At 39.5% G+C, this 120,222-nt stretch overlaps 12 protein-coding genes, 1 long non-coding RNA gene, 2 other non-coding genes and 1 pseudogene across 19 annotated transcripts; 10 read left to right on the forward strand and 6 right to left on the reverse strand.

Annotated features, from left to right (window-relative positions):
* Positions 1-2,391: 2,391 nt before the first annotated feature.
* On the forward strand, positions 2,392-4,351 carry LOC103716512 (dof zinc finger protein DOF5.1-like). Of its 2 annotated transcripts, none has more exons than XM_008804538.6 (2): positions 2,392-2,840; positions 3,045-4,351. In XM_008804538.6, exons 1-2 carry the CDS (start codon positions 2,790-2,792, stop codon positions 4,005-4,007), a joined length of 1,014 nt encoding a protein of 337 aa, XP_008802760.3. In that variant the 5' UTR covers positions 2,392-2,789; the 3' UTR covers positions 4,008-4,351. The 2 variants fall into 2 exon arrangements, with proteins under 2 accessions (XP_008802760.3, XP_017700540.3); XM_017845051.5 differs by having other exon boundaries at positions 2,425-2,840; positions 3,048-4,351.
* Positions 4,352-10,468: 6,117 nt separating this feature from the next.
* LOC103716511 (protein spotted leaf 11-like) lies at positions 10,469-14,813 on the reverse strand. The gene is made up of 4 exons (XM_008804537.5): positions 14,355-14,813; positions 12,738-12,854; positions 12,103-12,534; positions 10,469-12,019 (listed from the first exon to the last, which is right to left on the reverse strand). Exons 1-4 carry the CDS (start codon positions 14,643-14,645, stop codon positions 10,847-10,849), a joined length of 2,013 nt encoding a protein of 670 aa, XP_008802759.4. The 5' UTR covers positions 14,646-14,813; the 3' UTR covers positions 10,469-10,846.
* Positions 14,814-22,859: 8,046 nt separating this feature from the next.
* Positions 22,860-24,923, forward strand: LOC103716510 (uncharacterized). Its single transcript, XM_008804535.6, has 2 exons — positions 22,860-22,946; positions 24,102-24,923. The coding sequence occupies exon 2, from the start codon at positions 24,152-24,154 to the stop codon at positions 24,905-24,907; it is 756 nt and encodes a 251-aa protein (XP_008802757.4). The 5' UTR covers positions 22,860-22,946; positions 24,102-24,151; the 3' UTR covers positions 24,908-24,923.
* A 495-nt stretch (positions 24,924-25,418) lies between these two features.
* Positions 25,419-28,183, forward strand: LOC103716509 (uncharacterized). The gene is made up of 3 exons (XM_089924977.1): positions 25,419-25,756; positions 26,853-27,405; positions 27,613-28,183. Exons 2-3 carry the CDS (start codon positions 26,944-26,946, stop codon positions 28,174-28,176), a joined length of 1,026 nt encoding a protein of 341 aa, XP_089781103.1. The 5' UTR covers positions 25,419-25,756; positions 26,853-26,943; the 3' UTR covers positions 28,177-28,183.
* Positions 28,184-28,422: 239 nt separating this feature from the next.
* On the reverse strand, positions 28,423-28,816 carry LOC103716508 (uncharacterized). Of its 2 annotated transcripts, XM_089925127.1 has the most exons (3): positions 28,685-28,816; positions 28,492-28,574; positions 28,423-28,453 (listed from the first exon to the last, which is right to left on the reverse strand). In XM_089925127.1, the coding sequence occupies exons 1-2, from the start codon at positions 28,808-28,810 to the stop codon at positions 28,524-28,526; spliced, it is 177 nt and encodes a 58-aa protein (XP_089781253.1). In that variant the 5' UTR covers positions 28,811-28,816; the 3' UTR covers positions 28,423-28,453; positions 28,492-28,523. The 2 variants fall into 2 exon arrangements, with proteins under 2 accessions (XP_089781253.1, XP_008802755.2); XM_008804533.6 differs by having other exon boundaries at positions 28,423-28,574.
* Positions 28,817-29,042: 226 nt separating this feature from the next.
* LOC103716506 (DNA/RNA-binding protein Kin17, conserved region) lies at positions 29,043-38,432 on the forward strand. Of its 2 annotated transcripts, none has more exons than XM_026808233.4 (2): positions 29,043-30,513; positions 37,605-37,777. In XM_026808233.4, the coding sequence occupies exon 1, from the start codon at positions 29,223-29,225 to the stop codon at positions 30,477-30,479; it is 1,257 nt and encodes a 418-aa protein (XP_026664034.2). In that variant the 5' UTR covers positions 29,043-29,222; the 3' UTR covers positions 30,480-30,513; positions 37,605-37,777. The 2 variants fall into 2 exon arrangements, with proteins under 2 accessions (XP_026664034.2, XP_008802754.2); XM_008804532.6 differs by lacking the exon at positions 37,605-37,777 and adding an exon at positions 38,165-38,432 and having other exon boundaries at positions 29,223-30,513.
* Positions 38,433-39,900: 1,468 nt separating this feature from the next.
* On the reverse strand, positions 39,901-44,776 carry LOC103716505 (large ribosomal subunit protein eL36y). The gene is made up of 4 exons (XM_008804531.6): positions 44,649-44,776; positions 44,150-44,289; positions 41,492-41,691; positions 39,901-40,253 (listed from the first exon to the last, which is right to left on the reverse strand). The coding sequence occupies exons 2-4, from the start codon at positions 44,249-44,251 to the stop codon at positions 40,223-40,225; spliced, it is 333 nt and encodes a 110-aa protein (XP_008802753.2). The 5' UTR covers positions 44,252-44,289; positions 44,649-44,776; the 3' UTR covers positions 39,901-40,222.
* A 6,059-nt stretch (positions 44,777-50,835) lies between these two features.
* LOC103716502 (E3 ubiquitin-protein ligase XB3-like) lies at positions 50,836-54,573 on the forward strand. Its single transcript, XM_008804529.6, has 8 exons — positions 50,836-51,191; positions 51,326-51,385; positions 51,495-51,566; positions 51,655-51,776; positions 51,896-52,036; positions 52,120-52,227; positions 52,795-53,056; positions 53,841-54,573. The coding sequence occupies exons 1-8, from the start codon at positions 51,009-51,011 to the stop codon at positions 54,213-54,215; spliced, it is 1,323 nt and encodes a 440-aa protein (XP_008802751.3). The 5' UTR covers positions 50,836-51,008; the 3' UTR covers positions 54,216-54,573.
* A 2,808-nt stretch (positions 54,574-57,381) lies between these two features.
* On the forward strand, positions 57,382-63,383 carry LOC103716503 (uncharacterized). Its single transcript, XM_008804530.6, has 4 exons — positions 57,382-57,817; positions 59,426-59,522; positions 61,185-61,244; positions 62,987-63,383. The coding sequence occupies exons 1-4, from the start codon at positions 57,501-57,503 to the stop codon at positions 63,065-63,067; spliced, it is 555 nt and encodes a 184-aa protein (XP_008802752.2). The 5' UTR covers positions 57,382-57,500; the 3' UTR covers positions 63,068-63,383.
* A 146-nt stretch (positions 63,384-63,529) lies between these two features.
* Positions 63,530-69,493, forward strand: LOC103716504 (very-long-chain enoyl-CoA reductase-like; annotated as a pseudogene). The gene is made up of 4 exons (XR_016396313.1): positions 63,530-65,090; positions 65,367-65,406; positions 68,078-68,820; positions 69,196-69,493. The product of XR_016396313.1 is annotated as a very-long-chain enoyl-CoA reductase-like (transcript).
* Positions 69,494-76,599: 7,106 nt separating this feature from the next.
* On the reverse strand, positions 76,600-76,811 carry LOC113463354 (small nucleolar RNA U3). Its single transcript, XR_003387457.4, has one exon. It is a non-coding gene; the product is annotated as a small nucleolar RNA U3 (small nucleolar RNA).
* Positions 76,812-82,529: 5,718 nt separating this feature from the next.
* Positions 82,530-84,593, forward strand: LOC103716500 (epsin-3-like). Its single transcript, XM_008804527.5, has 4 exons — positions 82,530-82,775; positions 83,239-83,361; positions 83,459-83,620; positions 83,714-84,593. Exons 1-4 carry the CDS (start codon positions 82,657-82,659, stop codon positions 84,219-84,221), a joined length of 912 nt encoding a protein of 303 aa, XP_008802749.3. The 5' UTR covers positions 82,530-82,656; the 3' UTR covers positions 84,222-84,593.
* Positions 84,594-87,344: 2,751 nt separating this feature from the next.
* On the reverse strand, positions 87,345-87,556 carry LOC113463355 (small nucleolar RNA U3). Its single transcript, XR_003387458.4, has one exon. It is a non-coding gene; the product is annotated as a small nucleolar RNA U3 (small nucleolar RNA).
* Positions 87,557-92,428: 4,872 nt separating this feature from the next.
* LOC103716526 (epsin-3) lies at positions 92,429-94,315 on the forward strand. Its single transcript, XM_008804557.6, has 4 exons — positions 92,429-92,584; positions 93,022-93,144; positions 93,242-93,403; positions 93,497-94,315. Exons 1-4 carry the CDS (start codon positions 92,478-92,480, stop codon positions 94,011-94,013), a joined length of 909 nt encoding a protein of 302 aa, XP_008802779.3. The 5' UTR covers positions 92,429-92,477; the 3' UTR covers positions 94,014-94,315.
* Positions 94,316-100,212: 5,897 nt separating this feature from the next.
* Positions 100,213-102,862, forward strand: LOC149753081 (uncharacterized). The gene is made up of 2 exons (XR_016396314.1): positions 100,213-101,286; positions 101,753-102,862. It is a non-coding gene; the product is annotated as an uncharacterized LOC149753081 (long non-coding RNA).
* A 3,288-nt stretch (positions 102,863-106,150) lies between these two features.
* Positions 106,151-110,224, reverse strand: LOC103716499 (putative protein phosphatase 2C 4). Its single transcript, XM_008804525.6, has 4 exons — positions 108,432-110,224; positions 108,216-108,329; positions 106,632-106,896; positions 106,151-106,531 (listed from the first exon to the last, which is right to left on the reverse strand). Exons 1-4 carry the CDS (start codon positions 109,995-109,997, stop codon positions 106,416-106,418), a joined length of 2,061 nt encoding a protein of 686 aa, XP_008802747.2. The 5' UTR covers positions 109,998-110,224; the 3' UTR covers positions 106,151-106,415.
* Positions 110,225-120,222: the final 9,998 nt, after the last annotated feature.

A 120,222-nucleotide genomic window follows, 5' to 3' on the forward strand; every position in this document is an offset into this window, starting at 1 on the left:
TAAAAAAAAAAACAAAAAAAAAATCTTGCACGACATCCTCTTTTTTTCTTATTTTCATAACGTACTTTTCATCAATACATACTGCATGGTCAGATAATACATATCAAGCAAAGTAGTAATCTAGCAAGAAAATATGCACCTCTATATAAATCAATACATAATTTTTAGAACATGGTGTTCATCAAAATATAGTACACGGTCAGCTGATATACACTTAGTAAATTAATCATCCAGTAATCTTGTACACACTTCCAAATAAATTGATATACAGTCTCTAGAACATTATGTTCACCAATACATACTATATGATCAGAAAATACACACCCGCCGACTTTCTGATGCATGTTACAAGCTTCTTTGATAGACATCCGGTATCCAAATAATTGATACATATTTTCCAAAACATGTTTTTTTATCAGGACACTACATGACTTGGTCATCTAGTAAGCTAATATACACTACCAAATAAATCAATATACAATTTTCAGAATATGGTGTTCATCGGTTGCAGTACAAGGTTTTCTAGCTTTATTTAACATAAGAAATTATATACATATCATTCCATCGGTTCTATAAACTCTTTGGTGCAAAAATCTTAGAAAAGCAAGAGCAATTTGGAGGAGGAGAAAGGACTTGAAAAGGAGAAGAAAGACCTCACGAACAAGAGAGACAACTTCTCAAAGAAGAGGATGGATGCATGGAGAGGTTTGAAAAGGAAGAAAGAGGATGTCATGTGCGAATTCGTTTCCTTCTATCATTTCTTTTTATAAAAAATCAGAGGATTGATGACTCCTCATGAACGCAGGATACGAACTGCTCCCAACGCGGTTAGCCTTGTCATGCCTCCAACTGTGGGGTAGATTTGAAAATGTAAGGGCAGACCGGAAGTTTTCAAGTGTAACGGGGGATGGATGGCCCCTCAAAAAAATAAGAGACGGATTATATGGACTCTTCAAAATGAGTGTTTAGTCAATTAGTGTTTTCCTTTACACTTCGTTCTTAGCTAGTAGAGACTTTGTCTGTTACTTGGTAAAACTAATCCAGTGCTCTCGTCAAACTAGGCTAGCATGGAATTAAAACGCAAGTTCTTTTGCCTACTTCACTTGTGGTCCTATCGAGCATGCCAGAATAGTAGGGGATTATATGTTGATTTAAAGTCCACATACAGTAATCCAAGAAAACAATTTGAACCTGGAAAAGGAAGAGAAGCCCAGCCAACTTAGATCACATGAATCCCTTAAATTGGATAAAGCTAGAACTCCAAACTGGTCTGCTATACATTTGACAACAACATATCCGGCCTCTGTATTGTATTGTAATTTGCAAGAGAATCAAATTTTTGTATCAAAATTCGTTCAAATTTCTAGGTACGGACATCAGCCTTATGCGACATTGGGTTAATGATCAAGTTTTCTGTGAAAAATGCACGTTTAGTTGCTACGCATATAACCTGCTTTAGAAATTTGGTTTCATATTTTAGAAATTAAAAGTAGATCCTAATATCGGAAAAATAAGTTTTATAGAAAATACTTTATATATATATATATAAGAGTACAACGGCCACTCATCCTACTCTACTGTAGGAGCAGCCAACAGAATCAAGGCCTACAATCTGGCTCGGAGGGAAAGGGGCGGGGTGGCGCCCTCGTGTTGCACCCCTTTATATTTTTCATAAAATCTGTTTTACACGGAATTATGTGCTGCCTGAAAAATAAGTTTTATTGAAAATATTTCATTTATATTTTTCATAAAATCTGTTTTACCCAGGATTATGTGCTATGTGAATATTTCTTGTACTCAGGTTCATAAACGATCAAGCTATCCCTTATGAGTGGTGGAAAATTTTACGGATAAATAATCCATATTATATTTTGAGTACTTCATTCTAAACTTCATGCACGACGTGCTTCCTGATTTGTTGAATCACTTTACGGGCTGCAGTGTAGCAATTTTATCACGCTACCAAGTTCATACCCTCCAAAGAAGGCTTGTGGTTGCATAACATTCTTTTGTACCACATTGATCAAAAAGCATTAGTTGGTTGTGTAGTTGTGTACCGCTAGACTGCACTACCAAATACAATATTCACAATGGCCAGCCAATACATCCACTTCATGCAGCCTCCAAGAACTCTCAACATTCTCCTTGTGAATAGAAAACAACATTGAAAGCCACCAAACCAATTTAAAAAGAAATGAAAAACACGACATGAGGTTCCACATCACGCATTCCATGCAAGTTGAACATTTGGGGGAGAGAGAGAGAGAGAGAGAGAGAGAGAGAGAGAGAGAGAGAGAGAGAGAGCCAGGCAAACAGTACCACACCACCAAGACCACCTTTTTCCTTTCTCCACTGATATATGGAGGATGTTTTCTAACTAAGCTTTGAGTTTTTTATTATTTCTCTTCAGATAATCATAGTATTAGGGTTCCATGGCTGTCCTAGCAGCCTCCTTTTTCTATCTCTAGCTTTTCTCCATGCATGAGAGCAGCCAGCCACTAAATCCCTAAACACTGTTTCAGCATCAGCCTTAGAAGCTTAAAGGTTAAGGAACTCTCTCCAAACCCCATCTACTCAGCCAACGCTACCATAAAAAATACAGACACCAGAAAAGAAAAGAAATAAACCCCCCCTCCCCCTCCCTCCTTTTCTTTTCCTTCTCTTCTCTCTATGTCTCCCCTCCTTTCCTCTCCCTTCGACTTCTTGTGGATGTGATTCTCCACCATCTCCAAACCCCATCATCCTTAAAAAACAAAAAGAGAAGAAGAAGAAAGAAGAAGAAAAAGACCATGGTTTTTTCCTCAGTTCCAGTCTATCTTGATCTCCCCAACTGGAACCAGGTGAGTTTCTTCCCCTTCTCTCCTCCCCTTATTTCCAAACTTCTCGCCCCAAGCTTCTTCATCAAAAAAGCAGATTAAAAAGAGTGAAATATTCCCACCCTTTTCCCCATCTCTTCTTGAATATACCATGTTTTTTTTTTCTTCTCTTTCTTAATCTTTTTTTTATGTATATTTTTCCTCTTTTCTATTTGCACATATATATAGCAGCAAGCTCATCAGCCACCAAGCGCTAGCGGTGGCAGCGGTGGCGAGGCCCACCAGCTCCCTCCAGGGTTGGCCGCGCCACGCCCTGAGGCCGGGATGGCAGCCGGGTCAGCGAGGCCCGTTTCGATGACCGACAGGGCTCGCCTTGCTAAGATCCCTCAGCCTGAGCCGGCCCTCAAGTGCCCGCGCTGCGACTCCACCAACACCAAGTTCTGCTACTTCAACAACTACTCCCTGTCGCAGCCTCGCCACTTTTGCAAGACCTGCCGCCGCTACTGGACTCGCGGCGGCGCCCTTCGCAATGTTCCCGTTGGCGGTGGCTGCCGCCGCAACAAGCGGACCAAGTCTTCCGGTAGCTCCTCAAAATCCTCCACCACTGCTGATCGCCAGGCCGCCAACGCCTCCTCCTCGTCGTCCTCCACTGCCACAAGTGCCGGCTGCGCAATTCTTCCGAACATCGCCCCGCCAACCCAGTTGCCCTTCATGGCCTCCTTGCACCCTTTGGCCGACTATGGTGGTTCCTCCAATCTCGGGCTGACCGGGATCCATCCCATCGAGCAGCTGGATTATCAGGTGGGGAGCAGCTCGAGCATCGGCCTCGAGCAGTGGAGGCTGCAGCAGATCCAGCAGTTCCCTTTCCTAGGAGGACTGGAGGCCCCACCGCCGCCACCAGCACAACCGGTGCCGGGACTGTACCCTCTCGATGAAGAAAGTGGGGGCGAGGGCTTCGCCGGTCAGTTCCTTCCAAAGTTGTCAAGCTCCGGGCTAATCTCGCAACTGGCGTCGGTGAAGATGGAGGACAACTCTCAGCGGCTCAATTTGCCGAGGCAATATCTGGGTGTCCCCGGGAATAATCAGTACTGGGGTGGCGGCGCCGGCGCCGGCACGGCCAGTGGTGGCAGCGCCGGGTGGACAGGGGATCTCTCGGGCTTCAACTCTTCAACTTCAGGCAATATCTTGTAATTCCCAGTTCTTATTTAGTGGTTCTCGCGTTAACCCTCGCCCTGGAAGCTTAATTTTTGCAATGGCTTCGGAGAAGAAAGAAGCACTTGTTTGCTACAACCTTTAATGTACTCGCGTTAAAGGGTACTGAAGAAGCTAGGAATGGTAGGTCAGTTTCTTGTTTCCGGGCGAATATATTGGGCTGGTTTTTAGATTTCTGTATCCTTCCTTTGTATCTTACAGAATGCCTACAGACGTGGTGCATGAGTTTGATATCTCTGACATCGAGAGTTGCTTCTTAAAAAAATGGACATGAGCAATGTATGTTACTTCATTGTCTTGAATAGCTTCTTGTTAACACTAGACCTATTACTACTGCCATGTGACGAGAAACTATTAGATTTGCTCCTGTGTTTGTGGATGTAGTTTACTTGATGATTAAGTCTTCTTCATCTTACGAAACCACATATAGAGACTGATTTATTCTTCATTGTTTTAAGCTAGCCTCTTTGGATCGTCATAGATAAAGCAGGGTCAGATATAATTTCTCTCACCCAAATAGTTAACCAATACATTGGAAAGTTTAGCTATTCTGCGTTTTTTTTTTTTTTATGAACCAGGAGCTATTCTGCCATGTTGAAATGTATGTGATCTACAGTGGCAATATTATTGGCATCATGATATTTAAAGTTTCGGTCTTCCAGAAGACAGCAAATGTGAGTAGCTAGAACAGTCATAGATTATCTTACCATAGCTACGACCTGAAGCCTACTGGTCTCTCTCTCTCTCTCTCTCCCCCCCTCCGTCCCTCCCTCTCTCCTCTCTCTCCATGCAAAATCCTGAATATATACGAAGTTTAAACTGGAGAACTGGCTCAGGATGGGCACATATTCTCCTTTCGAGGCTTTTCTTTACTGGAAATACGAGTGCATTCCGGAAGTGAAAGTTCTGAAAACAAGTATCATTTCTCCTCTTTCGAGAGATTGTCTGATTGAACAATCGCATTGGAAGAAGTTTCTAAACAGGTCTCGACTGCCACTTCCTGGTTCCCCGTGCATAATTTTTACCGACTGCTTTGCTCGTATTTGCCATCAATACCATGTCCCCACATTGGAGGCTGAGAAGTATGTACATTTTGGAATTCAAAATAATAACTACCTCCTCAGTCAGTTGTAGTCAAAGAATTTTGCCATCACCCATATCGATGCTGCCTGCCTTCAGATTTCTAGAGTTTTGAAGCCTATTCTTGACTGGCAAGTGATATTCTCTTCTTCCACTTTGTCTTTTCTTGGTTCTGATTTATATAATGCCTTCCCATGGTCTCTAGATTCTATACTATATGTGTATATATATATATATGTTTGCGTTTTGAGGTCTTATATTTCCACATTACAAGCACCGTTTTGTGAAATGGAACTTATATTTATTCTATATCGATCCTTGCAAATCCACCAAGAGATCCTGGTTGCTGTCCTTCATTTTAATTAGGAAGGTTCTTTTCTCTACATTTTGCTACAAAATTTATGTAAGCGCAAAACTACGAAGTCCCAAACATCCATAAATCGCACAGGCACACAACACCTTATGTGAGAGACAGAGAGACAAGCACTTTATATCGGCATATACGCTGTTAGATTTGGTATGGGTTCTGCCTCGAATCAGAAGAACCCTCTAGGCTCTAGCTAGTTATCCTTTTGACTACAGTTTTAGATTTTAATATTGCACATATATTCATGTAACCTCCTGGTTGGGTTGGGGGGGGTGAACAAAAGCCGAGATCTCACAAAAATTCATGCAGCCCAAAAAATTCTTTCATTAGAATAACCTAAGACCAAAGCCAGCCATGGAAGGAGCACACACATGCACTGAAACAAGAGAAAGGGAAGGGAAGGATCGCGGAAATGATAGCTAAAGGTGAAATCCCCAGAAAATCCCTGTTGGTTTACCTGTCGCTGTCGAAGGGAATCTGGTTTTACGTCTGCTTTCGCGACGTCCAATGCAGGCTCTGTTGGAGGGAATAAAGCGACCAAACCAAGCCCATGTATACACTGAAAAAGAGAGAGAGAAATCCTCCCTTGTGTTATCCTGAGCAGACGACAGCATTATGATATAAATGGAAACCAAAATCGATGGGGGGCTAGAGAGAGAGGGTTGTACGTACAACTGAACAAGTGGTAGGGTGCAACACAAAACAGGCTTCCTTGAAGGAAGGGAGGTAAGCATCAGTATACTCATAGTTATTGGGCGATATCTGAGGATATTTTTGTTTAGAGAGGAGGAGAAGGGTGTTGTGGTGTGGGAGAAGTGATGGCAGCTTTAACTTTTTTGAATGGGCTCCTGTAAGGGTCTTTTATGTTGGTTTCTCCTTTAGTACATAGCTTACAGGGCGAGAGAGGGAGGGAGAGAGAAGGTGGAGGGGGCCCCGAGAATCCATGCCGGCTCACGTTGCCTCGCATGAGCTCAATCATGTTCCTAATCGTGAGTGATCCATCAACAGACACCTCAGGTATTGCATTCGAAGATGACATGACACATTGTTTATGATATCAAAATACTAGTTATAAGGCTAAACAAGGACGATCTCTCTTCCAGTGTTTTCATGGGTTGTAATGAATTTGTTGGCTCAAAGAAGTTTATTTTAATCATTCTGTAAAGAAATTCATGCTTGAAGTGCTATATATATACGGTTCGATGGTAAATATTTAATAAAGTATCGCAGGGTCCAAGAACCAATTAAATCTTGATGATTAATGCGGTTTGTTGCATTGTACGTCTACACCTACGTGCAAACGAAGACTGCAAGTCAAGTACTTAATTCCTTCTTTCAAAAACAAAAGAATGGTGCATGGGGAATGACTTAAGGTGCATAACATATGCTTATTATAATTTAATTGTGGCTTTGCAGAACGTTAATGATGGCTCGATCGGCACTTGAAATCGTTACCTTAAAGTTGCAAAGAACGTTGTCAAGTGGCAGAACTATAAGCTTGAACCTTGTGACACATGATTGCGTTAATTATTAAATTTTCTACTACTTGCTTCTGTCTAGCAATGGCGAAATTTCGCTAGCGTCTGTGTTGAAAACAACCCTATGAAAGACATTTTTATAATGTTGTATATGGCCTTATCAAGGACTTTCATATGTCACACATACTTAAAAAATCTAATATTCATTCAGATTTTCTAAGATATCTTTTACGTACAGTAGTCATTTGGCTTTCCTCTTTCATGACCTACGTGAGAACATCACCCATATCTAAGATATATACTGTTCACGAGGTCATGTTTCGAATCCTTCTTGAATTCTCCCAACCTTGAAGAGCGATCAAAAATTAAACAGGATAAAGTCTGGTGTCTCCTCCACTTTGATGTGATTACTGGAATCTTCAGTGTTGGAGCGACTGAGAAGACCCTTCGCATCGTTTTATATATATATATATATATATTGAAGGGAAGACCTTCACATTGAAGGTCTTCCCTTCAATATGATCCGGTTAGCATAGATGGCTTGTATGGTTCTCTTAATGTTTTCAGAGATGGTTTGTTTTCATTTGCCCCATCGACTAATAAAATGCAGCAAAGCAAGCTTTGACTGTGCTTTAGTGGGTGTGCTTTAGTATCTTGTCACTAACTTTTGCTTGGCTCTTGGCGTGACTCATGCTATGCTACACGACATTGAATATACCACCAAAGGAGTTGGTAACAATTGCATGCGTTATATCGGAAGTACAAGTTTATGGACATTTCTAGGGGGATGAGAACTTGGGATCGTCTTGTTTCCTTGAAAAGGATTAAACAACTCTCGAAGAGGGTGAGAATGTACAGTTTTACCTGAATGGTGACATTTTTATTGTATTTTCTTAGAGATGGAGGGAGGACCAAAAAAAAAAAAGGAACTTAACACCAGGTTCTTAAATTGTTTAACTGTCATTTACACAATTAATATTGTAGTTTAGTTCATTGGATACAATTAGATTAGCATTTTCCAGAGCTGTCTTTATATACAATTATACCCATTTTGAAGATAGTTACACATAAAATGGCCATCAAAATCAAAAGGTGGGAATACGATTTTCAATCAACATAAATTAAATATAAAATGGTAATCCAAGGGATGGACCTCAATTACAATAAAAAAAGAAGGGACCAATTATATTTTGCATTTCAGTTACCAATGATTCACCTACCATAATCTTTCTCCGACAATACTCCTCCCCGCCCTATAATAGGAATCGGATCGGCGTCATTTTTTGAATAAAGGAACTAGACCAATGCCTTGAGCTAAGCCTCGGGCAATTGATCTGTCAAGATAGAGGAGAAGAGAAGATGAATGTCTTTTCTTACTAAGTAGAAACCATCCATAGCCCACCTTTTATAAGAAGATGGCTACCGTATACAGCTCATGTACAGTTACAACGGCTATATTACAACGGCTATATTATCAGGTCATGTCACTAGCTAAGCTAATATACAGCTAAGCTAAAGCTAAGCTAACATCTTCCCTCAAACTCAAGATGGGAGTGAAGCTAACATGATCTACAATTCTTATTGCCCTCTAAATACATAAAACTGACTCTAGCTTAGTGACATGCATGCATACCTGCATCAGTTAAAAGAATACAACCCTGGTTTACCGTTTACTAATTTGCCTCCATCAACTGGGTTCAGTCCAAATTAACTCCCAAGGCGCAATAGAGCTCTTGCAAAGTATAGCACTACTTGCTCTTTCCAGAACAAGTCTTCTGCCATCTCTCTGAATGGCTTTTATCACCCACCCAGGCCAACTTAGGCAAAGTTGTGCAGAGCTCTAAAGAAACCCAACAATCTAATGGCCTAAGATACGTGTTTTCCAACTCTAAAGGAAGCCTGGCCCACCTCGGTCAAAAGTTTAGAAAAAAGTAGGAAGAATGAGCCATGAGTGTTCTACTCATTTGTCACCTCTCATTACCAAATCCTTCGCCAGCAAAAAGTTGAAAGAGAGGATGCTTGTGCTTGTTTTCTTTCTCTTCTCTCTCCTCGTCAACTCTATTTAGTAGGCCAAGGCTTACAAACCATTGAAGGGCCCTTGCGATGGGCCAGTTGGGGTTTTGCATCCACTTTATTCCGTGGAAGAAAAGTCATCGTTGCGACCGCCTGACGCAACAGTGATGTCTCGGGCCTCCAACGAGAGGCTCCTACTTACGTTCAGATAGTAGGCCCATTGGAATATTAAAACAAGCACTAAAACAGAGGCTTGCTCATAGCTTCTACTTACCAGCCAATCCTCATTGGAATGCCTTTCACATTCAAGCACACCAAACAACTTAGCTCGTCTTATGGCCATCAATCATCATAGAAAGTGAAGAAACTGACAGAGCGACCAAGGAAGCTCAGAAGATTGGATCTACACTAGTATTTATTGTCGTCCTGACTGTATTGCCTTCAAAGAGGAGTTACATGGTTGTTTGGGATTTTTTCTTTTTTTCTTTTTTTTTTGGCTTTAAAACTCCACTAGGTATCGTCGATTTTGGCCTTATATTTAAATACATTAAGTTAGAGTCATAGGCGGCATACGATTCAGCATTATATGGTCAAAGATTGAGGGATGATACTTTGGATTGGCTCAGCAGCATGTTGTTCGGATCAGTCCATGAACACAAGCAGCTATTCATGAATTTGGAGTTGCACAACAGGGCACAATTTAGTTAAGAAAAAGCTTCTTTATTTAAGATTTTTGACCTTTTTGTCTATCAAAACTAAGCAAATCCACAACCACATAGTATGCCCTACTGGTACTTTCTCTTGAGGGTGCTGCTCCATAGATTGAATGCCTTGCCACTTTCTTGTATTTTTGAGGTATAATAGTTTGGGTTGTTTTTGGAACTCAATGGAATCAGTAAATTCAAGACAATGTCTAATTTCGATATACACAACCACGTTAGTTCGCTTCACATAGCCAAATCATGAAAAATCAAGTTAAAGCTGAATTTTTTAATAGCCCAAACCCGACTAGTTGTCACTGCTCATTGACTTGCAGATTAGGTTTTCAAGCACTAGGTGTGAATGATTGACAATTGGACTCCAACATAAGCATCCATCAATATCAAACAGAAATACTCATTTGTCCTTCTATTAAGAAAAACAGCACAAGATCGCACCAATCCTTTCATCAAGGATATTGAAAAATAGCTTTCGGAAAATAGCCCTTTACTTGCTTGTCAAAGAAAATGACATAGCTTCACATGGAAGATGCTGTAGTCCTGCAGCTTGCGAAGGCAACAGCCTAGATATACAACTTTATCCAAAATGATCTCCCCAGAGCAAAATACAGTAGAATGTTCCAGCTGATAGATGCATTCTCAAAGATCCTTTCTTCTTATCCAACCTGCAGTTCCACCTAGTTTATAAAGCCAAGCCTCACAGGATGGTAGACATTCAAACCTGAAGAAGCTGGTCTTCTAGAACTCAGTCCTGAAACAAAGAGGACCAGAGGAATCTTCACATCACTGCAACGTTTTATCATATTTCTCTCTACTAAAATTGAATAAGGCCACACTACATCGTGCTATATGATACATTACAAGGATTCCCTCCATATTCTCAGTCATAGGCTCTCCAACATAGGCATAACCCCAAACTCAAATCTAACAACACAACCCATATTTAATCGGAAAGGCAGGTGATATTACACCTCCCACGCTTTCTGATTAAAAAACAACCCTCCATCACTACTAAATCTATATTCCAAACTCAGTACATAACAACACGATCCATAAATTAAAATCGGCAGGCAGGCGACCTTCCACCAGCCAATCTTCATATCAATCTTCCTCACCTCAACAAATTGGCACAAAAGTAACAATCCAACAAGGAGGAAAAGGTTATAAATCAACAAGGGCCGTGGAAGTTGGAATTTCTGACTGTTCAGCCTCGGCAAGGACCTCGAACTGAGTGCGAACCAAAGATGCAGCCTGAGCCTGAGTCTCCTGTTGCTGCTCCATAAATCGGCTCATGCGCTCGAGCAACTGCACCGCCTTTCTCTTGCCCCTGTCTGTGCCATTCATTGCAAGCTCATGCAAGGGTCCTAACACTCCGCAGTCCTGCGCCATGGCTAGATAATGGTACTGCTGCTCCCCACTACATAGATGCAGCAGAACAGCTGCTGCATTCTCTCTATTCCTGGGGGTTCCACTTCTGATCACCTCCACCAGCACTGGCACAGCCTCAGCAGCTCCGAGTGCAGCCTTCCCCTCAGGGTGACTTGACAGTATTGCTAGTATAGCCAGTGCTTCGTCCACCATCCCCCCTGCAGGCTCTGTTAGAAGTCCCATTAGTAATGGAACCACGCCAGCTCTCACCGCCTTTCCCTTATTCCCCTGGTATATGCACAGGTTAAAAAGTGCTGTTGCCGCATCCTTCTTGCCTCTCTGGGTGCCTTCACTCAGCAGAGATACAAGTGCTGGAATTGCCCCTGATGCCCCGATCATTACTTTATTTTCATCTACAATAGATAGGCTGAAAAGGGTGGCTGCAGCATTCTCCCTTGCTTCCATGCTACCATTCCTCAGCACATGCACAATTCCAGGCACAGCCCTTGAAGCAATAATGTTTGCCTTGTTCTCCTCGCAGATGGAGAGATTCAGAAGGGCAGTAACTGCATGCTCCTGAATGCGTGGGTCAGCCGTGGCAAGTAGATTTACGAGGCGAGGGATAGCACCAGCCTCAGCTATACAGATGCGGTTGTCAGCATTGCGCTTGGCTAGAAGACGAAGTTCTCCAGCAGCTGATCTTTGGTCTTCGAGATCGGGGGAGGATAACTTGCAGAGAAGTGCATCTATATTAGCACGTTCACTTGAGGAGCAGGCTGAGGAGGGCTTACTAGGCCGGGTAGGTCGCTTTGGTAGCTCCACACCATTGGCTTCACACCAATGAGCTATAAGGCTGCGGAGGACAAAATTCGGTGTTATTGACACGTTGGACAACCTCTGCTGCGTCTTTGGGCAAGTGTCATGCCCAGACGCTAACCACTTCTCAATGCATGTACGTTCATATGTCTGTAGATAGAAGATACATTACAAGGAATGAGATGAATCTTAATAATGATGGGGTGGGAAAAAAATTGAGATTGAGCAGGTACCTGTCCAGTGGCCACAATGACTGGATCGCTCATCAGATCCAGCGATATTGGACAGCGGAAGTCATCTGGAATGACCAGAGTTTTAGGCTTGCCATCGGAAAGAAATTTAGAATTTGCTGGAGTGCCCATTTCAGGGTTCTGGGTCTGCATAAAATCCTTAATCTTCTTTAGCAACATCGACATCTTTTCGATGTTCGCTCCAGGATCTCCACCGCCACTGGCAACCACCATCTCATGTAAAGCTAACGATTCTTGTTTGAGATCATAGATAGTCATCAATTGTAATTTTTCTGCTAACTTTCCCAGGATAGTTGGATCTGCACTTGCATCAGTGCCCTTATTGTGTAGGGATAAAAGATCACCATATAGCTCAGGATCTGGCATATCAATCCGTTCTTTGGCTCTTTTAAACTGAGCATGCACAAGCTCAACCTGTACAAAATGTTTATCTTACTGCATATTTCATCAAGAACATGAACTGGGCGCAGGCTTAGTTCTTTAAGATAACAAAGAAAATTGAAAACGGTCGAACTATTGTTTAATAGCAAGATTATGTGTGCTTGCTGATGTAAACAGGATGGGTAAAAATTATGTTTAAGAATCAAGAATCTAACTGCTGTAGAGGATAACCATACCTGCTCTCTAACTTCATCTGATATGTCAAGTTCATCAAAGGAAATTCCACCCAAAGCTTGCTCCAATTGAGCAGTTACTTCCTGGAACCTTTTCATTATCTTATCCCTCTCAAGAACCTGAGATTATAAAGGCAAATATAGGCATATGGATTCAAACGTGGATGTAACAGAGCATCTGCAGGCAGACAGCATGTATTTATCGACCAACCTAAGCAATCTGTTCTCCTCTAAGTAATCAAAAACAGATACAAAGGAAGCAGCATAAGAATGAAAAGCAAGCTACACAGGCTGTGGAGCAGAAAAGGTGGATCATGGCAGTCTTAACAGAGTGAGATTAATCAATTTGATCTAGCATTATTTTTTTTCAAAATAAAAACAAAAGTACCATGCTACACTGGTATCCAGGATGCAGTTCTTTGGAATTCTGATATGTAGAAAATTCATTTTGAAACAGAACAGATTATCAAAACATAATTTTTGGACCTATGAGCTATAAATCAAGAAGCATCCACATTAGCATTTGGTAGGAATAATTTCTAACGGTAGGAATTTTCTTATCTCATTCCTCTTCTCGTCGATCTTAATCATCAATCTTCTCATGAAAGCAAGGAAACAGAGATACATGTAAGTTTCCATGTTTTTTCCCTTTGAATTATATGAAGCAGATATGGGGTAGAAAACCAGGCTCTCCATCTAACCAAGGAATTCCATGGGTACATCTGAAGCAATGCATCTATATGATCACAGCATCTCTACTTCCGTTCTGCTATTGCCGTAGTGGATGCGCCAAAAAGAATGAAGACTAGATACAATTGCATTATTACTCAGAGTGGTGTAGCCTCACCGCCTGAAACAATAGATAGACTATAACCTACTCCTTGCAGATCTACCACCATCTTGACCAGTTGCCACTAATTTTTTTGAGTGAGCCCATATATTGCCGAATCATCTGGACTTAAATGCAGCAGCCAACAACTTCATCATTATAATGTTCATAACCAGGGATGAAGATAAAGCTTGTGACCAATGACTGAAAAGATCCACAACCACAAAAGTAATTACCTAGAATTTATGTACGTATTAAAACCACAGAATCTAAAAAGCATATATTCTTTTCTTTTTCGTCGTAAAACCTCCAATTAGCTGTTTTTCTTACAAAGCACATCCATCCTTAACTTCCATATCCATTCCGAATATTCAGATTTCGATACCTAAGTGCAATAAAAAAAATTCCACGTTTTGATTCAAAAATATTGGCAGCCCAAACCCCCCAAGAAAGGGCAATTTAAGCAAACCCTCCATACTTCAAAAACCTCGAGTCCGGCGATCATCCAGCAAAAGGAAAAGGCCAGAAAAAGGAAAAATGATAGCTTTTTTTGGTTTTGCATGATTTGCTGTTGAATAGTCTAAGATTGTGGCAAGAGAAACGACTCTAGCTGATGAATATCAAATCAAGATCAGAACTTTGACGATTATATGCGAAGAAAAATCCAAGAACTCAAGAAATCTCCAATTTCTACCGAGATCAGAGCAGTGATCGACAAGAAGCCACATTTCCCAAGGAGCAAGGCGGAAGATTAGAAGTGAGAGAGAGCTTGGTATTGGGTTTCCACATACCAGGAAGATCTTGCTCCCTTCGCTGCCGAAGCGGAGGAGCTCCTTGGCGGAGGCCAGGGCGTCCTCGAGAGGAGCTAGGGTTCTAGCCGTCGACTCCGGGATTGGGTCTCTACTGTCCTTAAGCTCGTCGAACATGGGGGCAAGCAGCTTGATCCGCCGGGAGAGGTTCCCGAGCTGCTTCCTGTAGGCGTTCCGGAAGTCACAGATGGCGGCGATCTCCTCCACCATCACCAACAGCCTCTCCACCGCCGGCACCTCCGCCGCCGCCAAGCCTTTCTCTTCTTCCTCCATCGACGCCGATGTATTCTGAGTCTATTCTAATTCTGCTTCTTATTCTTGCTCTTGGATGGAATTACTTGAAGAACAAATAACGGAGGATAAAAGCGGAGAATTCGGGCTCTGCCGGTCTTCCTCTCGTTCTTCTCTGGTTTCTTTTTTATTTTCTTATTTTAATTACCCTTCTTTTTTTCCGGGTGGGGTCCGGATTAGCGATGACGTTGGTTGGTTGTCCTAAAGTTAAAATTTTTTTAAAAAACTTTTATTTGGTCATCCATGATGGTGACCAAAATAAGTTGGCCGCGCACCAATTTGAAAGATGATAGCAAGCAAGGGTTTGTTGAGATTTATTGCGCGGCCTGCCCTCATTAGAATTTATTTAGTTGATCATTTATTTTAATAACTTTAGAATTTAGATCCATATTAAGATAAGTCGAGTCTTAAACTTCATATTGTAGAGTTTTTTTTTTTTTTTGGAGTGGGATAGTGATATTTTTTAACTTTTAATGTGAGTTGGGGGTGTTCTTCTCTTCAAGTGGGAGAGAGAAAGTATGTAGTTTTATGAAAATAAAAAGAGAGAATGTAACACGAAGAGGAAGTTGGGGGTGTTCTTCTCTTCAAGAGGCGAATGGAATTTGTTTTAGTGAGATGAGGTGCTTTAAAAAGTGGGAGTTAGATTTTTTTTTCTACTATTAATACTTGATTTAGTTGGTGTCGATTTTAGATTTGGAGTAGGTACTTTCGACCTACATTGAGTAGTGTGTCGTTATATAACCTCTGTCTAAAAGTAAAGGCATAGAGTCTCCATAGTAACATTTATCCATTATCACATAGATTTTATATTCGAGTCCCCATGCATTCAAATTTGAATAATTATGATGCTGATAGTGTATTCATTTCCTCTCTCTCTCTCTCTCTCTCTCTCTCTCTCTCACAAAAATAAAAATAGAATACAGACATGAGAGGAGCACTAGTTTAAATTTAAGCCAAGCCTGAGCTGATTTGGAATTTGGCTTGGGTGAGCTAATATGTGTTTAATTCATATTCATATTAAACTTGGTTGGTTTTGACCCTTGCTTAACTAGGTAGTGGGATGATAGCGTAAAAATTAGTTGATAAAAATTAGTTCTTTCTTTTAGATAAGCTAAACCCATGACATCATCTCAATTAGAGACAAATAAATTAATCAAGTGCGATTAAGCATATGATCAACAAGTGATTACCTATGTCATAGTGGGTATGATGCTTGAATTAATATGGTGCAAGACGTGGCCCCTTGAATGTCCCTAGAGAGGGAGGAATTGACCTAAACAAGAGTAAAAATGAAGGATGGAAAAGAATTTTCTCAGGAGGATAAAGTTGATCAGCTAAAAGCGTCAACGACCTGATGAAATGTCACACAGGTCGGGACTCGATAGACAGGTGACCATCATTAGAAGCCGGGAGTGGCGGTGCCCTCTGTCCTCAGAAAAGTCTGAGTTGCTGATTTGGTGGTTTGGGCTCTGGAATGGCTGACTTGGGCGTGTCTTCAGACTCATCCCTTCCAGCCGCATTGCTTTCTAGGTCATACACTGCATGAAAAACATGGCTGATAAGGAGAGCATAACACATGAAAACCAAAGACAAATGCACCTGTTTTAACACTTTCATATATAGAGTGTTTTTTTTTCCTCCATTAACTAGTTTTGAAAGCTGCATAATTATGCTGAGAACTGATCTAACTTGAATACATGATAGTCAATGACATTTTAAATGAAATAATATCAATTTTCAATTCTTGGTAAAATCATGTTTGCATGGGAGAGAAGTTATATCGGCATTTCCACCAAAATTACGAAGAAAAGAAAAATATTGATAAAATCAGTTTACTTGTTCATTATTCATGCAATAATTTCAGTTTTCAATTCTTGGCGAAATCATGTTTGCACTGGAGAGAAGTTATATCGCATTTCCACCAATATTACGAGGAAAAGAAAAATATTGATAAAATCAGTTTACCTGTCCGCTATTCATGAACAAGATCTCCTATTTATATCGTGGATTCAGATAACGGGAACTGTAATTATTATAACAGTTGTTATAATAGTTTTGGCCACCTTCTATTATATTGTTGAGATAAATAATATGAAAACATAACGAACAGCCCATCATAACTTGTAGCGGCCATCATTTTCTCTTATATTTTCGTTTTCAGTAAAAGAAATATCATTTCAGGTTTCAAAAATTTTATCTCAAAATTCTCTTCAAAATTGATTATACGATCAAGAATACAATTATTTTTTATTATTGCTGGATATTTCCCTTTATAATACTGCTATAGAGGCCATTATTTCAGTAATTATTTTAGTACTAAAATTTTTAAAAGTTTCTTTTGAGAAAATGATAGCCATTATAAATGCAATAACATTCCATAGTGGTTTCGGTAGGGGGCATTATAACGTGATGGCACATTATATATTTCAAACTATGATTTATAGAGATTTGCAGTAGAAATGGAACGATGAGAAGGGTCCTGAAAGAATATTCAGAAAAATGGTTAAACTCATCAGAAAAGCCTTGTGATTGTTCATTGGTTAGTGTAACTAAATAAATTAGGTAAAATTATAAAATTTTGATATAAACTTTGTCATCAGGGTAAGTGCATTACATTTCAGGTGCATGCGGCTAACAATTTTGACTTACTTGATTCTACGTTTTAGTGATGCTAGTTGGATGCGACCGTTTAAGTAGTTTAGGTTTGTAAAATAGTCTACGTTTTGTATCCATAGAGAAAGTAGTTTCACTTACTGCTGCATCCTGGTGAACGAAGAGGCCAAGACCTAATCCACGTTGCCAAAATGCAGCACTTGTTGCGGTTTGGTGGTGTTAGGAAAATAATTAGCCACCTGCAACATGACAAAGAAGCATACCTCATTCTTGGTTCCATACAAGCACTAATTTTAGGTCTTCTTTTTGACTACCATATGTCAAGAAGAAAGGGACTGCAAACCCACCATCTTCTTTGCTAATTAATGTGGTAGAGGAAAACAACAATTTGTGTCCATCCATGGACCACCGTTGAGCAAGTCTATGACTCCATAATTACCCGAACACCAATTACCTTAACCACTCATTGTGCTTAATATTTCTTCACTTCGATTACCGAAGTAGAACCTCTAGATAGAAAAGCAGCAAGCCAAGTTTGTTTAGATGCAAAACGTTTCTAGTTTTGTAGATTTAGTCCTAATCTTTGCATGTGATGTGTTATGTGGTTTAAGGAGGATACAAAAGTCTATTGTCTATATCATATGGACGTTACATGTTATTGTTTCTTCGACATGTTTTGAAAGGACATGCATCTCATGTTATTAGGAAACATGCCATGAGATACAATGGCCTAAGATGAACTGGCAAGAATTAACTAAGCCATTAGCGCATCTCCAACATGAAGATGTCTAGGGGAAAATTCTATTGAGGTTTCTGGTATGCTCTTCTAGAGGCAATTGATATGCAATAAGTGCTAGGTCTATATAGTATTTTTTCTAGGAAAAGATGCTGTATCTCATTTCAAATGATGCTAAAGTCTATGACCAATTAATTTTGGTAAGCGTAGTAGTTATTTACCAACAATAAGGTTTGAGATTGAAACCTCTCCTATGGAGAGATCGGGTACCAATCGGCTGATGTTGACCTAAAGTCCATATAACTAAACCATCCAAACTTTTTTCCCAACTATTCAAAAATAATAATATTTTTAGTAACGGAAATAATAGCAATAATAATAATAATAATCATCTTGCTAGAAAAATATAACAATAATGGTTTTGGCGGTAGCAGTATCAGTAATAACAATAATCACCAAGGCAAAAAAAAAAAAAAATCAATCTCCTTCGTTTATCATATAAATGGCAGGTAATTTAAGTTTTTCTAGCGTGCTATATATGCGGAATAACAAAACGAAACTTCTTTGATCTTCCCATCTCACATCTTTTGGTCCAAGAAATCAATGCTGCATGTAGGAATTAGTCTACCACTAGCAAATGAAAGAGCCCCATCTATACCATCTAAGAACCGTCGAAGAAGTTACATTACATACAGGTATGTTATTTCTTAATATGCACCTAGACCATTCTGTTATGTCAGCTCAAGCACAATTTGGATCAAGCAAGGGTTATGCTTACTAACCTTGATGCAAGTTTACTTGTATCATCTTTTTTGTCGTAACTTACACAAACATGTTTAGAACTTTTTTTTAATTAATTTCTCTTTATACTTGTAACGAAAATAGTATATTAAAATTAACATTCGTATTATCAAATAAAAATCCATGATTTTTCTTCCGGTTTTCCTAGTTTTTGCCACCTTTTTTCATTTTAGACATCAAGACAATTATAATGGTTGGGAACCTAGAGGACTGAAATGATGAACTCCTTTCAAGCCCATCATGTCAAATTAGGCCCCAAACCAGTCCTGGGAAAAGACTGTTGGCCCGTCCAAGCTAGCTGAGTGCCTCCTTAAGTAGGGCTGGGCTTTTCTTAGTCAACTAGAATAATTACAATATTTGGAGAATTATTAAAAGATTCTCGAATTATTCTCACATTTTCTCTTGACCAAATCATTATTCCCCAGTTAATTTATTCGTGGATTATTTGTAGTAATTTAAGATTTTTTTTATGTGTTATGATACTATGTATTATTTTTATATGTGAACAATGTTTCTCTTCCTATAATTTATTATTTTTGTCATTTCTACACTATTTTTTATGTAAATGAATTTAAAAATATTTTTAAAATCTATATTTTTTTACTTTTAGTATATTTTTCTAATTTTTGCTGTCCGAACACCCGGTCTACGAATTGATCCAGTTGTTAATAGGAGAGTAGAGGATGCCAATGTTGATGTTTGTCCTTGATGAAGACTCCCTTATTCAGTTATTGTTTTTATTTTAGATTTATTTTCCAATTGAAAAGGTAAATTGTTCTTGCTTGCTTCTTTCTTTCTTCTTCTTTTTTTTCTATTTTTTTTTGCTACTAGGACGGACGATTCATATCTGACAAGTATAAGTACACCCAATAAAGTCAGAAAATAGAATATCTCGAAATGTCCGAGGTAGCTCTCCATCTCCATCCCATATGGTACTACCGTATGGCTGGCTATATAGGCGGCCATCCAATCCGCATTTGATTGATAGTTACATTTGCTCTGAAAATGACCACTCTCTTTCCTGAACAAACTACTACCTGCGTTTAATGAGGCACCGGTTTGTTCCAGGCAGTTTACACATTGGACCGACCAACCATACAAAATGGACGAAACCTGTCCATCCCTACCAAGCATGAATCTAGAATAGAAGGTCCCCAGGGCCATGAGTTTTTTCTAGTTGAAAAGCTCAAAGATTTGACTATTAGGTGTCGAGAATCATTGCTCGATTCTACTTCAAGTTTTGTTCTATTTGGTTATCTCACTTAGAATAAATATTCTTTATTTTATTTAATTATTTCTTCTAAAATAATTATTTTTGTCCTTTAGTGATTATCAAAATTTATTTTTTAATGGGCATTAGTTTTTAAATTTAAATAGAAATCAAATATCCATGGACCATGAGATACTCTATTTAAAGGAAACTTTGGTGTCTCGTTTGGTGTAGCATGGGAAGAGGGAGAGATGGAGAGAATAAGAGGTGTCTTTTTTTATGAGGTGAGATAGAAATTTTTTTTTAGCTTAATTTATTAATAAAATATTTTTTCTTTTTTTTTTTTAACATCGGCGGCTCACGTACGGCGGATGTGAATGCAACCAATAAAATCAGAAAGCAAAATACTATATAAGAGCTCTGGCACTGGCCCTAGTCTGCCCAGGTAAAGCCTCCAGAGTGGTGAGCCACAAAGGAAGCCACTCAGTCTGCCGCACAGTTCGTCTTCCGGTATACATGCGTAGCTTGATGGGAGGCGCACTGTCCTAATAATCTACGAATATCGTGGAGCAACAGCCATACCATGGCCAAGTCTCCCTTGAGAAGGAGGTGGTCCGCATCTAGTATCCGCTTCGCAAAGAAGATACCCTTCCAAGCAGCTTGAAGCTCGGCGCACACCACTGACGAGTCGAAGATCCGTCAACCCCTGCAACTACCAGTCTGGCGTCATGGTTCCTGATGACGAATTCCATACCTCCACCTCGTCCGTTTTCAACAACACTACCATAGAAGTTCATCTTAAGACAATTAGAGGGTGGAGGCACCCAGGAGACGAGCACAGTCCTAAACACTGCAAGAGCAGAATGGAGGCCCCAAATGTTCCTAGCTAACTCGGTATGTGATGCCTCGATGATGCTTGATATCTCCGCCACATGCAGTAGCGCTTGGGCCGCCACCGCCCTCAAGTGAAGGCCGCCACCCTCGAAGACTCGGGCATTCCTATCCAGCCAGCAATAATAGGCTAAGTAGGCAGCACGAGTTCTTCTGTCCTCACGTCCAGACGCCCCAAGCCAAGGCCTCTAGAAACCGCAGGAATACCTCGGTGGATACCCACATCTGCCACTGGTTGAGGTGATCTGAAGCACTTATCCATATCTGACTGGCCGCAAACACCCGAAGAGAGCATGGTAGATGGACTCCTCCTCTGCTGTGCACGTCACGCAGATAGCAGGAATCCTCACTCCCTGCCGTGCCAGCACACCTCTGGTAGGTAAATACTCCCAAGCCATCTTCCAGAGGAACAGAGTAATACGGGGGTGGATGTGCATCCTCTATACTCAGCCACCATCAATCTGCTGAGCCGAGGGCCCCCCAACCATCCTCGAGAGGTCTCGGGCGCTCACCGTCGTCCTTTCTGTTCTGCTCCACACTCTCCTATACGTCGTCTCTCCCTCAGGAATCAGCAGGGCTAGAACCCGCTCATACGACTTAGTTCATTAGTTGAGATCTTAACATGCCTGGTTAAAAGCATATAACTTAAATGAAGACCAGTCCTAATGCAATGCATGCCTTTAGATTATGCATCATATGAATAAAACCAAATCAGATTAGGTTTACGTGACCCTTTTGCATCCCTTTAGTGTACTCTAGTTTCCTATCCAATGCTGGTTTCAGTTGAGGTTTATTTAGAGATAAAATAATAATGTCGTGATAGCTACTATAAATAATGGGTAATAATAAAAAAAATAAATTACAAAATTTTTTTTGAGAATAAAGATAAATTACGCTTACATCCAATAATATAAAAAATCTATGCTTATCCCTCTAAAATTTATTTTTATCCAACACTATAAGCTATAACTTAATATAACATTAGTAAAACTATTAACTTTAAATGGGACCTAAATGCCACATTAGAAAAAAATTTATAATGACTAAAATAATCTTACCAAACATAACGGCCACCAAGAATATAAGAAAACACATGTATCCTCCTCCTCATTCTAGGACAATTTTGATTTTTCATATGAGATCATCGGATTTACTAATGTCGTTAATTTAACTAGGTGTAATCGAAGATTTTACTAGCTATAGGATGTAGGTATAATAAACGAAAACCTCTGAGGAATTTTTTTAATTTACTCTTAGAAGAGAAACTCGATATACGAAACTCAAGAAGGTTCAATCCATCTGATTCCCCATTTCCTCGCTTAGCCGGACATAGGCACTTTAGGAAGACAACAATGGATGTAATGGACTACTTTTCAGACAGGGCAGTTACATTCTCTAGTGATGGAGCAACCGAACTGGATGCCTCCTTCCCCATAACAAAAATAAAACAAAGATTCCACTGCCATTCATCAAATAGAAATAATTATTTCCAACCAAGAAGATAACTTGTTTTTATAAATTTTGTTGAATTAAGATGAGCAATGATAAAGTTAAGCTACAGTTGCCACGCTTGTTACATAGCAATCGGTAGTAAAAGAGTAACCAATAAATCAAAAATGTTATTTTAAAAACCTAGTATAATATATTTCAACTATAGTTAAGGTGCCCTAGGGTTCAAGAATCAAACTTTAGAGACCAGCTCCCCATCACACAAGTCTTTGGTGGGTCACCACGGCGGTTAAATAACTAAATCTCGGCGCTGACCACGCAAAGGCAAGGAAAGTTCAATCTAATTTTGCTAGTAGAATGAACTGAATGGCGTCGGCACTACTTTGGCGCCAAGTAAGCGTGTTGTGACTTCTGGAAATTTCTATGCCTGCACCCGAAGAAACCGGTCTGCAAATTACGAAAGAGGCAACCGGTCTTCTAGTGTCTATAAATAGAGAGCAAATGATTGAAGCTAAGATATAAGCTGTGGGTATGTCTTTAATATCTTCTACGTCCTCAGAGCTTTCAGGAGCTGGAATTCAAGGTATGCGATTTTGTAATCAGTATTTAGTTGTGTTATCTTAAACATATATCTAGCAAATTAAATTGGTTGATTGCAGAGCAAATATACCATATACTTGAGATTGAAATATGGATATGATGCTTTTCTTTTCATTTGATTCATTCATGTGATTATGTCAGCCATGGTAAAAGCAAAGAAACTTTTTTATGCAAGTGTAACTTGCAAAAATTGTTGTCAAACTTGGAATTGGTGGGCTAGAGGGACATTCGATGTTCACTGAGCAGCCATCCCAAAGTTTCTTTCCTTTTTATATCCTCATCAAAAGAATTCATTTTCTTTTATGGTTTCAATTTTTTTCTTTTTTCTTTTTTTTTCTTTTTTTTTGGGCTAAAAATAGATGTATCATACATAACGTATACGAATACAACTAAAAAAATCAAAAAACAATACATTTCAGAGAGTCCTGGCTAACAACAAAAGAAGCCACCCAATCTGCAGCCCCATTAGCCTCTCTAAACACATGCTTCGCTTGAAGTACCATCCTACCACAAATCATGGCGTGGATATGCTCACTTGTGATCATCATAATAGCAATCAAAAAGTGTTCCCACAATTCAGCAAGCCAACTTCTTATGTCCCTCCTAGATTATAGCAACCATGCGTTTCTGATCAAAGCTGTCACAAGAATATTCAGCAACTTATGATCATCACATGTTACTGTTTTCCATTAGCCCACCAAGACAGATGCAATACTATATACATATGTATGTATGTATATGTATTTGGACCTATACACCTCATGTATAGCCCATCTATTTTCCTCTTTTTACAACCGAGAGTAGGTGCATCAAGCATTATTCAAGAAACTTATCTTCTTCTCTGTACTTTCATCCAACTACTTTGACACATACGGATGCATCATAACAAATGAATACCATACTTCAACTCTTATCAGTCACGCATCATTATAAATAACACTCAGAACTTGGTAGTTGATCAAGGGTCAACCAAGTCTAGGTCTTAAATCATAGCTTTGCAACCAAGAAATCATGGGACCACTCCTTGAAGTCAGATTGGGAAGCTTGTGCGATTGTGTGGCATCCCTTTGACCGACACCATAAAAGGTTGCGTGGACGCTAATTTGTTTGCTCTTGTTTGTTTTTTTTTTTTTAACAGATAGCAAAGTCACTTGTGATTAGCTTCAACCACCAGGAGACGTCGATCAGATGACGATCTACGGTAACATAATTCACCCCATGCACCCGGACCATGTCCTCAAGCTAGAGCAGGAGGAGACACCTTACACTTGCAATGGCTGTGGGGAACTGGGATTCAACTCTCGATATACATGCGAAGAAAAGTCATGCAACTTTCATCTCCACAAGGACTGTGCCACCCCTGAGGACATCATCACCCATCCTTTCTTCCCGGGATGCTCCTTCCATTTCCTCCAATCAGGCGAGCCAGATCGATTCTGTGATGCATGTGGAAGGGACATCAAAGGCTTTGTCTACCATTGCTTTGATAAAAAATGGGACCTGCATCCAAGCTGTGCATCCCTTCCACATGTCATGGAGGAGGCTGAAGTAAAGCTGGTCCTCCACCGGAAGGTATCGTCAAAATGCTGCCGATGTCGGAAGAAAGAGCTTAGGAAGGGAGCCCGAAGCTGGTCTTATGTATCGACATGCAAGGAGTGCCATCTCCATGTGGCCTGTGTGAAGGAGATCCTACTTGAGAACTGGGAGAATGAGCACCTTGGTGATGGCAGGAGAGAGGTCAAAGCAGAGACGAAGGACAGTCTAGTACTGAAGAGCACAGCGCCTAAGCTCCAAATTGTTCTTGAGAAGAAAAGGAGCAAGTCCCGGAAGTTTGCAAAGTTCAAAAAAATAGCGAAGATTGCAATTACTTTTATCATGGCTGCAGTAGTTGGAGACCCCACAGCTCTGGTTGCAGGTCTCATTGCATCCCTCATTGCACATTGATTTTTTTTTTTTTTTTTTTTTTGGTGGTGGGGGGGGCAGTATTCAGTCACAAAGACAAAGTCTCTTCTGAACTTCAAATTTTGATGTTTCTTTCTCCCTTTTTTTTTGATGTTTGTAATAAGACTTGGCTTCCGCGCATGCTGTCTAATTTGTTGCATGCTACTGTGAGCGTAGTGCAAAATAATATGGAATCTACAATTCCACCATATGCCGTGTGATCGTTTCAATTATTACATTACAATTACTCCATAACTAAGAAATAAAATCGAATGTCTGGAAGAGACTCATGCGCCAAAATTACTGACAAATAAACCAATTTTCAAATCGCAGCTCTTCATCCTCCAGCCGGCCCTTGCTGGCTCCCTCACCCTTGTCCACCGGCGGCACCGCCGGAAGAAATATTAGTTCTGGCATTTCATCAAACAGGAAACGGGCGTCGCACTGCTTGGCTAAATTTGTTTCTGTTTCATCATTAATATAATAATATAAAAAAAGAACTATCTTACCTCATTGCTAACGTCACCGTAATGACAATAGCACCTTTCGTCATCATTTCGAATAAAAAATAAAAACATAAAAAATAAAAGATAAAAAAAATTAAGTCATTACTTATCTTATCTCTGGTTCGGGAACGCGTTATGCTTGACCTCGACCAAATTGTTAATTGTCCCACCTGACGCTACCGGATGCTAACGCGGAGCAACCTCGCTATAACCTCCGAGAGATTTCCAAGCCTTCACCTTGAAGGCATTAATCTCTTTAAGCACGCATGAAGAGGATATGTTCCAGCCCACGAATCTTCTCGGAGATTTCCAGCCTCAGAGACTACGGGCTGCCCAGGCCTCTAAGGTATGTGATTTCTTCGCCGGCAATTGATCGGTTGTATTATACTTTGCTGAAGAATATAAGAAGATATGTTGCTTCTGCTTGGAATTGAAATATAGAGATAAATGCTTTCCATGTTCAATCACAAATGGAGATGTTAGTTATGATAAAGAGAGTACTGTTGTATCCCTTTTCCGTCTTCTGTTTTATCATCCTCAAAGGTATTACTTTTCCTTCAATTCTTGGATTTATTTTCCTTCAATGGACAAAATATGTTTATTTCTAATCATGATGCTAGTGCTACTGTAATACACAGCTCTCACAATTTATGTAGCTTCTTCATTGAATCCTTAGACCATAATCAGAACCATTACAAAAGCACCACCTTGGACCATGCGACATGCCATCAGCGCATGGAAAGTTTTCAGCAAGGCTGCTTTTTTCTTCTTTTTTTTTTTAGTGCTAAGACCGGTTATTCATACCGTCCTAGTATATATACATCGAAAAAAATCAAAAAGTAAAATATCTCAAAAGGCTCTTGGAAAGAGCATATCATCCAAGTACAAAAAGAGATCTTTCTATCTGCAATTCCATTCACCTCATGCAAAATATGTCTTGCAATAAAGAAGATGTTTTCTCTCGCCAGTCTCTAAATATTCTGCAATAGAGGACGTATACTTATCCTCCTAACCTGCCTCTAGACCCAGCCAATTGCCGTAGGGCCTACTTATTTCCTTTTTTTTCCTTGTCAAGTTTCCACTACAAGATTTAGAGAGGTTCCCCCTGCATACAAGAACACTGTTTTCGTATTTAGAATCTGGTTAAGAAGAAGCAAACATACCATCGTTCCAAGGTCATCCTCTTCCTCAATACTATTCTCCCATGGTGAAAATTTCTGTGTGTGTCCATTTTTTCCTCTCGCATGCTGCTTTTGGTTGTTGAGGATCACGATAAACTTGGTACCCGAGGAAGCAATGTCACAGGGCAACCTAAATTTAAGATTGTTTATGCTCGTCTATAATCCTCCACTCATATCGTAAGATTGCATGTGTGGATGTGCATGTACGATTTGCATGTTTAGCAAAAGCTAGTTCTTATATGTGAATCTGCTCCCCTTCAGTTGATAGACAGGTGGTTGTTTTTGGATAACGTCCATCACCTGGGTTCATCGACCAAAAAGGAGACAAAAGCACACATCGACGGAACAGGACATGATCTACGGGGAGATAAGCCACACCAGCCACCCTGATCACAAGCTCAAGCTAGAGCACAGGGAGAGACCCTACAACTGTGATGGGTGCAAGGAACTGGGATTTGGATCCCGGTATACATGCGAGGAGTCCTGCAACTTCCATCTCCACAAGGATTGCGCCTCCCCTGAGAACACCTTCACCCATCCTTTCTTCCCAGGATGGGCTCGTTTGGTTCGCAGGAAAATGAGGGGGGAAAGTGTGGTCAACGGGAAAGTAATGAAATGCCTCTTGTTTGGTTGGAGTTTTCAAAGGAGAGAGATGGAAAAGTTGTATTCCCATGGGAATATGATTCCCACATTTCATGAGAAAGTCTTTCCCATGAGAAACATGGAAAAGTTACTTTCCCTGAGGTGGGAATCACTCCTTTTTTATTTTTTCCCAAAAAGATCCTTCAACATTAAAGAAGCATTAAAGAGGCATTAAAGACCTAATTTTTATTAAGGGCATAATAGAAATTATACATAACTTTCCTAGGAAAGTGGATGGTCAACCAAACATAAGCACTTTGGAAATTTGTCACTTTTCCATGGTTAACCAAACATGCCAAAAGTACTTTCCTAGGTATCCTCTTCCTAGGAATCTGATTCCCAGGAATCATATTCCTAGGATGGAAAATACTTCCCGCGAACCAAACGAGCCCGATGTCTGTTCCATTTCCTCGAAATCGGCAAGCCAGATCGATTTTGCGATGCATGCGGTCGGGACATCAAAGGCTACGTCTACCATTGCTTCACCAAAGGATGGGACCTGCACCCCGGCTGCGCGCTCCTCCCGCATACTATAAACGATGGTGAGACGAAGCTGGTTCTCCATCGAGAGGTGACCTCCAGGTGCCACCGGTGTGGGAAGAAGGAGCTGAGGAAGAGTGCCAAAAGCTGGTCCTATGTGTCGACGTGCAAGGAATGTCACCTCCATGTGGCTTGTGTGAAGGAGATTCTGCTCGAGAATTGGGAGAAGCAACACCTCTGCGATGGCAAGTTCGAGCGCAGAGCCAAGACGGAGAACAGTCTTGCAATAGAAAGCAGAGACTCGAAGCTCCACATTGTTCTCCAAAAGAAAGAAAGCAAGCCCGGGAAGCTTGCAAAGTTTACGAAGATGGTGAAGGTTGCAATCACTTTAATCATGGCTGCGGTAGTCGGAGATCCCACTGCTCTGGTTGCAACTCTTATCGCATCCCTTATCAACCATTAACAGGCTCAGACCATGCGTGGTTGCCAAGAAAGCCTCTCTTGATTCGTTAATGGCTTTTTCCTTTTGATGCTTCCTCTATTTATTTATTTATTTAGTTCATGGTTTCACAAGAAGACCCGGCTCTCACGCATGTATTGTTATTTTTGTTTCAAGTTGCGGTGTACATGCTCTTTGTTATGTAAATTAAGATGGACTGTAATTCTATGAAGACCTTCCATTGTTCGTTACAACAAAAAGTAATACCAGAGCCCAAAAGAAGAGACTGATGTCTTACAAATTACAACTCAGTCGGCAAATTTTTTCTTTAAGCAGTTGTTCACGCTCCCGCTTTGTTGGACGAATCATTCTCAACGGTCCTTGTTGGTTTCTCCGCCCTTGTTCTCCACTGGCGGCAACGTCTGCATATCATCGATTCCAGAAAAATGTTAGTCGTGGCATTTCATCGAACAGGATTTGGGCATCGACATATACACGAAGATGAAAGGCGGCTCGCTAGAGGAGGACAAACCAGGTCGGGCTTATAGATGTTGTGGACCACGGAAGCGCCGGCGAGTAGGGAGACGACCACGACGACGCATGACCGGGCGAGGGACGGCGTGCCCGTCGGCTGCCTCCCGCCTCCGAACTTCTTCATCCCTGCTGTGCTCCGTCAATTGGATTAGGTGCGGGTCGAACCGTCTCCGGGTATAAGAAGGCAAGCCGACTGCGCCCGCCCTTTGCTCGTACCGATGTTCGGGACCGGTCGAACCGAACCTTAACCCGGATTCGGTGTATCGGATCACGAAGAACCGGATCCGAAGTCGTGCCCGCTACGGTCACTTCGGGAATCTGGAACCATCGCTCCTCCCCCTCCCCATTCCGTCCCCTTTTTGTCCCGTCCATCGCCAGCCACCTCCACCGCCATCTCGTCCACTCCGTCGCCATCCATCGTTCCAAATCCATCCGAAACCCTCGAAAGCGGTAGTCCCTTCCTCCTCCGCCGCCTCAGGTGGTCTCGATCGATTCTTGGGCTGTCCGATCGGAGGGAAAGGGATTGATCTTTTGGGATGGGGAAGAACGATTTCTTGACGCCGAAGGCGATCGCTAACCGGATCAAGGCGAAGGGTTTGCAGAAGCTGCGGTGGTACTGCCAGATGTGCCAGAAGCAGTGCCGGGACGAGAACGGGTTCAAGTGCCACTGCATGAGCGAGTCCCACCAGCGCCAGATGCAGGTATTTGGCCAGAACCCCCACCGCGTCGTCGACGGGTACTCGGAAGAATTCGAGAACGCCTTCCTCGACCTCATGCGCCGCTCCCACCGCTTCTCCCGCGTTGCCGCCACCGTCGTCTACAACGAGTATATCTCCGATCGCCACCACGTCCACATGAACTCCACCCAGTGGGCCACCCTCACCGAGTTCGTGAAGTACCTCGGCCGCACCGGCAAGTGCAAGGTCGAGGACACCCCCAAGGGCTGGTTCATCACCTACATCGACCGGGACTCCGAGACTCTCTTCAAAGACCGCCTCAAGAACAAGCGCCTCCGTGCTGACCTCGCCGACGAGGAGCGCCAGGAGCGCATCATCGCCCTCCAGATCGAGCGCGCCACCTCCCTCTTTCGCTCCTCCTCCCCCTCCTCTGAAGAGCCCCCGTCATCATCATCGGAACCTCCTGAGAACCGCGATTCCAGCTCCAATCCCGATTCCAGTGTCAAAATCGACAATGGTTCCGGTGGCAAGATAGCATTTTCCCTGCAATCAACATCTGCTACTTCAAAATCCAATATTGTAAATGAGACGACCTCCAAGGCCCCGAAATTGGGCTTTGACGAGGGACCTGAGTCGGAGAAGGATGTTGCTGCTTTCAAGAAAAGTAGAGCTGCTGGTGATCGAGGTGGCGCTGGGTTGTCGGCATTGGATGAGTTGATGAGAGAGGAGGAGAAGGCAAAGGAGCGGAGCAATAGGAAGGACTACTGGCTCTGTGAGGGGATTGTGGTCAAGGTGATGAGCAAGACATTGGCAGACAAGGGGTATTATAAGCAGAAAGGGGTGGTGAAGAGGGTGATTGATAAGTATGTTGGGGAGATTGAGATGTTGGAGAGCAAGCATTTGCTGAGGGTTGATCAGGAGGAGCTGGAGACGGTGATCCCGCAGATTGGTGGACTAGTGAGGATCGTTAATGGGGCATATCGAGGATCGGATGCGAGGCTACTTTCTGTGGATACCAAAGACTATTGTGCAAAGGTTCAGATTGAAAAGGGAATTTATGATGGGAGGGTGCTGAAGGCCATTGAATATGAGGACATTTGCAAAATATTGCACTGAGGGGCTTGAGTTCAAGGAATATTCGGAGTAAAAGGCAAGTCTGACCCTCTAGCAACTTTTTTTTATGCATTTACTAGTTATGTCATGATCATTGTATATATCATTCTTATATGTCCAGATTGTTATTCTCCTGATCAGCTTTAAATATTGGTAGTCGTGGTACTTCAAGTAGAATTATGTAGTACTAGATGTGCATTTTTATTTTTTATCTCAAGCAATGTGTTTTGTTCCTTTTTTTTTCTTCTTATTGGTATGTGCATTTAGTAAATAACACCATGCTTAGAGTTTATCAGCTTTAACCAAAACTTATACTCTCCATACATATATCATAGTTATGTTTATCAACATAAATGTGATAATACATTGTAGTATTATATTAATTTGTTGCCTTCGATGACAATCAATTTATTTGCGTGATTTCATTTCTTCATCATCATGCTCATGTAGGGTGATGCCTATATGTTAGCATCATATTTGTTAAGTTCTTTGATACAAACCTTTCAACTTCGAGTTATGCTTCATAGCCCTCCTGGTGTTAATAGAGTGATGGACGATGACGATGAGGTATCTTAGATTCACATCTATAACTGGAAGGTGCCACTATCATTCTTCTTCTCCCACTATTGAAGAAGTCCAATCTTTACAATTGGAAGAAGCAAATGATTTTGGACACACTAAACTTAGGCTGCACATCTATAACTAGAGGGTGCCAATATCATTCTTCTTCTTCCACCATTGAAGAAAACCCAATCTTTATAATTGGAAGAAGCAAATGATTTTGGACAATAAGCTTCCCTTTGCAACTGCTACATGCACTAAATTTTAGTGTCAAATTAAAATTCATGACATAATCTAAGACATACTTTTGCTCTCTATAGAGTAAGATGAAGGTTAAAAAAACTCTCACGGAACATTACCCTTTATAATGCCAAGCATAAATTTTATATTTGTAGCTCGTAGAACATCTTCGCCAAACTCTCACCCACCTGCCCTTGATGTCATCTTACGTAAGATGGAAAATTCTGGAGTTACAAGGGAAATTTCTGTATGCTCTCATTTTCATTAACTGAGAAACCTCTGTAGTGCTCTCCTTCATCACAGAAACTAATTTTTTTCTTCAGTTGTGAGGTGCACTTCTCTAGTAATGTAGATCCATCCACATCAATTGATTCCTCTTGAAACAAGAAAGAAAGAAAAAGAAAGGTAAATCTTGCAGGGGAAAAAAGAAAGAAAAAAGATCAATTCCTGTATGTTTTAATGCACCAAACTATGGTCTCTCTTTGTTTCAACGAGAGAAGCCATTTTTCTTGGGTCTCCTCTCGTGATCTCCTCCTTCTCCTTCACCTCCAAGATGGAACTTCTCCCTCATCAAAGTTCCTAGGTAATGTTGAAAAGTATATCTTAATTAGCAATCTCTGGGCATCTACATTAATTCTTGATTCAATCCTCTGTCCTCTTTCCTAATTTCAGTGGGTTGTAAAGCATAACATATCAAATTGGATGCCGTTATAATTCATATTCTAATGAAACATTCTAAAGTGCAAATTTTCTTATTGGAAGTGAAACAAGATGTAATACTGTAATATAGAATATTGAGACTTTCACTTCTCTTGCTCTCTCTCTCTCTCTCTCTCTCTCTCTCTCTCTCTCTCTCTCTCTTTCTCTCTCTCTCTCTCTCTCTCTCTCTCTCTCGTCAATTTGTCTTCAAATGCAATTGATCATAGCTTCTCTTTTGCATGCTCAATTTAATAATTAAGAGTTATTGTTCAAAATGAACTGGTGCATTGTTGTTAAATGAAACTAAGTAAATGGGCTGACAAGTGATAGAGTAAATTACACTGACCTCCCTTGAGGTTTGGATTTAGTATCAAAGCTAGAATAATTGAGGGTGAGGTGGTATGGAAACAATTGAGATAGGTAAGTTTGATGAAATTGTGAGAAGGGGTATTCAAACAAAAATGTATTAATGGTTAGGTAATTCTATATATACTCCCTTTGTGTTTTGCATTTTACTGCCCTCGTTTCTGCTGACAGTGTCTCATACTGAAGATGGATGACCTGTAGTCTTTACATAATTTCCATGTTTATGAATCCCATTGTAAAGTTAAAGTGAGTAGAAAATATATCAAAGATTGATTTATGTTTAGCCAGTGAAGTAACTTTCTTTAATTTAAGTCCCTCTGAGTTATACTTTACCTGTATCTTAATGAACATTCCGCAATATCAAGTGTGCGAGCATACATGCACTTGTAATGAAGTCCCCCCCCCCCCCTCTTCTTCCCTCAAACACACCACACCTAGTTAAAGAAATCATGTTCCTGTGTGCCCTTTATGTTGTTAACAGTCTTTTCAGCTCTCATGGTACGGTTCATCAATAAGATCTTTAAATTATGGACTGAATGATGATTAAACTTACTGTTTAGAGAAACTATGAAATTATAATACTATTTTTTTTTTATAGTTGGCAGCTATGTAACATGAGGCATGCAGTATTAGGTGGAGGTATCTATAAGAATGGAATCACCTTATCCCCATTCTTGGGGACTCGGTTAAAAAGCATGCAATAGTTCGGACAGCTAATGGATGTCTTGTACTACCTACTCCTGTTTTTGCATGAAAGCCGTTCACTCTAATACTCCATCCATCAATGCCCCTTCTTGTAGGAAAAATGCTTAAAAGTCGTAAACTATCACGAAAACTAGCAACTAATCTAAAAGATTTGGTTAACAACTATTTAAGTGGTGATGGACAGCATGCGTTGTTGGTCGAATCCTATTTACAGTCATTAGTTATGACTAGACCTATCAACTGGCGCGTCGGGCTCAACCAAAAATATAACTAAAACTAGTCAAGCCCGAGCCCGACACTTACTTGGGCTTTAGGCTTCGGGCCGGCTTTTGGGCTTCTTGGACCCTTTTTTCAATATAAAAATTCTTTCAAGGATTAAATATTTGAAAGGGATTAGTAAGGCTCATGAACTTGTGTTTATGGTTGTTCATAAGGAGTATTGGTGCATGGAAGAGAGCTATTAATATTTTTTTGGTCACCAAAACCATATTCTTAAAGCATAAGTATACATTATATATTATATAAGATTTGGATAGGGTCGGGCCAAACTAAATTCAAGCTCGGCTCATTTTAACAAATGGGTTCATATTTCAAGCCCGGTCTGGCCTGGCCCAGCCCGTCAAGCTTAAAATCTAGGCCCAGGCCGTCCAAAATATGTCGGGCTCGAGCAGGCCTGGTAGATCGCCCAACCCATGATAGGTCTAGTTATGATACCTCAATCTTGCCTGTGCTAAAAACCATTTTAGGCTCATTTGGCAAAGCTTTCGGGGAAAATAGGCTAGGCATCAAGCTAATTGAAGCCAACAAAGAATCATGAATTTCACAAATCTCTTTCCTCATTCTCCCTCCATCTTTGCGCACCCCTAGTCTCAGTTGCCCTATCCACATGGCCACCTACCTCATTTGGCTAACCTAACCCACCATTCAGCTTGTATGGCCAGCCTAGCCCATCACTGGCCTCTTTGCCCAAGTAGATGCGCCACCCCCACCTTTCGTAGGTCCTCTCATTGACTTGGATTTCTTTTGTATCTCTACCCCCCTCTGTGTTGTCCGATTCTTTGGCTATCGTGTATTCTTTAGAACTCATTTGGTTTGTAGGAAAAGGCGAGGGAAAAGTGTGGTCAATGAAAAAATAGAGAATGTTTCATGTTTGGTTGCAGTTTTCAAAGAAAAGAGATGGAAAAGTAGCTTTTTCATAGGAATAAGATTCCCACATTTCATGGGAAGAAAACTCTATGTGGGATATAGGAAAGTCCTATACCCGCCAACTGAAAATTGAAGAATTTTTTTTTAAAAGTGCTCTTAAGCTTTTAGATAGAATGGGGTAAGGTCTTTTCCTTTATTAAGGGCATAACAGGTATTTTACATAATTTTTTCAGAAAAGTAGATGTTTTACCAAACATAAGCCACTCTAAAATGTGCCACTTTTTCATGGTCAATCAAATATGTAAAAACCATTTTTTAGGTATCATATACCCAGGCATCAGTTTTCCAGAAAAAATTCTTTCCACAAACCAAATCAGTACTTAGTCTTCACTACTCTCATGCCCTAGGGTTTCATTGGTGGTCTCCAGAAGTCTTTTATCCTTTTTTTTTTGCTGGTGTGTCGAATCAAATCTCATATTGGTATCCATTGTGTATCATATCAACAAAGGTTTTTCTGGGTATAGGGTCCTATTTTTATTATAGATTGAAAGTTGGATGTGGGTTGAGGTTGGAGCCACTAGGCTAATATAATCCATTAGAAAATATAAAACATTTGATTTACCCGTGTGGTTACTTCTTGCTTTGGCCATTTTGTCTTCTTCAGCTATAGCTACTAATGAGCTACATTAGGCTACCCACCTTAAACTCTGGCCCCGACCGTAACTTGAGCCAAAATTAGGCTAGTCTCATGCCTAGCTTGAGACCAGCCTAATGTTGGCTTATCTTGAATAAAGGATATTGTGATTGGGGAACTTAACATCTTATCCTTGTTATATTATATGTTTCCTTCTCCCTTAATGAAATTTAATTCTTCTTACTAGAAAAAAAATATATATTACCTTTCTTCCTTCAACTATGAGGACAATGCCTCAAATCCCTTTCTCCATCTAGCAAACGTTTTTACTAATTATGATACTAAGAAACCGAAGGGACCTGCTTTGAAGTGGTTCACAAAGAGATGAAGATCCAATCTAGCTTGGATCTTGTTGGACCCAACCAGCATCTTAGGAGGAGGAAAATTGGAGAATCACCAAATACTCCTAGGTTAGGCAATCCGATTTCAACCGACTACTAATATCCCAACATCTTGAATCATTCTTTATACATATGGGACGTTTTTACCTATTGAATAGCAACCATCCATCAATCACACCAATGCTCCTCGAATCAATCACATACACCCAATGTGTCCAACCCAGAAGTAATCCATTTTCAAAATTGGTGACCTTCTTGTGTTCTCCCTTCACGTGTAAATCCTTGCTTTATAGTCCAGCAAGTTTCCTGGCCCAAACCAATTCCTTCATCCTCCACCCCTTCCCTTTCATTCCCCCTAACCCTCAAGATTGGAGCTCCATCCGAACCCTCCCATCCTTTCAATTGTGCTTTCAATTTCCAACGTAATATAGGGATTAGTGAGGAAGAATGATTTCTTGGTGCTGAAGGTGATTATAAATATGATAGAGTCAAAGGCAATGTCTGCAATCTTGGTACCGAGTATCGTATCAATATTTTGTCGGTTTGGTATAGTGCACATCGGTACGCCTCAGTATGGGGCTTGTACCAACTTGAATGTGTGTTTTGTACCGATTTTTTTCTGGTACGGTATGGTACGTTTTGTACCGGACGGTACGGGAGACCTTGGTCAAAGGGCTTGCAAAAGCTACAATGGTACTATTAGATGTGCTAGAAGTAGTACCAAGGCAAGAATGGGTTCAGGCAACACTGCATAAGTGAGTCCAAATGCATGTCTTCAGCCAAAACCCTACTTGTGACATGAATGACTACCTCGAGAAAGTCAAGCATGCCTTCCATGATCTAATGTGTTGCTTCCACTTCTCTCTGTTTCTACCCACCTCTATCTACAATGAGTGCACTTTGATTGCCACCGCATCCACACGAAGACCATTTTGCGAACCACCTGTACCAAGTTGTCAAGTACCTACACTGCACGAGCAAGAAATGGAATTGATGGGCTATCATCCAACAAGATTGCAGTCAATAAGATGAAACTTTTGGTCGCATAGGATCATATGTTACCACCTTTAAGTATCATAGGAATCCATTTTAGGCAATGATAAATTTTTTATGTTAACATAAATCTTGACAAATATATTTAACCTTTGATGGCCAAAATTTAATTTCTAGAGAGCAACATGTGGCCAACAACCTATAAAATCGATCACTAATTTTACACAATAATTGCTATGGTATTACCTATAAATTGTAATAATAGATGCCAATACGGTTAACGTAATAAGATAATGTGTCAAGCTTCTGAAGAATGATAGGCTTGTACATGTATTCTTTGATGAATCATGTGCCAATGTATCCTGCCTATGATTCATCCTACAGATTTGTACCACCATGTACTGAATATACTATACTGTACCAATAAGGCACTGGTACTGTATCAAGGTTCAATACAGTGCAATGGTCGAACCGGCTTGTACCTGGTGGAACCGATTGGTACTACTCAATTTGATGTTGCATCGACGTGTACCGCGCTGTTTCAGGCAGTGCTATGGCTATGCATGAAAAAAAGACTCCCAACCCGGTAAGGTACCTTTTGAAACACAGTACAAATATAGCAAACCTTGATCTTGCTCTTTTTTTCCATATGTGTGTGTCTGCGGAGGGAGGGTTAATTGAGCCCTTAAGCTGAATGTAGGCCACTACAAGTATACGAGATTCAAAAGATTTGGGATAATTTGATTGTCACTCTTCAGTCCACCCATTCTCTGCTCCATCTAGCAGCTAATTGGTAAATACATTCCTCTCCCTATGTACAAAGAAATCATCACTTGCTTGACTCTACTTATTAGCCAACATACCTTTTTGATGATTAGTAATCTCTGCTGGCCAAACTGCATTGAGCAATATATAATTCACTGCATTAAGGGTATCAAATTCCCTGCAAGACCTCATAAAAGCTGTCTTTAATAATCGTAATCCCATAGATTTTATGCCTTCTGTGTAACCTCATTCCGCGCTGCCCAAACCAACTTGGCTTTGCTTCGCAGGACATTCCTGACTCCTTCCATCATTGTGCAGTTTAAGTCATATATTATCTGACAGTTTCCATTGGATGGCTTTATGATTTTTCTCTATATTCTTTCCCAAGATAACAGTAGAGAAGAACTCTTTGATTTGCATAATAATTTCACATACCATATATCTCTGACCTTTCCCATGTCCTCTTGAGGTAAATTCATTTCTCCTTCTATATTATCTGTAAACAGCATCTGTCATTGCTAACCTCCTGTGCTTGGTAATATGAAAGCTAGAATCACTCAGGAACTTGGCTGCCATGCAGACAAGTGTGTCCAATTCTTATTCCATGTTTTGCAGCAGGGACTAGAGGTACCTGATATGCATCTGAATTTTAGTAAGCAGCAGTTGGGATTTAAAAAAGAAGAAGAAGAAGAAGAAGGACATGGTCTTCATATATTAATTCATCTAGTTTCATTCTTGTCTATGTTATTCTCTATCTATTCTTGAGAGAATTTATAGGCCGATCTAGTACTAAGTTGCCCCCCCACCCCCCCACCCCCCCGTGATGATGGACTGTCATTGCTTTGTCCAATACCTATTTTACAGAGATAGACGAGGTAAGAATTTTCTTTTGTACTGTGGTATCAAAAAACATCTTTGCCAATCTATTGACCAAACATGAGCTTGTTCACCTATCATTCTGTAAACATATGCAGACATCTTAGGACTGCTAAGCAATACTCCACTCTTTTGGTGGCTGGCTCTGAAAGAATGACTTCAAGTACTTTTTTGAGACTTGCATGAATCTGCCTATAGTTGGTTTTTGGTCAATAAATACCAGCAACTTGTAATACTGAGTCAGGGCTGAAATTGTATGTTGGAATACTCTAATAAAGGTTCCAATTTACATTCTTCTGCAGGTTAGGACAAGTGCTTAATTCGAGGACCTTTATGTCAGCAATTTGGATTGTCCGGGCTCTGGAAGAGAACTTCAGTTTGAGATCCCCTGATATGTAAGCAGACAAGATTGGATAGGAACCCATGTTATTGCTGACTTTATCACCTTGCACCCACAAACAAAATGAGGCACAAATAAGAAGTATTTTATCCTTGGAATACAGTTTGAGCTAGAAAGTGGACTTTTCTTCAATCATTTGCACGTGAGTGATATTATTAATGTTCTATCGATTGGACAATCTTTGAAGCATGACATGTTATAGCCATAATGCAAAGTCGCTTCCTTGTCTTCCTGTGTCCTTCAGAGGTAGTTTTGATAGGACACTTTACGGGAAGCTTCTTGTGAGTCTTGCTAGGTCTTTACCCTTCCTCAAGAGATTTTGACAGCATGGGGCATTCTAATGCCAATTTGCTGAAAGTTTTGGCAGACTGGGTCACAGAAAGCATCATTACAATCCTCTTGCCCGTGTGGCCTCGTATGCAAACAATCACCTACCTTCTATGCTCTGGATTTCAGATACCTTCCCCAGTGCTTTGTAACCGATGAGCATGCCCAAAGGGCTTTCATTAAATTAAACGGTGGAATGCATCTTACTAATTCACTTGAAATGCTTCCTTCTCCTAAGTCCCTTGAATCCATAATTCTTTCTGGAAGGATGGATGAGTGGAATCGGCATTTGTTTAAATATGGATTTTGCTCGCCCGCAAACATTTTATGTTAATTAGGTGGTTCAAGAAATGCATGTTAGAATCGGGAACCGTGTATGGTTCGAATGAATGAAGCACCTGAGCAGATTACGGCAGTCGTTACAACTATAACAAATTGACAGGAGCAATTTTTAAAAGGAGCTTGCACCAAGCATCTTCTTCTGTGTTATTATTATTCATTTGCTATTCTAAAGAGGATCAAACAGCTGCATCACAGGATCCCAGAAATATTTGAAAGGGCCTAGTAAGGCTCCCAGAAATATTCTGGAGCGCAGCAGGACCAACGAATAGGATAGCAAATTTAAATTAGACATAAATGAACCGTCTAAACCTATTTATTAAATTGATTAAATTTATATTTAAACTCTTAACCAGTTTAATAATTATACCAAATTATAACCTAATTCATTCGATCGGTTTATAATCTAATTAATCTATTCCTAACCTGATCCACTTAACCTATTTAAATCTATTAAGTTTATTGAAAATCAATTTAACCTAATTAACCTAAGGTGATCTATCTAATAAATAAATCATCTAGATGAATTATGTGGATCTAGCTAGATTATCTATTTAATAAATAGATCAAATTTGGATGTAAAATGTTGATTTATTTAATAAATTAATTAATTTTAGTTGAATTTTTGATCTGATTAGTATCCAATCTGTATCTAACTTGATCAAGCTCATATCCAACCTGTATCTAACTCAATCAAGCCCAATTGCCAACCTTGACCATAAGACTTCTTTGGCGCGCTTACCGTGCACGAGTACAACAAGAATGGCCAATTAGAAAGAAGAAAATAAGCCTGAAAGAGGGCTATCCTTGCAAGGGGTGACGCCCATCTGTAAAATAAAGCCGACTGCAGGTTATGCCATACGGATAAATGCATGAGCTTTGCATGAAACATGATAAAGATTAACAGTATCATCCAAGCGAAAAATTTAAAACCTACAGAAATCCACATCTAAATAAAAATGTGCACAGGAATTCAGAGAAGGTTGCATTTTCATCAAGTGTTTTTTTCTGAGCTGGAGATTCAAATAGCAACACATCATTGGCATATTGCCGAACCAATTTGTCACTAAGAAAACGCAGTCAGAGGAGGATTGCACAGATGAAGTGCCACTACCCAGAATTGAAATATTCTCAAGCCAATATCAACAAGAAAGTTTATCGCAAAACCAAAGATTAGACAAACTTGCATCTTAACAGTCCCAGCTTTCCTACCAGCACAAAGGATCAAAATTCTTCACTAGTTAAGGAATAAAATCCGGAGGACCGGAGTGTATTATGAATAGGCTGCTCCACTTCATTTCTTCTTCTCAGCCACTCCCGCAGATCTGCACAGAGTAAAGCCACATGAAATAGACAAGCGTCGACAAATATTCATCCAATTTGCCACAAAGAGAAGCAGCCATTAACCGCTGTTATTACCTCTTAACATCATTGCGCTAAATGAAACAAAGTAACAAGAGTAACAAATAGCCCCGCAGGTGATCGCTGGGAGTGGGGGCTAAATGGAATTGAAAATTGGACATTGCGAATAAGAAGACAAACTGTACCGTCACAGATATGATGCAACGTGAAAAAAGGAGGCTTTCGTGAATTTAACGGATGGAAGATACCTGATACATTTGAACAGTGCTTAAAATGAACTGATTAAACCATTTCACCAAGGATAGAAGAGTTTGGGTCCTCTCCAGTTCCATATCCATCAGATTCAGCCACCATCATATTCAGGTGGGTCAGACCCATCTAAAGTCAGCGGTGGGTAACTAATGGACAGAACTGGTGATAAGAAATCAATAAATACGCCATAGCCCATGAAAAGAAACAAGCCATACAAAGTTCTAAAACCAATGATTCCTCTTTAGGAAGGTCATGGCACCACCCCTCCCCTCTCATCTCCTCATAAGATTGTTGGACATACTATTGTTCAAAAAGGCAGACATGAGGCTCTCCTTGGCTCACACCTTAAAGTGAGACTCTTAAAAAATGCTGCTGCTTAGGAATGATACTTCTCGAGTCAAGGGTGAGGTGCACACCTTGTAACTCCAGTTACCCAATATATGGGGAGTATCCATATTTACCTTTAATTATTTTCACAATAAATACAAGCCAACAAATAGACCCTATTTATATCCGCACATTGCTTTGCACGCATAATCAACTTCCAAACCAAAGTAGGTAAGATGGTAGCATATACAGACTACAAAAATTGACCAAACTCAGAAATGTGAAAATCCATTATCCTTAACAAATATTGGGATCAGATTAAAACAAAATCTACATCCTTTACCTTCACTTATCTTTAAATATTTTTTTAGATTCTAAACATCTTAGGAAAATTCATTTAGCTCATGCCTTAATAATTGTGACTAATGCTCAAACCATTAATAATTTGAAGGCCTCTACGACAATTGGCCACATATTCTCTGTTAAGAGATCCTTGTGTTGTGTCTAAACACCTATCACAATCACAATTAAAGTAGCTTCCAAAGAAAATAAACAGCTAAATATGTTTCCCCACATGTTTTTCGAAAACAAATTTTAAAAAGTAATTAACCAGGTTGCTTACCTCATCTTCCTGAGAACATTAGCCATTTCCTCACGCTTCTTCTTTGCTCTCTTGTGAGTTCCAAGCTTTCTCTTCGCCACTTTGAGTGCACGCTTGTCCTTTCCAACTTTCAGGAGCTCGGTAATCCTCTTCTCATAGGGAGCAAACCCAGCAACTTCCCTGATTAAGTTTCTGACAAAATGCACCCTCTTGCTGGTTTTCTGAAACAAAAAAGTTCACAAACTCAAACACTCCATTCAGACTTTGCAACTGTCAGCTGATGGAGAAAATACCTTACATAATTCTTCATAGGACAGCCACCAGTATGGATTTTCATCATTTGAATAGAATCATGACAACAGAACTTCAGGGGACTTATATAAAGCTAATAAAGCATGCTAAAAAATACTATATGTGGGTGGCAACAAGTAAAGGGAAAAAAAACAGAGAAAATGAAGAATCTAAAAATTCAAAATACAAAGAAATAACTACATTCCATCAAAATATGAAACATAGCCAAGAGATCCACAAAAAATGAATACTGATATACAGACTTTGCTAAATGAGGCAGGTGTATATATATTGCTTTTGAATTTCAAATATACAAAGTCAGTTATAGTAAATAAAAAGGCAAAAAGCTGGTCTTAAAAATTGCCTAGTTAGTGCTATCCACATTCTTTTGAAAAACTTCAGGATTCCATTTCTTCCTACTCAGAGATTGACATAAGTGCAGGCAGTCCAGGAAAATTTTCCACAGATGGAGATATCACTGGCTGAGTATGAAAACACGATATTCCTTTAAGATCATTCATGGTGTACATGTTGTGCTACAAGATGCACAATGCATTTTGTACGACAAAAAAGTTCTTAATTCCAATCCAAATATTACAAGTGCTAGTAATACAGTAAGTACCTCAGGCAACTCTAGCACAGATAAAGTGCATGACAATAACTTATTGCAAAAGAAGCCAACAATCTGTATGGGTGGAAGACATGATGGATCTTTGAGAAAGAGATTTATCAGAACCATGTTCCTTACTTGCTCCAGGGCGAATTGTAAGGTGCCATGAAGCAAACCAATGTTTAATACAATTAAATTTAATAAAATAAATCATTCTGTTACAGCTTCTCCTAGTATAATATCTAAAATATCATCTGGCCTGCACCTTTCTGAATTTCACGCAACCATATGTCTTCATATGTTTAAACGTGCTGTGCATCAACGCACATCACACTATAAAATTGCAAAACATCTATACAAAAGCAGAATTTGGAATCAAAATACAAATATAAAAAGGCAACATGAAGCACATAACTCTACTTCCATTGGACCAAATTTATTTGGCGAGCACAAATCATGAACCTAAAAACCCAAACCAACCAGGTGTCCAGACAATCAGGAAAAATGGTCTCGATCATGCTTACCTAGTTCATTAAATTGCTATTCCATTGTCAACTGGTACACAACAGACTCTCAATATTATGATTTGTCTAATACAACAAGATAAGCAAATTAAAATCCATACACACTGCTGTTTACTAAGTTAATTCCTAAATATTCTATACCTTTTCGTCTTTCTCTTTTTCCAAAATAAGTTTGTCTCTAGTATTTAAATGAAATGAACCACTGCATTAGCAAACCTTATACAAAGAAATTATGGTACCAAGATGTTGATAATCAAGAAAGAAACTATCTCATCAGCTCTCAAGTGAACTAGTTCACTGGAATAAGCAAATAGATAAATTGCAAGCCAGAACAAATTAAATCAAACAAACCAACCATGATCCAAACCAGTTTATCTAAAGTGTTGTGGATGTTGCATTAAAATTTCATTCTCCCCATCCTCTAGACAACACTTCAATACTAGGGATGATCCTAATTCGCATGCTGACACTATTTATTCAGAAACTTTCTAGATGAAAAAATTTCCAATGAAAAACTAAAAGCAGCCTTCCATACACAGACCATCAGAACACTAATGGTTATATCAAATAACACGTGCATCCAGGCAAAGACAGCTTGCATGCTGCATGGACCGCAACCCAGCTCCCACTAAATCCTAGGCCCCATGAAAGCTGGTTGTAAGTTGCACATGAGGACGGGCTGCGAGTGGTTCATGCTGCATGCAGGTGGTCTTGACCTACGCATGCCTACTCGTGCAGCAGCTCTCTCATTGCATTAGCATTTAGTAGTACTTGCTCCTTAGCCCATGATTTTCTGATTTCCTACCAAACTCCCTAATACTTGAGTGCAATTAAGGTAAATTTGCTTCTTAGCCCAGAATCTTCTGCCTCCCACAAAAACCCCAAATACTTGAAAGCAAGTCAAGTAGAACATAGTTGTTTTACATAATCAAATATGCGTGTGCTGTAAAGCCATGCACACGGTATAATTAACCCATTCCAGAATTATTTTTCCTTGTATACCTTCATTTCAAAATCCACTCCAGACAGACATGTTTGGAAGGGAGGTAGGAAAAAGAACTCCATAACTTAGAAACACTCTTGGAACATAGAGAGATATTACTAAGATGTGCAGCTATAAAATATATAATTTAGGAAAAAGAGAGAACATCAAGGACCAAAAAATACAAATCATGAAATCAACTGAAGCACTCGCAGGGGTTAAAAAAGGGGGGGGTGGGGAACTTTTTCCACCATTCACTACTGAGACTTTACCCCTTTTCTGCCAGAAGGGCGAGGAGCCAACTCCCGCTTGGTGACAATGTGCCCTTTGTTGAGCCCAACAAAGAGACCGGTATTCGGCTGCGGCGGGGCCATCGCTATCGGCCCTCTTGGAGGTTTTCGGACTGATTCCCCTGTACACAAACAGCAAAGCAGGTCAAATCAGCTCTAAGTCGACACACCATCATCAAGAAACAAGAAACTGGCGTTCAAATGGCCGCCAGATCCACCGCCGGAAGTTTATAGATCAGCAAGAACATATCAAGATCCTTTCCTGGAAAGCACGCAGCACTGATTCGACCAAACACTCACAGATACAGGAAAGGAGATTCCAAGAGGTATGGGATCTTTCTTCTTCAAAAGATTTAGAGATACAAATAAAACTGCGATTTCTGCCTACCGAAGGGACACCAGAGGGAAAGCCGAACGAATTGGGCTTGAGAACAAGGAAATTTGAATTGAAACGAGAAGGATTTCTTCTCTTATCGCTTACCTCTGGATCAGATGCGAACAAACCCTAGCAGCCGGGGACGACGTGAAGAACCCTAGTGGCCGATGGAAGAAACCCTAACACAGGAGCGCGCCGAAGAGAGTACCTTATCCATGTAAAATGACAGAAAATGTCTCGGTCCATTTTACAATGACGGATATGTCCTCCGACGATCATAACCATCCGATTTGTTCAGGCAGTTCATCAACGGAGGAGGTTGAGAGTGCTGACCGATGGACGTTTGCATTGGCTGGACGGCTCAAATTAGTGATGCCATGAGTGGGACCACTGCGACATGTTAGCTTTGAGATTCGTTTGCATTGTCTGACTCTCGAATACGAAGATTTCTAGCGGCCCAGCCCACGGGCCAACTTTATACTCGTTCTGGAATAGACTGGACTGGGCTTCTAAATAGTTTGTGTGCTTCCCGGACCTAGTGGCTAGGGTTCGATTAGGGCTGTTAATGAGCCGAGCTGCTCGAGCTCGGCTCGGGCTCAGCTCGGTAAAAGTCCGGCTCGGGCTCGGCTCGTTAGTCAAACGAGCCCGAGCCCGAGCCCAATATGAGGCTCGTTTACATCCGAGCCCGAGCAGCTCACGAGCCCAAACGAGCTCTAGTTTCCCACTGAAAAATCTTATTTCAGCACTATAATTCATAAAAATCTAACCACATAGAGAAAAATAGCATGTTATCGAGTCCGAGCCCGAACTCGAGCCCGAGCTCGGGCTCGTTCTAAAGCTCGTAATTGAAACGAGCTTTACGAGCTCAAGCCCGAGCTCGAGCCCAATATAGAGCTCATTACCGAGCCCGAGCTTCTGTGAAACGAGCCGAGCCGAGCTCTCCCAAGCTCGGGCTCGGCTCGGCTCGGCTCGTTAACAGCCCTGGGTTCGATCCTAGTTGAGGCCATATCTCTCTCTCTCTCTCTAGAAGTTAAACAGGGAAGACGAGTCTCTACTTGATTTAGCACCGGGCTAAGAATAGCTCGGATCCCCTTAAATTTGGGAGTCAAGTTTTACAATCACGGCCATCAATGTTTGGCATAATAGCCATGATATAGTAACTAGTGAGGCCTGTTTTATATGTGGGACATTGGACCTGCGATTCATGGGTGAAGTTGTGTTACAATCATCATGTAACACATGAAAGAGCAGAACTAGGCACTCAAGTTCACTCTGACTCGCCGAACTTCAAAAGATCAAACTCAGCAATCGAGTCCGACCATGAAAATCAACAAATGTTGCAACCACGAGCTAGGGCCACAAGGAGAAAATCACCATAAACCTAGCGCATTGGCATCTTCAATAGTCGGCAGCGAACGGAATATATGAAGCATTGCCATACATGCAATAGCCAATTGAATAGTTAAAGCTCTTCAGTTACTGTGGCATCAATGATGATCATCAGATTTTCGATCTATGCAATGTCCTTCAAAAGAGTGGCCTATCGAATGTTGCTTAGCCCTATGTATATGTTTCAAAGTTAAGCCCAATAATCTAGAAAGCTACTCTCCAATAAAGTTAGCTCTATTGCATAGCAGATACCAGTTAAACACACCACATCGCTTTTTTTTAGCTCATCATGCGATGTTTGGCCTGTGGCCCGAGTCACGAGGACTTTGGGGATTTTGTCTCCTTAATACCGGACATAGACCCACCCTCGCTCATGATGCATCACATCATATTGTTTAACTCACAAACCGGACAAGTATTACAAACAAAAGAGACCCAAGCCTTTGTAGTTAGATTATTAGATCTAAATCATTATCACCAATTTACCAATTATCAAGTGAGTTCCGATGATATCTATCTTTTCCTCCCTCCAAGATCCTTAGGGCTCGTTTGGTTCGCGGAAAGTATTTTTCCTCCTATGAATATGATTCTTGGAAAGCAGATTACTAGGAAGATGATGCCTAGGAAAATACTTTTAGCATGTTTGGTTGACCATGGGAAAGTGACAAATTTCCAAAGTGCTTATATTTAGTTGACCATCCACTTTCCTGAGAAAATTATGTATAATTCCTATTATACCCTTAATAAAAATTAGGTCTTTAATGCCTTTTTAATGCTTCTTTAATGCTAAAGGGTCTTTTTAGAAAAAAATAAAAATATGGGAATCATATTTCCATGGAAATATAACTTTTCCGTCTCTATCCTTTGAAAATTCCAACCAAACAAAAGATATCTCATTACTTTCCCGTTGACCACACTTTTCCCTCTTCTACCTGCGAAGCTAAACTGAATTATGTGGTGCTTCTTACGTTCGGAAGATTCTGAGAAATGCTAGTTATGACTTGGATTCGAATGAAATCAGCCAAACATTTACAAAGTATTGTACTTTGAATGTTGGTCGCAATATTGATTACTTAGTTGATTAGCCATCTCATCTATTTGACTCACCAACCACAGCATCATCAAGCATAGAAAATGCCTATGAATCTTAAAATAAGTTAAGAGATTTGCTTTTTTTTCTTTTCTTTTCTTTTCTTTCTCTTTGGTGGAAGGCATATCTAAATCTAAAACAAGTTGGTATCAGCAGCATTTATTTGATACTGCTTGACAAAATATTTTGGTGCTTTTTTATGTAAGAACTCAAGTCGTCTAATATTGGTGTAACATTATCCCTCACCGTACAAATTCAAGAATTTAAAGGTTAGGAAAAAAGAGAACTCTTGCCTCGCATATTGTCACCAGGTCCTTCGATCTCGAATCTTGACATTCATGAATAAAGTTTAGAATTTAAATCCATGTTAATATACAGCACAAACACGCTTGCAAATATTAATCTATGCTGCAACTGTCATTATTGCTCACAAATTAAAAAGTAAATTATAAAAACCCCTCTAGATTGGGGTAAATAATGTTTACGCCCAACTGTTTGAAAAATTTATAATTATTTTTTTATATTTATTTTTATCCAATACTTTGACTCATAATTTAACAAAAATTAGTCAAATCATTAACCTTAAATCGAATCCAAATATGATATCATAAAAAAATTTCAAAAATAATAAAAACAATTTTAAGTGACATAATAGCTATCCAAAGATATAAAAAAATGCATGCATTTATCTTACTATCCAAAAATAATTTTGACTTTTTACATAAATAAGTGATTTCAATTAATTTAACGGGATATACGTGTATATTTTACAAACTATTAGATGCAAGTGTAATGAATATAAATCTAAAAAAAAAATTATAGTTTACTCAAAAAAATAAAACTTATTTATAAATAATGATGGGAAACAACATTAACACAGTGCTTGAGGCCAAAGTATTGGCCAAAAAAATTCTGAATCTCTGAATAACATGAAGCCCATTGCTAATTTCACATAATTACTGATTCTCTAGAAAATTGATTGATAAGAGCAATGATGATAGAGGCAAAAGCTTATGTTATCCTACTAATGCAGAAATCTACGAACAATTTAGATAAAGCTCCTGGATCAAAGTCATACTAATATGCAAGGGATGCTTAACATCCATTAGGTGATTGGTCATTGTCAACCGGGGCATAAAGAATGAAATGCTTCTAGTTGGAGTCAGGAATATTAAACGGACTGCTCCATGAAACCATAAAAGAAAAGATTTTTCTTCATTGAGCGGTCTTCTTTCCTTTGCATTTTCTTAAGTTCACGAAAAAAAAATCACACTAAAATATTTTTCTAAAAAATATTTTTTATGAATATGATGCCTGAGAAAATAATTTTAGTATATTTGGTTGATCACAAAAAAGTGGTATATCCTAAAATGGCTTATGTTTGGTTGAGTATCTACTTTTATAGAAAGTTATATGAAATACTTATTATACTCTTAATAAAGGAACATAACTTACCTCATTAATTTTGATGGCTTAATAGTATTTTTAGAAAAAAAAGAGGGAGACTCCAATTTCCAATAGATAAAAAAGTAGTTTTTTCATATCCCCATGCTACTTTCTTATCTTCCTCCTTTCAAAATTTCAACCAAACAAAAGATATTTTTTTATTTTTTATTGATCATACTTTTTTTTTTTTTTTTTTTTGAACCAAATGAGTCCAGGAGGTTAAAATGCATGCTTTAGCCAATAATAAATTTGCATGGAGCCCTTTGAGTCGTGGTCCTGGACCCTAAACATGCAGGACCCACCTCTGTGCGTGGGGAAAGAAAACAGCATGGCCCACAAACTTCAGCTTTCTCACCATTGGATTATATAAAATGATTGAAGAAAATAATGTACAGATCATTCCAATAATGTTTGGATGGTTTTAACTGAATTGAAAGTATGTTTGGTTGATAAAAGTTGGACTTTGAAATGAAAATGAAAATGAGCGACTCCCATTCAACCCATTTGGTTGGCAGAAGTTTTATTTCAAGAGAAAATGAAAATATCCTAATTTCTTAAAATTCAATTCCTACGCTTTCCTACGGATCAGACTTGTGGTTGCCTCTACCAATCTAATCTTAATTAACTTTTTGGTGGTAAATTTAGCCACACTGAGGGTTTTTTTTTTTTTTTTTTTTTTTTTTTTTTTTTTTTTTTTTGAAGCATCTTCTGCAGGGGGAGGAGGCAAAGTGCAGCAACCCACAATACCCATTACCAAGGTTTATGGGGTGGAGGGCGGTACGCCGGCAACACTTTTTTTTTGTCTCCGATGCGCTAACACTTTGAATGGAATCCCGGAAAAAGAGAAGTCCGCTGCAAAAGCTGTAGCTCTACTGCAGAAAATTTGAAAAAAAATGAAGCTACGATCTAAAAGAAGTTTTTACTAAGTATTGTTTGCATTTTCTGATACCGAGATAATTAACAACAAGCACTCGTTTTTGTTTATAATTTGCAGCTGCGGACAAAATTCATGTGGATTGGTTTGAGTTTGAGCATGGTCTATAAGTTTACCACAGCCGGCAACTCCATATGAGTTAATAAATATATTTTTTTTTAAGTGGCTCTGTTTCAGATTATTATATTGATTTTGAAAGCAGTTTTATGACAGAATCGATTTACAGCCATGCTTTTAGTGATTTAATCGAATATAATTATTGGTTAGTTGAGATTATGGTTGCTCATCCACATTAGTTGCTTAATTTTAAGAACCAGCCAACAAGCAATTATTCTGATGGATGCACTGTATATATTGCCCTGTATTCGTTAAGCCTATGACGAAGAAAATTGGACAAAAAATTTACTTTATTTCATATTTATAAATCTACTATTTAAATAATTTATTCAACATTAAGATGAGTTATGAAAACAAAGTATAGGAAGTTTAAGGTACACTAGGTCTGTTCTTATAATTATAAAAATAAAATACTTTTTTTCTTTTTGCAAAATAGGCAAAGACCAATCACCAAAAATTGAGCCAAACTGCTAGTGTAGGCTTGTCACGAAACTCTGCTTGTAAATATTCATTAATGTCGCTTTGCTAATTAGCTTTTCTGGAGCCATTATATGAATTCATTACTTTATTTATATAACTTTTTTGTTATTATAAAATTTTGTGACTTGAGATGTAAGTTTTATTTAAAATAAGTGTGCTGTTATACTTGGAACTGACATCTGCCTAGCTTTGAAAAAAAAATCAATGGCAAAGAGCTCATGACTCGAGACCCATGTAAATTTTTAAACTATCAATTTCTACTTTCTGTTCTTATATCCTTTCTTTCACCTTTTTGCTTTGCGATATGCTTTAACTTTTTGCTTTGCAACCACATCATAGAAGCAAATATCTAAACTCGCAATTGTATGACTTTATACATTGCGTTCTTCCCGCATATTGTCTCAAGATGGTTGGATACCGGTGGATTTGATAGTCAGGTTGGATTAGTCCCTCTTAATCTCACAAAAAATAAAAAAAATGCTACTATATTTAATATACAAAATAAAACTTTGTTGGAAATTATTATTATTATATATATAGATATATGTAAGGATATATATATGTGTCAAATATGATGGGATTTTTAAAGCAAATCTAAGATAAATAACACAAAGTTTTTTGCCTCATGAGATCTTTGGCATTGCCGTACACTGCAGTTTCTTTTGGATGTGTGTGTATATATATATATATAAAATTTAATAGTAAGATAAATAAAGTAAAGTTTTTTTGCCACTGGAGATCTTTGGTGTTGCTTAATTTTTTTTTTTTTTGGCGTGTTGGGGGAGGTAACCTCACCATCAACTCGGCATCAGATCTCCTAATCATGAACAAAAACAAAAACCTTTCAATCCAAACCCACCCCCCCACCCCCCCCCCCACACACTTGCCTTTTAAACCGTCCTCACTCTCGCCACGGTCCGACCCCGCTCCTCCTCTGCCGGTAGCGCACAATAAGAAGGCTACGGCGCGCCATTCCGGCGGCGGAGGAGGCGAAGCTGGGGCGGCGGAGATGGGCCAGGCCCCGAGCTGCGGCCGCTCGAGCTACGACCACGACTTCCTCAAGGCCGTGGAGGCCGGGGACTTGGCAATTGTGGAGTCTTCGCTGAGGATGGATCCCGACATCCTCCACAAGACCACCCTCTACGATCGCCTCTCCCCCATCCATATAGCTGCGGCCAATGGGCGACTCGAGGTCGGCTCCTTGCCTCCTCCCTCGAGGGAATCCTCGTTTTTTGCTCTTTTTTTTGGGTTTTTCCGTCGATTTTCTGGTTTTTTGATGATAAAGTTCTGTTCTTTTTTTTTTTCTATGATTGTATTCGTTTGCAGGTCCTTTCTAGGATTCTGGATCTATCTGTTCATCCTGACCTCCTTAACCGGCATAAACAAGTAAGGAAATTGCAAAAGGATGTCTTTTTGCGGTTTTTTCTTTTTATTGGTTCCACTGGCATTGTTAGTGTGAAAGTTCTGAACTTTGTTTGGATTCTTTTGGTGAAAGACTCCTTTGATGCTGGCTGCTATGCATGGGAAGATCGCCTGCTTGCAAAAACTCCTCCAAGCTGGCGCAAATGTATGCCAAGTTCATTCCTTTTTCACCTTTTCCCTATTTCTCTCGATCTCTATCATGTTCTTGGGCTAATTTGGAAATGCTCGGTTAGATTCTGATGTTTGATTCGTTGCACGGAAGAACTTGCTTGCATTATGCTGCATATTATGGCCATTTGGATTGTTTGCAAGCGATTCTGGCAGCTGCTCGGTCCACTCCGGTAGCTGACTCATGGTGGGTTCTATGAAATCCGATTACCATTTGGTGGTTTCCGATCCATCAAGATATTGGGACATGAGGATTTGTTTCTGGAATATTTTTTCTCTCAATTTGATATTGCCGCTGTGCTGCAGGGGATTTGCCCGTTTTGTGAATGTTAGAGATGGCAAGGGGGCAACATCATTACATCTTGCAGCAGGGCAAGGGTGGCCTGACTGTCTCCACATTTTATTGGGCAATGGGGCTTTAGTCAGTGCATCAACTGGTGGATACAGGTGAGATCGGATCCGTATCTCTTGTTTGCTTAACCATGGATAAAGTTTCTTTTGCTGTGAGACTAATAGAATCCTGATTGCAGCTACCAAGGGAGCACCCCTCTTCACTTGGCAGCTCGTGGGGGATATCTGGATTGTGTTCGGGAATTGCTTGCATGGGGAGCTGATAGAAAACAAAGAGACTCACCTGGGTAAGCATTTATGGTTGGCATTATAACATTTAGCCCATCAAAATGGAATCATTTTCTGTAACTTGGTATGGCAGTTTTAGGCATTGAAATCCACATCATGCGATCCTGAGTTCTAACCTTGGCATTTCTAATTGTCTCTTATTTCCAAGATCTCAGTTTTGTAGATGAGTTTCGATAACAGCTTGCGATCTTGCTTTCAATTTTCTATCTGGCTAAGTTTCATCTCTGATCGATCCATGTCAGCAATTTCTTTCACTGCCTTGTGCTTCTGAACCATGTTTAGTTGTGTGATGCTACTTTACATCTGTTTTGTCTGTGAAGGATGAATTCCATGGAAGAAGTCAGTCATATTGCTCATATATGATTATATATAGGAAAAGCCCAGCACATTTTTCTCCAGTATTCTTATTTGTTTGTCATGTCATTTTAGTCTATTAACTCTGCTACCCAATTCCTATGGTAAATTTCTTGTCAACCAGTCAACTCATTTGCAGTTGAAGTGCTTATTCTAGATACAGATTAAGAATCTCTTCAGTATAAATATGATCTAATCGTTGATATCTGCAGGAGGATACCATATATCGTTGCTTTGAACAGAAAGCATGGGGCTTGTGCGGCTCTACTAAACCCATCGTCAGCAGAGCCCCTGGTTTGGCCTTCACCACTGAAGTTTATAAGTGAACTCAAACCAGATGTAAAGGCACTATTAGAGGCAGCTCTCATGGATGCTAACGGGGAAAGGGAGGAGAACATATTGAAAGGGACCTCATATTCATTGCCATCCCCTGTCCATTCAGAAGGCGAGATTGATAACGATAATGCCTCTGAGGTAGTCCGTTCCTCTTGCTTTTATTTTTGTTTTTGAATAAAACAATAACCAGAACAAGTATAATTTTATAGTGGTGCTACAGCAATGCGAGGATCGGAAGTTGGCAGGATGTGGGTGGTCATTTGTGATATCTGAAATTGTGTGGAATTGTCTTAAAAAAATTTCCTTTGTTAAGCTGAATAGGCAACGCAGTTTCTTACGACTATCGAACTTTCATCTTGAGCTTTCAGGGAAACAGTTATAGTGACAAAAATTAGTATCCTCATGCTTAGATTCTGTTGTTAGACTTAGATCCCTATCTATCCAATTGCTTTTCAAGTTGGACAAGATATGCTCATTATTATGCTTTTAACCAAAATTTGTTAGAATGCTTTAATAACCTCGTTAGTGCTTTGCTCAATGCAAACCTTTCCATATTAGCTTGTTCGGTACATGACTCATTTGGCTATCCTAAGTATGCCGGTAAAACATTTAGTCCTTAGTATGAAGCATGATACTGATGGACGGATGGCTAATTCATGGTATGATAGTAAAATTATTTAATTTTGTTAAGCAGCGGCATACCACATCCTGGTTGCTTCCTATTAATGTTCTTCGGTTTTGTCCAATGCCATTGCCTGGATAGTGATTAGAAGTTGAGAATGCAAACTGATATGACTCCTAGAAGAAATTTTGTTTTTCGCAAGTTTGTTCATTGCTCTCCTGGTCATGATAAGGAGACAAATTAAAAGGGATTCGTGAGGAGTGCGTCTGAGTTGATTAATTGGGACAATGTATCTTGCAGGCTAGTGACATGGAGCTTTGCTGCATCTGCTTCGACCAAATCTGCACCATCGAGGTCCAAGACTGCAGGCACCGGATGTGTGCCCATTGTACATTAGCTCTTTGCTGCCACAGCAAACCCAATCCTGCAACCTTGTGTTCACCTGCTCCCCTCTGCCCCTTCTGCCGCAGCAGCATAGCCCAATTGGAGGTTGCGACAACCAGGGCAAGGGAGGAGGGGGACAAGGACAGTGTCTCAAAGCCATGCAAGTCAAGGAAGTCTCAGAACTCGAGCAGCGAAGGAAGCAGCAGCTTCAAAGGCTTGTCTTCAGCTATGGGCTCGCTTGGAAAGATGGGCAACCATGGGTTAGGAAGGATAGCTGATGTTGTGATATGATGGAGAAGCCTTAGAGGCTTTTGGCACTCATCAAGTAGATTATCAACGCCAAGGGATCGCCCTATCAAATTATAGAGGATTTCATTCCTTGTTTATACTTTGGCATTATTATATGCGCAAGAGGGGAAATCAAATAAGCAGTCTTCTTGCAGCTTTCGAGGTCGGTATTGTATGTTGCTGTGAAGCTCAAGGCCTAGTTCTTTTTGTGTAGAAATATATACGTCCCCGGAATAAAATTGTGATGTATAATATGCAAGGAAGGCTGCCCCTTCATGCGGGGACTCATAGTCTTCTGTGTAAGCTTTAGCTATTTTGTTTGAACCATCTAAAGAGAGTGAAAGGGTGTGCCATTTCATGATTCGAAGTGCACAAAGGACTTGTTGGATTTTGTTTCTCATGTGGCTTCCTAAATAATTGAGCACGGCGATGGGCTCCATCTCTGAGAAGTCCTTTTAATGCTTGCATGGCCCTTGTCTCATCTGGGTGACCTGGTCCAGGAATTTCAGATATCCCTTGGATAGATTGTTTGTCGGAACGTAGGCAAACAAGTGAAGAGGAGAATAATATCTCAGCTTTTTTTTACTACTACTTACCAAATTTTTTCTCTCTTTTGTTGCTGCCAGCTGCTCTATTAGTTCCTCATCAGAAATTTTCTGACTTTGTCCTTCCGAGCTAATCTCTTTTATTAAAAAAAATCAAAGAAGTTTGAAAAATAAAAAAAAAGTAAATTTTTTTTAAAAAGGCGTCTTAATGTAATTGGCTCTGTCCAATGTACCATTCACCTACCAAGTAACCCATCCTTGTCCCACCTAAGTATTATCTTCTTGTGTGATCTAATTGTGTATCAAGAATGAGAGACAGAGACACAGAGAATTAGTGCCAAGTGCCAACAGTCAACAAACGAGCCAGAGAGCTCCAGGTCTTTGTGTTACTGTCTCTCAATTTATCTGAACATGAATTTGCCAAATCTAGAAGGTGTGAAGAGTTTTTTTTAAAAAAAAATATTCTGATCGATGATTCCTTCCTAATATAGATTCTTGTATTTCTTTCATGCCAATTTATCGAGTGAGAGTCATAAGAAGGTCTGATCTTCTTGCATCTCCAGGATTAAAATTGGCATTAGGCCCCTCCTGCACCCCTTACACATGGTGCATGAAAACTAAAACCTATTTTGCGTGCATTGTGGATATATAGTGGGATCCATGTAGTGTATAATCCTAAGTATAAATTACTCTACTATATATGTATGGCAAAATAATTTCTTTCGTAGTAAAGGGAAATAAGAGAAAATTAATATAATTTACTTTTGAGTTAACATATTCCAGCTCTAAATATAGTCATAAGGATTAATGATGATCTGTCGAGTTTGTGTGATAGAGCTGTAATGAAGGTGTTCCGTAAAACAAAAAACAAAAACAATACCGCTTCTACGGAAGAAAGTTTCATCCAGTGGGTCATTTATGAGCTACGTGACAGGTAAAGAATGGTGGCTGGACGAGCGTGGCATAATATCATTAATGAGTAGGTACGAAACTCAAACTTAATCTAAAGAAATATCTAGGCTCAAAATTCAAAGCCGAGCATTGGGCTAGAAATAGAGGAAGATAGAGTAAGATTGTGCTTGGGATCGCTGTTGTAAGCAGACAGATGAATAAGCTGACAAGCTAATGCTGCTCTGCCCCAAAGAAGTGCGGCACCGCACTGTGTCTAAAGTGAAACTTGAGAAAAATGATCGAGAGGTGGTTTTAGTTAAAAAAATTTCGATGTTTAATTCGGATAAAATTTTAAAAAATTAAAAAAAATAAAGAGAGTGACGCCTATTTTTTTTGGTACCCTAAAAGTTTTATGTCCATGTAAAAAAAAAAAAAAATGCTGACACGCACTGTTAGAATTGTGCATGAATGGGCAACTGAATATTTTTTTTATCCGTTGCTTAAAGCCCTTTCTTTTTGGGCACATCAAGATCGGAAGCTTTCCTTATGTGCCAATTTGATTGATTGCGATATTTATTTTTGGGCATGCTGAGATCGCGCCAAACTATAACCGATTACGTAGATTATCTAAAAAATTAATTGGCTGTTGATTTTGTAAGATATACATTGTGGTCTGGTCAGTGGGCTGAACCATCAGATAAGATTTTAGAGACAGTGAATTTGAATCATATCAAAATTGTTTATTATTTAGTAACCATATTTCTAAAATTCTGTATAACTTCAATGTTTATTTGACGGCCAAATTAAAAATATTTTAAAATAAAAAATTGTCAATAAAAAATATTGTACATCACACAAAATATTTTATATCGAATAAAATAGTATAACATTATGATAAAATAGTATAATTGTTATAATAAATTAATGACAGTAGTATTGCTGTAATAATAGGATAATATAATATAATATAATGCAACATAATATAAAATTGTACTGTATAGTTTAATAAACTAAAATCATATAATACAAAAAAATATATATTATTAATCAATATTATACTATAATTATAATTAATATATTATTATTATTATTATTATATAATTAATCAAAATTTATAAAAATTGGAGGTATTTTAGTCATAAAAAATAGTTTTTTAATGGACTTTATATAGCGTTTTTTGGAAAAAAAAAATTAAATTAAAGCTTTTACCAACTAGAAATTTTTAAATTTATGGGAGGATTAGAAAATTTTTCTAAAACTTTTATCAAACAATTATAAGCACTTTTTAAGGCTCCATAAGAAGTGCTTTTGGCCTCTTCACCAGCAATCTCAAATGCGATCTAGGTAAATATGCCCGATCGTACAGTCGGTCAAAATGACAAGAATATTTCCACAAAATGAAACATAACTATGCGACTGATGCTAAAATAAGTATATACCATGAGAATTCAGTTTGGATAAGGTGTTGATGTTGATGTTTTTGACACAAATTCAGAAAATGCAAAATAAATATCGAAAAATCATGATTTCTGGGATTGGATGGACGAGCGTGGATCCATGGATCCTGTCGTGCCGGGAACGGCCGATGGCCGTCCGTCCGGCTTTCTTATTTCACGTCAACCCGGACGGGACCTCTCCAGGTCGGGCCCCCGTCACCCCATTAACCTCCCGGCGGGATGGAGAGGGGGTCACCGTTGCTTATCCTCACCGACCCTCACCATATCAAGATACGAGGGAGGGCGGGAATACTCTTCTCTCTCTCTCTCTCTCTCTCTCGCTCTGTCTCTGTCTCTGTAGCTTATTTTACACGCTTCGTGTCATCGTGTGGGAGGGAACGGAAGAGGGATAGTGGATGGTGATGGCGCCGAAGAGGAAGGAGAGGAGGAGCGCGGCGCCGGCACCGACCTTGTCGCCGAGGAAGACTAGGAGCGCCACCGCCGGAAAGCGGGTCGCTCCGCCGTCGGCCCCGGCGAGGTCGCCGGCCAAGAAGAAGGCTAAGCTTGCGGCGGGGAAGCGAAAGAACGAGGTCTCCGACGGAGAGAAGGGAAAGGGCAGTCGTTTGAAGGGAAAGGGAAGGGTCTCTAGCGATGAAGCACCGGTTGTTCCTCCGCTATCAGCCACCGCCGAAGCCGATGGTGGGTCCTCCAAGACCATCATCGTCGAGGCCTGGTCAGTATTTCCCTTTACCGAGAAAAAAAGGGTTCTTTTTGTTTTTTTCAAATTGTTGATTTTGTTATGAGTTAGGGCTTTTTACTTCTTTTGTTTCTTTAATGAACTCAAGAAATTTCTGGTCCTCTTTTGTGCTCCTAAACCCTAAAAGGTAGTCTTTTGATTTTTGAATCTCTTAGGAGCTCTGGTATTTCTTCTTGAAATCTAGCACGCATTCTTCTTGGTGATTTCTATGTCATATTTTTGGGGCAATTGTAGGCCTCGTAGAGTCTTGGAATAGGTATTCCTCTTGTTATGATTCCGGGTTCCTGTGACCTTGTGCAAAGTCTTCAGAAAAACCAGAATAAAAATCATATCTTTGTTTTCTTAAAAAGAAAACAGAAAAGGAAGAGCTGTACCTTTCTGCTTCAAAATAGCTAATGCGTGCATTTGAAAAAAAATATATTTGATGCATGCTTTAATATTGGAAATTGTTTTTTAAAAAATGATATGTAAATAAAAATCCTATATACCAGAAATAGGCTGCAACGAGCTTCGCAGGTCTGCTTAAATTCCTTTTTTTTTCTTGCAAGTTTTCTTAACTCTTTTGACCCTCAAAGAAAGACCAAATTTCTCACCTTATTTCTTAAACATGAGGGTGCCATTTCGATTAATTTTTAGGTACTTCTCATCAGCTTTCTCCAGTGTCCCAACTGTAACCCAGTACTTGCATGATTTGCTCCATGTCTGTATTTCCACCTAAACATCTATTGCGGTTGCATCCTAACCATTGTTAAAATTTTAACTCCAGCACCATTTTTGGTTCCAATTGCTTTCTTCTTTGTATTTCTGTTCTTATGTAAATGAAGTGCGATGAGATTACAATTTATGAATATGCTTGCAGCCTATTAGATGAGATTGACCTGTTGGTTTGATAAATCTTAATGAAGACAATAAACGAAATGAAACGGCTGCACAACATAATTCATGTGGTACCTTTTTGTGGATGTTGAGGAAGAGATGATGGATTATCCATTATTGACTAGAAGAGATTGCATTTAATAAGTGGGCAGCAATACCAATATCTAGCTTCAGTAGTTAGTAATTCCCCAAAGTATAATGCACAGTAATGAAAGAAGTTGTTTTTGGATTGCTTTGGATGAAAGAAAAAGGGTGCCAAATAAATGTTTAGGATACTGATAGTAGCTTCCAAACTTCTCTGATTGGAGTGCTGGAGTTGTGAGAAATTTAAAAGCAGCTAATGATGCTTTTTCCTATGCATAGTTGTTGTGACATAATTTTTCCAGAAAAATACTTTTCTTTGGTTTATACATTATTGAGCATTTCCTGCTACTGTTCTTGTACCTGGACCCTACCACACCCTTCCATCATAGCCAACACCCCCCCCCCCCGCACCACCACCACCACCACAACACACACACACACACACACACACACACACACACACACACACACACAACGCTCCTCTCTTTCTCTTCTCTCTCCCAATCCACTATGTTTCACAGTTGGGAACGGTGAAACAATCAAAACTTTTTTTTTAAAAAAAAATCTTGGTTAAAACTTGTGAAACTTACCTATTTGCACTTACTTTGATTTGGTGTGCTTCAGCAAGCAATGCACTTCATTCAAGACCAGGGCCAACATGGTGAAGGAAGGTTTGGAAAAAGCTGTTCCTGGTATTTCTGTTTCAGTTAATCCTGAGAAGGTATGGTTTGCTTCGAGATGGAACCTTTTTTCTGAAATACTTCATAAGATGAATTTGGTTCTTGTTATGATATCTTATTGTGGAAGTTTGACCACTAGCTTAGTATTGCTGGTCGGTGTCCGATACTGCATTTCTTGAACTCGATTTTGGCCCTTATTATCAAGAAAGGGAATCAAATTAATGCTTTTCTGATTTCATCTGTCTTCTCTCTTAAATCCATATTATGGCCTATCATTTGATTTTGAAAGTATTATCTACATGAATTGAATCTTCTTTATCTGGTTGACTCTGGCTTGAGCAGTCAGCTGCAAACTGATCTTTAAAATATTGGAATTAAACTACAAATAGTATAGATGTACCCAAGGGAGCATTCAAGTGTGTGAGGGAGATGGTCCTTAATCTAATATCCAGGTGAGTTCATAGAAAAATAATCGAGGATTAGTCCTAAAATGTTGGTAAATTTATTACTCAAATCTATGGAATTCTGGCAAAGTGAATTTATATGCTACACTTGAGATGTTACAGGTTAAAAAATTGGTTGGACCAAAATTTTGTAAATTTTGCATCCGAACAAAGCATGTGCAAGGAAAGTTTAATGATGTTGACTTTGAATGGTAGCCGACAAGTGTATATCTATCAACATATATCATTTTGACTGGTGGTGCTTTTATACAGTCCTCTTGCCTTGGTTGGTTTATCTTATCTGCCAAGTGTTGAAGCATTTATGCATGAGGCCATTATAGACAATCTTCATCTGTTTTCCTAGCATAGGAAAGAAGCAGAAATGATCAGTTATTTCTTGAAAATACAACTATTTTATTGTTTGGGCATCAAAAGAGCCATTTTTATGTGAGAAGCAGCCTGAATGTCCAATTCTCCACTATATTCCCTATTGGGTTATAAACACAGGATCCTAGTAGATACACCTTAACAGACATTTTCCAGGTAATATGGAAGATAAAAACATTACAAATAATATAAGTTGCAACATTGACATTGGATTGTAGGCTTGAGCCCACAATCACATGAAAATGTTAAGGAGATGTTTGGCTTCTGTTATGTGCTCATAATACAGTTAGACATGTTGAGCTGAACACTGCTTTAATGGTATACTGCTTTATACTTTGCCCTGTGCAACTGTTTTTGGATTGCTATTTAAGTCTCTCATTTTTGAAGCATCTTTTTTTCGTTTCCTTTTGTGTATTGAGTTAATATACATTTCAAACTAAAGTGGTTACTGATAGACAAGCACTTAATATGACCTTTCGTGATTGCATGAATCCTGTACAGACTGCATTTAGCACCTAAGAAATCCACATTAGGGATGAACGACCACATGCCTAGATGATGGGCCCCCTCACTGGGACAGGATGCTGGCCGAAGTATTTAGTCTGTAGAAGTGCTTGTTTAACAGCACTTCATCCTAACTGATGTATTCTAAAAGAAGGAAAGTGCATGTCTACTATGCCTGAGATGACCCAAGAAAAGTGCCAGGGTGGGCATCTCTCGATTATTTTAGAGACTTGTGTTAGATTGTTTTCTTATTATTTTGCATGTTTGGCCTTAACAACACTGATTGTTCATGACTCTGTCTTCTATTTTGCTAATAAATTAGTTTTGCCTCTTTAGTTACCCATATAGAGATGGTTTTCTATTTTGCAGCCACGACGAGGATGCTTTGAGATACGCAAGGAAAGCGGTGAAGTTTTTGTCTCATTACTGGTAAACCTCAAACATAGACTTGTATCAACATTTTAGCTATTGAGTTTCTTCTTATCAGTCAAATTTCCATTGCTAATCCTTTTTATATTGAGCGGCACCTGTGCACATGTCATGCTGTAGGCTACCTTAACTTCTTTTGCATGAATCTGCTGCTTATACAGCTATATTTTAGTTATTGTAATTTCTACCCTAATTTGTTGACTTGATGTTTCCACTTGTATCCGTGTCACAATTTGAGATGTGATTTTGCCTAAACTTGAGTAATAAACAAAGCAAATAAATTCTTGGCCAAAAAAGTGACTTCCTGAATAGCTGTCCCTTTTTTTTTTTGCCCTGGGGAGGTGGGAGGGTGCCACTCAAAAAACTATTAGAGACTGGCTCTTGTTTCCTCCTCATCCTCTCTCTCTCTCTCTTCCAGGTTGTCTCAAAACTCAAGTACTGTCTTTTGTTTTTGGTTTTTTCTATTGTTAGAACAATGCAATCTCATTCCATACCTCATCCACCTCCTGCCATGTCCCATGGTAACTGCTGTCTCCTTGCTAGACTGATATCACATCCGCCCAATTTGACCCCAAGTTTGCATAAGAGCCCCATTTACTTGTCTTCAGGTGAAAACCTTCTTTTCCCCCCCTTGTTTGTTCCAGTTATGGTATCTATTCAGAACACTCTTGCATTATTTTTGATATGTTAAATCTTATTGGAATATTTTGAGTAAGCGCTAAACTGCTTCTCAAGTTTTACTTTGCAGTGACAAGGCTTATTCTTGGCATTCTGTACTAAAATACCATAAAGACCAGATTTTTTTTTGTTTGTTCCTTTTTTTTTTTGGTTGATGCATTTGAATTTGCTTGTATTACACTCTCGTTTTTTATCATTTTTACTTTCTTTCTTTTGTGTGCTGCACTAGTGTTACTTAGCGGTCAATTAATTAAAACAATCGTGTGAGCAATTACCATGGTTGTATACATATATTGATGCCCTCCGCTGCACTGCAAGTTCACTATAATTCAGTGAAGCAATGTCACACATTCAACCTGGTTGTACTTATTGCAAGGTTTTAATGATGCCAATATCTTGAGATAACAAACCTCCTACGAGACTTCTCCTTACCTTTATATCAAAAATAAAGATCATTTTTACCTAGTTTACCTAGGACTAAGTATATCTAGGATTAAATATTGACTAATGTATGACCATTACTTGACCATTATATCGGAAATAACAATTAATAGAAGGAAATAATGTTATATGCTCAAGCTACTATTGATCAGAGAAGAAAATTATTGTTTTCGCAGTTGGCTTGGTAATTCAAATTTCAAAAATACTATTTTATTCAGATGAACAAAGAATTTATCAAATAATGGATGCTATTTGGATATAATGAATCTTACAATAGAATAATGGCTGAGGGGTTTGTGATAACAGCCCTCATTTTAATCCTTCCAATGTTGCTAACAAGTAGTTAAGAAGTGTTTATTACTAAAATGTGAAATTTAAATCTCGTAATATGTTATGCTAATTTGTGACAACTGACAAGATAAGGTCATGACTAAGGTCATCCTCCATTAGGTAACAAAAATGCCCTGCTCAGCTACAATGATGGGGGGGTGGGACTGTAGGGTTGCCCATAACCTTATCTTTTATGTTTTTTAGTACTTAATTACCAAATTCAGGCAATACTAATAATTGGAAGTGTCTTTTTACGTATCAATATTTGCCCTAATTATTTTATTTTCATGCAGAATATGCCCCGTCCATTCACACCAATGAAAAAGCTTGATATGGAGAAAGTTATTGAGGATATCGTTGAGAAGATTACTTGACTGGAGATGTCATCTGTTGCCAGGAAGATGGACACTCCTTTTAGCATGCTGGAAGTTTTACCTTTTGTCTGTTAGATTTGCTACTGTTTTGGTGATCAAGCGTGTAAATTGAAGGAACTTGCTTCTGGGGCACAGCTACTTCAGATTGTTCTTATTGCAGAAAGAGCTTAGATTCAAGATTGGCTTGCGTGAGTATCATGTACGCGCTTAAATTATTTTCAAATATCGAAGTTAGTGTTCTTCATGATGGGATGCTCTGATCAAAATCTGTTTTGTAAAGGCATCATTTTGGTATAAGCATCTGGTCTATTATACAGTTCTTTGTTGCGAGAGAGGACAGGGCTGTTGCATGGAAATGGATATATGCTTCTATCGTGGTCTTGCCAACAGAGTTGGCATTTATCCATCTTCTCATGCCTCAAAGGAAGACTTGATTGTTTTAGATTAGGACAGCGAGTATGTTCGGGCCATATGCTTATAGCTTTGGAAATATTGATATGCTATTATGATTGGTCTCATACCTGGGGTTGTTTGAGGAAACAAAAGGTGCTGCCGGTATGCGACGGAAACTGAGATGTTCATCTTGGTGGTCGATGGACTGAGATGAACTGAGATGGGTTTTCAGGCCTGAGAAGGTAGTGGAATTTTGGTAGATTGAGATCCGAGATCAGGAGTTTGAAATTTCTTGTACGATGGTAAATTTAGATTGACAAATATTTGAAGATATAAATTGAGATTTTACCAGCTAGAGTATCGGTTCAAGGAAGTTGAAAAAAGATTGGAGAGTGTTGGTTGAAAGTTGGAGAATTGAGATAATAGAGACCGAGATTTTCTATGTGGGGGATCTATCAAGTTCGAAAAAGATTTCAGGGTGCAACCATGGCATTTGACACCATAGCGCCACCATGTATTGCATTCATGCACAATGGCATGGAGCCTTATTTGGCTGCCTTGGATAAATTGGTGATCCATTTGTATCCTTCTATCTGAATATCCTAATTGCACCTCAAAATGGCTGTTGTAGAGATCTCTATTTCCTAATTTACCTCACGTATGCATGCTTATGTCTCTTCTGCACACCACTCTGCATTCTACCTAATGTTACTTTGCCTATGTTAGACATTAAAAGGAACAGGTTGTGGCTAAATCTTTATGATTCACGAGAGTGGGCTGAGTTTGGGAGTTCTGAACGATTGAAGAAAACATCTTTAATCTACATAAATATTCATCAAATTAGGTATAGAAAGTGCAAGCAAACAAGCATGACCTATTTTAGAAAAACTTTCTTGAAATCTAGCTTTAATTTATTGACCAGTCAGACCTCAAGGCGCCTCACCTCCATCATGGTGAAGTTTAATCTAGAAGTCTTGGTTGCATCTCTCACCAACTTGGGTAAGCAAACTTCTTAAGTTTGCCTTCTCCTCTGGTCTCTGGACCATGTATTAGCTAGGGAGTTCAGTTATTTGCTCACCAGCAGCCATGCAGATGATTCCCATTAATCATCAGTAGCATGTAACTAAACAAATTGGGACCCTTTTGCAGTACCTGTTCTGCGACGAATCGCGGAGGATTCAAATTAAATGAATCTAATATCATTCATTTCTTCAATTCTTCTCCAAACTAAGAGATGAATGAGATATATATATAGTTTAGCTGTTTTGTAGGTTGGCTTGTTTGGCCACCCAGAAGTAGGTATCAGTTTTAACTTGGTTCCTCATAAAGGCATGAATTAGATCCTCCAGTCCATACAAACAACCTTGTATTTAACTTGCCAAACTGATGCTTTGGGGCTGGGTTAACTCTCCTACTTCCGACCGGAAGCCATGACTCCCATGAGACCACCGAGAGCGATCGGAATAATTACTAGAGAGATGGGTCTCTGCCTCCCTTTCTCTGGTCTTCTTCTTCCTCCCTCTTTGGCCGCAATGGATTTGGATCCGGACCCTTGGGCGCGATGAAGGTGACCGTCGTCTCACGGAGCGGCAGACAAGTTATCAAGGGCATGATCGAGCTCAAGGATTCGGTGTGCCCCTAGCTTTTGCTCTCTTTGTTTTGAAGAAAAGTTTCGACTTTATGAACCTTTGCGGCGTTTCCATCTGCCTTAGATCCGCCAAAGTTCGGGTTTTTATTATTTTATGTTAGTCTGCAAAGTGGGTTGGTCCATTTCGCTTGTTGAAATTACGCCATGGATCTGAAATTTATTGGTAGATGAGTGCGATAAAAATCTTATTTTGGAGCTGTCGCAATGCGTTTCTTGATGAGTTTAGAGGCTAAAAATTGTTCTTTGATGTGTTTGCAGGCCACAGTGAGCGATCTACAGGATGCCATTCATGCTCGAAGTAAGTGATGGGAAGGATTTCTGACTGCTCTCTCTCTGTGAATTGTATTATATAATTATGATTGAGATTGAAGCTGTTATTTTCGTTCGTGATTTGTTTGTAATTAATCTTGTTTTTGTTGATCATGTGAAGCTTTGTTTATTTATTTATTTTTTATTTTTCTGTTTATGTTCTGTGGCTTTTGTTTTCTCTAGAGAGCTGAAGGCTCTTGAAGAACAGGGATCATCCTTATTTTGTTAAAATTTAGTGAATGACATGAAATGTGTGAGAAAGTTGATGGAATTATGTCTTGGCCTGGACAGAAGAGATCATCAAAAGGGCATGGGAATTGGTGTAGAAAAGGTCTGTCCAAAGCAGCTTCCTCACATGGACTGTGTGGCGTTCGTATTTGAAACTTGACCTGATATTTGAAGCACTCTTGAAACAATGCTCAATTTTCTTGTTCAAATTGTTTCTGATGTTGCAAACCCACCATGCTATATGCAGATTTAGATCACAAGATAGGAATGCTTGTTGGTATGAATGTTTTGTGGTTGTTCATGTAGACATAAGTTATATTTCATATTTATTACTAATTAACTTATTGTGAAGATTTATTACTTGTGAACTGGGTCTTCCCCTAGTGGTCACTCCCCTTTGCTTAACAACATCAGGTTCTAGGTTCAATTCTTGGGTGATGCATCCCCAAAAACCTGGGACTGGGTAAAAGAATAGCAATTCTTTTGTCCAAATATTATCGGAATTATTTTGCTTATTTATCCTTTTCTTTGCTCTGATTGAATGAAGTTACAGTTCCTCTTTCTCTCAGTCTGGCCCATAGCAGTTCGAATTGGTTGGAAGTGTATCCTCCTATTTTTTAGGCACTGGTGTGTCTCGTTCAAGATTTGACTTGAAAATGTGATCTATTGCTATTTGATTGCTGAGGGTTTTGAAACAAGTTTCTGAGATCATGCTCCCTAGAAATCTAAAGAACTCATGCCGCTTGCTGCAAGTAGCAGAATTAATTGTATCCGGTGTTCAGCTTTTTGAGTCTCATGCAAGATGGTGGACAAAAGCTCATCCCACTTTTGAAAGGAGCAAAATCCAATTGGCAGACAATGCCAGTACAGCTAGGCAAAACTCATGGTTCAAACTGATAATTTGCACCTAGATGAATCAATTTCATTCCAGCAAGATAGGGTGGTTCTAAGAGAATGTCTTATATAAGATGTATATTTTTCAATATTCTGAATAAAGAACTGCTGATTTTTTAATGACGGGAAACATGTATTGATCAGTAAACTATTAAATTCTAACTCATGTCGGAGATCAAGTCCTGAGAATGATCTGACTTGTCACTCTCATGATTGATTGCCTTAAGATGTTCACTGCACAGCTTCTAGTCTTAGGGATAAAACTGTGTAGATAAACATGCGAAGAGGTAACTAAGCTGCTTTACTGAGTAGACTATGTAATCTTCATGTTTGTGCTTCCATCTGGATCAATATGCGCTCTAAACTTTTAATTATATTTGTTCTGCATTTATGGATTATCATTAGCTTTCCTAATTAATAGTTTATCCATGCTCTAAACTTCTGCAAGGAACAACAATTTTTAGGTAATCCTACCTCATTCCTTTTATGTCTTGTGATTCCATCATGCCACATACCCCTGTGACGAACTCTACCTGATTCATTTTATGTTCCAGGTCCCACCCAAGCTTGTCATTTGGTTTGCTTGTGTTCCATCTGACTGCTCCTCATAAACTGCTGTTGATTGCTGTGTGTTGCTTATGTTCATGTGGTCTTAGGCTAGGATTAAGCCACAACATATCTGTACTATTTCTGGGATATCATCTCTTGCTTTATACTTGTGCCAATTGTCAAAGGATGACGTACTATATTGAGTTCTTCTGAACTATCTTGTATCATTTTTCTGTCTCACAAACTTGTAAAAAGCTCTCATACATATAAAGATGACCCAGGTTGGACATCTTGCTTTTGGATAAGTATAATACGATGGCTTGTTGATCGTGTTTAAAATGCAAACAGATGATGAGATCTTTGTGTTGATGTTTATCCCCAATTTTTCCTCAAGTGTTCATTCAGACAGATGAAATGCATCCAAACTATTGCACTATGATCCTCAATTTCATGTGTATTTCAAGGGAATATACTTTTTTATATTTTTACCTCTATAGCCCACCTGCTTTTGACTAGAGAAATCTCTTAGTACACCAATGATTCAGTGAAACCCGTACACAAGCACCATAGATATTAGTTATACCACACTCTATTTAAATGTTTGCATTTCTATTATTGCAAAAAAGAAACTACAAAAAGAACTAAAGATCTTTCTTCTTCTATTATAAAATAACTTTTGCCTGATCTTCTTCTTCTTCTTCTTCTTCTTTTTTAATTATCCATTTCCACTTCTTTAGTTTAATTTCACTTCTTTAATTTGACAAATTTGACCAATATCTCATATATTTCTTTCGCAACTTTCCTGTTCTTAGTCCAGAGACCATGTGAGACATCTATATTTTATATTTGAGTTGTAATTATTACTCAAGCCAGAGTTGTTCATGTATCAATTGCCTACATTTTCAGCTTGTTTTTGCTTTTAGATGTCAATGTTTTCTCTGACTTGTAGACTTGCTACTCAAACCTGACTTTCTTTGCATGGATTACAGCCAAAAAATGGTGTCCTTCTAGGCAGTGTCTTACCCTATCTTTGCCACCCGAAACACAGGGGAAACCTGTTGTCCTCAAATCCAAAGAAAAGGCTTGCAGCATATTGTGATGGCAATGCAAACTGTTTGATTGTGGTATTCAAGGATTTAGGCATGCAGGTCTCATACAGCACTCTTTTCTTCTGGGAATATTTTGGTCCTTTGATTATCTACCCTATCTTCGACTACTTCCTGGTGTATAAATATTTTGGTTATAAGGGCAACTGCATCGTTCATCCAGTTCAGACCTATGCCATGTACTATTGGTGCTTTCACTACTTCAAGCGTATCATGGAGACGTTCTTTGTCCACAGATTCAGCCATGCAACTTCACCACTGTCCGATGTATTCAGGAACTGCGCCTAGTATAGACTTTTGGCTCATATATTGCGTACTATGTCAGCCACCCCTTCCATACACCTGTTAGTGACTTACAAATGAAGATTGGGTTTAATTTTCCGTTGATCTGCCAAGTTTCAAACTTTTATTGCCATCTCCTCTTGAGAAACCTTGGAAGCACTGATGGCAGTGATGGTTATCAAATTCGTCATGAATTTTTGTTCAACGTAGTGACTTGTGCAAATTACACAACAGAGATCTATCAATGGCTTGGTTTTAACATTGCTACATAGACTGTAGCAGGCTATGTGTTCCTTGTGGTGGCTGCTCTCATTATGACAAACTGGGCCCTTGCGAAAAAGAAGGTAAACAGAGATCTTTCTTTTTCTTTTTGGGGAAGGGGGGTGGGGGTGGGGTGGGGGATGGGGTGGGGTAATTCTCTTTGCTTCCAAGCATAATCGGCGCCATCATAGCATTCTTTTATCCAGGTGCATCTCGTGTCTTTATTTGGTTGTTTGCTGCACTTACCCTTTTCTCTCTAACCTTTTTTTCATATTCCCACGAACTAGATACTAGGCATTGCTTCTATATGGCCCATTATCATTTTCTTTAGTCTCTACATAAAGCAAAAAATATTTGCTTATTTTTAATCAGTTATTCTTCACTATTACTGATCAACCCAATAGCCAAGCGGCTGATGTATACTATTGCATTTGTTTCTTACCCACTTTTTTCTGCAGATATTTGATGGGAAAGAAGGACGGCCCAAATATCCTCAGCAATGGATGACACTTCATTTCTCTAATAAGTAACAGTCCTCTTGGTTGGTTTCTCCGCTCTCAAGATCCTACCAGTCCAAGTGGAACCGTGTCTGCAGAATTTAAAAGATTGTTCTGCTGCAAACAACTGTATCTGTTTCAATCACCAAAAAAGTTAAATGAGCATAATTGCTTGTGGAGTGAATGGTATTCTGTTATGGTGTTTTCTGAAGTTCAGTTCATTGTTTTACTAATTTTATCCAAGGTACCTCTTCTCACTTTTTTTTATTGCAAAGTAATGTAGGTTCAACCAAATCCAGACACTAAGACATGGTCAGTCACAGGTCTCGTCAATTGCTTTAATCCTCTTAGTTTTTGTTTGCATGTTTTTTATGTTTCCTGGGACAACAATGAGCCTCAATCCCTCCCTAGTTGTGATTGCTTTTCCACTCTCTGAATCTTCTGCGGATATTGAAACGAGTATATCATCTACTTTAAAACCTTCATGTCTTCCTGTCTTCCTGCCATGCAAATTTTTGTTTTACTTCCGAAAAACTGAAGGCTTTTCGATTCTCTTTATGGAGTGATCTTTTCCTCTTTTCTGGCTTACCTTGAATTCAGTGGAGCAATACTTCACATAGCATCCATAGTTTGATCAGAGCAACAAGAAGCGCCGGGTTTATCGGTTTTGAGATTTTGGAGGGCAGCTTCTTGTTGCCTTACATGATGGTGCCTTCTTGGCATATAGGTAAAAGTTCTATTTTACTTCAGATTTGATTGGTGTACCTTTAGATCTAAAACCTATCTGCTCATGATACCACAGATTATTTATTCAGTATTGAGGTTTGATGTCCCCATTCACCACATCAGATTCAGCTGGCCAACTCTGTAGGGACAAGCTTTGAGGTTTATTTGGGGTCCACAAATGAATTTATTACATTCAGCAAGCTTGTTTTGCGTAACCAAGTAGACTGCTTCATTTGTTTTTATCTCCCATCTTTTCCCAGTAGTTGAGCAAATCCTAAAATAAAGGATCTGGTTCTAGGAACACTGAGACACCTTAAAACATAAAGCGTTACTGATCAAAATGTGCCCGCTGTTAGTATCATTTTGCGTCCTGTCTGCAGAAGTTTCTCATCTGAAATTATTCATCGACCAAGTTACAGAAACAATTTGCATGATGGACCATTTAAAAGACAGAATGATATGAAGAATAGAAATAATAAGTTTTATCCCGCCAATTGGGATCTTACGGTAACTATGTGAATCCTGGCTAAGCCATTTCTTCCTTTCTAAATTTGTCACAGGAATTGAAATATTTTTTCTCATCGTATCTCACGTCTTCACTTCTCTCCCTCATCACCTCTCCTCTGAAGTTCCCATCCAGTATAAATAAGTGTGATTTTTGTATGAAATTATGTTAAGATTTGACATTAGTAATTGATTTACATTTCAATACTTGATGCGTGGATGGTCGAAGCAGGTGATGCGTCGCTACCTTCCTACGTAAACTTGCTTCATATCTCAACTCGAGATATGGTTTCCAAGACAAATTTCTTATGCTGTGACCTTTCATTTCCAGCTTGGAGAACTCTATACTGACCGAGGCATAATGCATCATTTATTCCCCCTTTGAGGGATTCCGTGATTCTGGAAGCTAAAAAGAAGTACCCTCGATCCCCAAACAACACTATTAAAAGAAGAAAACAAAAGCAAATGCCCATATCAAATCCATAATTTGGTAAAGCAGAGAGCAGTGTTCCCATCCAAGTCTACAAATGATTCCTTTTCTTCTCCTTTCAGTCGTACCACATTCGCATATCATGACATTGTTTTCACCACAACATCTAAAGTAGTAACTAACCTATTCAAAAGGCTAAGATGCCAACTTTTCCTTTCGTGAATATGAAGCTAAAATTTTTGTGAGCTTGCACTCAATTTACTCTATTTGAATCGCTTAGAAATCCATTTACCAATAAGCCTTCTTCTACTCTAACTTGGTACAAGGGAATCCATGAAATAGCAAGAAAAGAAAAGCCAAGCATCCGCTCACTTTAGACCACAGTCCATCCAATTCAATACACAAAAGAAGAGCAAAGACACAGAAAAAAAAAATAAAGAGAGAGAAAAGAAAAGAGAAATATCTCTAATGAGAGACGCATATAAGCTTCATGACAAGGAAAGAACACCTTGTGCACTGGAGTAGATAATTATCACACACACTTTCCTTGGTCGCTGCTCTCCCTCACCTTCAAAAGCTATTATTTCGCCTCCTCTTGGGCTTCTCCACCTCAAGAAAGCCAAATAGAACTTCCAAAAAAAAAGAAAAAGGAAAATTCTTGTATGAACTCAAGTGGATTTGAAGGATCCTGAAAACCATAATCACATATCATCGCAAATGTAACAAAAAAGTTAAAAATCATGTATTTTTATAATATATATTATTATATTATATTTATATATAAATAGGTTATGGATGCACCATAGCATCATTAAGCATTGGTAGCTTCTCCCCTAGCCTTCTTGGTCCTTGGGGCAGCATCATCAAGCTCTGCACTCCAGAAAGAGCCAATCTCGCCTTCTATATCATCAACCCGTCGTCGAGCCTGATCGGCCCTCACCTTCCTCTTCATGTACAGCAAATGCGCGGGCTTCTTCGGGGCCGGCGGGCACACACGAGCCTCCGGAATTCTATGCCTCGGAGAGGTAGGCGTGTGATAACCATCATCATCACCATCATCACCAACATCCTTACCTCGATCCATCTCTTTCTCTTCTTTCACTCCAACCTCCACAGAGTTACCACTTCCATCTTTCTTCTTCTCTTCTTTCTCATCTTCGACTCCAACCTGCTCAGAGGAACAAGAGGAAGAGGAGGAAGGAGGAAGAAGGACGGGGCTCCTCTCTTCTCCTTCGGCTTCCGTTGTTCCTTCTCTCCTGCTAGCATCTTTGTCTGCTTCTAGAGATGGAACCTGAGAGGTTGGTGTGGAGTCTATTTGGAGGGGATTGGAGTCCTTCTCGGATGCACATAACTGTGCAGTAGACATGCTTAGAGAGAAAGACCGACCAAACTCGGAGTACATGGAGAGATAATAGAACTGGAAGAAAGGAGAGAGAGAGAGAGAGAGAGAGAGAGAGAGAGAGAGAGAGAGAGAGGTGAGAGCTGCTCAAATAAGAAAACAAAGAAGATAAGAGTTAAAAAGAGAGGCCACAAGGCACAAGCACAGAGAGGAAGCGACAAGTGAAGAACAGTAAGAAGAAGACAGGCAGAAAAGCTTGCCAGTTGCCACACCCACCTACAAGTTTGTCATCCTCCTCCTCCTCCTCCTCCTCCTCCTCTCTCTCTCTCTTCTGCCTCTCTGTGGGTATATGGTGTTATAATAGTGGGAGCACAGAAGGAGATGAGGTGGCTTTACGGGGCTCTATTCTCTGGCGGTTTGCGTTGGGCTCTTTAATGCTTCGAGGGGCCGAGAGGTCGCAGGGGAAACGGTTATATTAGTTCAAAAGACTCGCTCTTTGGGATAAGCTTACCCGCGGGGGACTGTTTGGCTTTAGACCGAATTTTTTTTTTGGGCCCCCTAATAAAATGGAGGCTTCCTGTTATATATATATATGTAATGGAATTCAAGTAAAAATTGTCATCTATTTTTTTATTCCATTATAATGATCATCATGTCGTATTATTATTGTTCACTTCAATGAAATGATAATTTTAAACTTAAATAAATATTTTTCATAAATATAATTTTATTTGATAATACTGCAATCTTTTTTATTCGGCAAACATAGATCAATACAATGCTGGTAATTTGTTTCTGGATGTTCCTCGTTTAAGTATATGGGATCGAAGTAATTTTGTTATTTTTAATTTCTGTTAAAAAAATGCTTTATTTTCTCTTTATTGTATGGTGTTGGGTCCTTTTCTTGCTATGATCGGTGCTGGTGAAATTGATGGATGTTGGTAGATTTTGGCAGATGGATGTGGGGAAGAGAGATAGATAGAGAGAGAGAGCATTGGATCCTTCGCCGTAGGAGAAGGATTTCCGAAAGCACTGGCTTAAACCTTTGGCTTTTTTTGGTTCGTCTTGTGATCTCCGATGAATTGATGCACGTGCTTTGCCTCTGACGGACCGTATCCTGCTCGAGCTTTTGTGTCAAAGACTCGACCTTTTGTGCCCATAACAGTTGGTGAGGACATTATGTATGTATGTATGTATGTATATGTCTATATGTGTGATTGTGATGGCCCTAGGAGCCAATTGGCATGCTCCAAGACCTCTATTTCTTGGCACTTTATCTACACCTGGTTTGCATGATGGATGTTCCATTATATATTGCGAATCTTAATAGTTAGCATGTGATATACACCAAGTGTTGCATCCAACTATTGCCATCAAAATGACAAAGTTGGAATTTAACAAGTCTCTATCCTGGTGTTAATTTCCACAACCACCTTTAATGAGTTTGGGTGTTGCTTTCAAGCTTGGGTAAAGCCTCTTGGAGCTAGTAAAGTTTCATAGACAGGGAAATTTTACCAGATAACAATTGAACCAAAGCAGATAAATCCTAGCGTCATTGCTCACTGGAAAGGCACTTATTAATTTGTTGAATGTAGTTTGGAAGGAAATTGGAAAAATGAAATAGCCATCAAGACCATGGGAGGACATGGTCAATTAGTATAAAAGCTTTTTCGGCTCACACCATTAGCAATGCAAGGACCACAAATCACTTTGACGTGATAATTATGGTGGTGAATTACATGAACAAGAAACTACACCAGCAAAATCAATAATTTTCCCCCAGTAAATTAACTATTGGATGAGGTGATAAAATTAGATGCCTCAGGAGTCAGGGGTACTGGTGTTTCTAAATTGAGTTGCTAGGGGGACCAATCTTCCATGAGGTTGCATGGTTTTCATCACTACTAAGATAGTGATTGCTTGCAACTTTAAAGCAGAACAGAGAGAACAACTTCCCCACACAAACCCCAACATTTCACACTTTGATGACATCATTACAACTCATGCCTTCCTCGTTCCTTCATCATTTTGCCCCCAGCTTAAGCATCATCATCTCGATGCCTAGCAATCATCCCTTTGCAGTTCCAGTAGCCCCTCCACATCCATCCCCACCAAGACACTTTAACTCTTGAAATTATTTATTTAACTCCCCCACCCACCCGGGCCCCTCTGCAATCCGGCTCTAGAGAATTATAAGACACTTCCATTTTCTTAAGAGTAAATGGTAGGTCTCTCCTAAGGTAAGTTCTTATAGGACACAAGCATAGATCAAGTGGTCCTGGTGGGCTTCAATTCAAAAGTCATCCGACAACTTATATATATATATTGAGTTCTTTCTCGGCATTTCTGGGCACACAGCCTTTATTTTTCTTTCCTACATGCCTTCAAGTAGCATTCTAACATTCTTTGATAGAATGAAGGACGAATACAAATATTAAGGAAGCATTCTTTTCTTTTCTTTTCTTTTTTTTGACAAAACCAGTGGGATATTTTTTAGCAGCGGGAGGCTTGTCAACAAACCTGCAGTCTATACTCCTAGTCCAATTTCACAGCTCGATATATATAGGGTGCTTTAGGGGGGTAAATTAGTGGGCAAACAGGAGGAATTCATAAAGATATCAATTACCCATGTCAAGGATATATTCAGATAACACGATGTTAATATTCACATCATGAGCATTTCGGACTTTGTGGAATTCTGTATCTTTTCGTTCATAATTCTACTTTTAAACTTCAAAACTAATTTGAGGTTTGTAAAGGGGATAATACCATCCCGTGTGTGAAGAAACCATGTCCGTTTTCCTAAGTTGTTATGCAGATTAATTAGAAACTCTATCTTGTCCATCGCTGACAATTTATAAAATCCTTAGCCATTCATCAACATGGAACAGAATATCACTCAAATTTTGCAAGCACCCAACATCTTCTCTTCTTTAAAGACAACCATCATCCCTAGCTTTAATGTAGCAAATAAACCCTTTCAAAATCTTAAAATTCTAAATATATTGCATCAAAATCATTAATCTTGCTACAGTAATTAACCAAATTGCAGATGGCACTAGACCTTAGAACCCTAATTAATGATATAAACCAGAAAAGGATACTTGAGTATAAAGATTCAAAATTTGAGGTCAAGTACCATAGTCCAAAACATATATATTTAACCGGCTCACGTTAGCGCCACTTTGTCCACAACACGAGTGATCAAATAACACTTAAAAAAATCCGTGAAGCATCAAAATTCTAACATTTCAAGAAAACCAAATCCAACTCACCATAAAAATAGAAAAAATCTAAAAAAATGATATTTTCGAAATATATATTTGACTGGTTCCCATTAGTGCCAATTTGTCCACGACATGAGTGACCAAATAACACTTAAAAAAAATCCGCGAAGCATCAAAATCCTAGCATTTCAAGTAAACCAAACCCTACTCACCATAAAATAGAAAAAAAATCTAAGAAAAATGATATTTTCGAAACATATATGTTTGACCGGTTCACATTAGCGCCAATTTGCCCACGCCACGATGACCAAATAACACTTAAAAAAAATCCGTGAAGCATCAAAATCCTAGTATTTCAAGAAAATCAAACCTTACTCACCATAAAATAGACAAAAAAAATCTAAGAAAACTGATATTTTCGAAACATATATGTTTGACCGGTTCACATTAGCGCCAATTTGTCCACGATACGTGACCAAATAATGCTTAAAAAAATCCGTGAAGCATCAAAATCCTAACATTTCAAGAAAACCAAACCCTACTCACCATAAAATAGAAAAAAAATCTAAGAAAAATGATATTTTTGAAACATATATGTTTGACCGGTTCACATTAGCGCCAATTTGTCCACGACACGATGACCAAATAACACTTAAAAAAAATCCGTGAAGCATCAAAATCCTAGCATTTCAAGAAAACCAAACCCAACTCACCATAAAAATAGAAAAAAATCTAAAAAAAATAATTTTCAAAATATATATATTTGACCGATTTGTATTAGCGCCAATTTGTCCACCACACAAGTGACAAAATAATATTAAAAAAAAATCCGTGAAGCATCAAAATCCTAATATTTCAAGAAAACCAAACCCAACTCACTAAAAATAGAAAAAAATCTAAAAATAATAATTTTTGAAACATATATATTTGACCGGTTCATATTAGCGCCAATTTGTCCACCACACAAGTGACCAAATAATATTTTAAAAAAAATTCGTGAAGCATCAAAATTCTAGCATTTCAAGAAAATTAAACCGTATCCATCGTAAAATAGAAAAAAAATCCAAGAAAAATAATATTTTGCGCAAATGGGCGCCTTGATTTGCTTGCCTAAGAGAGGTTAGGCCAAAAAAATTATGGGTCTGTCAGACAACCTCGGGACCACCCCATCCCCTGAGAACAAGAGATAGGAACGATCCTCAACAATACCGATCCCAAGAGATCGTCACCGCTAATCACGCTCTAATCCCGAGGTTATGTGTCATCTACCAGACAGAGTTGCCCGTCTTCTTTGCAATCAAGAATACGGTTGTACGAACCTATAGAACAGATCCCGTTCAAGTAAGGTCGTGTCGCAAAGCGTCGAGAATCGCTAATTAAGTTAAATATTGTTTATTCTTCTAATCGATGTGGGACTAATCTCCTGTGGCACCGATGCGGTCAGTGTACCGGTGCTGCCGATGGAAAGCCTGGCAAAGGTTTGGTAATTGGAACATAGCGGTGAGTTTACCGGACAGGAGCAACTGCACATGAATCAGTCAACTTGTTTGATAAAAGTCAACATTAACCAAAAAAATCATGTTTCTAGAATAATAGCATCCACAGGGCGAATAAATATAAAAAAAGAACATGAATAATATGATTTTGGATCCGACCTCACCTACCGAGTTGAGGGGTTAATGTTTATATTTGGAAATATTACTGCTAGAAGATTGGCTATTTGCACCATAAAAACGTATGTAAATATGTAGCGGCGCTTCGTATGATCGGTCCTTTTATCACTAATTTGAACTATTTTTGTCCACTTGGTAGATCTAACATCTCCCACTTCCCTCTTTCCGTGCAATATTATGTAAGTTCTTTTATGATGCTTTGTGACGTTCAAAAGCCACCTTCCTAAGCCTTTATATTGGAGGTGTGATGTGCTGTAGCTTGCTTGGAAGGCTGTAATGGGTTTTATCTCCTTGTTATAAATTTTCTCTTGAATTCTTTTTCTCGCTTCTATAAAACTCCTGGCAATCATGGAATTATCTTGGAAATGCATATTTCTTTTACAAAACCATTCATCAAGTGATCCCTTCGTCCTCTCTATTATTCATTTGCATCATGTGAATAAGCTTATGGGACTATGGATATCCATACTACATGCATTTCCTTCATCATGTTAAGCACATTCATAGTTGTTGCTGTACTTGTCCAAGTATGAGCGATATTTTCTTTGGTAGTCATATTGTCAGGCTATATATTGATATACATATTTGATGCAGGACAGCAGAGAAAAGAGAGAGAGAGAGAAGAAGGAGAGGAGAGAAAGAAGAGAAGAGGTGGGGAGGAATGAGAACCAGGCTTCTCACCTGGCTCTAGCCATGGCTTCATACCAGAGTTTCAGAAAAATAGAAGCTAATTCATTCAATCATTCATCAGACCCTAAACACGAATATAGACGCATATATATAGGGTCACAAAATAACAAAAAGACCCCTACAAAAAAAAAACAATCCCATAAAAGTCCTAAAATGACAATATGCAAACGAGCCCAATCGACATAAAATAAAATAACATAAAATCAATCCAAAATAAAATCAAACTGGCTGGATTGGCTAAACCCTGTAGCGACTATTGACCCGAGTAATGGCTGACCTGGCATCGGTGTCCGCACCAATATTGTTGTAGTTGTATCATAAGATATAGGGATTCTCTCTTCTTATATTTTTACATATGGTTGAATCACATGCATCACATGTTGTAAGTGCTATGTTGAACAAATCTAAATAAACAATGACAAAATAGAGAACGGTGTAAACATTCCAAATCCATCGTTAACTGGTTGGTTCCAATATTAAATAATGGCTTCCTTCATTAGGGTCAAGAAACAATTTTACTTGTTCTTGAGAAAGAACTCATAAATTTTGAAACATGTTAAAAAATTGTTTTCCCTTAATGATTTTGTTCTAGGATGCCTAGACACATGGCCTATAACAAGGACCAGCATGATATAAAGGAACATTTGGTATTGCTAAAATGATACAAACATTGTTTATTTACTCACTTATTTTCTTGTTCTGACTTGGCATTGACTTGTCGTTGACTCATAAATTTGACCAATTCCCATGAATCACACTCACTCTATAGTGTTATGTGGTATGAAAAACATATGGGTAGCAGGATAGCAACCCCTAGCATCTCTCTTTAGCCATGATTTTATTGACGTAAGTTTGTGAATCTAGCATTTTGGTTATCATGACTCCAGTGTCCGGTCCACCTTTTGACAAGTTTAAACTAGGTGTCCAGAGATGGGCTACCCATAAAATGTAATTGCTCCAAGGTGCTCTATAATGTCTTTGGCCTGGACTATCAAGAGTTACACTTTTTGAGGATTACATCGATCAAGTGGTTCCAACCCATGATTTTTTGCATTTAAGCGAGAGACTGGTACTACTGAGCTATTGGCTATTGCTCAGTTTGCATTAAGAGTCATAATTCTATGTTAGCCTGTGCAAATAAGTGTCGTGCATTAGTTGCAGTTCCATAGCTTGGCTTGGATCATAGATAGACCGGTTCAATTAATAAAACTCTTGATGTTAGTTTCGTACAACAAGAAATTTTAGAGGCATCCACTTACTTGAGAGAACTAGATTGCTTTTCTCTTATTATGTAGCTCTTTTCTGATAAATCATCAAAATCAAACTCAGACCCATGGAGCCTCATGACCCGACCCGTGACCCGATTCGACCAGACTCGCGTAGACCCGACCCGACCTGAATTTTAGGACCCGCGGATTCGGGTCGGGTTCTAAAATTGAACTCGAATTTTTTGGGTCGGGTTTGGGTTTACCGAACGGATCCGATCCGACTCGAATGGATCCGAAGAGAAAGAGAGAGAGAGAGCAAAAAAAAAAAAAAGGAAAAGTGAGGGAACACTCGGCCCGTCAGGATTCTCTCTCGATCTATTACACTGTTGATACCTCTGGTGTCTCGGTAGCTGGCTTTTTTTTTTTTTTCCCTTCTGTTTTTGGGCTTTTGTTTCTTTTAACGTTTGAAGGGCGAAAGTGAGGGAACACTGAACTGAATATGGGTCATGTGACAGTTTTCTGCAATGGAATTGGATTTTGGAAGACGGTCTGGGATTATTTTTTGTCCTCGTGAGGGGGGAGCTGGGAGACACCAAGTTCCGTCCAATCAGTCATATGGATAAAAAATAGCGTGGTATGACATTTGGCTTGTAGACCGACCTAGTTAGTCATGGGTCACCTGTTTTGACTCAAGGTCACCCATGACTTGGCAAGGTCGCCCAATACCTCATAATTACGGTATGACCAAATTAGATTTATCCAAATCTTTTTTCAAAAGCACAAAAAATTGTATCCGATTCGGATCCAAATCCGATCCGACTCAGACCTGGATCCGAATCGGACCCGACTTGACCCGATCCATTTTTCAACCGGATCGAATTTGGGTCCAAAATTAGAATCCGAACAAAAAATCGTATTGGATCGGGGTCACTCAGGATCCGACCCGATCTATTTGCACTCCTTAATATGTCTGACCGATTCACAATAGCGTCAGTTTGTCCATGATACGAGTGACTAAATAATATTTTAAAAAAAAATTATGAAGCATCAAAATTCTAACAGGAAAACCAAACCCTACTCACCATAACATAGAAAAAAAATCCAAGGAAAATGATATTTTTAGCAAGTGGGCGTCTCGATTTGCTTGCCAGAGGGAGATTATACCAAAACATATTTTATAGGTTTGTCAGACAATCTCGGGACCACCTCATCCCCTGTGGACAAGAGATTGGAACAACGATCCTCGACAGTACCGACCCAGGAGATCACCACCATTAATCACGCTCTAATCCACTTACTTATCTTAGATAGGCCGGTTCAAGTAATAAAATTCTTGACGTTAGTTCCGGACAATAGAAAATTTTAGAGGCATCCACTTGCTTGAGAGAATTAGATTGCTTTTCTCTTATTATGTAGCTCTTTTCTGATAAATCATCAAGATCAAACTTAGACCTATGGTGCCTCACGGCCGTTCTCTTCCTTGAATGAATATTATATACTTAAGGCTAATTTGGTCATTTTTTAAATTTTTTCTGACATGACATTTAGTCTCATTTAAGTTTATTGTTTGGCTAACATTCTGTTAAGTCATGGATTAAGTGTTGGGTAAAAACAAATCTCAAAAGGATAGATTTTTCAAACTATCGATTGTAAGTATAATTTATCCCTAATTTTAAGGGCTTCTTGTAATTTACTCATCACGCAAGGGCAATTTTGACTTTTAACGAGGTAAACAGGTTCACTAATGCGATTAATTTAACTGGATATAAGTGTAGGTTTTACAAATTAGTGGGTATAAGTATAATAAACGTAAAATTCAAGAGAGTTTTTTAATTTATTCTTTTTTTATTAGTATGATTTTATTAGAGTGATTTGAGGGATCATATAACAACTGGTATCAGCGAGTAATATTTTTCTTTACTAGCATAATTTTACATCAGCCTATATTATTTTTCTTATATAAAGTTTGTATATTAGTACATATAACCTCTGAGATATACCAAATGTGACGGAGCAGAAAAATAAAATCAATTTTCTCTCTCTTTTTTCTTATTTTTCTTTTTTTCTATAAATATTTTAACATCATAAGAAAATGTAGTCATGAAAACTTACCTAACAGTAATATCTTATGATTAAACCCTCTCTTTCCCTCACACACATGCATGTGCACGTGCACAGCCCCGTGACATTGCAATACCATAGTCTATTCTAGTATTAAATAGTGTAACATTGCTCAGCCATATATGATGGATGGTAATAAAACTATTTCTATGTTAAACAGACATTTACTATATTTAGCTCAATTCTTAATTGAGAGACATGAAAAATCGACCTTCCAAAGTTGAAATCGTGCTTATCAAATTACATGAATAATAAAAAAACTTAATTAGCTCGAAGATCTAAGCCATCCATGGAATCTATCATGTGCACTACCCATGCGAAACACTAGTGAAAAAGGAGATAGATGTAACCATGGGCTTCCAAATGAGTCATAGGTATGCCATGTAACCAAACTATTTGCAATGCAGCTTATATTTGTGTTAAGTTGCTTATGTGCTCCCACCCCCTGACTTTCTCAAGGTGAACTTTGATGGCAGTATAGGTGAGGACGGAAGTTATAGAGGTGTGAGATTTATCATCAGAGACCACGCTGTTAGACTGATGGCGGCGGTCGGTCGGAGGATTTTTGACACATCCGTTGTGTGCGCCGAGCTCAGAGCGGCCTAGGAGGGGTTGTCTTATGCTAGGCAGGCATTGGGGGCGGATCACATACTTCTTGAGGGGGACTCGGCTTCGGTAATCGCGTGGGTCAGGAGACGGGGTCACGCCACTGAGAAGAAGCCGATGCTTAGGGACATTTGTAGACTTTTAGGAGAGTGCAGATCTTACCAGGCTATGCATGCATGCAGGGAGGCGAACCGTGCCACCGACTGGGTTGCCTCTTTTGTGGCTCACCATGTGGGAGGATTTGTCTGGGTGGACGACGCGTCATTGCTAGAGGTCTTAGACAGTTTTTTGTTTTTTAATTTTATTGACTGCATTTATACCCGTCTAGCGTGAGTCGCCGTGATACCAAAAAAAAAAAAAAAAAAACTAATCATTGAGCATGAGTATTGCATATGCAGAGGCATGTTGAATTGTTTGATTTGGTCCAAGTCCAAAATCCTACAATGACGCATGCAGCGTTATCCTGGATACCGTATACAACAAGGCTGCACTAGTCGACAAGAAGAAGATAAAAGTCAGCAGAGCATGGGTTCCATGACGCCCGCAGCAAACGGCTACATTTTCCAATTTAAATTTCGAACTTCACCCGGAGACCTTGACTTCCCCGTCCCTGGTCTTACAAAGATGACAGAGCCATGCGAATTCCTTCCGTTGGAGATTCCAATCCCACCACCTCCTGTCCCCTCTGGATCTCCAGTCCACCGTTCGATCCCTCCTCCATCGCTTTCTCGCTTGCCTCATCCTACGTAATGGCATTTCAGTCCAGAGGAGTAGGTGCTAATTGTTGAATTGGTGGAGCAGTTGCCCTTGCTGTCTCTTCTCTCCTCTTGCTTACGCGTTCTGCCCGCTAGCTGAAAGACCGTCGCTATTTTGCTGTTCTTCTGGGGAGATCGGAGACATGTCGATCGCCATGGGAACCCCTTTCTTCCATGAGCTCAGGAAGCAGGCCTCCTACTTCTTCAAAGAAAAGATCCGGACCGCACGGTTGGCTCTCACCGATGTTACTCCCGCTGAATTGTAAGCTCCATCTGGTCTTTGATATGCTTTAATGTCTCTTTTTTCTTTCTTTCTTTCTTTCTTTCTTTCTTTCTTTCTTTCTTTTAAGAAAATCTTGATATCAGCCATTAGATTGCAAAGTATGTACAAATAAATTATGATCTTTCATTGTAATTCGAAGTCATGATTCTCTATGTTTGGTGGTGCATGGAAATCTCACTAGAGCTTTAGAATCATGAAACTGAAAATTTCTACCTTGAGAAGAGGTCTTTTTTTTTTTTTTTTTTTCAGATTCATGTTTGATCCTTTCAGTATGATCTTTAACCTCGAAGTAAAGACTGCCTTTAAAATCTACTCTTGAAATCCAGAGTTTTTTAGCTCCAGGGTACAATAAAGACATTATTTTGAAATTAAACCTCCAAGTGCGGCATTAGATTCAAGATTTTAGATCATTTATTGGTTGTGACATTGATCTTGGTTGTAGGCTGACAGAAGAAGCAACAAATGGGAATCCATGGGCACCAGACGCGAGGACAATGGGTTTCATATCACGGGCGGCATTCGAGATCGATGACTATTGGAGAATTGTGGAGATCCTGCATAAGAGGTTAGCAGGTTCATCATGGTTTCAATGGTGTTCTGATTTGGTAGTTTCTGTGGATCCGTGTTCTGAGAGGTTTATCGACCTTTTGTCGTCGAATTAGGTTGGCCAAATTTGATAGGAAGCACTGGAGGGAGCCTTACAAGGCCTTGATACTTTTGGAGCATCTTCTAACTCATGGACCTGAGAGCACCGCAGAGGAGTTTCAGAGCGACAAGGAAGTTATCCAAGAAATGGAAAACTTTCAGTTCATTGATGAAAGAGGGTGAGAAATGAGGACTCATCATTTAGATTCGGTATTGTTTTGCGAGGTACCATAATCCCATTTTCAGATATGGATGTTTGAATTGACTTGCAGGTTTAACTGGGGACTGACTGTGAGAAAGAAATCAGAGAGGGTGTTGAAGCTGCTTGAGAAAGGGCCAGTTCTTACAGAAGAGCGGGACCAGGCTCGAAGAATTACTCGTGGAATTCAGGGATTTGGTAGCTTCAATCTAAGTTGGTCATCCAACAATAAGAATGGCATCGAACAGGCTTCGAATTGTTATGGGAGAAGTAATTCGCACTACGAAGATTACAGCCAGCAGGAAGACATAGTCCCTGATAGCCAAAAGGAGAATTTAAGTCCGGATGATCGGCTTGATTTGCAGATGAACAAGAAAACTGAATCAGGAGAGAGACTGATGAAGGAGAATTCAGTGGACAAGAGTTTGCCAAAAAAGGGCCTTCCTCCGAGGGAATCAAGACCACTTTTGACTTGTCAAGAAGGGATGAAAAATGAATTCCAGAGAGAAGACCACCCATTTAACAAACTTGAATATCAAAGCATGGAGTCAAGGCTTCTTTTAAGTCGGAATTCAGTCTGATCTTCCTGAAGAAATTTGGGGCACGAGGCTACAGAGTGAAAACTAGCAGCATCTGAGGTTGTTTGACCAGATCTCTCGCAACAGCCTATTGTTCTTTTGTTTTCTTTAGTGATTCTATCCAACTCCTCAGCTAGAGCTATGATATGAGGCCATGATATGTTACCACCTATCGAGAGTTTGATGCAGGATTGCCATCTTGAGCTTTGCAAGTAGACGTCGTGTCTGCAAAATTACTACTATAGCTTAGCATTATATGTGGTGATCATGTCCCTGAAGTTTGTGTAGCCCTTGGGTTTGTTATCTGTAGAAAGGAGTGAACAATGTATTGATACGAAAATATGTGAATGATGATAACATGCTTTGTGCTTGCCAGTGCATTGGTTAGAAAGCTAGTTGGCTTAGAAAGCTAGTACTTGGGATGATGAACATAGTTTTCTTATGATCATTTGTTAGCCTACTGAAATAGAGCTTTTAAGTATCAGATCATCAAAATATACGAACGGAAAAATAGTAAAGACTAAAAGCAATGCTAGTTGGGAAATTGAAGAGCCAAGCAGCAGAGTAACGATAGAATGTCATTTTATCATATGTTGTGAAGAAAGCTAAGTTGAGGCACTATATCCATAGAATCGAAGTGTTTAAAAAAATAAAGTCACATGGCATACATAAGTGCTGCATGATTCATTAATTTAAGCAAAACCTGGTTCTCAGTACTTAAAGATCAGAATAAAAAGGCATAGATAACTACAGTGATAATGCTCTGCTTAAAAAACTAAGCATAAATAATGCAATTTAAATTCTGCAGGCTTATGCTTAAGGAAATAATCGTGTTCGACAGGCCACGTCTTTTGCTTGCATATTAATCTGACCTTGCAAGCATGTCGGGGAAGATAAGTCAGCTTACAGGTAGCTAATATTAAAGTTAATCATAAATATCTTAACCCCATACTCATGCAGCCATAGGCAGGTCAAAGTAAGAATATTGTCACCATGAAGATATCTGCAACCACAAAAAAACTCACCAAGGTAGGTCATATAGTATAAAGCTGATCAGAGGGTGAAATCCAGAAATGTATGGTATGATATCTGATAAGTAGTGCTGGGATGATAAGAGCACAAGCTATGAAGAGCAAAGATATCCTTTATTTCCCTGCAAATTAAACAAGGGAAGTCACCAGATTAAAATTCAGAAAATCAAGATAGAAGAATGTGGGGACCTTCAGGGAAGGCCTAAGATGCTGATGAAGGAAAACTCACAAGTGAACACAGTGAGGATAGAAGGGTTTATCAATATCCACTGAACTAAGATGACCGTGTGAGGTGATGCCAATTGTCTGCAAGAATATAGGAAGAGGAATGCTGCATGGACCGACTGAATTATTTAGACCATACTATAAACTAATAAACACTACCTTGAAAGAAGACTATCATAAAAAAATGCAACAAATGATTATGTTGATTCATGTTGTATATTATAACATGAATTATTTAGCTCCCCTACCCCCCCGGGCCCCTCTGCAATCCGGCTCTAGAGAATTATAAGACACTTCCATTTTTTCAAGAGCAAATGGTAGGTCTCTCCTAAGGTATGTTCTTATAGGACACAATCATAGATCAAGTGGTCTTAGTGGGCTTCAACTCAAAAGTCATCCGACAACTTATATATATATTGAGCTCTTTCTCGGCATTTCTTGGCAAACAGCCTTTATTTTTCCTTCCTGCATGCCTTCAAGTAGCATTCTAACATTCTTTGATAGAATGAAGGAAGAATAAAAATATTAAAAAAGCATTCTTTTCTTTGTTTTTTTGACAAAACCAGTGGGATATTTTTTAGCAGCAGGAGGCTTGTCAACAAGCCTGTTGTCTATACTCCTAGTCCAATTTCACAACTTGATATATATAGGGTGGTTTAGGGGGGTAAATTAGTGGGCAAACAGGAGGAATTCATAAAGATATCAATTACCCATGTCAAGGATATATTCAGATAACACGATGTTAATATTCACATCATGAGCATTTCGGACTTTGTGGAATTCTGTATCTTTTCGTTCATAATTCTACTTTTAAACTTCAAAATTAATTTGAGGTTTGTAAAGGGGATAATACCATCCCGTGTGTGAAGAAACCATGTCCGTTTTCCTAAGTTGTTATGCAGATTAATTACAAACTCTATCTTGTCCATCGCTGACAATTTATAAAATCCTTAGCCATTCATCAACAAGGAACAGAATATCACTCAAATTTTGCAAGCACCCAACATCTTCTCTTCTTTAAAGACAACCATCATCCCTAGCTTTAACGTAGCAAATAAACCCTTTCAAAATCTTAAAATTCTAAATATATTGCATCAAAATCATTAATCTTGCTACAGTAATTAACCAAATTGCAGATGGCACTAGACCTTAGAATCCTAATTAACGATATAAATCAGAAAAGGATACTTGAGCATAAAGATTCAAAATTTGAGGTTAAGTACCATAGTCCGAAACATATATATTTAACCGGCTCACATTAGCGCCAATTTGTCCACGATACAAAGTGACCTTAGAACCCTAGTTAACGATATAAATCAGAAAAGGATACTCGAGTATAAAGATTCAAAATTTGATTTCAAGTACCATAGTCCGAAACATATATATTTGACTGGTTCATAGTAGCGCCAATTTGTCCACGACACGAATGATCAAATAATAGTTACAAAAATTCGTGAAGCATCAAAATTCTAGTATTTCAAGAAAATCAAACCCTACTTATTATAAAAAAAAACTAAGAAAAATGGTATTTTCGAGTTTGAACGGTTCACGTTAGCGCCAATTTGTCCACGATACGAGTGACGAAATAACACTTCAAAAAAAATCCATGAAGCATCAAATTCCTAACATTTCAAAAAAACCAAATCCAACTCACCATAAAAATAAGAAAAAAATCTAAAAAACTAATTTTTAAAATATATATATATAGCCGATTCATATTAGCACCAATTTGTCTACGACACAAAAAAAGCTGTGGAGCATCGAAATTCCAGCATTTCAAGGAAATCAAACTCTACTCACCATAAGGTAGAGAAAAAAATCCCGCCTCGATTTGCTTGCCTAAGAGAGATTACACCAAAAAAAATTTATGGGTCTGTCAGACAACCTCGGGACCACCCCATCCCCTGCGAACAAGAGACAGGCACGATCCTCGATAGTACCGATCTCCGAAAGATCGCCACCGTTAATCACGCTCGAATCCCGAGGTTACCGTCATCCACCAAACTGAGTTGCCCGTCTCCTTTGCAATCAAGGACACGATCGTACGAACCTATAGAACAGATCCTGTTCAAGTAAGATCGTGGCATAAAGCGTCGAAAATCGCTAATTAAATTAAATGTTATTTATTCTTCTAGACGATGTGGGACTAATCTCCTGTGACACCGTTCCGGTCAGTGTACCGGTGCTGCCGATGGAAAGGCTGGCAAACGTTTGCGTCGTGTGATGCATAGCGGTGAGTTTACCGGACAGGAGCAACTGCACAGGAATCAATCAATTTGTTCGATAAAAGTCAACATTAGCCAAAAAAATCATGTTTGTAGAATAATAGCATCCACAGGGCGAATAAATATAAAAAAAGAACATGAATAATAGGATTTTAGATCCGACCGCACCTACTGAGTTGAGGGGTTAATGTTTATATTCGGAAATATTACTGCTAGAAGATTGGCTATTTGTACCATAAAAACGTATGTAAATATGCAGCGACGCTTCGTATGATCGGTCCTTTTATCACTAATTTGAACCATTTTTCTCCACTTGGTAGATCTAACATCTCCCACTTCCCTCTTACCGTGCAATATTATATAAGTTCTTTTATGATGCTTTGTGACGTTCAAAAGCCACCTTCCTTAGCCTTTACATTGGAGATGTGATGTGCTGTAGCTTGCTTGGAAGGCTGTAATGGGTTTTATCTCCTTGTTATAAATTTTCTCTTGAATTTTTTTTCTTGCTTCTATAAAACTCCTGGCAATCATGGAACTATCTTGGAAATGCATATTTCTTCTACAAAACCATTCATCAAGTGATCCCTTCGTCCTCTCTATTATTCATTTGCATCATGTGAATAAGCTTATGGGACTATGGATATCCATACTGCATGCATTTTCCTTCATCATGTTAAGCACATTTATAATTGTTGCTGTACTTGTCCAAGTATGAGTGATATTTTTTTTGGTAGTCATATTGTTAGGCTATATATAGATATACATATTTGATGCAGGACAGCAGAGAAAAGAGAGAGAGAGAGAGGAAGGAGAGCAGAGAAAAAAGAGAAGAGAAGGGGAGGAAGGAGAACCAGGCTTCTCACCTGGCTCTAGTCATGGCTTCATACCAGAGTTTCAGAAAAAAGAAGCTAATTCATTCAATCATTCATCAAATCCTAAACACGAACATGGACCCATATATATATAGTCACAAAATAACAAAAAGACCCCTACAAAAAAAAACAATCCCATAAAAATCCTAAAATGATAATATGCAAACAAACCCAATCGACATAAAATAAAATAACATAAAATCAATCCAAAATAAAATCAAACTGGCTGGACTGGCTGGACCTTGTAACGACCATCGATCCGAGTGGTGGCTGATCTGGCACTAGTGTCCGCACCAATATTGCTGTAGTTGTATCATAAGATACAATGATTCTCTCTTCTTATATTTTTACATATGGTTGAATCACATGCATCACATGTTGTAAGTGCTATATTGAACAAATCCAAATAAACAATGAGAAAATAGAGAATGTTGTAAACATTCCAAATCCATCATTAACTGGGTGGTTCCAATATTAAGTAATGGCTTCCTTCATTAGGGTCAAGAAACAATTTTACTTGTTCTTGAGACTCATAAATTTTGAAACATGTTATAAAATTTTTGAGTCAGATTGGCTTGCAATAAAGACTCTCTCTCTCTCTCTCTCTCTCTCTCTCTCTTAATGATTTTGTTCTAGGATGCCTAGACCCATGGCCTATAACAAGGACCAGCATGATATAAAGGAACATTTGGTATTGCTAAAATGATACAAACATTGTTTATTTACTCACTTATTTTCTTGTTCTGACTTGGCATTGACTTATCGTTGACTCATAAATTTGACCAATCCCCATGAATCACACGCACTCTCTAGTGTTATGTAGCATGAAAAACATACGGGTAGCAGGATAGCAACCCTTAGCATCTCTCTTTAGCCATGATTTTATTGACGTAAGTTTGTGAATCTAGCATTTTGGTTATCATGACTCCAGCTTTATGTCCGGTCCACCTTTTGACAAGTTTAAGCTAGGTGTCCAGAGATGCGCTACCCATAAAATGTAATTGCTCCAAGGTGCTCTATGATGTCTTTGGCCTGGACTATCAAGAGTTACACTTTTTGAGGATCACATCGATCAAGTGGTTCCAACCCATGATTTTTTGCATTTAAGCAAGAGACTGGTACTACTGAGCAATTTGCTCAATTTGCATTAAGAGTCATAATTCTACGTTAACCTGTCCAAACAATTGTCGTACATTAGTTGCAGTTTCATAGCTTAGCTTGGATCATTGATAGGCGGCTCAAGCAATAAAACTCTTGATGTTAGTTCCGTACAGCAGAAAGTTTTAGAGGCATCTACTTAGTTGAGAGATCTAGATTACTTTTTCCTTATAATATAGCTTTTTTCTAATAATTCATTAAGATCAAGCTCACCCCTACGGTGTCTCACGGTTGTTCTCTTCTTTGAATGAATATTATATCACTTAAGGCTAATTTGGTCATTTTTTAATTTTTTTTCTGACATAGCATTTAGTCTCATTTAAGTTCATGGTTTGGCTAACATTTTGTTAAGTCATAGATTAAGTGTTGGATAGAAACAAATCTCAAAAGGATAAGTATAGATTTTTCAAACTATTGAATGTAGGTATAATTTATCCTAATTTAAGGGCTTTTTGTAATTTACTCATTACACAAGAGAAATTTTGACTTTTTATATGAGGTAAACAGATTCACTAATGCCGTTAATTTAACCGGGGTGTATGTGTAGATTTTACAAACTAGTGGGTATAAGTGTAATAAATGTAAACTTCAAGCGAGTTTTTGTAATTTAAATTTTTTTATTAGCATGATCTTATTAGAGTGATTTGAGGGATCATATAACAACTTGTATCAGCGAGTAATATTTTTTTTTACTAACATGATTTTATATCAGCCTATTATTTTTCTTATATAAAGTCTGTACATGAGTACATATAACCTCTGAGATATACCAAATATGACGGAGCAGAGAAATAAAATCAATTTTCTCTCTCTTTTTTTCTTATTCTTTTCTTTTTCTGCAAATATTTTAACACCTATGATAAGAAGATATAGTCATGAAAACTTACATAGCAGTAATCTCTTATGATGATTAAACCCGCTCTCTCTCTCTCACACACACACACACACGCACGCGCACACACATGCATGTGCACATGTATAGCCCCATGACACTGTAATACCATACCGTCTATTCTAGTATTAAACGGTGTAACATTGCTCAGCTATATATGATGGATGATAATAAAACTATTTCTATGTTAAACAGGCATTTACTATATTTAGCTCAATTCTTAATTGAGAGACATGAAAAATTGACCTTCCAAAGTCGAAATCATGCTTATCAAATTACATGAATAATAAAAAAACTTAATTAGCTCGGAGATCTCAGCCGTCCATGGAATCTATCATGTGCACTACCCATGTGAAACACTAGTGAAATAGGAGATAGATGTAATGCATATGGAGAACTATGCTATGATGCTCCAGTCCCCTCTGGATCTCCAGTCCACCGTTCGATCCCGCCTCCATCACTTTCTCGCATGCCTCATCCTACGTAATGGCATTCAAGTATAGAGGAGCAGGTGCTAATTATTGAATTAAATCAAATATTTTAAAATTTAAAAATTAAACATTTGACTTGATTAACGGCCGAGTGGCAAGCATCCGTGCACAAGCAAGGAAGCAAACATAGAAAGATCTCCAAAAAAAGCAGACCATGACAAGTGTCATGCATCCACGCGTAAGAACAAGCATGGAAAGGCCCTTCGAAGAAGGAAGGAAGCATGGATAGCTAAGTTGCAATAAGCCGAAGGATCAAAGGAGCACAAGAAGACACATCATTAATTCGCGGGAGGAGAGTCTGTTTCTTTTGATGCGCCTGAGCCTATATAAAGGGCTCTAGGGATCATTTTAAAAACAATGAAAATTTCTCTTTTCTCTATTCCAAGAGCTTATATAAAAAGGGCTCTAGGGATTATTGGGGAGAAAAAAATAAAGAAAATTTTTCTTTTCCTCATAATTTTTCTAAATTTCTTTTGAGCTATTTGCAGGCATGAACGTGCTCTTTTTTTTTTTTTCTGGAGACGCACTGACAGGGAAGACGTAGTTCTATGCTGGGTCATCGTATCTCTAGGAGATCTGTACTAGCAGACCTGTGCATAGGGGACATAAACTTTTCTGAGACAACGTGTCAGCGTGTTTCGATCCACAGGCCAGCTTTTCTCTTTTTATTCATTTTATTATTCTATTGTCAAGTTAATTATTTACTAATTTATTCTTCTTATGTACTATTTTTGAATATTATAAATATTTAATTATTGATTTATTAATTATATTTGTGCATCTAGACTAACAATTCAGGAAAGTTTATCTACTGTTAGCACTAGATTTTAAATTTTAATATTTATTACACATTCTTTGAATGCACAATTTTGGTATTATATCATAATTGCCATATATCGCATGCACAATTTTGGTATGATATCACAATTGCCATATATTATATGCACCATCTTGGTATGATATCACAACTGCCACATATTGTACGTATAATTTTGGTATGATATCATAACTGCCATATATTGCAAGTACAATTTTGGTATGATATCACAAATGCCACATATTGCATGCATAATCTTGGTATAATATCATAAATCAATCTTTAAAAATTATTAAATCTAATTATCATATTTAAAATTAATATTTGTACTAATTTAGTATATTTTAGCTGTCACAGATTTTTGTTAGCTTCATTTGAGTGCTTAATTTTTCAAGCAAAATATTAGGTTGGCTAACACTAGTTGTTGAATTGGTGAAGGAGTTGCGCTTGCTGTCTCCTCTCCTCTTGCTTACGCGTTCTGCCCGCTAGCTGAAAGACCGTCGCTATTTTGCTGTTCTTCTGGGAAGATCGGAGACACGTCGATCGCCATGGGAACCCCTTTCTTCCATGAGCTCAAGAAGCAGGCCTCCTACTTCTTCAAAGAAAAGATCCGGACCGCACGGTTGGCTCTCACCGATGTTACTCCTGCTGAACTGTAAGCTCCATCTGGTCTTTGATATGCTTTAATGTCTCTTTTTTTTCTTCTTCTTTTTGTTTTTTTAAAGAAAATCTTGATATCAGCCATTGTTTTCTTTAGGCGGCAACAGGATGTACAAATAAATTATGATTCGGAGTCATGATTCTCTATGTTTGGTGGTGCATGGAAATCTCACTAGAGCTTTAGAATCATGAAACTGAAAATTTCTACCTTGAGTAGAGGTCCTTTTTTTTTTCTTCAGATTCACGTTTGATCCTTTCTGTATGATCTTTAACCTCGAAGTAAGGACTGCCCGAAAAATCCACTCTTGAAATCCAGAGTTTTTTAGCTCCAGTGTACACTAAAGACATTATTTTGAAATTAAACCTCCAAGTGCGGCATTAGATTCAAGATTTTAGATCATTTATTGGTTGTGACATTGATCATGGTTGTAGGCTGACAAAAGAAGCAACAAATGGGAATCCATGGGCACCAGACGCGAGGACAATGGGTTTCATATCACGGGCGGCATTCGAGATCGATGACTACTGGAGAATTGTGGAGATCCTGCATAAGAGGTTAGCAGGTTCATCATGATTTCGATGGTGTTCTGATTTGGTAGTTTCTGTGGATCTGTGTTCTGAGAGGTTTATCGACCTTTTGTCGTCGAGTTAGGTTGGCCAAATTTGATAGGAAGCACTGGAGGAAGCCTTACAAGGCCTTGATACTTTTGGAGCATCTTCTAACTCATGGACCTGAGAGCACCGCAGAGGAGTTTCAGAGCGACAAGGAAGTTATCCAAGAAATGGAAACCTTTCAGTTCATTGATGAAAGAGGGTGAGAAATGAGGACTCATCATTTAGATTCGGTATTGTTTTGCGAGGTACCATAATCCCATTTTCAGATATGGATGTTTGAATTGACTTGCAGGTTTAACTGGGGACTGACTGTGAGAAAGAAATCAGAGAGGGTGTTGAAACTGCTTGAGAAAGGGCCAGTTCTTACAGAAGAGCGGGACCAGGCTCGAAGAATTACTCGTGGAATTCAGGGATTTGGTAGCTTCAATCTAAGTTGGTCATCCACCAATAAGAATGGCATCGAACAGGCTTCGAATTGTTATGGGAGAAGTAATTCGCACTACGAAGATTACAGCCAGCAGGAAGACATAGTCCCTGATAGCCAAAAGGAGAATTTAAGTCCGGATGATCGGCTTGATTTGCAGATGAACAAGAAAACTGAATCAGGAGAGAGACTGATGAAGGAGAATTCAGTGGACAAGAGTTTGCCAAAAAAGGGCCTTCCTCCGAGGGAATCAAGACCACTTTTGACTTGTCAAGAAGGGATGAAAAATGAATTCCAGAGAGAAGACCACCCAATTAACAAACTTGAATATCAAAGCATGGAGTCAATGCTTCTTTTAAGTCGGAATTCGGTTTTATCTTCCTGAAGAAATTTGGGGCACAAGGCTACAGAGTGAAAACTATCAGCATCTGAGGTTGTTTGACCAGATTTTGTTTTCTTTAGTGATATGTCACCGCCGATCGAGAGTTTGATGCAGGATTTCCATCCTGAGCTTTGCAAATAGATGTCGTGTCTGCAAAATTACTACTATAGCTCAGCATTATATGTAGTGATCATGTCCCTGATGTTTGTGTAGCCCTTGGGTTTGTTATCTGTAGAAAGGAGTGAACAATGTATTGATACTAAGATATGTGAATGATGATAACATGCTTTGTGCTTGCCAGTGCATTGGTTAGAAAGCTAGTTGGCTTGGCAGTCCTGCTTCTGATGAAAATTTTGAAGTACTTGGGATGATGAACATAGTTTTCTTATGATCATTTGTTTGCCTACTGAAATAGAGCTTTAAGTATCAGATCATCAAAATGTACGAACGGAAAAATAGTAAATACTAAAAGCAATGCTAGTTGGGAAATTGAAGAGCCAAGCAGCAGAGTAACGATAGAATGTCATTTTATTATATGTTGTGAAGAAAGCTAAGGTGAGGCACTATATCCATAGAATCAAAGTGTTTAAAAAAATAAAGTCACATGGCATACATAAGTGCTGCATGATTCATTAATTTAAGCAAAACCTGGTTCTCAGTACTTAAAGATCAGAATAAAAAGGCATAGATAACTACAGTGATAATGCTCTGCTTAAAAAACTAAGCATAAATAATGCAATTTAAATTCTGCAGGCTTCTGTTTAAGGAAATAATCGTGTTCGACAGGCCACGTCTTTTGCTTGCATATTAATCTGACCTTGCAAGCATGTCGGGGAAGATAAGTCAGCTTACAGGTAGCTAATATTAAAGTTAATCATAAATATCTTAACCCCATACTCATGCAGCCATAGGCAGGTCAAAGTAAGAATATTGTCACCATGAAGATATCTGCAACCACAAAAAAACTCACCAAGGTAGGTCATATAGTATAAAGCTGATCAGAGGGTGAAATCCAGAAATGTATGGTATGATCTCTGATAAGTAGTGCTGGGATGATAAGAGCACAAGCTATGAAGAGCAAAGATATTCTTTATTTCCCTGCAAATTAAACAAGGGAAGTCACCAGATTAAAATTCAGAAAATCAAGATAGAAGAATGGGGAGACCTTCAGGGAAGGCCTAAGATGCTGATGAAGGAAAACTCACAAGTGAACACAGTGAGGATAGAAGGGTTAATCAATATCCACTGAGGTAAGATGACCGTGTGAGGTGATGCCAATTTTCTGCAAGAATATAGGAAGAGGAATGCTGAATGGACCAACTGAATTATTTAGACCATACTATAAACTAATAAACACTACCTTGAAAGAAGACTATCATAAAAAAATGCAACAAATGATTATGTTGATTCATGTTATATAAGCAACATGGACTGCCTCCAAGAGTTGATTTTCATGAATAAATTAGTAGAGGCAACATGGGCTTCAATAAGATTCACAAACTCCATGTTCAATTGCCGAGCACTGAATATGGCTTGTGCAGAACATTTACACTGGGGAAAAAGATTCAAGAGATGAAATACAGATCAGTGATAAATTTATTTCCATTGGTGCTCCTTTTTTTTCTTCAAAAAAAAAACAAAAGAAAAGATGGAGACTTTTCTAGTCTCTGTTTTTACCTGCAACCCTAATGATATGGGAGAAAGTGATCTCGCAACTTATTATGAACTCGTAGTTTACCCAGTGATAAAGAATCAGGATAGATGAAGGCTACGTCTGGATGCCTCTGAAAAAAATGAGAAGAAATCAACATTTTGATGAATCATTGTAAAAACCACAAATATGATGAACCATGGATCTTCTAAATCTACAAATGTATTTCCAAATGAAACAGAAGCATTGTATTAAGAACTTGGTTACCTCAAAGGATTCTTAATTTTTCCTTCTCTTTTAGATGTAAATGTAACTGATTGATTTAAGGATGCTAACATCAAGTAGAAATATGGCGGTCTTCCTGTGTTTTCTGTATACAGTACAAACTGTGTTAATTGCAGCGTCTCTGTCATCTATTATGGCAATGTCAAAACTTTCAGGAGCGGTTAGGTAAAACGACATTCAAAGAACGCTCCAATGACGTGAACATTGTTGGACCTGACTTGGACCACTCGATAAGTCACCATACGTCCAGGTCCAGTTCCATTTCATATACCTGGCATGACTTAACATTATTTCCTTATTTCCTCTTTCCAAGCTCACTTGTGTTCAAAGTACTTGAGAGATGTTGTAGGATCCAACTCACGCCATTGCATTGAAGCATCACTAACAACAGAGAATATAATCTTCCTTCGACCAAGCAAGCAAGCGCACGATACACACACGTATACATGCATATATATACATACATACATACATACATACATACATACATATGTATAGAAAGAGAGAGAGAGAGAGAGGATACCGAAATTGCATCAGACCACCTGCCACATTTTCTTGTCACAGCTCGTTGGAAAGTGCAGAGGGTCAATCTGTAATATCATTGGTCCTGTTGTGGTTCAAATTTGGCCCGATGGTGACCACGCTGGAGGAGTCGAGGAAGCTGCCGGCTGGAGCAGAAGAAGGAGAGCCACCTTCCATGCGACGGTGTACCTGCACAAAGCCCTACCGGTGGTTCTAGTGAGGGTCCTCCGACGCACACGTTAGGATGGATCTTAATTGGTCCAAAAGTTCTCATAGTGTTATTTGATGGGGCTATATATAGTCCTCGTAGAGGTGTAAGAACCCATCTTTTTTTTTTTATTTGGGCTGGGGCCGACCCCTAGGCCACCGCGCGCCTAAGGGCCTCGGCTGTTTAGCCACGGGAGTCTTCCTCTCCTCCTTCACCGAACTCCCCCAAATCCACCGGAAAGAAAAAAAAAAAAACAGAAAAAAAAAGGGGGATCAAATCTTACCAAAATTGAACCAATTCTCTTCTATAAAAGATCCCTTTCCCCTCTTTCTAGGGCATCAATCGAGAGCTCTTTCAAAAAGAGAGAGAGAGAGAGAGAGATCCGTGAGAAGCTTGGGTTGATCGCCGTCGGGCCGGCCGGAGGAGATCGCCGGAGGCGAGGTAAGGTCCTCCTCCTCCTTCTCCTTGTCTTTAGGCCACTATTTTTCTTGGGAATCCGGCCGACAAGCCGCCGGATCGATGTGAACCGTGTTCCCCTGTTTCGGTCTGCTTTTCTCTTCCATTCCGGCCGGCCGTCGCCGGTCGTGGCGCACCGCCCGCACCGCCGGCACCGCCAGTCATGGGGCAGTGTCGACCATGGGCCGCCGCCATCAAGTTTCTCTGTCAATCGGGAGGAAGGAAGAGAGGGGGAGAGAGAGAGAACCATCCACTTCCCTCTTCTTTGTTCTTCTTCCTCTCTAGTTGCTCTCTCTTATTGCTATGATTTCTTCCTAGTTTAATTTAGGGAGATCATGGACTGTTGGTTAGTCCTGGGGTGATAGATACTGGTGGACCCTTAGAGGATCCATTGGGAGTCTTGGGTTTTTATATGTCTTGGATAATTTTTAATGATAACTTGGTTCTGTAGGGGAACAATCTATTGGACGAGAGAACGCTGAGCAGAGTCCTGCGCATTTCGGTTCGTAGATCGCCGTGAGGGCGGGTGATTAGTTGTTTGAGTTTTTTTTATAAAGTGTAAGAATCCTTGTACGCCAATCCTGCATAATATAAATATTTTTATACTTATATGTGTATAATATGCTACGATCTGAATTAATATGCTATGATCCAGACAAATCAACATTGTTATATTAAACTATATTTTGATTGTGTTGGCTTGTGATTGATATTATGATGTATGCATGTGCATAACCTACACCTGTATAATTGGATTTATGGATGTGGTATTATAGACTAACCTTGTTAATATTGGTTGCCCCGTCACGGGCTGGAAACGTGACCGGATTAGTCTATAGTTGTAAATAAAAGGGATTGATGTGTGGATGTGAAATTGATTAAATGAACATGGACTTTGGGCCGTCTCGTTATTATGGGTTTGCCCGTCACAGGCTCTAAGTGTGACAATGTTGGTTTGCCCGTCACAGGCTCTAAGTGTGACAATGTTGGTTTGCCCGTCACAGGCTCTAAGTGTGACAATGTTGGTTTGCCCGTCACAGGCTCTAAGTGTGACACTATTGGTTTGCCCTATCACGGGCTGGAAACGTGACCGGGATTTGGCCCAAAGTCGGAAAGATAATTGATCCGGATCAAGTTAATATAGAATGGAAAGAAAAAGCATTGAAAACATTAATGAAGATTTATGAGCTATCGTATGCTATATCATTCTTGCGTGGTTGGACTTTCATTGATATTTGACGTACATACTTATATTGATTATTTGAGCCTTTTGATAGCCGGTTTATGATTTCATGAAATGTGCATCGATTTGTCGTGGCTTTCAAATTCATATTATTATTGTGTTGGTATGGATGTGTAGGGATTCTTACTGGGCTGTAAAGCTCACCTCCTTTTCTTCTTTTTCTTTACCAGAGTTGCAGGATGCATAGTTTTGGATGGGATGGGCGCAGAGTGCGAGCACCAGAGTCATTAGTTAGTTAGTTGTTTATCCTTCTTCGATGTTGATGAACATTTGAAGAGCTCGTAAATGAACTAATTTGTTTATTTGGACATGTCGGATTTGTCTATTTGAATTTCTAAATTAGTTGTGGATTTATTGGAATTTTTGTTAATCATAGGCCTTGCATGATCTTTAGGGCACTGCTCTAGGGCTCATGCGGCCGGTCGCGTACCGGACCCGGGTGCTGGGTTCGGGGCGTGACAGAGTGGTATCAGAGCTTAAGGTTGAGGTATCCTAGGGTTTAAGTTCAGATGAGTATTAGTGGAGAATTATGATAGAAAAACTATCAGAGTCTTGATTTATGATCACATGAGATTGTAATAGAAATGATATTGTAATCTAAGATTTAAGACCACTAGGGACTGTGACCTTAGTGGCATTAAAGTTTGAGGTTTAAGATTATTGGAAAATGTGACCAGTTGGAATCTGAGCATATGTTTAAGATCACTAGGGATTGTGACAGAAATATATCATAGCTTAAGGTTATGATCACTTGGAACATGACAATTAAATTCAGTGCTTAAGATGTAAGATCACTAGGTATTGTGATAAAATGTATGCATCGGATTTGGTTTTCGATGAGTGTAGAAGGAAAGTATAAATTGTCTTTGATCATGATAAGAGAGGTTTGACCTAAGATAAGTATAGGAAGGTCAACAATGGCATATCGGTTATACCATGTGCAGATGTTATTTAAATGACCTGTAAGTTCAAACTTAATATGGGTTTTGATGCGATCGTACTTTTGGTTTTGCTGCTAATTATTAGAGTGGGATTTGTACGTAGATCTTCCATAGTATTGGAGTGAGTTAAGAAGATTTCATAATATTGAAAGGAATGTTCTTCGAAGTTGAATATGTATGTGGATTATATCTGGTATTGGCATGTTGAATATTGTAATTAGACCTATTTCCTATTGATGTATTTGATTATTTTGAGGCTATAGAGTATGCAAATTGGTGGAGTATTCTAATTATTTGAATTTGTATATCTGGATTGGGCTCCTGAATTTTTCTTATAATTGTTGGAAACTATTGGATGTGTTAACTTGAACTCAAGTCAAGGTTTATGACCTAACTAGAAATCTTTGTCATTGTAAAATACAAAATTGAGTAGAAATTTCGATTTTGAGATGCTTATGTGAGTTATCATGGGTAGCATTGATCATAGACATTAAGGATTTTGGTAAAGAAGGATTTGGTGGTTGATAGAGTTAATTCCTACTCATAGTGATATTGGCTCAACAGTTCTAACCCATTGAGTTTGAGGTAAATTCTGTTGGAAGGAAAATCAATGTAGATTTTCTAATTAAATTGCAAAGAGAATACAAGAATTACCCCCTTTAAATTAAACCTAGATATTTTGGATTCTAAAAAGGTTGTGGAGATCACATAGTGACCTTAAACTTGACTAAAGGATCGGGGGTTAGTTATGGTATGTACACTCTACATAAATTGAGGACAGAGAGATCTGGAAGTTTTGCTCAATTAAAGTTTTGAAATTTGAATTTTCCTACTCCTAGTGCAAAGTGATATTTTGGTCCTAAATCTTTAGAGGCTTTAGAGTATTTAATGAATTAAATCAGAGTGCGCAGCGAAAGTGTGGTGGTTTGAGTTATTTTGAAACTGGTTAAGGACAATATTTGATCTAAAAGGCATTATGATGGAACACTTGAGTTAGTTTCTTATAGAGGAGAATATTGTTGATTCTATGGATGATCGAGAGGTAGCTATGTAATTTTACCAGTGTGCTCTTCTATTGCTGAGAACTTTTGGGAGAATCTTGGGCATCTTAAATTTAGCATTAACGGTTGATGATTCCTTGGTTGGTCTTAGACCTGAAATGTTTTAGCATGAATCTCGTACTCCTAGATCGGTATTGTCAATCTAGCTATTTGAAAGGGGTTTGAGGTTTTCCTAGGATAGAGGTTGATCATTAAATTATGGGCAAAGTTAAGAAAAGAAAGAGGATTAAAGATTATGAAGACCATTTGACGATAAAGCCTTCTCCTATCCTTGTTAAGCCAATTATGATCTTTATGCGAAATTAATCAAGAGTAATTAAATTCTCGGAAAAAGAATTATGACATTGGGAGGTGGGCCTTCTTTTGAAGGAGATCAAAATAACCTGCTATGTGTTATAGATGGAAAAGATCAAGTTTTGTGATGTCATGATTTTGTATGTCAAATCTTGTGAGCTTGCATTTTGAGAGGGAGATTGTTTAGGAGTTCGAGGATTATGTGACGGTTGCAACCTCTCAAAGTCTGAAACTTAAGTATGGTAATTTCGAGGACGAAAATTTTTTTAGGGGAGGAGAATGTAAGAACCCATCTTTTTTTTTTTATTTGGGCTGGGGCCGACCCCTAGGCCACCGCGCGCCTAAGGGCCTCGGCTGTTTAGCCACGGGAGTCTTCCTCTCCTCCTTCACCGAACTCCCCCAAATCCACCGGAAAGAAAAAAAAAAAAACAGAAAAAAAAGGGGGATCAAATCTTACCAAAATTGAACCAATTCTCTTCTATAAAAGATCCCTTTCCCCTCTTTCTAGGGCATCAATCGAGAGCTCTTTCAAAAAGAGAGAGAGAGAGAGAGAGATCCGTGAGAAGCTTGGGTTGATCGCCGTCGGGCCGGCCGGAGGAGATCGCCGGAGGCGAGGTAAGGTCCTCCTCCTCCTTCTTCTTGTCTTTAGGCCACTATTTTTCTTGGGAATCCGGCCGACAAGCCGCCGGATCGATGTGAACCGTGTTCCCCTGTTTCGGTCTGCTTTTCTCTTCCATTCCGGCCGGCCGTCGCCGGTCGTGGCGCACCGCCCGCACCGCCGGCACCGCCAGTCATGGGGCAGTGTCGACCATGGGCCGCCGCCATCAAGTTTCTCTGTCAATCGGGAGGAAGGAAGAGAGGGGGAGAGAGAGAGAACCATCCACTTCCCTCTTCTTTGTTCTTCTTCCTCTCTAGTTGCTCTCTCTTATTGCTATGATTTCTTCCTAGTTTAATTTAGGGAGATCATGGACTGTTGGTTAGTCCTGGGGTGATAGATACTGGTGGACCCTTAGAGGATCCATTGGGAGTCTTGGGTTTTTATATGTCTTGGATAATTTTTAATGATAACTTGGTTCTGTAGGGGAACAATCTATTGGACGAGAGAACGCTGAGCAGAGTCCTGCGCATTCCGGTTCGTAGATCGCCGTGAGGGCGGGTGATTAGTTGTTTGAGTTTTTTTTATAAAGTGTAAGAATCCTTGTACGCCAATCCTGCATAATATAAATATTTTTATACTTATATGTGTATAATATGCTACGATCTGAATTAATATGCTATGATCCAGACAAATCAACATTGTTATATTAAACTATATTTTGATTGTGTTGGCTTGTGATTGATATTATGATGTATGCATGTGCATAACCTACACCTGTATAATTGGATTTATGGATGTGGTACTATAGACTAACCTTGTTAATATTGGTTGCCCCGTCACGGGCTGGAAACGTGACCGGATTAGTCTATAGTTGTAAATAAAAGGGATTGATGTGTGGATGTGAAATTGATTAAATAAACATGGACTTTGGGCCGTCTCGTTATTATGGGTTTGCCCGTCACAGGCTCTAAGTGTGACAATGTTGGTTTGCCCGTCACAGGCTCTAAGTGTGACAATGTTGGTTTGCCCGTCACAGGCTCTAAGTGTGACACTATTGGTTTGCCCTGTCACGGGCTGGAAACGTGACCGGGATTTGGCCCAAAGTCGGAAAGATAATTAATCCGGATCAAGTTAATATAGAATGGAAAGAAAAAGCATTGAAAACATTAATGAAGATTTATGAGCTATCGTATGCTATATCATTCTTGCGTGGTTGGACTTTCATTGATATTTGACGTACATACTTATATTGATTATTTGAGCCTTTTGATAGCCGGTTTATGATTTCATGAAATGTGCATCGATTTGTCGTGGCTTTCAAATTCATATTATTATTGTGTTGGTATGGATGTGTAGGGATTCTTACTGGGCTGTAAAGCTCACCCCCTTTTCTTCTTTTTCTTTACCAGAGTTGCAGGATGCATAGTTTTGGATGGGATGGGCGCAGAGTGCGAGCACCAGAGTCATTAGTTAGTTAGTTGTTTATCCTTCTTTGATGTTGATGAACATTTGAAGAGCTCGTAAATGAACTAATTTGTTTATTTGGACATGTCGGATTTGTCTATTTGAATTTCTAAATTAGTTGTGGATTTATTGGAATTTTTGTTAATCATAGGCCTTGCATGATCTTTAGGGCACTGCTCTAGGGCTCATGCGGCCGGTCGCGTACCGGACCCGGGTGCTGGGTTCGGGGCGTGACAAGAGGTGTCCAGGTGGCAGAGGTATGACCCATCCTTATCATAGAGGAGATAGATTTCAGATAGATGACGTGCAGCTAGAGCTTGCATGAGGCGTACGATATAGGCCGTTCCTGTGAACGGTAAGCGTCGATGGGTGTGAAGGGGTATGGCTGGAGTAGCCTGGCATTATTCTTGACTGTCATTGGCCAGCAAGCAAAGCATGGCGTGGTGACGTTGTAATGTACGGTTACATAGGCGGGCGTGGGCACGTACGTAGATGCGGTCGTGGGCGAAGCCGAGCTCGATGAGAGGTCGTATCGTGCATTCGGCGAGGTCGTTTTGGCGGGTGTTGAGGTCGGCCTAGCTTCCCTGATTCCAAGGTCTGCTTGGTAGGGCACCTCGAGCTCAAGGATCAGGGCACGTTGTTAGATGGGGCGCCTCGAACTTGGCCGGGGCGTATCGTCGAATACTAAGGAAGCCTCAAGCTCGGGTCGGGGTGTGTCGGCGAATATAAAAGGCGCCCCGAGCTCGATCGGGGCACGTCGGCGAATATAAGAGCGCCCCGAGCTTGGTCGGGGTACGTCGGCGAATATAAGAGCGCCCCGAGCTTGGTCGGGGTACGTCAGCGAATATAAAAGGCGCCCCGAAATCGGGGCGCGCCAGCGAATATAAGGGCGCCTCGAGCTCGGTCGAGGCGTGTCGGCGAATATAAGAGCGCCCCATGCTTGGTTGGGGCGCGTCGGCAAATAGTCCCACGGTTGAAGGAGCTCTTTGGCTCGCAACTGACTCAGTAGGGTGTTCTGAGCTCGGGCTCAGGATGTCATTACAGGCATCAGAGGAGGTTGCTGCAGGTCCTGGCATCAGAGAGATTTGGTCGAGGTCAGCTGAGCCTTCAACGGAGTCCGAGGTCGAACTGGCTCTTAGCGGGACTGAGGTCCGGCTCAATCGGTGTTGGGGTTTATTTAGCTGAAATTGGATGATCCTATTATTGTGAGCAGGACGATCCATTTTTTGCCCCCCCCCCCCCCCGCCCCGGTTTATTTTTTGGAGCTCTTCCCTTAATACCGAGAAGTAAATTATATTTTATCGAACCTATGCTTTGGTTTACCTGTACATATTGCTTTAACCCATGTATTGTTTGTGATCATGCTGTTATTTTTCAAAAGCATCAGTGCCATTCGAAGCCACCATAACCATCAATCTTGATCATTGAGTGCGAGTGGATGCCTCCTGATGCTCGTTTTACACTACTTTAGTTGACCGTAAATTATGATATCAAATTTTGTCTTGCAAGCTCCAACTAGTACACTAATTTGAGAAGTAAGAACTTCGATAAATCCTAATCACCTATCATACGGGAATACGTAGGTCCTCCTTATATATTGAACATCTGAATTCAGTGAAGCAGCAGCTTGAAAGTAACAAGATACTGCCAACCATATTCAGGATGAGTGCATGTGGTAATTTAATTCATACTGTTACAGCTTCCAGAAATACCAAAGCTCGGTGCCTAATATAGAATATATGTACCTATCAGCAGTATCTAATGAGCTATCCTATGAAATGTAGAAGGTCCTCACTGGCATACCTCCCTTTGATATGAGTGCTATCACTAGGTAAATAAAAACAAACTAGGTGCATCAAGTTGCATGTCACCTGCAGCTTTGTGGATCATGAGTCAAAGAGAAGCCTCTCGCGGCTGGGGGCTGTCAGTTATCCGATACCTCGGTCCCTGATATGGAGTTGAGGGCTGCATGGGCCGGCCTCCGAATATGCGCGATGTGTTTTGCAGGCCAGCTCCATTCTGATGGAGGAAGACTTGGCCATAGTAATTCGATGGATCCAGGGGGGCCCGACTGGGATGGGGACGGACCACCCCGTGACCCGAGATATTTGGAAGATGGGCAGTGATGGAATGGTCTTCCAGGCCAAATATGTATATAGAGAGGCAAACGAGGCCGCAGACTGGGTTGCGGCTTATGTGGCCAACCACATGAGAGGTATGCTATGGACGACTGAGGGTGAGTTGCCTAGAGCACTCCGGAATATTTTATTTTTCAATTTTATTGGGTGTGTTTGTACCCGAGTGATATGAACAGCCCGCTTAAGCGCAAAAAAAAAAAAGAATAAAAGAATAAAAAGAGAAGCCTGACAATATTGCAGATAAGGATAAGGCATCTGAACTGGTGTCTGGATTGCGCATATATATATATATATATATATATATATATATATATATATATATATATATATATATATATATATTGTGTCATATGCTGTACCAAAGCGACAGTATGCTGAAGTAGAAATATTGATAATGAATCAGTGATGACTTGTATGTCACAAAACCAGGGATCCCAGAGAGATGGTATTAGAGGATATTTTGTCACATATCAGCAAGACCTGAAAGATCAAGCAGACAACTCATAAAATTGAAATGGAAACAGTAGTACTTCACTGTACTGTAAGTGATAGATGGCCCTTTTAATATTGCCTGGAATTCGATGGTACACATTGCTAGTTGATTTCTTCAAAATAATGATCTTTCAGGGGAAAAAAAGAAGAAAAAGGGAAAGAAAGAAGTTACAGCTTAGAGCAACAAGTTTGGAAACATGCTGATAAGCATTTATGGGAAAGCAGTCGGGTATTAAAAGAGTAGAGAAGATGTTCCCACATTTAGTACATCCTCAACCAAGGAAATGGAATTGAGGAAGACCCAATTAATTAGGGGAGAAAGAAATAGAAGGACGCTCCTTCTTACAACAAGCAGTTGATCCTTGTACATTGAAAGCTAATGAATTTCAGTAACACCAATTCATAACCACAACAAACTATCATCAATACCAATCATTTACTTTAAAGCTTGCGTATCTCTAGAATTTACATCTCATCAATTACTTGATCACTTAAGAATCTTTTAGCAATCGACTATATATTTAGACCTCAAATACTCATCCAACCATTTTTTCATTAGAGTATTAGTAATTCAGCCTTTTCTTTGTAGAACTCAAGAGTCAAGGCTAAGTGCAAGCGCTCGATATGTAAACATAGCTGCTTGGCAGTGGAAAATCAGATGGTTGCGAAGCTAAACTGAAGGTCAAAATGCTTCATAATTGATGCTACGATTCTGATAGGAACGAAACAGAAAAATGGAGAACGCTAAGCAGAAAGATGAAAGATGAGGATAACGTGGTTAAAATAATGGAGGGAACCAATGGGTCACAATTTTGAATTGAATAATGAACGTTTCAGAGGGAATCACTGATAGTATATTACATTTTCCTTTTAACGGTTTGAATTGACTTGAAGCAGCTTTGTACCTTTGTTCCCCGCCACCGCTTGATACATGCGCATGGAGCCTTCCACAAGACTGATCTTGTATGGTACAAAGGGAACTGTGCAAAAAAAGAAAAGCCTCCGACTTTTCTGGGGATCACCATCCCTTCATTTCTAATCTATATCTATATTTACATGCAGGATCTCCATATTCTTCCTTCCAAAGAGATGACAATGATAGAAACGTCATCATGATACCGTCGACGGTCACCTTGGGGAATTTCAAGCAACTCATGGAAGTCGATGCCTGCAATCATAAGTACGTAAACTTAATTGTTAATAGATTGATCTAAGTATTGACATAGAAATTTCACTAACATCGACATTTTTGGACGTTGAGACTGTACCAGCTTTCTTTGCTGCACGAAAAAGTACTTCTTCGACAAGGTGTTGAGCCGGATCCCCTTCGGGAGTGGTTTCAATGAACATTTCAACATGCGCAACTGCTTCTTCATTGGTGAAATATTGGTAAAGCCCATCAGATGATAATATCAAAAATCTATCCTTTGGACTGAGTTTATAGTGGTAAAGAGAAGGATTGCATGAGATGTATGGAGAGGTTCCAACATAATCAATTCTGAACATCTCTAGAAGTGCATTGTTCCATTTGGGCTGCAGAAAAAATACAGGATATCAGAAAACAAATAACTCAACAGTTAAAGCTCCTGAGTCAAAAATCCAACTTCACATATATTATCAAATTCAAGATGTCAAAACCCTAACTTCTGAATAAAAAATCAATAATGAAACAAATATTTATGATCTTATAACATATTCTCTGCATTTATGACAGAAAAGGTCACTGAGTTGCCTGCAAATTACTCTGATGGACTCAATAACTGAAATGCTCAACATTTTGCAGTAGTAACCCATATTACTGCACTATCAAATTTGCAATTCATTTATAACTACTTTAATAAATCACTGCAATTTTTTGCAAGCCTACAGCCCCCATCTTTGAGGCTCGGTTCTAAAACTTCCGAAAAATGGTCCCATGGCACTACTGATCTTCAGGAACAAGTAACTCGGTATGACAGAGGTAAACTTACAAGAAAACTTTTGCATGCTTTTTGGTAATTGGAAAGACAACTGTGCACATATGGCTCAATCTTGCACTCCAAGACATCAGCTGGAATATGGTTTTCTTACAAGGCATGCCACCCACCTGATTTCCTGATCACACCATCAATTTGAATAACATACCTTTCCTATCCCTACTTTCAAGAAAGACCCAAAGACCAGATTCTCTTCTTGAGTTCTTGGAACCTGTGAGATAGAGGCCATATATAATACAAATAAGAAGCTGGCTAGGCGCCCTAATGGCCATCGTCGCATATTGACTTCCCAAAAGCAAGTTCTCAAAAATCGATCCTGAAGAATTTATTAGATAACAATTTGACTGGCAACCATTGAGAAGGAACCCACATCTGTTTCCCCTCCTAAAAAAAATAATGGATATTTTTCTAAACCATGTACAAACACATGCCATTGATCTTCCTCAACATAAGCATTGCACAAGAAGCAATTATCTTTCGACAGTATGGCTTTGAGCATGAACTATATACTTTCATAGCCTTTTATGAGAAAAAGCCCTTTTTCTGAGTCAAAAGCATCATTACAGCATTCTGCCTTTTCATAAGCATACATTCCATTAGTGCCAACTTATATTGATCAAAAGGCTTTATCCAGAGATCATACTACTTATGAAGGACATGACATCTTCAGTAATTAAAGATACCGATTGATCCACATACATACTAGAATACCATGCCCAACTAATATTGATCACCCATATGCACCACGAAATAAATGAATGACCCCCAATTATTTATATGTCTAATAAATGTATCTACCACGCTGCCATAAAAAAAAGAATCAGAAGATCTAGAATTCAAATGATATTATGAGGATTCAGATGATATTATCCATACCTGTTTCAAAAAGCCAGCCCCAAATGCTCTTGTGACCTTCAACGAACCCTTCACACGATCATTCGCAATGGCCGAAGAGTCATCAGGATGTTCATTCCTAATTCTACGAACTTCCTGAATCACAGCAAATAGCATAACCCAAATCATTCAGATGATCAACAAATCAAACCATGAAGGAAAAAACAAAATCTATTAAGACCAAGATCAGACAGCTACCCCTTCGACACAAGTGCTGTGATCCAAGGTGAGCTGCAGGGCTGCCAAATTTGGCAATCTATCCATGGGATCCCCACTGTCATAGGCTTCAAGATCATTCAATGTCTCCTCACTGATCCGTTCCAAATCCTGCCTTTCCCGCCCGGTCGAACTCCATAAATCTGGCTCTGCCTTCCGCGCCAAAATCGCTCTACTGTCGCCGACGTTCATCAGATACAAATCCTCCCCCTTCATCAACATCACCAAAACACACGATCCCATGAGCGCCAGCTCAGGATTCTCAGAGACCATTTTATCAGCGATGTCCAGAAAGGACTCCTCTGTTTTCCCCAGAGCCTGAGACAAAGCCTTTAGCACTTCCAGGTGGTTCACTAAGCCATTCCCTTTGCTTGATCGGTTCGATTGCTCCTTTAATCTCCTATCAAGCTCTAATCTTTCCTTGTTCCACTCGCACTTCCACCTCCTCTGGTTCTCCAAACACTTCTCCGCCACCCCTCGAACTTTCCTTCTCCTCGGTTTCCCTTCTTTCCAGCATTCATCAGCTGCAGTCCAATTCACTACAATTGATGGACTAAATTCGTCGGCGGCAGTGGTGGTTGCGGTGACTGGATCATCGGAGGGTTCATGGCCCCCTTTGTACCTGTCTTCCCAAAGAAGGCCCTTGAGCTCTCTTTGAACAGCGTAGTAGAGATTGGAGAGGAGGTAGTCAGTGGCGTCGGGGCCGTTGAAGCCATCGTAGATCCCGACGAAGACCCACTCATGCTCCTCCGAGACGACAACATGCACTCTGTCCTCCCCTGCTTTCCCCTGCGCCCACTGCAGACTGCCGCTCTGGGCGCTGAACAAATCGGAATCCTCGCCACCATCCAGGCTGTTCCGGCCGCTGCCGGAGCTAGGATGGGTGGAGCCGCCGCCGCCGCCGTCAGGGAAGAAGTCAGAGTCTTTGGGCCCCTTGGCGGGGGCGATGTGGGCGGCAGAGGAGATGGTGCGCGCGATGGCCTTGGTAAGGCCGTGGAGGAGGGAGGCGGCGGCGCGGTGGGAGCGGGGGCGGAGGTTGAGGCCGTGGGAGAGGCTCCTGGGGAGGTGGCCGGGGGGGGCAAGATCGAGGGGGGCGGAGAAGAGGGCGGCGCGGTGGTCGAGGGGGCCGGACATGAACCCTCTTTCTATGGGGCCGGAGAGGAATCCCCTGTCGGCGGGGCCGAGGGGGCTCGAGAGGGGTCCGGAAGAGAAGCGGGGGACAGGCTGGAGGGGGACAGAAGAGAAGAAGGTAGAGCTCTCGAAGGAGGCGGCGGCGGAGGCCTGCGGGCAGTCGAGGTCAGCGAGAGTAGTGGAGAGAGAAGTGGCGGTATTGGCGCTGACGGAGGCGCCAGAGATGGTGTGGAAGGTGGTGGTTTCCTCGGAGTGGTGGACCTTGGAGGCGGCGGCAGCGGAGGCGTCGGGTCGGACGTAGCAGAAAGAGTGGCCGAGGCCCTCGTCGTAGGGCTCCGACGTTACGGCGACGGCGCCGTGGCGGCGGCGGGCATCGCCGGAGAAGCAGTGGGTCAGCTTCGCGCAGCCGTTGCCCATGGTGGAAAGAGAGATGAGTTTTGGGGCGATCGAGTAGGGAATGGAGGGAGGGAGGGAGGGAGGAGGGGGGGGGCTATATTGGGAAGAACACGGGAGAAATTTGGGGGAAGAGAACCGCGGATAGAGAAAGAGACGATCGGAGGGAGACGCGTTGACTTTCGGGTAAGGGCTGAAATGCGGGGAACAAAAAAAAAGAGAGCCTTTGTGCGTTGACTGCGAGGCAGTGGAGGAACCAATGTCTTGGGTTTGGGTTAAAGATTACTTAGAGAGAGTGCGTGAGTTTTTATTGGTCTTTTAGAGGGAAAGAGAGAGAAGGGAAGCCAAACGCGGGGCACGGGAGCGCGTGCCACGGCGTAGGTACTGTATGCGGACAGACACGTGGCGGTCTTTGGCAGCGCCGTGGACGGGCTTCTGTGTTCTAATGCGTTGGAGGGGCATGACGGATCAGTCTATATAGAACATACGCCAGTAAAGAAACGAATCGAGCGTGCGGGTATGCAGGTCTCAGGGCCTATGAGACATGGCGGAGATCATCGGCCTCACTACTAGACTCGATGGATTTAGCACAGGACCTGATGCAGTTATTGAGAGACTCCATGAGAAGTTCTAGATCTGTTGAGGATGGGATTCTTAGGGCGTACATGTCCTATCATATATGGCTGGACATGAATGCTGGTATATTCGAGGAGAGGTGGTCGCCTCCATGGATGGTGGTGAAAAGAGCGGTGCGTCACGCGAGGGAGGTTATTGTGGCTACCGTTGTGATTTTTTCTGGGATGGCTAGGGACACCTAGGGTACTCACGCTGTTTCAACGCCCTGTTTTGTCCTTGTTTCTTGGGTACCCTCACCCCTTGGCTATCTCAAAGTAAATTTCGACGGCAGAATCTCAGCGGATGGCGTGACTGGAGGGGTTAGCTTTGTGATTAGAGACTACTATGGTAGGATGTTTGCTGCAGGTGTGCGCCGGACACCTGGGCTTACTGTTGTTGGGGCAGAGCTGCGGGCTGCCTAGAAGGAGTTATCCTATGCCAAACAGGTGCTTGGTGTGGAGCGGGTGCATCTTGAGGGGGACTTAGCGGTGGTGATCGACTGGATCCGGGGGTGGACAGGTATGGTGATGGTCACCCCTTATTCGGGAGACACGGAGGATGGCTCAGTCGATTGGCGGCTTTCAAGCAGTTCATATGTTTAGGGAGGCGAACACGACTGCAGATTGGGTCGCCTCCTATGTCATCCGGCACTCCAGGGATTTTTTGTGGACGTCTGAAGCAGATGTTCCTTTTTCTTTGTTGTCTTTATTTTTTCGTGATCTAGATGGGTATACTCAGGTTAGACTTATATGAATGTGTAGCCTCTTGTAATAAAATAAAAAAAAGAAAAGAAAAAAAAAGAAAAAAAAGAAAGAAGGAAAAAGGAACGAATCGGTTGCTGACACGCTCGATGTTGAACGTAATTTGTGCTGCTTCCTGTTAACTCCTTTCAGCCACCTTCTCTGACTTTTGGCCAAGATATTCTTCGCTGGATTTTTCGTGGATGCGACTGTTGATATCACACGACTAATGATATATGATACACGTGGGGGTGGGGCTTCGGCGGCGTATTTCATGCGTGGATCCAGTTGGCGCACGTCGTTCCAAACTTAAGAGGCGTTTGGTGGCCCAAATACAACCATCCAAATAATTTTAGATCATTGTAATTTTTATTCTAAAATAATCTGATTTCGATAATCTATGGCCATCATATTTTGGTATGCTACATTTTTTGTGGTTAAGATTTTTTGAATATCTACAAATAATCTATTTGATATTTCTTAAAAATTTTAAATAAATCACTGGCCATATATTCAAATATATTATAATAAAATATTAATATATTAATTATCAATATATTTTATAAAATATATTTACTAGATCGATAAATTATTAATCCTATAAAGATATATTAGTTATTATTATAGAATTAATATTTTTATATATGCTTATAATACAAATTTTTTTAATACTAATATTTATTTTGATTAAAAAATAAGGCAAATAAAAGTAATATGTTAAATAATTTTATTATATAAATATAAAATACAACAATATGATTAATAAAATATTACAATATGTCATAATACAATATATAGAATATAATATAATATTGATAATATATTAATGATATATTGGTGTAGTGATTTTTTCTGCTGGAGGAAGATATTTTTGTTCTCAAATTTCAATCCAAGATTGTTACCTTAGAGTAGTTTTGAATATCCAACCTCAAGGGCATGTATTCTATTATTAGAATTGGGTAGTAATTTGAGAAGTAAATATAATTTGAGATCACTGTCTCAATATATCACTAAATATAGTAATTTCATCATCTCCATCCATTTTATCTTTAATCTTGGAATGATCATTCCATACCAAACGCTTCCTTAATATTCTCTCATCTGCACAATCAAAAATTTCATCAAAATTTTGCATGTCAGCAAATTTTTAATATTTTATCTTTGGTATTTCTAAATATTTGTGGACTTTGTTTGAATAAGAATAAAGAAATAAATAAATAAAGGTTGAGATTTGTCTGTAGGGGGTTGGGTTCGGATTGCCGGTGAGAGTGATGTCACCCAGGATGGATCCTACTGGGTTCATGGGACAGGCCAGCTCAGGCTAATAACCACTCCTTTGGAAGCTTTTGACCAACTGCTGTTCATTCAGAATCAAAGTCCACGTGATCAGAGCTTTTCAAATGGTTGTTTTTTAGCCTTTTAAAAGGAAAAAAAAATTCTTTCTAAGTTCGACTCGTGTAATCTGCTTCCGAACCTTTTGAATCACCTCAAAAGAAGGCATCATGTGGCGTCCCAAATTTTTTAAGGTCAAGGATTTAGAGACTTTCTCAAAGGTGGACGTGGAAACTGAATGCATGGTTTCCTCTTTTTTTTTCAAACGCGTAGACTTTTTGTTTTTTCACGTGGATGTTTGAAAAGTATCACAGCTAAACTTAAATTATGATAATTTGAAAACAGGAAGGGCAACAATTGACTTAGTCCATGCTTGGTTCGGGAATTAAAAAGAGATAAGAGTGGAGATAATTATCCTTATCAGAATTGCTATTCTGATGATTTAATTCTTTTTCTTTGCCTGAAACTTTTAGATTATTTTTTCCAAAAGCTTTTTTACTCGGAACTTATTCTTTTTGATATGCGAAAGGAGGAGGCGCGAATGAAAAAGGGTTGTATTCTAGGAATAAAATTGTTCCCTTACTTAAAGCCATAGGTGGACTTTTATTCAGATTTCAAACACAAGCCGAGATTCTATCCATGAGACTCATGTGCCATCTTTATGAGCTTCCATGAATGCGACCAACCATCTCATGGTATAAGAACCAACATGCTTGTGACTTGTGTTTGCCCGTATCTTATCCAGATGAGTTAAGATGTCCTCTGATTCATGTTTCTATCCAATACCATCAATTCAAATCGCTCATGTCAATTCAGGTCATTTTAGTTGCCCAACGGATATTACCATTCTTATGACGCTGTGTGGGCTTTTTATTTGGATTTTCTAACCTCCTCTTTTATTTTATTTTGTTTTATTTTTCTATCTTTCTTCATGATCCCTTTTTCACCCATTTCATATCCAATGAAATAAGTGGTGGGCTATACCACCATTTTTTTTTTTTTTAAAAAAAAGAAACTAACTGGAGATCATTCATTCATTGGACTTCACTTACAAAAACATGCAATTAACTGGGTAGAACTAAACAAAAATATAAGTTATAGAACATTTGCAATTCTAGAACTCGCCACCTATAGGCAATGACCTAAGAGCAAAGGAGGTCAAAGAAGGCATCCATTATTTTCACAACTAGCCACAAATTTAATAGTAAAAATTAAGGAACCAGTTGCAGTGGAATGGTTGCCAAGAGCTGACATTGCTTTCAGTCCAACAAGTTGCGTTACCTATTTGTTTATTACCTAAAGACAATATAAAAATATTTGCTTCCAAAGTCTAGTATATGTCCAGATCAATTTAAGGTGGGGTAGGTTGTCTTCACTTCTCTGTGATCCCATATGCATCAGCAAGAAGAGAAGGTGGTCTGACTGTATCCATTATTTTTCACTGTTGATGAGGAGCCTCCTCCCCGTTGAATTTTTTAGATAGTCATCGCACATGTTTGGAAAGAAAGCAGTTTCAAGAGAGAGATGGCATTTCTTAGTTGGTGCAAATTCTTTATGTATCTCCTTTGTCAATTACCAAATTCTCCAGGAACCTTTCAAGATGGGGAAAGTCAATGAGCTGTTTTTTCTTCTTCAAACATATCGTTCTCAATCCATACTAAGAAACGTAACCGCACTGCATCTAATTTTTATACTTTATAGTCTGAATTTGACAATGTAAACTTTGCTGGAGCCGAAGATGGTATCTTGATATGAGATTCGTTGACCTTCTGGATTCCATGGATGTGAGGATTTAATCTAAAGTCAATGATGGTGAATGTTTTTTTTCTTCTTTTTTTTTAAGAAGTGGGTGGATGGTAATATGTAGCATGTTCTTTGAATGTACAAAATGGAGAGTTTTTTGGGTGATAAAATGGTTTTTGGTTCTCTTAATTCAATAATAGAAACGATCATGTGTGATGGTTAAGAGAGATGAATTTGGCTGGTGAAAAAGAACATAAATTTTTGATAAATAGCTTGAAAAGTAAAAAAATAAAATCAAGCTCTTAGTAATAGAGTTGCATCGATCCATTGGGTGTCTTCATATGTTATGCTCCAAGAAGATTTATCCATATTTCAAAGTCAAATCAATATAATTTGCACAGAATATTATCACAAATCTTAACATGTATAGAGGATGTTGTTTATTTCTTGCTTCTCTTCGTACTGTTCCTTCATCGTTAATTTTAAATTTAAATAATTAAAAATTATTTTTCTCAAGATTCATCCAGTTTTCCTATCCTCTTTGTATGAAATGCTTGTTGATATTACATCAAATTTTTTTCACAAATTCATGTCTCACTTACGACAAAAATTTTATCCAAACCTTTGTATGCAATAATGAGTAAACCTTTTTTCACATATATAACCAAACACCAAATCAAGAAAATTAGAAGAAGTAGACACCAGCTATGAACTTCTGTGGAGCTCCAAACTTAATTAAAATTTTGTCAAATCTGGCACGATGCTAAAGTCCACGGTTAAAAGAGTTGATTGAAAAAACGAAAAATTACATGGTTGGAAAGTAGGGGAAGCTGCACTAAGGCAAGGCATCAAACATTGCATTTTGATAAAGTTATGAATAAAAGCGAAGATTCTGGTGCATAATTTCCGTGCATTTCTCTTCACATGATTCTTGTGCTACCTCTTTACATATTTTCAAATAATCTTATACACAATTCTTGGGTCATATATAGTAATACAGATTACCATACGTGATTCTTGGCCGATCATACGTGATCAATTCACTAACCATAACTTTGTATTTCATGCAATTACCTTCGTACTCTTACATAGTACAATTCACTATTGAATACCAGCGTCGACTCAATTAGAGTACAACGCCACATTACACTCGAGATAATTAAACTATATTTTTATTAAACGAGCTAATTAAGCTATAAGTTCTACATCCATAGTGTTTTAGAGAAAAAAACAAGAAAAAAAGTTCTACTTCCGTAGCCCAAATATCATCTCCAGTTGAGTTCATTGTCAAAATATATTTTGAGTCACCCACTTTGCCATGGCAGAGAGATAGATAGATAGATAGATAGAGGAGGAAGTTTCATTTGCAATGATGGGTGGTGGCATGATGACATCCAGCGCACAAAAAATGGGAGGCTATGCCCCACATTACTTACAAGCATTAAGATAGTTGTGTTTGTAAAAGCTTGACTTCCACAATCACCATCCCTAAAAACAAAACACATATTGAGAATTTTCAAATCCACCATCATTTTTTTCAGGTCAAGTGGAAGGAGCCTAGGTACCCACCATCCACCACAATCCCTTGTCATGTCTCCTTTCCCCACCCCACCCACAGCTAATCCCCTCCCCATAGGTGCTCCAGGATAAATAAATAAAACTAGCACACAGACACAGAGATAATGGCATTAGGTGCACCACATGCTGCTGCAGATATAAAGCGAGATCAGTGACACCAATCTTGGACACAGCCCCAAGAAGCTTCCTGAGTCGCCATGCGAAAAAATGACCCTCATCCCTCTCAAAGGCCATCAATTTCCTCCAGTCCCAGTCTTCCAAAGCAAAACCATATACATACTGATAGCCGCCGTGACATCGAACCATGCGAAGGAGAACCACCCTGGGAACTTTCTTTCTCTCCCCACGGCTTCCTGGTCTCGTCCTGTCCCTGTTTGACATCATGAGCCGTTGACATCGGAGATTGTCCCCGTGGTGGACGAGCCCCACGTGTCCAGCATCGATAGGGCAGGAGTTTTGGTAGTTTGGACTTGGAAGCGTCTCCGGCCAACCTAATCAAGCTGCAGCCTTTTGTGGGTTTCAAGGGAATGATGGAACCCCATGGCTCGCACTGCTCCACATGATGTTGCGTGGTAATTAGAGTCCATGAGAAACCTTCTCCTTTTCGAGGACGAGGTCGTAGGCAATTTTGTTATCACACAGCAGGGTGCAGCCTGCCCTCAAAGCTAATAAACTTTTCAAACCTTGACGTAGGATTTGAACTTGTGCTTTAGGTGCAACCACCTTAAGTCGTTGGTGTTTAAAGAGAAAAAGAATGATCAAGATACCTTCCACATTAATAAAGAAGACCGTTTGTTGGCTTAATTGAGAAACTTGCCATGCATTCTACTCGAGAAAGAAACCCTGCTCCAAGTCCATGTTCCTTCTGCCATTCTAAAGCCTCTGATGAAAGTTGGCTAGAGGAAGAAGGGTGGAAATGAAAATTGGGAAGCGCCATTCTTTAACCTTCAATTTGGATTCTGGATCTGGATCATTTAGGATGCTTCATTCATCTATGTTATCTTCACTCAAATATCATCGTTGATTTGGTTATCCCAGGGACCTCGAGCCTGATTTCGCCTAAAATCATAATTCTACCCACCCTGAACTTTATGCGAGTTCGATCTATATTTCTTGAATATGGCCAAAAAATTTGGATAGAGCCAGATTTGGCGCAAGTCAGTCTAGAATGAGTGATAGTCTGGCTCGGGACACCATGACCCAAGCCAACTCTCATTGGCCACCTTAAGTGGGAATCTAGCGAAGGATGTGCTGGCCATTGAGCAAGCATACATGGAGGGGGCTTGATCCATTACATTGTGTCCTCCACTACTCCATTGTCTTCATCCCATCCTCTTTTCCGTATCCCTATCTTGAGACAATGGCTAGAAATGGAGCAAATTGTCTTTGGAGCTTGTGGGCACTAATAAGGTGGAGGAGGATAATGGACTCTGAGTGTAAGAATCAGGCCAACTGGGCCTGACCCGGACCAAAGTCGGCAAACCAAGCAGGTTTTGATTCAAATTCAAAACTAAAAAAAAAAAGAAGAAGAAGGGATCGAAATAGAGGATGCAATCACGATCCTCTGCTTCTGCCCTTTTTCATTGAGCCGATAAGCCACAGTAAACCGTGGCTATTGTGGACTCTGCAAGGCCGTTGAACGGCTATCGGCCGTTGGGGTCATGCACATTTGCCGCCAGGATCCATGGACGGAAGCGATGACGATTGAACTTATCCCTCCCAGATCTCTATAAATCCCTCCTCTTCCCTCTGCTTGATCCACCATCCGGCTTCCTCTCTTCTTCTTCCTCATCTCCTGTGGCTGGTGTGCCACCTCGGTCGACCGCCGCCGCCCAAAACCCTCTTCCTCCTCTCTTTAGATCCTGGTTGCCTGCCTTCCTGTTTCGAGTGTCATTTCCTCTCTTCTAGCTAGGACCGCCAAAAATTGCCACGACTGGCCAAAGTCCACCACCTCCACCCCTACCGTCGTCACCGTCTCCTTGGGCCGTGAGGGCTACTACCAAGGCAGCCAGGGGCACTGCCCCTCTTCCTTACTTTTTCCTTTTTGGCTAAGTACGGCGAAAAAAATGAGAAAGTAAGAAATTTTAGGTTCAGCATGACCAAATTTTAGATTTTTACTAATTTTTATTAGAAATCTTAATACCAAATATTAGATTTGCTAGAGACTTTCAGACAATGATCAAATTTGAATCCAATTTTTAATTTAATGATCTAAATTAAGTAATTTTTGTAATCTGCCCATGTTGTGACTAAGAGACCACCTTGTTCATGTTGTGGGAACCTCCTATATCTAGAGTTGCAGAGTATTTGCTTTCCCTCTGGGCTGATACTGCAGCACATAGTTCATACACTGGAACGTCTTAGATGACATCAGATTGAATAACCTTATCAAGAAATTTTATCTTATCTTACCAAGCAATTAAGACCAACCCAGAATCAATACACCACACACCATCACACCCCACTTAGGATCTCGCACTCTCCAAGACTTACTCTACAAGGCAGCCACCACTTAGGTAAAGACATCAATCATGCAACTAAGAATCTTGTGAGTCTTCCGAACACATGACAGGCGCGATCATCATGTCATTAAAAATAATAACATTTCACAAACTTAACGTACGAAGATTATAGTACATTTAACATAGGGCATGCTGACTAGTAGTCCTTAATTTAGTGCTTATGAAGAAGAATAATAAGACTGGCCCTTAAGATATTAGTTCGGCAAAGGAAAACCAGCACTGTTTCATGGGAATTAGTTTTTTGATTTAAAAGGCCATTGCCAATGTATTTAGTACTAGAAATAAGAAAAAAAGCGGATGGAATAGAAGTATGCTGCATCTATCTCTACAAACAAGCTTAAATCAAAGGCAAGTTATTGAAGCACTTCACTTTCAGAAGATTTTGCCTTCACTAGGTGCATGAGTTCCTAGCAATCTTTTTTCAAGATACATTTCTTCATCCTCCTCAATGTAGTTGGTCTAAATTCATTCACCCACCATTCTAGTATGATATGATGCATCCGCCCTTCACACCAATTCTTCTTTTCCTGACACCAGATTATTCGGTTAACAAGGTCACTGCTTCAGAAGCATTAACGACATTTATATCGATAGAATCCAACACTTTCAGGAGTATGTCAAGCTGCCTGAAGGTCATTGGCGAATAATTAGCACTGAACTCTGCTTCAGCTCTGAGGGTGTTGAAATCAGAGCAGGGAATAACAGTGGAAGATGTTTTGGGAGTTCAACCTCCGAGAAGTCTGAGATCGTCGTGACCAAAGCAACATCAGGATATTCTACTCCAGTCCTGGCGGAGAATCCGGCAAACCAGTGGGCGGATTCATGTAGAGAACCATGAAGTCCTGCTGCTGTAGCATCTCTCAACCAAATAATTGAGTATGGGGTGATCTATCTAGATCTTTTCTGGCTCATTTGTAAGCTCCAACAACATACAAATATGCCACTCTGCAAAACAAGCCTCAAGTGTTCAAACAGTGGCTTTCCCCACTATATTTTAGATCCAAACAAACATGGAGGCCCAAAAGTATATCCCCTGATTCAATCAATCATACACCCCTCACCAACTACCAGGGCACCAGCATATTATGACTCTATAAAAAGAGATGGTGGATCCAGCTTCCATTGCACTAAAACATAGTGGCAAATCTCTTCCATCCTTTACTTTTTTCCTCCTCAAAAAAAGTATCCTGATATTTGTACATCATTTGCAGAAACATTCAGAACAGAATGCATAGATAAATTCATGCAAATAAAAATATTTCTCTTTCATTAGTAGCATATAATTCTAATAGAATCGATACATATTCTAATAACCTTGTCATGATAATATCATGGTAATGCATACGAACATAAGTAACTTCTATGACTTCATCATAGAATTTCACTTGTTTATCAGGTTTTAGTGGGTATTCTGTTTCGGTTCATGAATCCCCCTTACGACAACTTAGAACAATAATACCAGTAGAATGTTAGTTAGCACACTCTAGGATGAATTATAAATGTTAATACTGAGTGTGAAATCTCTGTCACTAGATGGAGGAAATTCCCACAATCATGTTACATGGCAAAGAACTTTAATGGATATTTGGTGGCTTCGTACCTTTGGTTTGCAACCGGTTTACAAGGAATTTTGGTTTTAAATGTAAAACAAATATTACCTAGATTCTCCTATGACCTATCACTCTGCTTTGCACCCAAACAAGGTCCTAGAGGATCTGT

The sequence above is a fragment of the Phoenix dactylifera genome, chromosome 8, assembly GCF_051530095.1.
Source record: "Phoenix dactylifera cultivar Ajwa chromosome 8, Ajwa_hap1_PhDact_Kaust_v1.1, whole genome shotgun sequence".
NCBI classification, from domain to species: domain Eukaryota; kingdom Viridiplantae; phylum Streptophyta; class Magnoliopsida; order Arecales; family Arecaceae; genus Phoenix; species Phoenix dactylifera.

Coding starts and splice junctions, on each gene's coding strand:
- LOC103716505 (XM_008804531.6), bottom strand. CDS start 44,251: ATGGCCCCGCCGCAGCCGAATACCGGTCTCTTTGTTGGGCTCAACAAA. Junction 41,692..44,149: donor GCCCTTCTGGCAGAAAAGGG/GTAAAGTCTCAG, acceptor TTTTTGTTTCAG/AAAACCAGCAAGAGGGTGCA. Junction 40,254..41,491: donor AATGTTCTCAGGAAGATGAG/GTAAGCAACCTG, acceptor TACTCTGTGCAG/ATCTGCGGGAGTGGCTGAGA.
- LOC103716510 (XM_008804535.6), top strand. CDS start 24,152: ATGACGATCTACGGTAACATAATTCACCCCATGCACCCGGACCATGTC.
- LOC103716499 (XM_008804525.6), bottom strand. CDS start 109,997: ATGGGCAACGGCTGCGCGAAGCTGACCCACTGCTTCTCCGGCGATGCC. Junction 108,330..108,431: donor ACAGCACTTGTGTCGAAGGG/GTAGCTGTCTGA, acceptor GCTGTGATTCAG/GAAGTTCGTAGAATTAGGAA. Junction 106,897..108,215: donor GGGCTGGCTTTTTGAAACAG/GTATGGATAATA, acceptor TTTTTTCTGCAG/CCCAAATGGAACAATGCACT.
- LOC103716500 (XM_008804527.5), top strand. CDS start 82,657: ATGTCGATCGCCATGGGAACCCCTTTCTTCCATGAGCTCAGGAAGCAG. Junction 82,776..83,238: donor GATGTTACTCCCGCTGAATT/GTAAGCTCCATC, acceptor TCTTGGTTGTAG/GCTGACAGAAGAAGCAACAA. Junction 83,362..83,458: donor GTGGAGATCCTGCATAAGAG/GTTAGCAGGTTC, acceptor TCGTCGAATTAG/GTTGGCCAAATTTGATAGGA.
- LOC103716503 (XM_008804530.6), top strand. CDS start 57,501: ATGGTGATGGCGCCGAAGAGGAAGGAGAGGAGGAGCGCGGCGCCGGCA. Junction 59,523..61,184: donor TTTCAGTTAATCCTGAGAAG/GTATGGTTTGCT, acceptor TCTATTTTGCAG/CCACGACGAGGATGCTTTGA. Junction 61,245..62,986: donor AAGTTTTTGTCTCATTACTG/GTAAACCTCAAA, acceptor ATTTTCATGCAG/AATATGCCCCGTCCATTCAC.
- LOC103716508 (XM_089925127.1), bottom strand. CDS start 28,810: ATGAAGAAGTTCGGAGGCGGGAGGCAGCCGACGGGCACGCCGTCCCTC. Junction 28,575..28,684: donor ACATCTATAAGCCCGACCTG/GTTTGTCCTCCT, acceptor GATGATATGCAG/ACGTTGCCGCCAGTGGAGAA.
- LOC103716509 (XM_089924977.1), top strand. CDS start 26,944: ATGATCTACGGGGAGATAAGCCACACCAGCCACCCTGATCACAAGCTC. Junction 27,406..27,612: donor AAGAAGCATTAAAGAGGCAT/TAAAGACCTAAT, acceptor TACTTCCCGCGA/ACCAAACGAGCCCGATGTCT.
- LOC103716526 (XM_008804557.6), top strand. CDS start 92,478: ATGGGAACCCCTTTCTTCCATGAGCTCAAGAAGCAGGCCTCCTACTTC. Junction 92,585..93,021: donor GATGTTACTCCTGCTGAACT/GTAAGCTCCATC, acceptor TCATGGTTGTAG/GCTGACAAAAGAAGCAACAA. Junction 93,145..93,241: donor GTGGAGATCCTGCATAAGAG/GTTAGCAGGTTC, acceptor TCGTCGAGTTAG/GTTGGCCAAATTTGATAGGA.
- LOC103716506 (XM_026808233.4), top strand. CDS start 29,223: ATGGGGAAGAACGATTTCTTGACGCCGAAGGCGATCGCTAACCGGATC.
- LOC103716502 (XM_008804529.6), top strand. CDS start 51,009: ATGGGCCAGGCCCCGAGCTGCGGCCGCTCGAGCTACGACCACGACTTC. Junction 51,192..51,325: donor CGGCCAATGGGCGACTCGAG/GTCGGCTCCTTG, acceptor ATTCGTTTGCAG/GTCCTTTCTAGGATTCTGGA. Junction 51,386..51,494: donor TCCTTAACCGGCATAAACAA/GTAAGGAAATTG, acceptor TTTTGGTGAAAG/ACTCCTTTGATGCTGGCTGC.
- LOC103716512 (XM_008804538.6), top strand. CDS start 2,790: ATGGTTTTTTCCTCAGTTCCAGTCTATCTTGATCTCCCCAACTGGAAC. Junction 2,841..3,044: donor ATCTCCCCAACTGGAACCAG/GTGAGTTTCTTC, acceptor ACATATATATAG/CAGCAAGCTCATCAGCCACC.
- LOC103716511 (XM_008804537.5), bottom strand. CDS start 14,645: ATGGAGGAAGAAGAGAAAGGCTTGGCGGCGGCGGAGGTGCCGGCGGTG. Junction 12,855..14,354: donor AAGGGAGCAAGATCTTCCTG/GTATGTGGAAAC, acceptor TTATAATCTCAG/GTTCTTGAGAGGGATAAGAT. Junction 12,535..12,737: donor CAGATGAAGTTAGAGAGCAG/GTATGGTTATCC, acceptor CATTTTGTACAG/GTTGAGCTTGTGCATGCTCA.